Here is a 121,977-nt window from a genome sequence, read left to right as displayed (position 1 = left end):
AGTATCTAATGAAGTACTTTTTTATGTTAAATATGGTATGCATCCCAAATATTGGATGTTCTCCTGTTTTAGACATACTTCCACTTTCCTTAACCAAAACTGACTAGACCAGGATTAGATGGTGAAGTTTATGGAAGCCATCAAATAGAGACATGTGGAAAGTTCTTTTCAGGTCACAAAGGGATTAGAGTTTGCAATAGACTTTTTCTTACCCACTTGCTCTGAGCAGAGGTTTGAACAAGGACTTTACATGCTGCTTAAAGATGTACCCATTTTTCATTTGGGGAGCTGAGCACATACACTGGTCGCTAGTCCCTCCCACTAACATTAGAAGTGATTATCAAATATACCCATAGGGCAAAGAACAGGTAAGGACAGCACGGCAGGTGTGTGAACAAAGTTTTGGAATGAAAACTGTCTGGAAGAGTGAGCAGAGCTAATTAAAAAAGAAACCTAAACCTGCAGGGGGTGGGGATGTCATTGAGAAGCTAGGTGAGTCACAGCAGAGAATGCTGGGAAGCTCAGGAAATGAAGATGCCATGTGCTATGGAAGGCAGCCGTGCCAGCTACAACTAAGTGGGTATTGACTGAGTCTGTAGATGGAACAGTTGGACCCAGTGTGTACTCCCCCACCCCAAGCAGCTAGGGGATCACCCGCCACCCAGCAGGAGACTAGGGGTTGACTTTGTGGAAGAGTTGAATCAAAGATGCTCCATACAGAAGAGTTGAAGCAAAGAGGCATGGTGGAGGTTGGGGGAAGAGATGCAATATTGGGATAAAAAGGGATTAGGTAAAATCTTATAGCCCTTTGTACTGCTGGGCTCTAAGAACACCAGCAGCTAAGTGTACATCTTTGCCCCATCTTCCTCCCACAAGAAGACTGGATAATTCTTTTGTGGAAAAACTTAAAGAAACAGAGGAGCCTCAAACTAAAGAGCCATTAATTAACACATCCTACCCTCTCATACAGAGCTTCCAACAGCTTTCTAAAGCCTTACACTGATAAATGGACAACAAAAAACATTTGAGAAAAGCCTCCAACATGAAAGGCAAAGACTGAAACAGGGACTCCCTGGTGGCGCAGTGGTTGAGAGTCTGCCTGCCGATGCAGGGGACACGGGTTCATGCCCCGGTCTGGGAAGATCCCACATGCCGCGGAGTGGCTGGGCCCGTGAGCCATGGCTGCTGAGCCTGCGTGTCCGGAGCCTGTGCTCCGCAACGGGAGAGGCCACAGCAGTGAGAGGCCCGCATCCAGCAAAAAAAAAAAAAGAAAAGAAAAGAAAAAGACTGAAACAAACAGAAACAAAACAAAACTCAAGAAATAATGCAAGAACAAATGGAACAAAGAAAAACTAATTAAGAGGCAGCTCATGTGGATGGGAATATGAAGCCAGGGAATGGGATAAGTTTTATCCTCTCATTTCACCATAAGAACCTAAGTGTCTTCTCTTAGTAGAAGGTTGCCATCCTACAACCTTAGAGAAATAGGCTAAGTAACAAACGGAGAAGCCACAAAAATAAATTCCAAGTTTCTTCACGTCTCTGCATCCCCATCCCCACTGCCATACTCCAAGGCAGCATAATCTCTCCCCTGGACTAGGACAATAGCCCCCTAAAACTCAGAAGTTCTCTCTGCTTCAGACTCATCTCTGCCAAAGAACACTACATAGAACACTGAGATGATATTTAAAGAAATGAATCTAACCATTTCAGGCCCCCAGTTAAACACTCTTAAGAGCTTCCTATTGAACCTAGCATAAAAATCCAATCCCCTTGTGCTGGCCAACAAGGTCTTGTATCATCTGGTCTGTCTGCTTCTTCAGCCTCATCTCCTCCCACTCCACTTGCCCTTCCACCCATTCTTTCTCCTTTCCCACTTGCAATCACACGCAGTTCTTCCTGTTCTTTGAACACAAGTTTCTTCTCACATCCATTTGCTCTGCCTAGAAGTTCCTGTATATGGCTACTTGTGTTAATTGTTTTCGTCTGTCTCTTCCCCACTGTAATAGATGCTCCATGAGATCAAGTGCCACGACTATATTGTTTACCACTCTCATATCAGCATCTAGAAGAGTCCCTTACATGTAGTATATGCCCAATAAATATTGAATAAAATTGTAATTTAAAAGTCTCCAAGTTTCTAATGAATATAGATACAAAAATCTTCAACAAAGTATTAGCAAACCAAATCCAACTATATGTTAAAAGGATCATACATCATGATCAAGTGGGATCTACAGATCTAAAAATCAAAACTACAATGAGGTATCACCTCACACCAGTCAGAATGGCCATCATCAAAAAATCTACAAACAAAAAATACTGGAGAGAGTGTGGAGAAAAGGGAACCCTCTTGCACTGTTGGTGGAAATGTAAATTGATACAGCCACTATGGAGAACAGTATGGAGGTTCCTTAAAAAAATAAAATTGAACTACCATACGACCCAGCAATCCTACTACTGGGCATGTACCCTGAGAAAACTATAATTCAAAAAGAGTCATGTACCACAATGTTCATTGCAGCTCTATTTACAATAGCCAGGATATGGAAGGAACCTAAGTCCATCTACAGATGAATGGATAAAGATGTGGCACATATATACAATGGGATATTACTCAGCCATAAAAAGAAACGAAATTGAGTTATTTGTAGTGAGGTGGATGGACCTAGAATCTGTCATACAGAGTGAAGTAAGTCAGAAAGAGAAAAACAAATACCATATGCTAACACACATATATGGAATCTAAAAAAAAAAAAATGGTTCTGAAGAACCTAGGAGCCAGACAGGAATAAAGATGCAGATGTAGACGAGGGACTTGAGGACACAGGGAGTGGGAAGGGTAAGCTGAGATGAAGTGAGAGAGTGGCATTGACATATATACGCTACCAAATGTAAAATAGATAGCTAGTAGGAAGCAGCTGCATAGCACAGGGAGATCAGCTTGGTGCTTTGTGACTACCTAGAAGGGTGGGATAGGGAGGATGGGAGGGAGATGCAAGAGGGAGGGGATATGGGGATATATGTATGCATATAGCTGATTCACTTTGTTATACAGCAGAAACTAACACAACAGTGTAAAGCAATTATACCTCAATAAAGCTGTTATAAAACCCCATATGATCATCTCATTAAATGCAGGAAAAGCTTTTGACAAAACTCAATATCCATTTATGATAAAAAAAAAACTCTCTAGAAAGTAGGTATAGAGAAACATACCTCAAAATATAATAAAGGCCATATATGACAAACCCAAAGCTACCATCATTCTCAACAGTGAAAAGCTGAAAGCATTTCCACTAAGATCAGGAACAAGACAAGGATGTCGAATCTTGCCACTCTTATTGAACATAGTTTTGGAAGTCCTAGCCACAGCAATCAGAGAAGAAAAAGAAATAAAAGGAACCCAAATTGGGATGGAAGAAGTAAAACTGTCACTGTTTGCAGATAACATACATAGAAAATATACATACTATACATGGAAAGTAAACATACAATACACATAAAATCCTAAAGATGCCACCAGAAAACTACTAGAGCTCATCCAAGAATTCAGTAAAGTTGCAGGACACAAAATTAATGCACAGAAATCCCTTGCATTCCTATACACTAGCAATGAAAGATCAGAAAAGGAAATTAAGGGAACAATCCCATTTACCATTGCATCAAAAAAAGTAAAATACCTAGGAATAAACTTACCTAAGGAGGTAAAACACCTGCACTCAGAAAACCGTAAGACACAGATGAAAGAAATTGAAGACAACATAAACAGATGGAAATATGTATCATGTCCTTGGATTGGAAGAATTAATATTGTTAAGATGACCATACTACCCAAGGCAATCTACAGATTTACTGCAATCCCTATTAAACTACCAATGGCATTTTTCACAGAACTAGAACAAATAACTTTAAAATTTGTGTGGAAACACAAAAGACCATGAATAGCCAATACAACCTTGATAAAGAAGAACAGAGCTGGAGCAATCACACTTCTTGACTTCAAACTATACTACAAAGCTAGAGTAATCAAAGCTTTGGAACAGAACAGAGTCCATAAATGAACCCACACATGTGTAGTCAATTAACCTATGACAAAGGAGGCAAGCATATACAATGGAGAAAAAACAGTCTCCTCAAAAAGCAGTGCTGGGAAAACTGGACAGCTACATGTAAAAGAATGAAATTAGAACATTCTCTAACACCATATACAAAAATAAACTCAAAATGGATTAAAGACCTAAATGTAAGACCAGATACCATAAAATTCCGAGAGGCAAATATAGGCAGAAGACTCTTTGCCATAAATCTTTGCAATATCTTTTTGGATCTGTCTCCTAAAGCAAAGGAAATAAAAGCAAAAATAAACAAATGGGACCTAATTAAACTTAAAAGCTTCTGCAGAGCAAAGGAAACCATTGAGAAAATAAAAAGACAACCTATAGAATGGGAAAAAATAATTGCAAATGATACGGCCAATAAGGGGTTAATATCCAAAACATATAAACAGCTCATACAACTCAAAGAAACAAACTCAATTAAAAAATGGGCAGAAGACTTGACTAGACATTTTTCAAAAGAGGACATGCAGATGGCCAACTGGTACATGAAAATGTGCTCAGCATCGCTAATCATCAGGGAAATGCAAATTAAAACCACAATGAGGTATCACCTCACACCTGTCAGAATGGCTATCATCAAAAAGAACACAAATAATAAATGTTGAGGATGTGGAGAAAAGAGAACCCTCATACACTGTTGGTGGGAATGTAAACTGGTACAGCCACTGCGGAAAACAGTATGGAGGTTTTAAAAAAAACTAAACATAGAATTACCATATGACCCAATGATTCTGCTCCTGGGTATATATCCACAAGAAACAAAAACACTAATTTGAAAAGACAAATGCACCCCAGTGTTCATAGCAGCATTATTTACAATTGCCAAGAAAGTAAAGTAAGCGCGCATCAACAGATGAGTGGATAAAGAAAATGTGGCGCATATATATATATATATATATATATATATATACACATGCATATATATATACACACACAATGGAATACTGCTCAGTCATAAAAAAGAATGAAATTTTGCCATTTGCCATAACATGGATGAACTTGGAGGGTATTGTGCTAAGTGAAATAAGTCAGACAAAGACAAATACTGTATATCATTCACATGTGGAATCAAAAAATGCAACAAACTAGTGAATAAAAAAAAAAAAGAAACAGACTCACAGTTATAGAGAATAAACTAGTGGTTACCAGTGGGGAGAGGGAAGTGGGGAGGGGCAAGATAGGGGTAGGGGATTAAGAGGTACAAACAATTATGTATAAAATAAGCTACAAGGATGTACTGTACAACACAGAATATAGCCAATATTTTATAGTAACTGGAAATGGAGTATAACTTAAAAACTGTAACCTATATTGTACACCTGTAACTTACATAATACTGTACATCAACTATACTTCAATTAAAAAAACCTCAAATTTCAAAGGTAGAGATGAAATGGTGTAAGACAAAAAAATATTGAACCATTATTTCCACCCAGAGATATCAAAACTTTATTGATGTTAGGGTCAACATTTCCCTTGACCCAAGTAGGTTTCAACGTGTGAAAAATTCTAACCTAGTGTATCAATGTCAAATCCTAGTTGTGACAGTATGCTATAGTTTTGTAAGATGTTATTGAGGGAACTGGATAAAGGATACATGCGATCTCTCTATTATTTCTTACAATAACATATGAATCTATAATTATCTTTAAAAAGTTTAATTAAAAAATTCTAGGAGCTTCCCTGGTGGCGCAATGGTTGAGAGTCCGCCTGCTGATGCAGGGGACACGGGTTCGTGCCCCGGTCCGGGAAGATCCCACATGCCGCGGAGCGGCTGGGCCCGTGAGCCATGGCCGCTGAGCCTGCGCGTCCGGAGCATGTGCTCCGCAGCGGGAGAGGCCACAACAGTGAGAGGCCCGCGTACTGCAAAAAAAAAAAAAAAAATTCTAGGGCTTCCCTAGTGGCGCAGTGGTTGAGAGTCTGCCTGCCGATGCGGGGGACATGGGTTCGTGCCCCGGTCCGGGAGGATCCCACATGCCATGGAGCGGCTGGGCCCGTGAGCCATGGCCGCGGGGCCTGCGCCTCTGGAGCCTGTGTTCTGCAACGGGAGAGGCCACAAAAGTGAGAGGCCCGCGTACCGTTAAAAAAAAAAAAATTCTAAAGGTAAGATAATTTAGTATTCATTCAGCCTGCTTATGTAGTACCACCCCAAAATGTATTCCTCCACAGAACGTTCTGTGGTGCTGAATGCTCACTGATGGAACTTAGGGTAGTAAAGGAAGTCTCCATTTCTGGTAGGTGATATATTTTTCCCTGAGCTGAGGACATCAGACTCTGTTCTTAAGCACACACAGCATCTGCCCATAGTCAGTGTTCAATAAATATTTATTCAATGAGCTAATTATTTCTGAGAATGCCAAAATGACATCCAGGCACAGGCTATGAACTCCCAACACTGCCTGTCACAGCACTTCAATGTGGAAAGACACCAGCACCACAGACAGGTCTGTAAATGACTCTGAACTGTTCACAAAGCACTTATTCTTAATAAATGTCCAAAATGTACAGCTGACTCTTATCCACATTTATCTAGTTACTTAATTCTTCCATACAAGTTGTATTACGTAGTAAGGTAGAACGAAGAAATTACTGTCAGGCCATCTATAAAATCCTGTTCTTTAAATGGATATTGAAATAGTCCTAGTCTTACTGACAAATCAAGCCACTTTCCAAAAATTGACTAGTATAAATGGGGTTTGGGAAGGACATCCCCATCAGGAAGTAATTAAGCACATGAAGAGAACCTACTTGGCTTGTCAATTCTGGTAAAGGATGAAGTGTCTAAATCTCCAGGTTGTGTTTATTATTCCATCTATTTAGAGAACAGTTAATGTATAAAACAGCATACTTTTCTACTCTATCATAATCCATTCAGCCAATCTCTATACTTAAGGAATGTTTTGGGGACTTACCATCCTCTAAATATTCTAAAGAGTATTTTAAGTGTTTTAATTTCATTTCAATTATCATTTTATAAGTTACAATCTCTCCAAAGTTGCAAATTGAAATCAACTACTTAATTTTAATATAAACCAAGTTCTGTCTGAGCATGTTTCTTTTATCACTTATATAGTCAGGAATACTTCCTCCTTTACCTCGTGAAAGAGCAACTTAATTTTTCCCACAGGCTGTCTAAATTGAGTTCTAAACCAACTCGAGCAGCTGCTGCTTCTGAAGCTGATTAGTAAAACAAAGTATTCAGCGTAACACAGGAGTTGATTTAAACCGATAAAGAGCAGGAAACTCAGAGCTGAAGGAGAACCCAGCTCCTGACATGGCCCATTGTTCCTTGGTACACTAAGGCACTCATCAAGTTAGGTGACCTCGTATCTCATCTGGACTAAATACCAAAGCTGAATGCACCTATTTAAGGCAGATGAAGCCTCATCCTTGAATTTCCAGATCTAAATCACTATGGTCCTTTCTCATTTATTTTCTAAATTGGCAGCTTTTATAAGAGTAACTGAAGAAACACAGGTTTCATACGGAGGAGGCAGTTGGGAGACTAGTGTATCCTCCTCGATTGTGTAGAAGAGAATCTTTGAAGTTTAAATTCAGCAGATATAGAAGCCCTGCATATTAACGCTGTCCTCTGAATGAAAGAGACTAGATTTACAAATAAAGCCTAAAGGGATGGGGGAAGTAAAGCTTACGGTTTTCAAGCTATCATTACTCAGCTATAGCATCAAAACACTGTGCAAAAGTGTTTTAAGTCAGTCAATTTTAGAACTTACCTATACGGATGAACTATAATATTTAACTACTCCTAATTTTGGTATTGACCCTAATACTTAACTTCCACCAAAACTACCCCACCATTTTCTTCTTTTCAAAGCCTCTGATTGCAGACCATATTCCATACTCAGCCACAGAACTAGGCCATGAAAAAAAAACACCCCAAAACAACAGTAAAGCAAAACAAATTCCCCTGTTTAAGGGAAAAAAAATGTCAGTTTAGGGCATTTGGGGAACTATGAGGAGTCCTTAAAGTTGATGTAGATTTCATGTGGTCCATTTGAAAACAGCCATATTTAAGGGAGATTTACCTTTAAATAAGCTCAGTTGTACCTTGCCACCATCACTCGTGCCCTGGACATTCCAAATATTTTTTTACTCCTAAGAATGACAGAATGATACAAAACCCTGAAACACCATTTATCTCTTATACTTGCAGATTCATTTACCCAAGAGTAATGACTCCTTCAAGTTATACAACAAGATGGCAAAGTTATTTGGAAACTAGGCCACCTAAAACTTTTCAGTCCCGTTTTTTGGAAAAAACGTTTTTCTGGAGGGAAAAAAATCATGAGCAGATAAATAGAGCATTTAGGACAGTGTGTGCAGGTTTGTAGGGTGTATGCAAAAGAGCACCAGGAAACAATTCAAAAATAAAGCTAAGAAAACAATTTCATTGCCAACAGCATCAAAAGAGAATACTTAGAAATACATTTAATGATGTAAAGTGCAAAACATACTCGAAAACTACAAAATATTCTCTAAAGAAATGAAAGATCTAAATAAATGGAAAAACTTCTCACACCTGTGGATTGGAAGACTTAACGTTAAGATGGCGGTACACCCCAAACTAATCTATAGATTCCACACAGTCCCTATCAAAATCCCAGCTGACTTCTTTAGACACGAAGCACCAAGCAAACATCATCTACAAGAATGGGAAGTACTTGCATCTTGGAGTTACTTTTGCTTTGTAGATGAGGGTTTTACAAACTCTGAAACAAAAGACATCACTGCATCGGCCCGGACTGTGCGCCTCCAGGGCTTCCTCAAGGTAGGTTTACTGAAAACCCACATAAAAGCCCTCATGTCCAGACAAGGCCCGCGGCTCTGTAATATAACCGCGTCACTGCCAGCTTAATGTAGTGCTGACAGTGCTACATCCACCTGGAAAGAAAAACCTGTCGGGGTGGAGTGATAGGAGCTGAGGGAAAGCAGCAAAAACAAACCAACCAGCCAAGAAAAATCGCGTCTTCACCTCCTTGCAACGGGCCAGAGTTTTAAAATACATAAAGGAGAAAATACGTTTTAAAAACCTTGAACTCGGGCTTCCCTGGTGGCGCAGTGGTTGAGAGTCCGCCTGCCGATGCAGGGGACACGGGTTCGTGCCCGGGTCCGGGAAGATCCCACATGCCGCGGAGCGGCTGGGCCCGTGAGCCATGGCCACTGAGCCTGCGCGTCCGGAGCCTGTGCTCCACAATGGGAGAGGCCACAACAGTGAGAGGCCCGCGTACTGCAAAAAAAAACAAAAACAAAAACCTTGAACTCTGCATTTTCTTGGGAAAATTTGCAAGGCTATTTCCTTTAAATAAATGGGACAAATGTTATTGTTTGACATGAGTCAACCAATTTATACAAGCCCTCTAAGGAGCAGAGTTAGTACCAATCACTAATACAACAGAAGTGGGTTATATTGCATACTCTCTAGTCTAATGACTCTCACTGCGTCAGGATATAGAGAAGTTAGTCTCTCTCACTCTGAAAAAGGGATAGTAAGTGGAGCTGAGACTATCTTTTAGACACATTTCCTCTCCCTCTCAAATGACCATTTAAAAGCAAATCTTTAATTAAAACCACATACACAGAAAATTTATGCCACTCACAGGAATTTATTGTTCCGTTAAATAAGACTATAGCAATCTGAATTGTCTATTTAGAGCTGCAGTTCCATCCAAGATTTATGCTAATTAAGCCTTTTTTCTTACATCAAAAACAAGACTCCTACAAAAGAAAAAAAATAATCACTCAGGGGAAAAAAATTTAAAGCTCTCCGAAAGAAGTACATTTCATTTACATTCGGAAATGAGAAAGGCAGCTGTTATCCCTTTACAGTGATAGATGCCACAGAATGTGCTAATCTACACAGGCTCCTCCTTACACAACACACTGCATTACATTTAGAGATTTGATACATGAAACTTTCTCCCAAAGGCACAGACAGGCGCACGGCATTTACTTTGGCCGGGAGACTCACGGTTTTACTTGAGAGGAGCCTATGTTAACGACAGGTGCACTTAGTGGCTATCATATCTTCATATTCCTTATAAGCGATTGAGCCATCAGGCTCAATTGCCAAAACACTCAAAGGGCTGTACTTGGCAGGTACACAGGATGGTCTCGGCACTGAGGAATCGAGCTTCTCATGGATGATGTTCTGCACCATGGTGTGAACCGGAGAGCCATACCGATGTCCGACCGCCCTGGGACAGTCCCCTTTACAGTATCGAGGGTTGTATTTGTGTGGAGCCACAATCCAGTTGTCCCACTTCAGCTGACTAAAGCTGAGTCTAAAGTCATGGAGCTCACACTCATTTTGGGGAAAAAGAAACTGTTTGAAGTATTCACTCGGATTGAATGAAGCTGGAACCAGAGGCTTCTTCAATTCAGAGCCGACAGTTTCCTGATCTCTCCGGTGACGGGACGATCTTACACCCTCAGCAGCCTCTTCTCCCATGGGATAGGCAGACAGCTCTCTCTTCTGGTCAGGACCCTGTGAAGGCCTCTTTTTATAGTGGAGGGAATACCACCTGTGATAAGCCTGAGCACTTGTGTCATTCAGATATAAAAGCAGTGAGGGGGCTACCAGAAGAGTCATGTTAAGTGGACTGTCCTGCGCTGAAGGATGCTGCAGCTGGTCTTTCACACACGTAACGTTTACAGACATGTGAATACTCCTCTTGTTGGAGGCCACTAGAGGCTGAAGGAGAGCCGTCACATCAATCTCAATCCATCTGTATTTCTTTCTAAGTTCAAACTGTGAGTGAAAGGTAAATGAGTATGGAACTCTTGGGAGAGTCTTGCTAGAAAACTCTGGCTCTTTTATCACCAGGTTGCACACACATTTAACAGGAGAGGGAAAAGAAACGGAGTTGTTGAAAGTGTATAGCAAGACTGACTTGAGTAAATGTTCAACAGCAGTAACACGATCCAGGTTAAACAGCAGGTCCACTGATGATGGAAGGGTACCTGAGGAGAAAAACAACCACCAGTAATGCTCAATACAAATCGAAAGCAACGCAAAGTCAGATCAAGGAATTAGCACCTCAGAATGTGCTTCTACCCTTCTTTTCCCACTTTCTCAAGTCTCAAAAAAAAAGTTGGGGTGGGGTGGGGGTTATAAAAAAAAAAAAGCAGGTAACCAGTACCATAACTAAGTCCCAGCACTTACAGCTGGATACTTAATCACCAGCAATTCAGAACAGCTCTGGTGAATTAAAACGGGGAATCATTACATTCTGAAGTTTCAGAATCTTAATAATTTGCTTCAAACATAGAGGAAGCTAAGAAAGAGAGCAGTATCTTTCTCTTGAAGAGTCTCTAAGGGGAAAAATATAATAAAGACACTTGCCAGGCTTGTCAAGAAAACATTCAAGTCCTTATGGACAGAATCAATAAAGAAAATATAATTGCCCAAGTTAATTTGGAACACCTGAGACCGATAACAAATGGAGGCTCTAAACCCACTATAACAAAACAGGACATCAAGGAAGGAGGAAAGGTTTTAAATAGCCACAAAGGACCTGCTGAGTTAGAAGGGTTTTCTGTAAGTTATGAGCTAGTGAATATAGATTCTGTTTTTTAATAGTGGAGCAACTAAGTGCTTTGCTCCCTTCTCTCACACACACAAGATTGTTGACTAATGCTTTGTTCTTATAAGGATCTACTGTTCCACATAGGTACTTAAGCTTTCCTCTCACAGAAAGCAACAAACATGGGGAAATATCCTGTTTCATAAAACACACCAACAGCTGAAAGAGATTCTTTAGGCACATATCCAGGCCAGAATTGGTAGAATGAGAAGAATATGCAACTTGGAAGTCAAAATGCCTCTTTTCCAGTCTTGATTTTGTGACCTTGGACAAGACGCTAACCTCCAGCAGCACTTTCCCAGCCTTTAGGGCCATTAAGTCTCTTCTATCATATTAGCCCAGCTTAACCCATGAGGGCATTAGGAAGAAACAATAAGATCAAGTACCAGATTTGTCTGGAATTTGATATTGAGTATCGTGCAAAGTAAAATGTGAGTCAAGGAGCAAGGGCCAGATCCTTTCTGTAACTGAAATGCAAAAGGTCTATCTTCTTCCCTCCACCCATTAACCAGTCTGCTCCTACACACCTGTCACCTGGTCCCCAGGAGCCTGCTTGTGCTGGGCACAGGGGGTGAAGAGCCGAACAGTGTTGTAGAGGTGACTTCTGTTGGACTTCGGGATCCCCTCCTTGGTAGCACATGCTTTATAGAGCCTCTTCATGTAGTGCAAAGCTCTGTCATCTGGCTGCAGCCTGGGGGCCTCCGTTTGCCCATCGTACAGAACCTTAAAGAGAGGGGAAAGGAGGCCAGGTCTGTGTCTCCCATCTAGAGGCTGCAGAGAGGACCGAGGCTCAGCCTCAGTTTCCAATGGAGCACTAGCTGCAGTCTGAGCTTCTCCCCTAGAAGCCTGAGAACCAAGGCTAAGAGGAAAACAGAGCCAGGCAAAGCAGCAAAAACAAAGGAAGAATTTGCTGGGAAGTGCCATGGCTTGGAAGAATTAGCAAGAAACACGTTTCCCCATACCAGTCTTCTTCCTAAAAGCCAGGAAGAGCCTCTGTTGGTCTCTTAAATAAATTTTAGGTGTGTGCGTGGGCTAGGTTCACTTCTGTAATCAGACATCAAGGATGCCTAGCTGAAGGTAATTTTATCAGCTGTATGTCAAACAGCTGATAACACTCTATTTATCCAATTTCTCCTAATTAGATACAGATTTACTTGGTTATGTAGCTTTCCTTTTCCCTTTCCCTGGCATTTATTTAAAAGCGCTTAAGTTAATGGACTAGTTATGTAGCTGAAGGGCTAAGAGGAATTGAGGAATGATCTTAAAACAAAACCACCCATTTTCTGAGAGAGATTAGTATTCTTAAAGTGTTCCTTAGGTGCTTGCTGAAACTTCCAAGGGACATGGAAAGGCTAACTAATTATTCATGATGATACACAGATCTGTTGGTATGCAACTTATGGTATTCGGTTTACTCTCCCTCTCTATTCTCATCACCTCTCCCACTTCCAGGTGCTTAGAATAATTTACTGCATGTTGATTTGGAGGGTGAGAGAAAGTCACAATTGGCAATGAAATTCCAGAGAGCACAGAACTATTAAGTTGCCTAGTTCTCTCAGGTAACTTAGTAAGGATATGTACTTGGAATACTGCAATATGCTTTTAAAAAGGAGGACATCGCCTTTAATCCTGACTCATTTTTAAATATAATTATCTTGATGCCTTTACTTTGGTCTGCACATTCATCTATACATACTTTAGTTGAAAGGTTTAGAGATGTTTTCAGGTGCTAGAAAATAAATGAAAGTTTTATTAATCACTCAAATGGTGGTAGAATTTGCTAGGATATTTTTGTTCTTAACTGTTATAAGTATTTATGTTCCTGCCTCTGAGCTAAAATCAGGTTAGAGATTGTTTTAGAAAAAATGAGATGGGTGCACAATGAAGAGCTGAATATACTCATGGTATAAGATACAGACCAGTCTATGCAGTACCCAGGCTGATAAAACCGAGGTATATTCGTAAATATTTTTAAAATAAATTTATTTATTGTTTGTTTTGGGCTGCACTGGGTCTTCATCGCTGCACGCGAGCTTTCTCTAGTTGCTACGAGCGGGGGCTGCTTTTCCTTGTGGTGCACTGGCTTCTCATTGCGGTGGCTTCTCTTGTTGCGGAGCACGGGCTCTAGGCGTGCCGGCTTCAGTAGTTGTGGCACGTGGGGTCAGTAGTTGTGGCTCGCTGGCTCTAGAGCTCAGGCTCAGTAGTTGTGGCGCATGGGCTTAGTTGCTCCACGGCATGTGGGATCTTCCTGGACCAGGGCTCGAACCCGTGTCCCCTGCATGGGCAGGTGGATTCTTAGCCACTGCGCCACCAGGGAAGCCCCTATTTGTAAATTTTAAGTCATTGCCGGCCAAGCCTCCCTGGCCCGTGGCTGGTAAGCAGGGTTATAAAACACAGCCAAACTGTTGAATGAGAACTTAGTCCTAGATTACACATGGCCAGCAATTCCATGAACATTTACAGACATGCTGCATCAAGTGGAAAAGTCAGTCAGCTGCACAGGACAGCGGCATCCTTAAGCAGACAGCACTTTTCCGAAAATGGAATCGCCTCCCTCCTGGGAAGTGGAGTGAACTGTGGGCAACGTGACATCCCGCCCGCGGCAGAACCCTGTCCGAGAGAAGCCGGCTGCTGTGGAGGTCGCCTCTTTCTTCCCTCCTACCACCACTAACAGCTGTTCAGCAGTTGCTGGACTGTTACTTGAGGACTCCTGTGGCTAAATTTGAGGAAACATTTTTATTCTCTCTTGGGAAAGTCTACACCCTGCCAGTGGATTCTAACCCGGTGGGTGCCAAGAGAAGTCCCAGATCCGTGTCCCTGGGGTCGCTGAGAGCTTGAACATAACCGATTCCTGTTCCAGCTACTGGACAAGACCCTACAAAACCTCGCGTCGGCTGCGGGCGGCGGCCTCAGGGGCGCTCTCCACCGCGGGAGGACACCCGACCCTAAGCGCGCGGCCAGCGAGGCCCTCGAGGTCGGCGGGCCCCTGGCTCTTCAATTCTTAGTCCGTGCGGCTCCCGGGAAAGGCGGGAACCGAGCAGAAGCTTGAGAGGGTCGAGAGGGCGCCGCCGGGCCCCAGCGCCCACTCAGTCGCGCTTGGCCCCACCCCCAAGCAGGCACCGCCCACCTCACGTCACTCGGCCGGGGCGCTTCTCTCTCACCCGGGGAGGATGGCGCCTTCCTCCGGAGACAGCCGGGAACTGGTCCTCCCGGAAGTGACCTCATTGCCTCCTAGAGCGGCGTCCGACCCTACCGGAAGTGGCGGACGGAGGCTGGTGGATTTCGCTCTGAGGAGGGCGAGGTGACCTCGGTGCGGGTGTGGGGTCCGGTAGTGCGGTCTCGGTGGCCCTGGGGGGGAGTGGGGGCGCCGTCAGGGCTGGGAGGGATGAGGTGCGCTGGGGAGAGCCTCGGGTTGGGGGCGGCATGTCCGGGGCCTGAGCCCAGCGCCTTTCTACCCTCCGTCCTGCAGGCGCCGCCGCGACCATGGGCCGCGAGTTTGGGCATCTGATGCGGATGCGGCATGTGATCACCTACAGCTTGTCGCCCTTCGAACAGCGCGCCTTCCCGCACTACTTCAGCAAGGGCATCCCCAACATGCTGCGCCGCACTCGGGCGCGCATCCTTCGCGTCGCGCCGCGTGAGTGCTCTGGCCGGGCGGGGGGCTGGACTCCCATCCACAGTGGGCACTGCGGGTCCCTCACTGAGCACTCTACAGCTCGCCATACACACGTTTTCTCATTGAATAGTCCTGAATGACGTTGAACTGTTCATAGCGTCCCCATCTTATAGATGAGGGAGGTGAGTCACAGAGAACTTAAATGACTGGCCCAAGGTCACTTGTGTGACTCCAGCGTCTCCCTCTGAGATCATCTTTACCCACTTCTTAGCGATGAACTGTTTTGTGTTAAAGGTGCAGCGGATAGTGATGATAGTTGCACAACATTGTGACTTTGCTAAAACCCACAGAAGTGTACGTTTCAAAATGGTTAAATGATGAAGTTTATGTAAATTTGATCTCAGTTATCTCATTAAGATATTTTAAAATGTGCAACAGGGGAGCGATAGGGAAGAGTTGGTCACAGATTTTCCTGGGTAAACCCCTTTCTTTTACACACCTGTAAAAATGGGTTTGTAATGTAACCTTTCTTGATCGTCTCGTTTAAGAGTCGTTTCTTAAAAACTAGAGACAAGAAGGTCTGTTGTGAGTCAGAAAACGACTGAGATCCATGTGTCTTGTAAGTGCTCACTGCTTATTTTCACTTATTATTTTTATAGCATTCGTAGTGTTTTATCTTGTCTACACATGGGGAACACAGGAGTTTGAGAAATCCAAGAGGAAGAATCCAGCTGCCTATGAAAATGACAAATGAGCAACTCATCTGGATAACAGTTCCTTGTCTCTGAAAGACCCTTCTCTGGGAGACGAGACTACATTGTAGTGTCTTGAAGACACAATAAACTTATTACAGGCTGCACTGTTGTGATTTTGCGTTTTGTGTGAGCAGAGTCCTTGGATGTGATTGCTACTTTTCAAGTTCATGAATTCCCCTCCCCAGCATGAGTCCTGAACCGTTTTGGCTAGTCTGAGTTTGCTGAAGGATTGTAGCTCGCTCCTTGTTCTATAACCTACAAGAATGTAGCTGCAGCTACTCCTGTAGCTGAACAGTTGTGGATGGCATCGACTGGGGGTAATGTTGGCTCCCTGCCCACTATTTCCATACTGACAATAAAATCTAGTAATTACAGTGTGTCAGGTACTCTTCTTAGCCCTTTACACAAATAAGTTCTTTTAAACCTCACAACTACCTTGGATTTTTCAGGGTTTTTTCCTTCAAAACTACCTTCGAAGTATCACTATTACACTCATTTTGCAGATGAGGACACAGGCACAGAGAGGTTAAGTAATTTGCCTCAAATTATACAGCTAGTGAATTATACAGCTAGAGCACTAAAGTTTGTGCTCTTAAGGCTGTGCTGTACCACATGATAGGAAGTCAGCTATGAAAGGAAAGGGTGAGGTGACCCCTTTGCCTCTAGAGCTGGGGTCAGCAAGCTGGCTGTGTTTGTACCAGGTTGCTAACAGTGCTTTTTAGCCGTGTATGGCCCACCCATAAAGCCTAAAATATTTACTCTCTGACCCTTTATAGAAAATGTTTACCCCTTAGAGCCTCTGAATTATCTTTCTAGTGGAAAAGACCCTTTTCCCTTCACCAGGACATGGTGCGGGTAGGTGTTGGCAGTTTTATGCTTCTGGTTCCCCTGCTCCATTTCTAGAAACTTCCTCTCTTCTAAGGAGATTTCCTGCTGGTCCAGAGCAGCAGCTTTCACAGGGCAGCCAGCATCTGGCCCAGGCTGTGTCTTTCCTTCTTCTAATGATTGTTCCTGCCTTTCAGGAACCAAAACTACCTCAAAACAAAACAAAAGTCAGTAAGATGGCACTGATTGTGAGGCAGCAGAAGGAGGTACAGCTGAGACCGACAGACTTGGGCCCATATCCTTTTAACTGTTGCTTCCTCAATGTGTGATAGAGGCAAGAAACCCGCATTCCTTAGCTGTGAGCTTCGCATCCATAAAATAGATGTATTAAGACAAAGCCATAGGTCTGAGGTAACAGTGAAATGAGTGGTATGTAAGAGTCTGGCAGGGTGGTACAGGCTTAACAAAGGACAGCAGTGTGATGAAAACTCTTGTCTCACCACACATAGTCTAATTTTCCCGTTTGGCTTTTTGTCTAAGTTTATTCCCAGGGCTTGCTGCCTGATCTGCAACATATATGGGTTACAGACTCCTTTGAGAATCTGGTGAAAGCTGTGGACCTGAAGAAGGTGTAAATGCATCCTTAACCTGGCATAGTTTGAACAGGTTCACCGCCCAGGGGAGGATCGATCACTGCCTTGACAGGCCATTGATCTCTGTTTTTTTTTTCCCTCCAGTTTTAGCCCCACGCTTCCTAGGGACTATGGCCACCCTTCCTTGTCCCATATCTTGGCTTCATTTTACCCTTAGACTTTTATTCTGGTTCTTTTGAGTCCTTTGGCGATATCAGCCCGAAATCAAACTTACCCTTTCTTAGCCCAGACCAGGCACTGAGCCTCTTGGTCTGAAACCTTTTATCCCAGGAGTGCTCTACTGAGAAGACTGTTCTATAAGCCCGTGCACGTGCTAAGCTTCTGCTTTTGGATAAAATTGCTAAAGGCTGCTTTAAGCCTGTCCCTCACCAAGGGGCTTCCCTCTCTACGCTTGGAGACCCAGAGCTCTGTGTAGCAGGGTCCTGCGGGGGGTGGTGTGGGGCTGGTGGATGGTGTGGAATGTGAGTTATAGCTCAGTGTTCCTGTACATGATATGTATGGGATCTGGGATCATATTATGGTTTATTCTATCTGTAGAAATCCATAAAGAAAAATGGGTGAAGTCTCTTAAGAGGGATCACTGTTGTGGGCCTCTGTGCCTATAACCCACCCACCTGGAGCCTCCAGCCAGGGTGTGGCTCCTTCACCTGCTGCTGGGGCACAATCACGTGTTCATTTAGCCCTTGTCTTCCCCAGCAGTGCACCTGCTCCCACAAGGGCTTTTATCTCTGCAGAATGCGGCAAAGGGGACTCTTCCGTCGGCCAACACAGTCCCAGAGATGCAGGCCCAGAAGTCCATGCCAGTTCTAGCCAGCAATTGAGCAAATACACTTTGACCCTTTGTTGAAGTTTTACCTGGAATAGTCTTTCCATTTCAGAGGCTTTCATTTTTCATTAGGCATCTCCTGCTCAGGGGCAGCAAAAAAGTTTCCAATTACTGTCAAGCCCTTCATGATCTCCCCTCTACCTGGAATGTGTTTCAAATAGCTGCTCATGTAGCTACACACTCTGTCTCCCATTTCACCCTAGGCACTTAACCTCAGAAACAGAAAATCCCTCAGAGTTGTATTCAGAGTTTCCAAGCTGTAAGCTATCAAACATGCTTCAGTCTCACTTTCTTCTTCTAAATTAATCATTTGAACCCCCAAATGTCAGTGCCTGAGGGGCCTCAGAGATATGCTCCCATCTCATTGACAGAACAAGAAACTAAAGCCCAAAGAGGGGCAGGGCTGGCATCTGGTCAGCTACCCTACCTGGGCCCCTGGCTCCTGCCTCCCAGCCAAGCATTTCTCCTTATGGCCGCCTAGACCTTTCTACTGGAGGAAGGAACATGTACTTTGGGTTGATTCATTCAGCAAAATAACCTGTAGAGAGCCCCTAGACTTTTACAATTTTTATTTTTTAATGTCAGGAATAGGCCACAGCTACTCAAGGGATGTGGGATGGCTGTGGACAACTTCTGTCACTTCAGTTTAATGCTGTTTGGATGCTGCTTTGCTTTTAAAAGTTTGATTTTGCTCCATATTTAAATAAAACAACTACAGAGTTTGTAGACACATGAAATACTCTCCCTCACAGTGATTCCTTCCACAGGCAGTAACTAATGCATCTTTTCTCTTGGGAGGAGGGATGGCATACAAGATAGAGGCTTAGGGCTTCCCTGGTGGCGCAGTGGTTGAGAGTCCGCCTGCCAATGCAGGGGACACGGGTTCGTGCCCCGGTCCGGGAAGATCCCACATGCCGCGGAGCAGCTGGGCCCGTGAGCCATGGCCGCTGAGCCTGCGCGTCCGGAGCCTGTGCACCGCAACGGGAGAGGCCACAACAGTGAGAGGCCCGCGTACCACACACACAAAAAATAGATAGAGGCTTAAGGGACTTCCCGGGCGGTCCAGTCGTTGAGACTCTGCGCTTCCACCGCTTCCACCGCAGGGGGCGCGAGTTCCATCCCTGGTCGAGGAACTAAGATCCTGCATGCCTTGCGGTGAGGCCAAAAAAAAAAAAAAAAAAAAGAGAGAGAGGCTTGAGCTACAAAGTCTTCTGCAGTGTTGTCACACCCATGACGATGAATAGTCCTTCTTCCCGTGCACAGAGGGGGCCTACAGCCTCAGGCCCTTATCCTTGGCTGTCGTATTGGCTTTATAAGTTAATACAAAAGGCTACTTTGATTTTCCTTGAAGTACAGGAAGGCAGAAATGGAGGATTAGGAGAAAGTATCCGTCTTTGGAATCAGCACTTTCCAAATCCCATTTGGCACATCAGTCTATGCTCGTTAACGGGAGGCTGGCACTCAGTCCACAGACCCAACTGGCTCTAGGATATCACGCTGTTCAGTCTTTCACTTACATAATCAGATTTGTGTTCTTACCCATTGTTCACTAGGTCACCACACAGCCTCTTCCCCACCCCACAAAAGTTCTAGTTAAGCCCCTACTTGGGGTCATTCTGTATCAAAGCTCAGGAGTAAAGGGAAGGAACAGCTAACTAGTCTCAAAATTGCAGGACTGCTTAGGTGAGTTTGGCATAGTTCTGCTTCTCAATGTTCCTTAAGTGCAAGCAGTGGTATCTCCCTCCAGGCCTTGCCTGGTCCTGAGAGGACTGGAACCAGGCAGACAGATCTGTGGAGTCACACCCCGCCCAATCCCAGCTCTGAGGCCCACCATACCACCCTCTTCTCCCTTGGCAAGAGGATTCGTGACTATCCTGTTCCACCTTCAGCTGTGCCACATCTCCTCCACTTTTCCTTGGGGAACAGGCAGGCCCTCACCACATATCCAACCTGTGAAGATGAGAAGGGCTTTGGGAAGAGGTAACAGCCAGGTGTTCAGGGAGACACAAGGCAGAAAAAAAATCTTGTTGCATTTGTCTTCTTGGCTTTTCCTTCCAGGTTATAGGAAAATCTGAAGTCCTATTTATCTCCTTACTCAGAATTCACACCTTTCCCTACACATTTATTAAAATGTCTATGTCATTTAAGGAGTACCCATAACTACTCATGGTTTAGGTACATGCTTTTTCTTGGTCTAGAAACTTGTGTTGCTTCCTACTTAAGGTGACAATGCTTTGGGCTTTGGAGAGATCTCAGCCCTATGCCTGTTTCCCTGAGGCTGCTGGAAGGATGTGCTCTGTAAAAGGCCCAGTCAGCTACTGGCAAGAAAGCTAGTAATTCAAGGTTGACAATGTTTATCACCACCATCAAGCTCTCTCACTGATTTAGGGGCCCCTGCTATCTCCTCATTCACATTTTAAAAAAGGAAACAAAGTCAACCTATACTTCTTCATTCAATTCACCCATGATTGAAACACCACCAGTCAGTCCTGATTGCCCTTCCCCTGGGAGATGGCAGGTAGGCCAGACTTTGAACTTTCTGAAGCTGGGTTTCCATTCTTTACAGAGATGATGTGGAACAAATAATTAGGGTGATAGTCCATCTATACAAATGGGGATCTGGGGCACTTGTAGACCATGCTTGCTGAAGTATCCTCCCACAGAAGGGAGATAAGGGCCTTATCCAATTGCCTGTAACAAAATAGGTCAGTGCTTCTTTCCTAGACAAGGCTGAAAGGGGTCAACACTATTTCTGAAGACCTCATTATTATTCTGTCTTGACTGAAGTGATCTCACTAAGCTATTTTGGAATCAAAACGTGGCCAGGTGTCTGGTCTCCCTCAATGGCTTCACGTGGCTTTTCAAAGGGGAGGAGGTAGTGCTGACTTTTGGCAAAATGGGTGAAAAGGTCCATGCCAGCAACACGATCACTCAAAGTCCAGATGAGGGATCAGTAAATACTACATGCATGAAAGGCAGGCCTTGAGCACATTCCTCTCTGGTAGACATTAACTTATTAAATTGACCCTGACTGCAAACATAAACTTTGCCCCCATCTCACTTGGCAACCATACAAGAGGCAGAGCTACCTATAAAAGGAAGTGGGAACTGTCCCCGGCCTTCAGGATCCAATATCCCATCTATTGAGATGTGGCACCTCAAACCCTTTGCAGTACTCCTGGTCTGCCTGCTGCTGTTACGCCAGGTAAGAAGAGAAGGATACATACGTGGGTGGGTGGGGATGGTAGTGGTGGTGGAAGAACTGTAAGCAGACCTTGAGCGCCAGACTCAGTCCTGAGGAATGGACCCTCTGCTCTGAGTCTACAGCATCTGCCGGGGGGATCATTATTCCAAGTTGTACAGCAAGGCTTCAACTCTTCCATACCTGAGGTGAATCTGTCTTTGTCCTACAGGTATATGGCTCCCCAATACCAGAACTGAGTTCAGCAAAGAGAAGGCTGAGGAGAATGACCCCATTTTGGAGAGGGGTTTCCCTCAGGCCCATTGGAGCCTCCTGTTGGGATGATTCTGAATGTATCACAAGGCTATGCAGGTACTCCACAAACCTGGGCCGAAGAGGCCTGGGAAGCTGCGCAAAGGAGCAATCAGCACATACACAGACCTAAAAATAAAATTGGGGTGGAAGAGTGCCTGGGTTGAGGTGGGAGCTCCACGGGGGAGAATCCCTCAAGAGTTAAAAGCCAAGAATGGCTCCACACAGGTACCATGAAAGAGTAGTTCCTTTCCTTTCTTCGCTCTACCCTGAGATTGGATATCAAGCAGAGGAAGGAAATGCAGTAGAGGTGGCTCTGGGCACTGCCAGACCTCTGTCTTAAAAATCACCTTTTCTTTTCCCTTAGAAAAAGACGCTGTTCCCTAAGTGTGGCCCAGGAATGATGTATATACACCAGGGGAAAAGAGGACAGCACTTACCTACAACAATGCTCCGTTCTATGGAATATTGATTAACTGTATTTGGTTGGAGGCACTTAAGTGAAGCAATGTTATGTTTTTAGATGTTTAAAGACAGGTGTATGCTTTAAATTGGTCTCCGTTTCTTCTTACAATGTTGATATGCAGATAAGCATAACTAAACTTGTCAACTTAAGAGTTTATTTTTCTATTTATACTATTAAATGTCTCAAACTGAAATTCTGGCAGCATGGAATTCATGCTTTTGAGGGGAAGAAATATTTATTTTGTATATTATAGAAAACCCAGCATTGCCTAATAATGTGTTAACTTCTCAATCTGGAAAGTGCAGTGAGAGTTTACATTTCTTGAAGAAATAAAGAACACAATGGCAGGCTAAAGGCAAAAGTTTACTAATAGCTAGTGATTAACCTCGGCAAGTTCATAAACTATGGCCCTGGATCCTAACCCTTCACTCCATGTAAAGAACATTTCAGTGAGATGTCAAAAGACAGGCGATAATGGCACTCCGTACCTGACGATGTGCCCTAGTTTGTCTATGAACAGAGAACTGGAAGAAAATGAAACAATAAAAGCCACCAAGAATAACAAAAAGGATGTGTATGAGATTTCTGTTGGAGCAGGGTGAATTCTGATCTATGCAGAAGGACCCATGGCCAGCCAGTTCAGAATTTCTATAATCAGAAATTAAGACCTGGACTGATGGGACCAGACTTTTAAAGAAGAGTAGCACTGGACCCTAAAATACAAAACAGAAATTACACGAAAAGGGCAAAGTAGGAGTTGAAGAAGTGTAGAGAGCAGTGTTTATAAACTTTAATACAGAAAATCTATTTGATATTTATTAAACTTCGTTTCTCCAGCTATGGTTTGGCATTATACAAAGCATCTTAATGACACAGTAGAGTTAAAAAGATCTTTACAAATTGAAATGTGATACCCTTGTCTCCAAATATTTTAATTGCCATAAATTTGTTTAAAAATACACATTAAACGCATGTTTGACACTCTAAACTTTCTATAATCTCAATACCACAAAATACATATAATATACTATACAGATGTGGAAAAATCTAGTTAGTATATAATACTTTGCTCACCATTAACAGCTTTGTTATGTGAAATGCACATACTGACTTAGAAATCCTAGCTTTTGAGCCCCAAAGTACCTCTGAAATTTTAATGTATTACAACAAATAAAAATCACAGTATATAATTGGAATTTTGGTTGAAAATGTCAGATGCCTAAATATTTTGGATAAAAGAAATGTAAAACAAAGATCTGGATCATGTACAAAACAAAGGCATTCTATCAGACACTAACAGTACCTTTCTGCAGAATCAACAAGGCTTTTATCAGCGGCATTACCTCCCCTCCAAAACCCTCCCCAAATATCAAATCATTACTCACCAAATAATTTTAATTTCAAATAAAAGGATTTTCAATAAATATATAAGTATTTCCATCCTCCATATACAAAATTTCTTAAAACCATTCAAAACGGAGGCTAGATAGAAATTTTCATAACTGTGCTTACCAACCCTACATCTGGTCCTCAAGGGTGATGCCTTTTCAGGCTCTACCACCTGGGCCAGCTCTGTTGGTGAGCCCCGTCCCGCCCCGCCCCGACCCCAGTACTGCTGAATGCTCATGTCAATGATTTGCCAGGTGTGTGCATAAAGTTGTAAAATGGGGACACTTCTTGAACAGCAACAACAAACTCAACAGTATGGATAATCATGGCATTGATTTGAAAGGCAGCATTTCCAAATAGATATTTTCCAGAGAGGAACACAGCAGGTAGAAAATTCCAATGGATAAAAGCTGCTTCCTATGTGGAAGCAGTAAGAGGTCAAAACTGAATATTACTAGAATTTCTGGGTGAGAGCTTTTTTCCCCATGCTCATTTAGAGAGCTTTTTAGCTGTTTCTTTTTAAAAATGGGAATTTATGCTTAGCTGAGCAATGGTGGCAAGGAGAGGTCCAAGCTGACATTCCTGAAAGTCAACTTCATTATATGATGATTACTTAGGTTGCTATTTTAGGTTGCTTAAAGATTATAAGACTTGGTTTAGATTTAACTCTAATGCCTTATTCTGTGACCAAATTCTATCAAACAGAAGAGACTGAGATATTCTTTCCATTCGCTTTTCTGGAGACTGTAAGTTCTTTTTAATTAACCATATGGTTCAAGTAAATAGAATCTGTATCTGCTTTACCAACTGTTAATAACTTACTTCCTATCACTTGTCGGCTTAGTTACAGGGTCTAGGGGTCTAAAATGAATTTCTCTATTAGTGAATATGTGAAAGATATGCTCACAAACATGAACAATTTGGCCTCTTGTCACTACATATTCTAAGTCATTCAATACTTATCTCTTCTATTTATTTTACTGAATAGCAACCTTAGATGTGCAATATTATTTATTATTGGAAAAAAGTCTGCCTCTCCAACACATAGGTAGATACATTAAATTGAAATGAAATCTGTGTTCCACATAATTAGGGAATATGAGTTATAGGAATCTATATGGATTTGAAATGTTTTGCTTCCCATTTAGGAAAAATAAAAAATCATCACAATCTGCCTAAAGCATCATTCCCAGTAGATGTTCGTGGGACCCAGAGGCAAACTTCTATAATTCAAAATACATTATGAGGCCCTTTTGTTCAATTAGCAACTGGAAAATTAAAATCCTTCCCACCCTGTAAGAGCCCTATTATACTACGGAAGGACTCAAATATATTTTAAAAGTTAATTTACTACAAATCATAGTAATTAAGCTTTAACAATCTAAAAGGAATATACATTGCACCCTTGAACATTAATATTCAAGGTGTCAACAAGAAAGTGTCTTAGATCAATTTAATAAATAATGTGGAAATAGTTGCACTAAGCTAAAATACTAAACACACACATTTTTGACAAACTAACTTCATGTTTTCATACATACATACATACATATATATAAAGTGTGTATGTGTACATAATTTTAAAATCCAAAGTCGCATACCCTCACACTTAGAAGAGTGCACAGCGTACCTCTCCCCTACACAGCTAGGCATCACTGACTGGAGCGATCACGGGCTGTGCTGAAACTCCGCAGAGTGCTGCTGGCCTCCAGAGCCAGAAATTTCACTTAGAACAGGTGTGTTTTGTAAGCTCTTGCTTCACAATGCAAGCTTATTCAATAAGGTAATTTCTTGAAGTTACTGTCATTAAATATAAAAATGATGCTGTCTGATCTAGCTGATTAAAACTTTCTTTAATGAAAAGAAACAAACAACAATTAAAAAACAACAGCAGCAAACCTAATAAAGCCATAAGTGTGTCGCTCAAAGTGCAACCCAGATGCCTGTGGATCCACCAGCGTGAGAGCCCCACAGAGCACAGGCATGTGTGGGCACATGCACACGTTACTCTAGACAGCTTTTACGCTGGAGAGTTAAACTAGTGATGCTCAACCTTCTCTACTCTTCACCAACTACAGCTGTAAATTTATCTGAAGTACTCGTTGCTTATAAAGTCAGTTCTTAACTACTTGCCCAGAAAAACGTGGCACTGAGGCAAGAAATGGGCTGAATGCTCCCCAGCCAGACTGGACCTGGGCTGAACTCAGGAAGCTTGAATCACCTGGAGGGGAGTGCTCCCCACAGCCCAGCCTAGGCCGGGCAAGACTATACCATGTGACAACTTCATCCACCGTAATATGTTCGTTGGTTGCCTGTCAAGAGTCCAGTGGGGTAGGCTACTGTCTCCTGGCATACAAGTGTGGTCTTAGAGCAGTCAACAGAGTAATTTTTTAAATAGCTGCTATTTTTATAATTAACTATATTAAATACAAGTCTCAGACTAAGTAAGTTTTTAGCTATTTTTCAAAATCAGTTGTAAATAGAGAACACTGAAGACACCTACTGAGGAAGAAGGAATGGTCGCCTGTGAAGGAGTGCAAAGTATGTGCTGGATCAGATGAAGACAGACAGAACTTCTGAGGAGATGGACACAGAGGAGAGGGAGTGGTGTTTCCAGAGACTATTACACTGAAAATTCAATTATTTAGAAAAGGATTTTGATCCATTGCCCATTACCACCTGGTGGGAAAAACCCTCAACAATGAAAAGCTTGTAAAAATTCATTTTCCAAGAATTAACACAGTTTTAGAGAGAGAGTACTTTAGCACAGCACCAAAAAACATGCAGGAAATTCTGCTTTAACAAATTATCACTGTGATCTGGGAAATGCTCCTGCTACCTCTCAGGACCCACAAGAGACTAGAACACACTGGAACTCAGAAGTGCCCCACTGGCTGCTGTTGCTGGAAGTCTAAAAGCTCAGAGGATACTTTTTCCATTTCTAAGATATCACGGAAAATTAAGGAATCAGAGTCAGAGAAATCAGAAAAGAACAGGACAAACATCTACTTGATTAACTGTGGCAAGTTTCTTACTGAATAACGATCACTAAGAAGCTGTCCTCTTAAGGAAAACTGTTCCTAAAACACACTAAGATTAAGTTAGCAAGGTATCAGAGGCAATTTCTCCAAGGGAAAATTGTTAAATTCTGCATAATTTGGAGATCTGAATCTTCAGTGATATGCAAAAACAACTTGAGGTACAAAACCATAAAGAAGCTCTATATGAGGCCACAGGACAATGAAAGTTCACTAGCTTCATAAGTAAGTGTAGACTCAGACACAGAGGAGTCATTATACCACTGGGCTTGGAGATTTTCTATCCCTTCTTTCCCATTTCAAGCCTTAGCAATCATCTATAAATAGCAGGGCAATCCTTTTTTCTGATTGGATGGATTCATTTTTGAAATTGGGAGAAGGACAAACTATGTTTTGAAGCAGCATTACCCAATAGGTTAGACTAAGTCATGTACCAAAGCATTAGCTTTTCTGAAAGAATTGATCTTTATGTGACCTTAAAGGACGATTGAAAGGAAAGAGAATTTAACATTGTTACTACAGAATACCAACCATATGGGCGATCTGCAACTAGTGTAAAACTTCATCTGTAAACAACCCATAGACTCTTCATTTAAAGGTAAGATTTAAGGCACACCAGATATGATAGGGGCACTAAAAACAAAAGACAGAAGGTATATTTCTCACTTTTGACTCCTATATGCACCTTATAGGGAAAGGTACTTTGATATACAACTCTTACAGAGCTGGCTTCTCAAGCTCTACCCCTGTTTCCCTTCCCTTCCCAAGAGAATTCATACTGAACCAAGTTAGGTACTTTTCTAGTGTGAATTTTCTGATCCCATCAGAAACATACATCATTGATGAGGGCCTTCATAATACAAAGGTAGTAAACACAAGACAGGTTTAAAAGGAGAAACTGATCATCTCTACATCAGGCATTAGAGCTCTAAGTTGTATAGCAAAAGCACACACACCAAAGCTCCAGCCCATTCCTACACCAGTCACTGAATGCTCCTATCAGAGCATCACAACCTAGTGTGGGAAAAAAGTTTTAAATTAGAATTCTGAAGAGAGATTTTACCCTACAAACATCATCAATGCAAGAGATATAGGCAGCAACGTTCAGGAGTTAGATCATCCTTTGTTCAACAGTAACTTATTCTGTTTCAGTTAAGTGTCAAATTATTAGTAACAAAAAAACCCAAAAAACAAAAAACATGGTTTTAATAAAATCCATAAGGTTCAAGATTGTCCTTTTATGAAACCCTTCACATGCTATGCTTCTCCTAGAAAGTTTGCCTGCCCTCTTTTGTAATGCATTAAATGCAAGTTATAGTCACCTTGTGATTGCTATAGTGTTATTAACACATGTTCACAGTTCTTGAAATAATGCATACCAAATCAGAAACATTTCATTTTACATCCACGTAGAACGCCATCTTCTCATATTTAAGTGATTTTTCATGTGTAGAAGAATATCCTTAATACTAAGTATAAATTCTGCAATAATAAAATTGTACTTAAGATCTGAAGTAATATCAGGTAGTAGGTGTAGAAAGAACATGTCCACATTCTAGATGAACCGACTCTTACTCTTAGAAGAGTTACCACAAAAAGACATTATTTTTAGGTAACAAAGCTCCCAAAGTATATAAATAAAAATGCCTACATTAAATTTACACAAAATATTCAACAGAGTAAATTTATAGGCAGAAATAACTAAGTTTTAAACTAGCCCCAATCTGGGCACTTAAAAAAATTAAAATAAATAGAATTTCAACTGGTTAGTTATGAATTGCAACCGAAATTTCAATCTTATTACAGATCATTGTAACCAGCTTATCAACGTGCTGCAGATTTAAAAGCATTTAAATAATTTTTCATATTGGGAATATTGAAGGGGTCAAACTACATGATGGCTTTGGGTTATGAAAAACAACACATGAACCAGGGAGGAGAAAACCATTCCTCATTCTTAGTGTCGACTAGGTGGTATGTTATGGCAGTTTTCCTTCGTGATGTGACACAGTGTTGTGGAGAATCAGAGGCAACAAGAATGTGTTCAGTTCAGGATATCAACTTGGCATCCTGGCGAAGCCAGTGCAGTCCCTGCCGGGTATAACGAACTAGGTCTGTCATGATGCTTGCGTTAAAGATGAGAGGACCCATTACTTTATCCAGTTCAGCAAAGAATTCTAGAAAACCAAAAACACTTATTAAATGATGCACACTCTTTTGAATCAGTGCTTTATAAAGTTTTTAGTCTAGACTGTAAAATACTATTCATATAAGGTAAAAAGCACTCCCTCCTGCACTAAAATAACTCTTCGTGTTTTAAAACAAATCATCCCATAGTCTCTCAAGTTATATTTTTTCCCTAAGTCACGAAACATTTTTAAAAGACTATATGGTCAGGAATTAAGAGTTATACATATAGACAAAATGTCACTGATGGAAATTGCTAGTATGCAGCAAACATTATTAAAATGGAGACCTAATTCTACAACGTACTATTACTCAAAACATTCTCTGTGTACTGTTTTTCTATAAGAAGCAAGTGGTACAAAAAAGGAGGATGTTATCTGCATTTTTCCCGATAAGAGCCACTGTGAGGTTAGACAACCTTTCTGCTATAATCATGTCATGCAACTTTGATACATTAAATCTCATGTTTTAGACAGTAGTTTAAAAATGTAAGAGACAGAAATGAAAGGATTCTTCCTAAGTGAACAAATACAGACTGATGTGCATGTAAGGCAGGGTACAGAGAGGAGGAAGGAATGATAACATCCTGACATTTGATCCCAATGCAATTTTGGAAGAAGACGGATGTAGGACTCAGTAAGGAGAGTTTTTACATGTGCAGTGATGACAAAGACCTCAGTATACTTAAACAAGATAAGAAGTAATCAAACAGTTGAGGAGAAAAGAATCTTCTTTATAGAATTCCAGCTAATAAATTCCTGATGAATTTTCTGTTTCCTAATGGAATAGCACATGTAGGTGATGACCATCAATGGATGCTAAAAGCCTAAGTTAAAATTTAACAGGGAATCTTAACATCAAACTGAGCCAGGCCGACACCATCTGAATGAATCAATGGTCAAATCTTACTGACACTAAAAAAGGGATAACCATTACATGCCTCATAATATGATGTAATAGGAAATATGGAATAACACCTATGAAAAGTTCTTATCTAAAATAATGAACTTGAATCTAATCAAGTCTCAAGATATAACTATCAGCATGAACGAAATGAGGGGGACAGAAGAGCAAGCTAAATGTACCATGAAGAAGTAATCAGCCACATCTAGACTATGACACATGCTATGCTGCAGCTTCTCCTTGACATCAATGGCATGCCCGCACCCCCACCCCCCAAAAAAAAGTGGAGGAGAGGGAGATACTTAAGAGACTGATGAATGAATGTTTGGATCCTGTTTGAAACAAACCCAACTGTTTAAAAAAAAAAAAGGCATATTTGAGAAAATAGGGAAATCTGATGGGAGACTATGTCTTAGATGACATAAAGGAGTTATTGTTAATTTCGGTGGCTGTGATAAAGGCATGGCGGTCATGTTTTTGAAAACTCCTTATCACCTAAGGATGCATACCAAAGTATGTTCAGGTGAAATGTCGTATCTGATACATGCTTTAAAATACACAGGGTAAAGAAAGGTAGGACGGGGGGCGGTGGGGGGCAGTCGGGGGTGGGAGATAAAACAAGATTAGCAAAATATGTTGTTGAAGCTGAACCTGAGTAAAAGGGACATGGGGTTCATTATACCATTCTCTTTCCTTTAGTCAGTGTTTGCAAACTGCCATACAATAGGTAGGTAGGTAGGCAGGCAGGCAGGCAGGCAGGCAAGTAAGTGTGTAAGCAAGGAGCTGGGGAGAGAAGCAAGAAAGTGAGGGGGGAAGGGATGGAGGGAGGGAGGGAAAGGAAGGGAAGAATGATGCTAGAAAACTGGCATCAGGGAGAAGAATGTAAAGTAGGGATGACTTAAGAAGAATTTCAGCTTTGTAGCCTTTCCTGAGTAGCACTGACAATATTTAAAATTTTAGAAACAAATTAGGTTTTCAAAAACACAACTTTTTATTGCATGTTGTGGTTCCCCTTCTACCTTTCTCCCACCATTATCCCTCTTTAGGGATAGGAATTTTTCATTTTCATCTGATCACCTGTTCATGCTATAAGTATTTAAATATACTCTGTGACAAAAGGACACTTGATTGATTGGCTACTTCAAGTGTTTCTCTACAAAGGAACTGCCTGAATAGATGCTACACACACATATTTACTAAAAATATCTACTAAAATAAGATGGTGTTTATCTTGTACTTTTCCAAAGATCTTTAATACTTCCTAATTCTCAGTGTTCTTAGTTTTAGAGATAACAAACAGGGTGCAAGGCCTCAAATGACCTAATATTAAAGAATGCTGTAAGTCTATTCATTTTGTAGTCTCTTTTATCATATAAGTTTCTTCCAATATACCTAAAAATCCAGTATGAACATGCTTTCTTATATATTCAACATCTCATATGTACAAGATGTCTGGATGTAATCCTATGCCCATAGCCAAATTTACTGTTAACCATCCCAGAGTAGAATCTACATTTTATTACTTTTACAGTATAAGCTGTAATTAAATTTGCCCGAACAAAGGCGTATTTGTCTTAGACCAAAAACTATTTTTTGTTTAGTTTGTGTCACCACTATAGTGCAAGGTATTTTTTGACTGAATTCAGTATATTCACGATTGATAAGCAATGGCAATCAGCAAACTGATTGTCATTAACTCTAGACTAGGTAATAAACTAAATGCATACCAGAGACTTACTTAACTATATCATAAAAGCTCTTTTTAACAATTCCATCATTCAGATTCTCTCCAGAGACCTCCCTACCTTTCTGCTCTTTGGAAAGCTGTTCAGCTTGGTCCCAAATTTCGGTGGCATAGAGGAAGTTGGATGTAACCTGAACATAGCTGGCTGCCATGTGGTGGATCCTCTGTGGAATGGTCACTGAAGAACCACTTGCTGAAGCACTACTGGCCCCAGAAGAATAATTTCCCGAATTGCCTGGTGACAGCTTTGGAGAAACAGGGGAAGGCATCCCAGCAGCTTTGCTACACACAGAGAAATGGGAAGTTTATTCATATGAACATGGTGAACGTGAGGAAATCAATGCACTACTGGCTCTTCCTACACGAAGACTTTGAAAATTTAAAGATTCTTTTAAACTAGAAGAGTTTCGAGAGAAGTACAATTTCTTTTAAATAAATACTTAGCTCGCTGAAGACCACTGCAAATTATCATTTTATCTAGACTCTTTCCTCAACACACTTTGCACCTATTCGGGCAAATAATTAGGTACTTTCCAACTGTTTCATAGAAAGCTGGGTGGATTAACAATTAACACACACACAAAAAAATGTGGTAGTAGATGGAAACATCTTATTTTGAACTCCATAATTTCTGGTACTTTCCTAGCTTAACCAACTTATTCAGAGATGACAAAGAAGAACAGCTTTCTCAATCAACTGCAATCATCTCAAGCTTCCTGTCAATTAAGCACTTCCTAGAAAACACATGTTGAAATCTGGCAGGTTCATTTCAGCAGTACTAAAATTTCTGAAAAGGCCCAAGACCATAAAAAAAGGAAAATCAAACAGTAGTTGAGGGGAGAAAAGCTATTTGTTAAGAATATTTTTATCTGCACATTTCGCACTTTAAATGTGGTTAAGAAAATACATAAACGCAAAAGACAGACTGTCGATTAGCATAAACAAAATAATTGAACAAATAAACTTAGAAAAAAAAGATTTCATGGTGTTTTTCCTCCTTTTTGTGGGTGGGTGGGCTGGGAGTGATGTGGGAATGGAGGAGAAACTGTAATCATGCCACTGTTATTAAATTCGTGTCAAAACATGAGTAAAGGGCTTCCCTGGTGGCGCAGTGGTTGGGAGTCTGCCTGCCAGTGCGGGGGACACGGGTTCGTGCCCCGGTCCGGGAAGATCCCACATGCCGCGGAGCGGCTGGGCCCGTGAGCCGTGGCTGCTGGGCCTGCGCGTCCGGAGTCTGTGCTCCGCAACGGGAGGGGCCGCGACAGTGAGAGGCCCACGTACCACCAAAAAAAAAAAAAAAAAAAAAAAAAAAAAACCCATGAGTAAAGATAAGCTCAAGGTGATAAAAACCAGGCTAGCCATAGAAATCAAACTGTGAGAAGGGTTGAGGTACTGTAAAAAACTTAGACTTCTGCAGGTGAAATGTCCCTTTTAATCTTTCTAAGATCATGTTCATGATATTTTCAACTTAAAAAAAAAAAAAAGAAAAAAATACTTTAAAAAATACATTATTAGACATGGCCTTAATTTTTTTTTAAAGTTGTCATCTTTCCATTTTTGGAAAGTGGCCAAACCCATTCCACTTTTACATAAAAATAAATAAACTTGTCATATAATATTTTATAGAATAAAATTTACCCACCTTCCCAAGCCTGGTGATGGTGCTTGAGAATTATTATAAGAATTCTGTGGAGAAAAGAGAATGTACTTAATAAAAAACAAAAACAAAAACCAAAAAAACACTACTTATGAAGTATTAAATATATTCAAAAGCATTGGGCCAGTACTGATCTTAAGAAAGTTTACAAACTTAAGAAACCAAAATGTGTGTGTGTGTGTGTGTAAATGTGCAACAGAAGGAAGTTATTTAGATGGGAGCTGGGGTGTTCTGGAAGACTGAAAGGGAGAGACAAAGAATGAGTAACATTCAGATGGATAAAGAACAGGGGAGAAGGCAAAGAGAGGTAAGTCATACTATGTACAAAGGCTGCAGAAAAGAGAATGTATATGACCCATATAGTTTATCTACAGCAAAGGTTTAGAAAAGGAACGAGAGAATGACAGAGAGAGAGAGAGAGAGAGAAATCTTGAGGGCCTTGCAGGTCGGGGTAAGAATCTTTGACTTAACTTGACCCTGCAGGGAATGATAAGCTACGAAAGGGTTCCAAGTCATAATCAGGGCAGAATTTTAGGAAGACTTATGTAGTGCTATCATGAAAAAACATATGAAGGTATTTTAGGAAACTAAGAGAATAGTTTAAGGAAGGATGGTAGTGAAAACAAAAGACCATTTAAAAAGTATAAATTAGGTTTTGTGATAAAAATAGGCTACATCTACTGAAATATTATTAAGAGCTACTGAATATGGCTACATAGGTTCTACAATCAGATACGTGCGCAGTTTAAACATCAAACTATTTGAAAGTTGCCAAATAGTAGCTTCTCCCCTGCTCTGGTAGGGAAAACATGAGGGCACTTCTGGGGTGGAGACAGGAGACTTTATATTTGTCCCCTGGGAAACAGATACTCCTCTTTTGCACACTTACCTTCAGGTGCTCTGTTAGTGTCTTTGAATACTTCAGAGCAGTTTCTTTCTTCAGTTTGAATAGCCTCAGGTACAGCAAAGACTGGCATCGCAGGCTAGCCAATGGAAAAGGGCAGCTTATTTACCAGGACAACAGACTCTGGCCACATCTGTATAGACAACCTTTGCATAGTGCCAGACTACATGATTGGCTCATGTGAGCAGACCGTGGCATAAGAACAACAACACTAACTCTTAGGCAAAGCCAAAAGATGTGATCTTATGGTACATACCCTAGGGAGAGGAAGGAAGGGGAAGAGACCTAGGACTAGCCTCCTGTTTGTTGACATTCAAAAATCAAAACCTTACCCACAGGACACCAACATGTTATTATAACATATGGACTAAAAAAAATCCCTGTGGGGAAATTCCCTGGCAGCCCAGTGGTTAGGACTCAGTGCTTTCACAGCCACGGTCTGGGTTCAATCCCTGGTCAGGAAACTAAGATCACGCAGGCCACGTGGCATGGCAAAAAAAAAAAAATCACTTTGGGGCAGAATCTCTACATCAAATTACAATATAAATAATGTAAAATAGTAAAACTAGGAACTCAACTATGAATATCACAATTCTATACATCTTTATTGGAGTATAATTGCTTCATAATGCTGTGTTAGCTTCTGTCGTACAAAAAGTGAATCAGCCATATGCATACATATATTCTCCATATCCCCTCCCTCTTGAGCCTCCCTCCTACCCTCCCTATCCCACCCCTCTAGGTCATCGCAAAGCATCGAGCTGATCTCCTTGTGCTATGCTGCTGCTTCCCACTAGCTAAATATTTTATTCAGTAGTGTATATATGCCAATGTTACTCTCACTTTGCCTCAGCTTCCCCTCTCCCCCGCCCCATGTCCTCAAGTCCATTCTCTATGTCTCTCTTTATTCCTGCCCTCCCACTAGGCTCATCAGTACCATTTTTTTTTAGATTCCATATATATGCATTAGCATACAGTATTTGTTTTTCTCTTTCTTACTTCACTCTGTATGACAGACTCTAGGTCCATCCACCTCACTACAAATAACTCAATTTCATTTATTTTTATGGTGGAGTAATATTCCATTGTATATATGTGCCACATCTTTTTTATCCATTCACTGTTGATGGACATTTAGGTTCCTTCCATGTCTTGGCTATCGTAAATAGTGCTGCAATGAACATTGGGATACATGTCTCTTTTTGAATTATGCTTTCCTCAGGGTACATGCCTAGTGGTCGGATTGCTGGGTCATATGGTAGTACTATTTTTAGTTTTTAAAGGAACCTCCATACTGTTCTCCATAGTGGCTGTATCAATTTACATTCCCACCACCAGTGCAGAAGGGTTCCCTCTTCACCACACCCTCTCCAGCATTTACTGCTTCTAGATTTTTTGACAATGGCCATTCTGACTCGTGAGAGGTGATACATCATTGTAGTTTTGATTTGCATTTCTCTAATAATTAGTGATGTTGAGCATCTTCTTATGTGCCTCTTGGCCATCCATCTTCTTTGGTAAAATGTCTGTTTAGGTCTTCTGCCCATTTTTTAATTGGGTTGTTTGTTCTTTTGATATTGGGCTGCATGAGCTGTTTCTACATTTTGAAGATTAATCCTTTGTCCGTTGTTTCATTTGCAAACATTTTCTCCCATTCTGAGGGTTGTCTTTTCGTCTTGTTTATGGTTTCCTTTGCTGTGCAAAAGCTTTTAAGTTTAATTAGGTCCCATTTGTTTATTTTTGTTTTTATTTTCATTACTATAGGAGGTGGGTCAAAAAAGATCTTGCTGTGGTTTATGTCAAAGAGTGTTTTTTCCTATGTTTTCCTATAAGAGTTTTATAGTGTCTGGTCTTACATTTTGGTCTTTAATCCATCTGGAGTTTATTTTTGTGTATGGTGTTAGGGAGTGTTCTAGTTTCATCCTTTTACATGTAGCTGTCCAGTTTTCCCAGCACCACTTATTGAAGAGGCTGTCTTTTCTCCATTATATGTTCTTGCCTCCTTTGTTGTAAATCAGGTGACCATATGCACGTGGGTTTATCTCTGGGCTTTCTATCCTGTACCATTAATCTATACTTCTGTTTTTGTGCCAGTATCATACTGTCTTGATTACTGTAGCTTTATGGTATAGTTTAAAGTCGGGGAGCCTGATTCCTCCAACTCTGTTTTTCTTTCTCAAGATTGCTTTGGCTATTCAGGGTCTTTTGTGTTTCCATACGAATTGTAAGATTTTTTGTTTTAATTCTGTGAAGAATGCCATTGGTAGTTTCATAGGGATTGCACAGAATCTGTAGATTGCTTTGGGTAGTATAATCATTTTCACAATATTGATTCTTCCAATCCAAGAACATGGTATATTCCTGCATCTGTTTATGTCATCTTTGATTTCTTACATCAGTGTTTTACAGTTTTCTGAGTACAAATCTTTTGCCTCCTTAGCCAGGTTTATTCCTAGTTATTTTATTCTTTTTGTTGCAATGGTAAATGGGAGTGTTTCCTTAATTTCTCTGAGTTTTCGTTGTTGGTGTATACGAATGCCAGAGATTTCTGTGCATTAATTTTGTATCCTGCAACCTTACCAAATTCATTGATTAGTTCTAGTAGTTTTCTGGTGGCATCTTTAGGATTTTCTATGTATAGTATCATGTATAGTATCTGCAAACAGAGACAGTTCTACTTCTTTTCCAATTTGTATTCCTTTTATTTTTCTTCTCTGATTGCTGTGGCTAGGACTTCCAAAACTATGTTGAATAAGAGTGGGGAGAGTGGACATCCTTGTCTTCTTTCTGATCTTAGTGGAAATGCTTTCAGTTTTTCACCATTGAGTATGATGTTTGCTGTGCGTTTGTCATATATAGCCTTTATTATGTTGAGGTAGGTTCCCTCTATGCCCACTTTCAGGGGAGTTTTTATCATAAATGGGTGTTGAATTTTGTTGAAAGCTTTTTCTGCATCTATTGAGATGATCATATGGTTTTTATTCTTCAGTTTGTTAATATGGTGTATCACATTGATTGATTTGAGTATACTGAAGAATCCTTGCATTCCTGGGATACACCCCACTTGACCATGGTGTATGATCCTTTTAATATGTTGTTGGATTCTGTTTGCTAGTATTTTGTTCAGGGTTTTGTATCTATGTTCATCAGTGATATTGGCCTATAATTTTCTTTTCTTGTGATATCTTTTTCTGGTTTTGTTATCAGGGTGATGGTGGCTTCACAGAACGAATTTGGGAGTGTTTCTCCCTCTGCAATTTTTTGGAAGAGTTTGAGAAGGATCGATGTTAGCTCTTCTCTAAATGTATGATAGAATTCACCTGTGAAGGCATCTGGTCCTGGACTTTTGTTTGTTGGAAGATTTTAAATTACAGTTTCAATTTCATTACTTGTGATAGGTCTGTTTATATTTTCTAATTCTTCCTAGTTCAGTCTTGGAAAATTGTACCTTTCCAAGAATTTGTCCATTTCTTTGTGGTTGTCCATTTTATTGGCATATTGTTTTCAGTAGTCTCTTATAATCCTTTGTATTTCTGCAGTGTCAGTTGTGACTTCTTTCTCATTTCTAATTTTATTGATTTGCATCCTCTCCCTTTTTTTCTTGATGAGTCTGGCTAAGGGTTTATCAATTTTGTTTATCTTCTCAAAAAACCAACTTTTAGTTTCTATTTGTTTGTTTGTTTATTTATGGGCTTCATTGGGTCTTTGTTGCTGTGTACAGGCTTTCTTTAGTTGTGGCGAGCGGGGGCTACTCTTTGTTGTGGTGTGTAGGCTTCTCATCATGGTGGCTTCTCCTGTTGCGGACCACGGGCTCTAGGTGCGCGGGCTCTGTAGTTGTAGCTCACAGGCTCTAGAGCATAGGCTCAGTGGCTCACAGGGCTTAGCTGCTCCGCGGCACGTGGGATCTTCCTGGACCAGGGATCGAACCCATGTCTCCTGCATTGGCAGGCAGATTCTCAACCACTGCGCCACCAGGGAAGTCCCCAACTTTTAGTTTTATTGATCTTTGCTACTGTTTTCTTCGTTTCTATTTCATTTATTTCTGCTCTGATCTTGATTTCTTTCCTTCTACTGACTTGGGGTTTTCTTTGTTGTTCTTTCTCCAGTTGCTTTAGATATAGAGTTAGATTGTTTATTTGAAATTCTTCTTGTTACTTGAGGTGAGACAGAATTGCTATAAACTTCCCTCTTAGAACTGCTTTTGCTGAGTCCCATAGGTTTTGGGTTGTCACGTTTTCATTGTTATTTGTTCCCATGTATTGTTTTATTTCTTATTTGATTTCTTCAGTGATCTCTTGGTTACTGAGTAGCACACTGTTTACCCTCCAGCTATTAGTGTTTTTTACAGTTTTTTTCCTGTAACTGATTTCCAATCTCATAGCGTTTGTGGTCAGAAAAATGCTTGATATGATTTCAATTTTCTTAAATTTTCCAAGGCTTGATTTGTGACCCAAGATGTGATCTATCCTGGAGAATGTACCGTATCCACTTGAGAAGAAAGTGTATTCTGCCACTTTAGGGTGGAATGTTCTATAAACATCAACTAAACCTATCTGGGCTATTGTGTCATTTAAAGCTTGTGTTTCCTTATTTATTTTCTGTTTGGATGAGCTGTCCATTGGTGTAAGTGAGGTGTTAAAGTCCCCTACAATTATTGTGTTCCTGTTGATTTCCCCTTTCATAGTTGTTAGCATTTGCCTTATGTATTGAGGTGCTCCTATGTTGGGTACATAAACATTTATAATTGTTATATCTTCTTCTTGGATTGATCCCTTGATCTTCATGTAGTGTCCTTCCTTATCTCTTGTAACAATCTTTATTTTAAAGTCTATTTTATCTGATATGAGTATTGCTACTCCAGCTTTCTTTTGATTTCCATTTGCATGGATTATCTTTTTCCACCCCTTCACTTTGCCTGTATGTGTCCCTAGGTCTGAAGTGGGTCTCTTGTAGACAGCATACATATGGGTCTTGTTTTTATATCCATTCAGCCAGTCTGTGTCTTTTGGTTGGGGCATTTAATCCATTTACATTCAAGGTTATTATTGATATGTATGTTCCTATTACCATTTTCTTAATTGTTTTGGGTTTGTTTTTGTGGGTTTTTTTCTTCTCTGTGTTTTCCACTTAGAGAAGTTCCTTTAGCATTTGTTGTAAAGCTGGTTTGGTGGTGCTGAATTCTCTTAGCTTTTGCTTGTCTGAAGAGCTTTTGATTTCTCTGTTGAATCTGAATGAGACCCTTGGTGGGTAGAGTAATCTTGGTTGTAAGTTATTCTCTTTCATCACTTAAGTATATCCTGCCACTCCCTTCTCCCCTGCAAAGTTTCTGCTGAAATCTCAGCTGATAACCTTATGGGGATTCCTTTGTATGTTATTTTTTGCTTTTCCCTTGCTGCTTCTAATATTTTTTCTTTGAATTTAATTTTTGTTAGTTTGATTAATACATGTCTTGGTGTGTTTCTCCTAGGGTTTATCCTGTATGGCACTCTCTGCGCTCCCTGGACTTGGGTGACTATTTCCTTTCCCATGTTAGGGAAGTTTTCCACTATAATCTCTTCAAATATTTTCTCAGATCCTTTCTTTTTCTCTTCTGCTTCTGGGATCCCTATAATTCAAATGTTGGTGCATTTAGTGTTGTCCCAGAGGTCTCTGAGATTGTCTTCAATTCTTTTCATTCTTTTTTCTTTATTCTGTTCCTTGGCAGTTACTTTCACCATTCTGTCTTCCAGCTCACTTATTTGTTCTTCTGCCTCAATTATTGTTACTGAATCAGTATTTTTCATTTCAGTTATTGTGTTGTTCATCTCTGTTTGTTTGTTCTTTAGGTCTTCTAGATCTTTGTTAAACATTTCTTGTATTTTCTCAATCTGTGCCTCCATTCTATTTCCGAGATTCTGGATCATCTTTACTATCATTACTCTGAATTCTTTTTCAGGTAGATTGCCTATTTCCTCTTCATTTATTTGGTCTTGTAGGTTTTTACCTTGCTCCTTCATCTGTGACATATTTTTTTTGCTGTCTCTTTTTTTTTTTCTTTTGATGGTTGGGACTGTTTTCCTGTCTACTGGTTGTTTGGCCTGAGGCTTCCAGCACTGGAGTTTGTAGGCTGTTGGGTAGAGCTGGGTCTTGGTGCCGAGATAAGGACCTTTGGGAGACCTCCCTCTGATGAATATTCCCTGGGGTCTGAGGTTCTCTGTTAGTCCAGTGGTTTGGACTCAGAGCTCCCACAGTAGGAGCTTTGGCCAAATCCCCAGCTCATGAACCAAGATCCCGCAAGCCATGCAGGGTGGCAAAAAAAAAAAAAAAAAAAGAGCAGAGCAATAACAAAGAGTGAAAAATAAAATTAGACCAGGAAACTAACAGATATGTTAGAAAGAGTATAAAAATAAAAATACAGATGAGGGCTTCCCTGGTGGTGCAGTGGTTGAGAATCCGCCTGCTGATGCAGGGGACATGGGTTCGTGCCCCAGTCTGGGAAGATCCCACATGCCGCGGAGCGGCTAGGCCCGTGAGCCATGGCCGCTGAGCCTGCGCATCCGGAGACTGCTCCGCAACGGGAGAGGCCACAATAGTGAGAGGCCCACGTACCGCGAAGAAAAAAAAAATACAGATGAAACAACAATCGGAAGGTAAAACAGAACCACAATAGTAAAAAAGGGGGAAAAGAAAAAGAGAAAAGGCCTTGGCTGTGTGGGTGGGGCTTAGGCAGGGGTGGGGTTTTTAGGCTGTGGGCAGGGCCTATGTTTAGGACCCACAGGGCTGGAAAAGCGTGTGTGGGCGGGGGTCGGACCTAGGCTCAACAAAACAGAAGGGGTCCAGGCGTGCCTCTGGTTTGCCTCGAGTGGGCGGGGCAAATGCCCTCCTCACCTCTCCTGCTCCTCAGGTCCTGGAGGATCCCTCCCACTTGCCTCTCCTGTTCTCTCCCGCCTCCCTCCTATGCTCCCAGGACCCACAGGGCCTGCGAGGGGGCTTTGGAGGGTCGGGGACCCAGCCTGGGAGCCCAGCAGGTTTCCTACGCTGAGTGGGCAGGGCAAAGCCCTCTGCACCTCTCCTGCTCCTCTGGTCCTGGAGGGTCCCCCCAACTGCCTCTCCTGTTCTCCCCCACCCTCCCTCCTATGCCCCCAGGACCAACACAGCCCGGAGCGGGCCTCTTAGGGCATAGGATCTGGCCTGAGAGCTGGGCAGGCTTCCCAGGCCAACAGGGCAGGGGAAACGCTAGGTGCACCCCCCACTGATCCAAGCCCCCGAGGGTCCCTCCAGGCGTGGGAACCCCTCCCCAATCCCAGCCACCCCTCAGCGGCGTGGTCCTGTCCCGCCTCCACTTCTCCTCTCCCCTCAGTCCCCCCACGTCCTACCCGGTCGCTTGGGGGTTCCTCCCATCTCCTTGGGCGTCAAAGTCTCCCGCCAGCGTCCGGCAGGCACCCTAGTTGTGGGGAGACGCTAACTCTGTGTCTTCCCATGCCGCCATCTTGACTCCTGGCTCTGAATATTACAATTCTGATGTAACATATATAAACCCAACGTGGCTCAAAGGCCCTGCATGATCATCACTGCCTACCTCTCCAGTTACTTTCACTTACTTCTCCCTGTCTTTTAGTTCCTTGACAGAAAGTTTCCAGTTTCTTTCCACTATCCAGCTGTGTACATGTTTTCTCTACCTAAGGATTAAGTATCCCTACATTTTACCATTATAGTTACATAAACTTTTGCTTCAAAGTACTTAATTCATATACTTGTGTGGTTATTTGATTAATTTCTGTTTTTTCACACTAGACACTAGACTCCATGACAAATAGGACCAGTCAGTTTTTCCCAAGGCTGCACTCCCAGTTGTTAAACATGTGCCAGGTAAAGTATATACCCACAACAAATAAACTATCTTTCTGGGAACAAGGAAACAAACCATATTCTTTATCCTGAGCAAGCTAGATGTTTGCTCCCTAACGTAAGGTATATGAATATGTAAACGGAGAGAGAGGCTACCAAAAGAAGAGCCTGGATTTTTTATAGTGTCCACCTTTACTTCAATACACAACAGAAGTCTGAGAGTAATAAAAATAAACTATAGTTAAAAAAAAAAAAAACCCAGAGCCTGAAAAAGTGACCACTTAAGACAACAGAAAGTTCTAACCTCAGTCCCCCTCTACCATGGCTTTTCCCAAGAGGGCAATGGATCAGAGACTCACAGCAACTAAAATATTTCTGAAGGAATTCTGAGTTATTTTCTACTTTACCCATCAAGAACAGATTTATGACTGAGTTATGGAAGGAAGATTCAAGGATAACTTTCAGAAGAACATAGCACAATTCATTATGAAACTGCTTTGTCATCTAGCAGAGGCTAAAACACACAACACTTACCAAAGTACTGTGAGTCTTTTATCTGCAGCTGTGGCATCTGGTGCCAAGTAATTCTTTAGCTTCATGGTGTATCTGTGAGAAAATATAAGAAACAAATGACACAAAATATAATACTTCATCTGTCTTATGACCTCCTTAGTCCTCTAAACATTAGAATCAAACCTAAATAAAGGCAAAAATACCCACTGAAGCAGAGGTCCTCAACCCCTGGGCCACAGACCGGTACTGATCTGTGGCCTGTTAGGAACTGGGCAGCACAGCAGGAGGTGAGCAGTGGGCGAGCGAGCGAAGCTTCATCTGTATTTACAGCTGCTCCCCATAATTCGCATTACCTCCTGAGCTCCTCCTCCTGTCAGATCAGCAGCGGCATTAGATTCTCATAGGAGCATGAACCCTACTGTGAACTATGCATATGCGGGATCTAGGTTGTGTGCTCCTTATGAGAATCTAATGCCTGACGATCTGAGGTGGAGCTGAGGCGGTGATGCTAGCACTGGGGAGCGGCTGCAAATACAGATTATCATTAGCAGAGAGGTTTGACTGCACAGAGACCATAATAAATCAGCTGCTTGCAGACTCATATCAAAACCCTACCAGTGAGTGGCAAGTGACAATTAAGCTGCATCTTACAGAGTAGACGGGACATAAGCAACACACTTTGGGTGTCACTGTCTCCCATCACCCCCAGATGGGACCACCTAGTTGTAGGAAAACAAGCTCAGGGCTCCCACTGATTCTGCATTATGATGAGTTCCATAATTATATCATTAAATATTACAATGTAATAATAATAGAAATAAAGTGCACAATAATGTAATGTGCTTGAATTGTCCCCAAACCATCTCCCACTGCCAGTCCGTGGAAAAATTGTCTTCCACGAAACCAGTCCTTGGTGCCAAAAAGGTTGGAGACTGATGCACTGAAGTGTCTAGTTTTCCTTATCCAAGGACAATAAAGGACTAAGGATCCTCTTTAGCTTTACTGTATATAACTATATTAGTCTTTTCCTAGAAGGACCAGAGAAATATTATTGCCAGTGATGTGGCAAGTCTTCCCACTTACTTGATGAGCTCCACTGTCTCTGAATACATAAGGAATGGGGATTTAGATTCCTGAGCATTTTTCTCTAATGCATTCCCACATTCAATGAAAGATACCACAGCATCAAGATAGTATACAGCTTTCTCAAACCTATCAGACTGAAGAAAGGAGAATAAAGGTAAATGAGAGCCACACTGATGTACTATGAGAACAAATGAAGATTTAAGTTAATTTGATTAAATATATAAATGTGAGGAGAATATTTACATACCAATGCATCTGCATTGTGTTTTAGCTTTTTTGCTTCTTGTAAATAATGGTCTGCTGAATAATTTCTGCAATGTAAATTTTTATTATAAGTAAAACGGTAAATATTTTCATGATACTAGTTCACTTTAGTCTCTAATATTCCTCAGTTTTCGTGTCCTCAAGTAAAGAAAATGAACTATTACTAAACATTCAATTCAGTTTTTTCTGATGAACATTTAAATTGGGTTAAGAGCATAAATCATTTTGGCCAACTTGGCAAATTTTCTACTAGGAAAACAGAAATCAAACTCCCTAGTATTAACTGCTAACTTACCCAAGTTGTTTGAAAGATTGAGAGTAAATAAAATGTGGGTAGGAAAAATAACCTTTTATCAAAATGGAGGGAAAAAAAGCAACATTGCTCTTACTTATTAAAGAAAGCCCTTATTTTAAACAGTAAAGTCAGCAGCAGTAAGATTCTACTGGAAGGTACATTATTCACATTCCCCATGAGAATCATGGAGTTAATAAGTTAAAAGAGCAATACTTGGACTAGTAGGTGCCTTTCAAATTAAAATCTGAATATTCTGTGATCACAACACAATCAATTCTTCTGGTCACTGACAGAAATTAAAATGAGTTTTTTATATGCTGACTGGAATGATTTCTTTTATGCATAAAGAATCATATTTATCTCACCTGTCGTCAAAGGCAAGCTTCGTTCTCCGGGGCTTAGAAGCATCAGGAGTTGGTGTAGATGGAGGACAGTTAGAAGAGCTATTTGGAGCCTTTTCCTGACCAAAAAAATATATGTAACTTTGTTGAAAATTGTGAGATTAAAATTAAAAGTATTTGAGACAGTGGTTAAAAAGCAAAGAAAATTCCATTGCCTTTGGTAATTAATTTCCTTGTTATAAAATATTACAATTTCAGAAGGTAAATGTCCTTTTTATGGAATGAGCCCATTTTACATAACCAAAAATATTATTTATAATATCAGGGGTCTACTATGTGCCAGGCACTGACCCTGGCACTTGTAAAAACATAAGGAAGACACAAACCTATTATCAATATAGCAGTACTACTTAAGACAAAATTTACTGGTAATAAATGGTCGATGAAAACAACAATAATATCTAACATCTACTATGTGCCTACTACTTACTAGGCATTCAGTTAACCAAGTACTTAGCACAATGATTAATCCTTCAACAACCCTATGAAATAGGTACTGCTATTAGGATAGAATAAAAAGTAGTCTCAAGGAGGCTGAGTAACTTGTCCAAGTTCAAACAGCTTTTAAGCAGTATTCCTGGAAACTCGGCTTCCAGTTTCTCAGATTTCAACCAGATCTCTCAGATTTCAAAAGCCTGGACAGGGACTCCCCTGGTGGTCCAGTGGCTAAGACTCCATGCTCCCAGTGCAGGGGGCCCGGGTTTAATACCTGGTCAGGGAATTAAGATCCCACATACTGCAACTACTGACCCCGAGTGCTGCAACGAAGACCCAGCGCAGCCAAAAAAGGAGCCTGGACACTTTCTTAAATTTTATTCTGCCTCCTATCAACATGTCCATCCTGTCTCCTATCAACACAGACCTCTATGCAATGGCTATGACCCTGTCCTCCCAACTGCTTCCCCATCCAGCCCTATGACACAATAATATATATTTTATTACTTCTGCTTAAAATCTATTTTTAAAAAAACATGTAACCATTTTTTTTTCTTTTCTTGTAAGAGTCCTTCAGTTCCACCCATTACAGCTTCCTTCAAGAATGAAAATAAAAGCCCTGAGATTTGAGAAAATGCTAAGCTCTTTACGCAGTCTGCATGTTTATGAAATGGCTTCCTAAATACTGTTGCAATCTAACATTACTTGGACAGCTTTCCCTCTGTGTTTTATAAACAGATCTACAAATGCCTAAGTTTATTGATGGAAAACTGAAGTTTCTGAAAATAAAAAAAGAAATTACTATGTGTGGTAAGAGATGCTAACTAGACTTACTGCGGTGATTGTTTTGCAATATATACATATACGTAATCACTATGTTGTACACCTGAAACTAATATAATGTTATATATCAACTATATCTCAATTAAAAAAAAACTGGAAGAACTTCTCTCAGTGAACAATAGGACAAACTGACAAAATATCAGTCAGCGTATAGAAGGTGTGAAAACATGATTAATCTAATTGAATTATATAGCTCCCTGTCCCCAATTCATGTGGAAGACACAGTCTTTTCAAACAAATATAGAACATTACAAAAATCTACTGTATACTATGCTCTTTTATGAAGCACCTCTTAACAAATATCAAAAGACTACTACACGCAGATCACTTTCCAGCCCCACTGCAACTAAGGTAGAAGTACTAACCAAAAGACAACAAGAAAATCTCTACATTTGGAAAGTGAGTAACACACGTTTAAAAACTCTGGGATCAAAGATGAAATCAGAAAGGAAATTAAAAAACATTTTAAACTGAGTTATAAAAATATTGTATACCAAATCTTGAAGATGCAGGTAAAGTAGTATTTAGAGGAAAATATATAGTCTAACTGCTTATATTAGAATATTAGAGAAAAAGGACTGAAAATTAATTTTAAAAAACTTGAGCTAGGTATCCATCTTTAAAAGTTATTAAACAGAACAGCAAAACAAAAGGAAATTAAAAGGAAATTATAAAGCATGTAAGTTAATGAAACAGAAAAACAAAAATAAACTACAGAGAATAAAGACAAAGAAAGGTTGTTTTTTTGAAAAGACAAGTAAAAGTGATAAGTCTCTCATGAGACTGATCAAGGAAAAGAGAAAGATGGCTCAGAAAACTAATACTAAAAATAAAAGAGGATCATAAGTAGCAATATTATAGATATTAAAAACATGAGACTATAATTAACAAAATTTATGCCAGCATATTTCAAAAATTTGATATCATCAAATATCTAGAAAAACAAAATTAAAATTATATGTAATTTTGGTTTTTCACGTTATCTAATTTTTCTTTAGTTGATATGAGAAAGAGCATATTTTCTAAGTTAATTATAGAATTTTCTTTAATAAACTCATATATAATTGCCTAAACTGGAAACTGCCAAGACTAACATTAACAATTTTAACAACTGTTAAGTGCCATAAGATCTTGAAATCAAAGGGGTCAGGGCCAATACATTTTATATTTTGTTGATAACAGCAAAGAACCAAATAACTACATTTGATCCAAATGTTTCCTCATTATCCAGAAAGTTAAACACTGGATAAAACACAAAACAAGTAAGATACAAATCCCTGCTTTCAAGAACCTGACAAACCAATAAGGAAGAGACACAGAGAGTGTTACCTATGAGCTAACAGAAGCCAAATGAGCAGGTGAGCTCACTTAATGAGTGCATTTAAAGTGAGAGAGAGAGAGAGACAGAAAGACAGAGAGAGACAGAGACAGAGACAGAGACAGAGAGAGGGAGAAGAGATTTAAAGAAAGAAGCACACAGGCCTGAAATCCTACAGTTCCAGGATGGGAAATGGAGAAAGAGCCAGTCAGGAGGTAGACAGAGAACTGGGACAGTGAAAGAGGCCAAGAGGACAGGTTCCTCGAGGGCACGAGGACTAACTCTCTAAACTACTACGGAAGGGGGTCCAGCAGGAGAAAAAGTCTTCTGTATATCTTAACAGAGATGTTCACCATTTAAATTACCTCAAAATTTGAAAAATTTAATTACCACATTTAATAAGCACAACTAACTGCCTTTAACAGTCAATTTTTTTCAACCCCCTTAGTCTCTGTTTATTTAAGTCACAAATAATTCAGTAAATTATATACTTAAAAATCTAGGTATTTTCTTAATTTTGTCAGGTAGTTTGCTCCTGATCAGAACACTTTAGAAAGCAATACAAATAACCTGGTAAACAAATTCAGGGTGAGAGCCTCAAGTATAGCCTTGAAAAAGCTTCTTTGATCTAATTACATACCCACAAACATTAACAGTATTCCCCTACATTATGATCATGCTCTAGAAATAATTCCAGTGGTAGCTCAGCTAAAGAAATTTTTTCTTCATGAAACCAAATGGTTGCTTTATCACTTTATAAATAGTATAACTTGCTTGTAAAATCTAATTCTAAAAAATCCAAAGTCCATTTAAAACCATAGATAAGAACCCAATCAGAACAACTGGAGCTATTTACAAATTTGATCATAATCAACTGTTTTTCCATAACCAACTTTTCCAATTATGGGTTTCTATGCTAACGAATATGCATATGGCCAGATGACTTCATTCCTTTCATGGTCTCAGATCACTGCACAAGTTTATTAACAAGATTATGACATTTTGAGAGTAAAAATGCACAGGTCTATAAAATAAAGACGTTTACAAAATTTTCAAAGCACAGTGTCACCTTGGAGAAGTCACATGGCAAGGAGATTTTTCTTCAAAAGGCTCAAGCCCCCAATGCCTTACCTTGACCTCCTTAGAGCTACTGGAAGTCTTCCCTTCAGTCCTCTTCTGCTTTGATGTGGAGGAACTGTTTTTGCTGCTGCTGCTGTTTTCCTTGTTGCTGTTATTACTTGACTTTAAGGAAGAAGACTGACTAATAGTCCTCTTCCGAGAGCCATGCTCTGTTTTTGGATCTTTTGAAGGAACAGGCCCAGCAGGAGAAGGCAACAAATCTTTTTCTTTAGCAGCACTCTGTTTAGATGACCTGCCAAACCAAACAAATGCCCTCATTTCTCCACACGGTCACACAGGAGTGATGGATTTTTTCCACTTGACTTTGCCTGCTTTCAAGACAAATTTGTTTTTCCCTATTTGATTACTAGAACACATGATTTCTGCAAAACAAAATAAAACTGTAAATTTCATGAGGGCAGACATCTTGTCTGGTGTTTCCCCCCATCATGGTTGTATACCCAGTGCCTAAACCTTGGCCTGCCACACAAGTATTCAATAAATAGCGGTTGAATAAATTAACAAAAAGATGAATGGTGAATGATGATATTAATGCTCGTAAGTCTCCTGCAAGTTATACCTAAGCTTGTCACCGAGCCTGAAAGTGGTAAAGCTTTACTTTAATTCTTATCCTATAAATACCTCCTATTCCACTAAAAAAAGGAGAGAGGAAGATGTGACCGAATCTTAATTGCTTTTCATCCCAATTAGCTAAAAGCAAAACCTCCCACTCCTTGGTATATGACTGTGTATAGATGTGTATGGCATATACTTACTAAAAGGAACATTCTAAGAGCATGTTAGAAAGTACCCAATAGCAAATAACAGATTGACACACATGTAACATGTTTTGCAAACGTACTCTTTGTTGCTGGATGGCTTGTGGCCTGCCGAATTCTTGTCTTCCGTTTTGGGTTTCTTGCTCTCATTGGCTCTGTTATCATCTTCATTCTGCATGAAAAAAAGAAAAAAAGCAGCTAGGTTTGATTTCTATTCATCAAATTTCAGTTTCCAGTACTAGTTACCCTCAAACAGTTTATCTCTGATAAACTTCAGAAAGAAGATAAATGTGAAGTAAAAGAATTCATTTAAACGATGTTCAATAAATTAGGTTTTAAGTCTGAGAAAGAGCCTCCTATTTTAGATAAGAAGAGCTGAAATGCTGCAACAGTCTTTTAGTGGCACCTTTTCAGCCTAATGATTTGGGGAGGGCTGGGGATGAGATTATAATTCGGATATAATTCACATACCATAAAATTCCCTTTAAAAGTACACAATTCGATGGCTTTTAGCATATCCACAAAGTTGTACAACCATCACCACAATCAATTTTAGAATATTTTCATTATCTCAAAAAGCACCCTGTTCTCCACTGGCAGTCACTCCCCATTCCCTCCACCCTCAGATCCGGCAATCACTAATTTACACATTTTGTCTTTATGGATTTGCCTATTCTACACATTTCATAAAGTGTAATCATACAATATGTGTGGCCTTTGTGTCTGGCTCCCTTCACTTAGCGTATTTTTAAGGTTCATCTATGTTGTAAGATTTGTCAATACTTTATTTCTTTTTATGGCTGAATATATGGCGGTATGGATATACCACATTTTATTTATCCATTCATCAACTGAGTTGTTTCTACTTTTCAAGTACAGGTTTTTGTATGGACATGTTTTCACTGTTCTTGGGTATATACCTATGAGTGCAACTGCTGGGTCATAAGGTAATACTACATATTTACTTTGTGAGGAACTGCTAAACTATGTTCCAAAGTGGCTACATCATTTTACATTCCCACCAGCACTGCAGTTCTCCATATCTTCACCAGTACTTGTTACTGTCCATCTTTTTGCTTATAGACAAGCCTAAAGATTTTTGAAAAACTTTTTTGCTGGGGCTTCCCTGGTGGTGCAGTGGTTGAGAGTCCGCCTGCCGATGCAGGGGACACGGGTTCGTGCCCCGGTCCGGGAAGATCCCATATGCCGCAGAGCAGCTGGGCCCGTGAGCCATGGCCGCTGGGCCTGCGTGTCCGGAGCCTGTGCTCTGCAACGGGAGAGGCTGCAACAGTGAGAGGCCCGCGTACCGCAAAAAAAAAAAAAAAAAAAAATTTTTGCTGAAACAGAAGCTATGGGTGTGTCTATAATCCCCAAGCTACTTGCTTGATGAATTTAAGATTTCCTATTGACTTAAATATCAGGGCACGAATATTGCAAACTTTCTGCCATAACAAAAGAATTTGTTCCCATACACAAATGATTAAAGTTGGACATGTGAAAACATGAGAAAAAGGAATCCACATTCTTCATTATCCTTGGCTTGGTCTCTTCTCAGTACTATCTGCTGTATCCTCAGGAACTGCCCCTGACACTTAATTTTACCAAAGCAGCAAATCTCAAAAATCATCACTGGGAATTCCCTGGCGGTCTAGTGATTAGGACTTGGCACTTTTACTGCGGGGGCCAGGTTTGATCCCTGGTCAGGGAACTAAGATCCCGCAAGATGCGGGATCATCACCCAGTTTCCTGGTGATATACATACATTTTATAAAATCAAAATTTGACTCATAGGTATTGATATAAAAAACCTGTGAGGGGGCTTCCCTGGTGGCACAGTGGTTGAGAGTCCACCTGCCAATGCAGGGGACACGGGTTCATGCCCCGGTCAGGGAAGATCCCACATGCTGCAGAGCGGCTGGGCCCGTGAGCCATGGCTGCTGAGCCTGTGCATCCGGAGCCTGTGCTCCGCAACGGGAGAGGCCACAACAGTGAGAGGCCTGCATACCGCCAAAAAAAAAAAAAAAAAACCTGTGAGGAATATATGCCAGTGAGATGTGGGGGAGGGAAGGAGATATGGGCCACTTTTTAGAGGAAGGGGATTTTTTATTGTAAGTTATATATATTGTAAAATTTTAAACAAAAGAGTAAAAAAGACTCACTTTCTATATTATATTTTAAATGTTTGAAAATTTTACAAAGAACATGTAATATCTTTTAAAGACAAAAGGACCATTTTTTTTATTCCATAAGAAACACCTTAGTTTTTTTTTTTTTTTTTGCTGTACGCGGGCCTCTCACCGTTGTGGCCTCTCCCGTTGCGGAGCACAGGCTCCGGACGCACAGGCCCAGCGGCCATGGCTCACGGGCCCAGCCGCTCCGCGGCATATGGGATCCTCCCAGACCGGGGCACGAACCCGTATCCCCTGCATCGGCAGGCGGACTCTCAACCACTGCGCCACCAGGGAGGCCCTGGAAACACCTTAGTTTTTTAAAGAGCAGAACCTATCATATACAAGCTCTTATTTCATGTAATTCTATTAATTAAATCCCATAACCAAGTCCAGCAATCTGAGGCTGCGGGCTCTAGAGTCTAGCAGCTCTAAACAGCTTACTAGTTGAATAAAGTATCCCTTTACTAAAACAATGGAAGTGCATTAGCTATAGCACTGCAAGTAGTAAGCTTCAGTTTTCTAGAAATTCAAATTTAAAAAATCTTCAACTTCTAGGGCTTCCCTGGTGGCGCAGTGGTTGAGAGTCCGCCTGCCGATGCAGGGGACGTGGGTTCATGCCCCGGTCCGGGAGGATCCCACATGCCGCGGAGCTGCTGGGCCAGTGAGCCATGGCCGCTGAGCCTGCACGTCCGGAGCCTGTGCTCCTCAACAGGAGAGGCCACAACAGTGACAGGCCCGCGTACCACAAAAGAAAAAAAAAAAAAAAAAAAAAAGTGTGACTTGGTCTGGGTGTAAGAGAGAAAAAAGTGTTAGGGACTGTGACAACCTGAAGAGTAAATAATCCCAACTAAAGACAATGAAAACCAAAATTTTAAGAATGTTGTGAAGGCCAGTTTGCAATTTCTGCTTCACTCTCACCTCTATACTGGCCAGCACACATCATGAACAGAAGCACTGGCTCATTTCTTATTTGATTAGAAACTATAATTCTTTTTTTTTTTTTGTGGTACGCGGGCCTCTCACTGTTGTGGCCTCTCCCGTTGTGGAGCAAAGGCTCCAGACGCGCAGGCTCAGCGGCCATGGCTCACGGGCCCAGCCGCTCCGCGGCATGTGGGATCTTCCCAGACCGGGGCATGAACCTGTGTCCCCTGCATTGGCAGGCGGACTCTCAACCACTGCGCCACCAGGGAAGCCCCCTATAATTCTTTACTAAAGGAGACAGGCAGAGGCAGAGTGGTCTTCAAGAGACTCTTGTGTCTGTAGCTTCATTGGGGCTTTAGGCTCATCTCTATTTTCCCTCATAGCTGACTCAACTAGCTATTTTTTGGCTTACTGAGATTTCCATTGCATTTTAGATGCTGATGTTCAAAAAACAACAACAACAAAACCCTTTACAAACCTTATGTTTCCTTTTGCCTTTGTTGGAAACTTTTTCTGAGGCTTGTTTCTGAGCCTCTCTTGTGTGCTTTTCTGGAACATTTTTCTTTTCCCCCTTGGGTGTCTCTGTTTCTTTGTAAGGCTTTCCTGGTATTCTAGTCAAGAGATTCAGGTCAATCTTCACAATAAGTGGATACCTGTCATCAGGCTCACTGAGGGGTGAAAGAAGTTCCTTCTCTTCCATAGGAGAGAACATTCGTTGCCGAAAAAAGCTATCTTCTTCCTCCACTGAGGAGGGCTTAACAGGAGTCCTATTACTCTCAGGGTACTTAGGAGTTTGTGAGGAAGGAGGAAGGCTCTCGCTTTCATCCGAATCTGAGGATGAGGTATCTGTTTCTATGATTTCCCTTGATTTCTGGGAAGATTTACTTGTTGACTTGTATTTCTTTTTCTCTGCTGAAGGTCGAGGGGAAGATTTGGACTCCTTTTTTATATTGGGTTTCCTTGAGCCTTTGGTAGCTGCTTTGTGTCTGCTGGAGGGCATGCTGGTAGCCATGTCTACAGGGGTTTCACTCTCTATCTTCAGGCCTCCGCGGGGCTCTTCAGCAGCTGCCTTCTCAGTCTTTTTGGGTTGTTTTTTGCCTACAGTTCTCCTCTGTGTTGTGCTGTCACTCTGTGCAGGAGACTTCTGCCTCCCACGCCCACTCTCTGATCCCTTTTGGACAGTTTTGGAGTCTCGTCCAGGAGTAGCAGAACTTGTTTCTTTAGGACCACCTGGATCAGTATAGCTATTCCCTGTGCCCTGTTCTCGGCCTTCCTTTTTATAGCCTTGAGATGATGGGATATTACTGTCCACAGAAGAAGCTGGTGACACTTTATGTGGGTTCACTTTATTCAGCCAATTATCAAGTTGCCATTTGTTTGTGGGTGGTGGTTCAGGCTGAAAAACAGAGAAAGAAGTATGCTTTTTCAGTACTGAAACTTTCTCCTTCCTTTAAAATCTCGAGGAAGAGGGAAAAACATAATGCCTAATGCCACAAAGGCATTTGTCTTTCATTGTTCTGAATGAACCAAAGCAAAAGGCTAAAAATACTAATAGCTTTAATCACTTGAATGAGAAGATAGACTTAATGTTATATATAGCCTTTAATTACTGAATATCCCTGTCAGGAATCCAAATGACCATACAGTACATTTAATTCCAGAAAGTAAACAAATGATGTAAGTACCATAGAGATTTTTAACAACATTTTATCAACCTACAGTGAAATTATACTATTTAAGACTTTTTTCACCATAACTAAATAACATTACCGGGTTGAAACAAAAATAAAACCCAAAGTAAATAAATCCAATATTTTAGTGACCTGAAATATGACTGCAAATAGTCCCTAATCTAGACCAAATATGTTCACATAACAAGGACACTGAAGTATTTAAATTTCCTCCAAGATACACGGTTCAGTTTCTTTTTGTCAGAATATGTAATCTTCTTTTCTTCGTTTTTATATTTGAAACTAGTCTTAACTGGCCATCACCAGGGGCCTTCAGAGGGCCTATGGAAGGCACCCCCCTGCCCCCCTCTCACCTCAGGAGATGCACTCTGGGATGGCTCATTTGCCTCACTGTCACTGGAACTACTTTCACTCTCTGAGTCAGATCCAGAGCTGCTTTCAGATCCACTGTGGCTGCTGGAATCATCCCTGGAGTTATCTGCCCCTTCACTATTATGGTGTGAAGGTTCAGAGTTACTAAAAGAGATAAAACATATAAATGACCCCAAAATTTTTTTTTAGAGGGACAACAGGTAAGCATTCAAATCTGACAATGAACTTTATTTAAAATGTTTATTATTTGTTAAGCTCTTATAATTCTATGAATCTAGAACTTCATTATGAATCTAGAACTTCATTATAAATGAAATAAATACTTCCTTAAAAAATATCTGAAATGCGGCTCAGCCATTAGTACTTACCTTTAAAAAAGTTTTGCTGTGGTATAAATTACACACCATAAAATTCACCCATTTGAAGTATACAATCCAATGATTTTTAGTTAATTTACAGAGTTGTAAAACTGCCATCACAATCGATAATATTTACTTCATAAGGTCAATTACTCTATCACTACACTGTTATCAGATTGACCATTCCACTCTAAATAAAACAAGAAATAAAAGGATGCCTACCTTCCAGGTGTACTCCTTGGCATTGTCTTATCACAATCCTAAAATTAAAACATGAGAGGAAATCTGTGAATGAATAAATAGTACTCTATCTGCTTGATGTGAACAATATCTGAAATCTTAATAGAAAAACTGGTTTCTCTAATGTATGCATCAATGGTCACTTAACACTTACAAAAATACTGTTTTTACCTAAAGAATAATTTCCAGGGTAAGATTAAAAGCTGTGTTAATAGTTCTTCTTGTAAACAAATCTCATGCTTCACTAGTATATTCTGATATATGCTAAGTATTAAGAAAAAGCCAGGGGTGGGAGGGAGGGAGATGCATGAGGGAAGGGATGTGGGAACAGATGTATATGTATGACTGATTCACTTTGTTATAAAGCAGAAACTAATAAAAAATAAATAAATAAATAAATAAATAAATAAAAAGAAAAAGCCAGTTTTTTTAAAATAAGAAAAAAATGGAGGTTTAAAGACAAAGTGGAAAACTGTAACATTTAGTGTCAGACAGCAGGAAGGAACTTATTTTAAATAACTGAATCATAGGTATTATTCAATTATAATTCTTTTAAAATACAATGAAAACACTGTATGAAACTGGCAAAATTATATAGTAGTAGACACACCTGTTCCCCATCACTGTCTTCACTGCTGCTTAGTTTTAAGTCATCTTTTAACATACTAAAAGGAAAAGGCAGAAAGGATTATTATTTTTGGAACTTCATCATGGCATACCAGAGTATTAAATATCTACCAATAATTCTAGGAATAATCACTGTGGTAGCCAAAGATTTACTTGAAAAATAAAGAAAACAACAAGTCTTACTCTATCTGGTTTGGTGTACATCTAGAGTAAAAAATTAAGAAAGGTGGAATTTAACAGTTTTGGAAGCTCACTTTTCCATAAGTACAATATTCATCTTTCTTTTCTAATTAAACAAAAGCTACCTTCCACAAACTCTTATACTCACTTCTGTTATCTCTAGCTTTTCTCTAATTGCATACACACGAACTCTTCCATTATTAAAACAAATGACCATACGCATACCCAACAGTCCACTAGAGAAATATAACTCCTAAAAGGAAGGAAGATAAAATGAAAGCATCAGCAATTCTCTTTCACTGTCCCCAATGTTTCATGAAGAGATATGTACACTTGGGTGACTGTGAAAACCAGAACACACAGTCAAAATTCTAGTTCATAAATGCCTTGCTATGAAAGACGACCGATCCTTGCAGATGTAACAATTCTGGGTAAGAACCTTGGTTATACAAGAGAAATAACAATGTATAAATTAAAAATAAACTCCAGTCTCCAAATCTTCCTTGATCAAAAAAACACAAATAAATACTGTAAGTTGATAGTTTCTGGAATTAGTTTTTGAAAGTAAAATTACGGATTTAAATTTTCCTTAAGGCCATAAAATCAAAATTAAAAACTGAGTAATGAACCACAAAACACTCCTTGCCTTTTTACAAGAAAGGAAAAATTAATACAAAGCTTAGGGAGATAAAACAAAAACAAAAACAAACAAACAAAAAAAGGGCTTCCCTGGTGGCGCAGTGGTTGGGAGTCCGCCTGCCGATGCAGGGGACGCGGGTTCGTGTCCCAGTCCAGGAGGATCCCACGTGCTGTGGAGCAGCTGGGCCCGTGTGCCGTGGCCGCTGGGCCTGTGTGTCCGGAGCCTGTGCTCCGCAACAGGAGAGGCCACAACAGTGAGAGGCCCGCGTATCGCAAAACCAAACCAAAACAAAACAAAAAAAAGCTTAGGGAGAACTACAACTAGAAAATGTTTAATTTCTCATTACCACTAGCTCCATTTACCTTTCTTCTTAAAATTTCACGACAGTCTCCAATCAGCGGAAAGGAAATCTTTCACTCCAACAACTACTTACACTCTCCCCTCGAAGCTTAACCTGAGTTTCTAAATCTGATCCCAAATTCAGAGTATCACATAAAAGATCACCTTGAAACAAAGTAACCACATGATTACAGAATTACGAAAAGTGTTCTAAGGATGACCAATTAAGTGGAACAGAGAAAAAGAGTTTTAGGGCTTAGTGCATCTTTATGACTGATTTCGTGTAAAGAAATGTACTTAGTCTGAATTCTCTCAGTCCTTATGCTTTAATAATGGCAGCTCAATGAACCTGTTTACACATGTGAATATGTCAAAGCTTTTACCAGACCGCTCAAGGTCCTTCATGCTTTTGTTCTGTCAGCAACCAAAGTGATATGCACATACATGGTAAGCTCCCATCAGTTTTCTGCCCATGAATAAATATGATAGATAGGAATTTACATAATTTGAATTCTTCAGCAGTGAGGCTAAACTCCTTGCATTCATATACTTTCATTCTCAGCTCGCACTATGTTTAGCTGAAGAGGCTGAGGTTATCAGTATAGAGTGTGGTTATGGTATAAAGCTAGCACTGTGGTCAGTTTCTTTAGAATTTTGTTTTAATCACTGGGTTAACTTGTGGTCTCAGGAATTCAGTAGTTAGTTCATTCTTTTTTTTTTTTTTTTTTTTTTGCGGTATGTGGGCCTCTCACTGTTGTGGCCTCTCCCGTTGCGGAGCAAAGGCTCCGGACGCGCAGGCTCAGTGGCCATGGCTCACGGGCCTAGCCGCTCCGCGGCATGTGGGATCTTCCTGGACCGGGGCATGAACCCGCATCCCCTGCATCGGCAGGTGGACTCTCAACCACTGCACCACCAGGGAAGCCCTGTTAGTTCACTCTTTAAGCTCGGAATTTATTATCATCCAATATACAACCCTATCATATTTTGATTTATTGGGATGGCCAAAAAGTTCATTCAGGTTTTTTTCATAAGATGTTACGGAAAAACCCAAATGAACTTTTTGGCCAACCCAATATATTCCTGGGTCTACCTACAAAATAAAAGTAGGAAAACTTAGACAGTATGAACTATGTTGCTTTAATATTCTACACTTAGTGGTCAAATGGAGGGCTTACTAAGAAGAATCCTATATTTTTTCATGTGTTTTTTTTAATTAAAAACAAACTATCAACACACCCAAACACACACACATTTCTGAAAGATGAGAAAAAAGTGTAATTGCAATCGCAGAGCAGGGGTAGGCAAACTATGGTCCACAAGCGAAATCTACACGTATTTTGTAAAGAAAGTTTTATTGGAACATAGCCACACCCATAGTCTATGGCTGCTTTCAAGCTACAACTGCAGAACTGAGTAGCTGAGGCAGAAACCATTTGGCCCCTATTTCACTATCTGGCCCTTTACATAAAAGTTTGCCTACCCCTGCCTTAAAAGATTAAGTACATATTTCTAAGTGTTGTTCTAAATATCGATACCACAGTTAGACTTTTAGCAAAAATAGACAAACATTAAACTTACTAAGCCATAAACTTACGATTTAGACTGGTGTCCATTGGAAGTTTTAGAAGAAGGATTATATCTTTCTGGAACAAAAAGGAATGCAGAAATCAGCAACTATAGTATGGCTATTTATATTTTAAAATATCTATCAATATAACCTTAAAGAAATATAAATCAAAAAATTGGGATAAAATTCTTCATCCATCAAGTTGGTAACACCTTAAAATGCGATAATATGAAACACTGGTGGAAATAGGCATGTTCATATGTTATTGGTAGGGCTATAAACTCATACAATCTTTCTGGAGAGCAATGTGATAATATTATCTTACCAATACTGTAAATACACATATCCACTGACCTAGCAATTATAAGGAAAGGAGTTTACCTTACAGGTATATCTAGAGGAATACATAAACGCACAGACACACAGACACACACAGACACACAGACACACACATACAGTTTATTATAGTATGGTTTGCAACAGTAAAAACTGGAAACCAGTGTCCATCTACAGGGGACTAGATAAACAAATTACAATACTTTCAACAATATAACACAATTTTGTTTTTAAAAATAATGAACTAGAGCTTTATACTGATATAAAAAGTTCTAAAATAAATTAAGTGAAAAATACAGGTAATAAAGAGTAGGTGCAGCTTATGAGCCCGGTTGCCAATAGGGAGCTTTGGGGAGAGAGAATGGGGGAAGGGGAGAAGTAAGGATGAGACATTCTTAAAAGATTTTAAGAGAAAATGTAAACTTTCCGGCCTACAGCTAGCTATTTACTGTATATCAACAATGTTGGGTCCTTTTTTCCCTGTAACTGCAGCTTTAAAGCAGAACAAAGAAACAGATACATAAAAAGTTTGTTAACCTTAAAATGGATATTCTTCTAGTTTTGTCCCTGCTTTAAGATCACTAAAGGCAACTTTAAGGATTAAAATGCTCCACATATTAATCTCCCAAAATAGCTTATGACCAGAGTAAATCTATCTGAAAAGTTATTGCTCTTGGCAAAAGAACATTTGTTTTGTTAGAGAGCTATATGGTGAAGCCCAGACATTTGCAAGGTTCCTGACCTTACCACTACCAGTTCACACAGCCATCAACTCTTTGAATCACACTTGAATTCCCCAAGGCTATCTTCCCCTCAAGTTCTTTGAGAGGCCAAGAGAGTGGAGGTGGAGGGGGGTTGTGTAGCAGACAGCAAACTTTCTTCCCAGCCAAAAATACCCAGGAAGAACAGATAAATATAGATACAGGAAGAGAAGAGCCATGGTAAGCTAAAATGACCCCTTCTTGCCTAGAGTTTTACCATAACAGAACCCAGTATCTTCATGAAGGAGATGGAAAGACAGAAGTATGGCTCTTGGGGTTATGAGGTGCCCATCAAATTGAATTCATGAACTCTGAACTATTAGTTCAAATACTTAGTAAAAACAGTTAATTTTGATCTCCAATGATCTTTAATTCATCTTTCAAGCCAAGATTCAGTTCAACCCATTACTGATCATCAGGTCATAAATACTGGGATAAGGGACTTCCCTAGTGGTCCAGTGATTAAGACTCCACGCTCCCACTTCAGGGGATGCAGGTTCAATCCCTGGTCAGGGAGCTAAGATCCTACATGCCATGTGGTGTGGCCAAAAAATTTTTTTAAACTGGGATAAGACACACAAAAGAATTATTAAAGAAATACATGATGTGACCGTGAGAAATGAATGTGCAACAAACAGCTTAATTTGAAAACCAAGAGGAAAAGAAATACTCACTTTGTTCTCCAGGGCCAAAATTGGACTGCTGAGACTCCTAAGAAAAAGGGACATAAAATTATATAGTGACATTAAGAGAAAAAGGTTCATTAGAGAAAAATGCTTCAAATTAAACTATTCAATTCCAGCTAATTCAATGCAAGATCCCGTTGAGTTCCTAAGAATGCATAAAAGAAAAAAACACCAAAAGAATTTAATGATTCCATCTGATCAGCCTCAGCAATTTTGTGGTCAATAACAGAGTTTCCCAGAGCTTAATACAAAAAGCATCAAGCTATGTAAGTCTTTCTTTATCATTCATTTCTATTCAGCAGCATCCATGGTACTCATATCCCAATTTAATTCTTGGTCTTAAGAAAATGCTATTTTTTAAAAAGTAATACTAATAACTGTATACTAGAGTGAAAATAGCTGTACAAACTATATAGACTCAAAATATACCACTTTTATGAACTAGCAACTCCTACTATGTTATTCCCATGTCATTTTACTTCCTCTCCCTGCTCCCAAGATCTTACAATTAGCAAACTGAGGAAGAGATTTTCCATACTCGTTTTATATACTTCTTTGTAAGCCCTATACTAGCACAGTGCCTGGCATTCAGGAAGCATCCGTAAAAAGAAAGCCGAAAAGAAAAGAAAAGAAAACCAAAATGTCACTGTCCATGAAAGAAACATGACTTTCCAAAGTCAACTTTCAAGATCAGAACAGCTGTTTCACAAGTGCAAATTGTGCATTTTTCTAGGTTAAGTCTGTGGTACACAATGTAGTACTAAGATTACACAAACATCCCTAACATCTGTAACAGCTTACTTAAAAATAAGCACAATCTTCCTTTAATGACAGAATTATCTATGAAAGAGAAATCCAAACAGTATCTAAGCTAAAATATAGTTTTGGTGTTAAAAAAAACTGTAAACCTACATCAATTGTCAACTGATTTTCAACAAGGGTGTGAAGACCATCCAACAGGGAAAGAATTCTCTTTTCAACAAAAGGTTCTGGGACAAGTGAACAGCCATATGCAAAAGAATGAAGTCAGATGCTTACCACAGACAATATTAAAAAATTAACCTGAAATGGATCAAAGACCTAAATGTAAGAGATAAGAGATAAAACTACAAAACTCTTAGAAGAAAATGTAGTGCCCAAATCTTAATGACCTTGGATTTGGCAAAGACTTCTTACATGACACTAAAAGCACAAGACACAAAAGAAACAAACAGGTAAATTGGATTTCATCAATATTAAGAACTTTTGTGCTTCAAAGGACACCATCAAGAAAGTGAAAAGACACTACCATAAAATAATAATAATGCCAATAAAAACAAAAGTATTCTAAGAAAAAAAAGTGAAAAGACAACATACAAATTGGGAGAAAATATTTGCAAATCATATATCTGATAAGAGACTGGTATCTACAATATATAAAGAGCTCTTACAACTCAATGATAAAAGTCAAGTAAACCAATGAAAAAGTGGGCAAAGGATCTAACTATATATTTCTCCAAGAAAGATATACAAATGGCCAGAAAGCACATGAAAAGATGTTCAACATCATTTGTCACTGGGGGAAATACAAATCAAACCCACAATGAGATAACCACTTCACACTTACTAGGTTGACTAGAATCAAAAAGACAGATAATCACAAGTGTTGACAAGAATGTGGAGGAATTGAAAGCCTAATGGGAAATACAAAATGGTGCGGCTAGCTGCTTTGGAAAACATTCTGGCCGTTCCTCATATGATTAAACACAGAGTAACCATATGACCCAGCAATTCTGCCCCCAGGTGTATAACCGAGTGAAACAAAAACGTATGTCCACACAAAAACTTGCATACAAAGGTTTACAGAAGTATTATTCATAGTAGCCAAAAGCTCAAAACAGAAAAAAAAAAAAGCTCAAAACAACCCAAATGTCCATCAGCTGATGAATTCAGAAACAAAATGATATACACCTATACAATGGAATATTATTTGGCCATAAAAAAGAATGAAGGAACTGATACATGCTACAACTTGGAAGAACCTTGAACATTATGCCAAGTGAAAGAATCCAGTTGCAAAAGACCATATATGATATGATTCCATTTACATGAAATGTCCAGAAAAGGGAAATCTATAGAGAGAACAGATTAGTGGTTGGGTAGCACTGGGAGGGGAACAGAGGGGAAAAGGTTGATGGCTAAACAGTAGGGAGTTTCCTTTTGAGGTGATAATGTTCTAAAAAATTATTTGTTTGTTTGTTTAGTTTTGGCTGTGCCATGTGGCTTGTGGGATCTTAGTTCCCTGACCAGGGATTGAACCCAGGCCCTCGGCAGTGAAAGTGCAGAGTCCTAACCACTGGACCACCATGGATTTTCCAAAATGTTCTAAAATTGACTGTTGTAATGGTTGCATATGTCTATAAATATACTCAAAACCATTTAATTGTATACTCTGAATGGATAATTTGCATGGTATGTGAATTATATCTCAATAAAGCTACTCTAAAACACTCTTTAAATACAGCAGCGGCCAAGAGGTCACTCCTGTGAATCTTATTAAAAACGAAAAGAATTCTCCACCCCCCTTGAAAGGCTAATTGTCTTATACTCATTTACCTAGTAAATGGCCTAAAAGTTTAATAGCCCAAGCTTTTAAGTAATCTCTGACTCCGTCCCCTCACCTCTGACAACAGTCAGTCAGCTAGTTACCAATGCGACTGGATTCTGTGTCTCCAGACCATCTACTACAAGCAACACCTTCTCCTCTCCATCTACACTGCGAAGACTTTAGGTCCTCACCTTTCTTCATCTACAATGGCCATCTAATGGATTTTCCTGGCTCTAGTCTCTCTCTCCTTCACTCAGCTATAGCCTCTAGTTGACCTTTCTAAAGCCCAAATCTCAGTATTTGTCATCATTACTCCTATTCTTCACAGAGCCTCCAATGGCTCTTTGTTTTTCCTAGGGATGAAACCCAAACTCCTTGATATAACATTCACTCACATATCTAAGTACTGGAAAAACAGAATTAAGCAAAAACTAACATGGGCCTTGTCCTCATGGAGCTTAATGTCAATGAATATCTTTGCAACTACTCATGCAAATCAAGGTAAAATAGCAATTGTGTTAGGTACAATGAAGGGCAAATGCTTACACAGCATTATAAAAGAGCTTACAATTGTGTGTGTGTGTGCACGCAAAACAGACACATACAGATACATACATACACGCACGAACACAAACACACACACACACACCCCTGATCGGGAAAATGAACAAAGGCTTCCCTGAGTAGGTACTGTTCAGTATGAAATTTGACGGTTATGTAGGAAGTAAACTGGGAAACGAAGGGAAAGGTAAGTGTTTAGGGTAGAGAGAAAAGCATGTGTAAAGGCAAGAAAGAACAGGAGCACAGCTAGTATAAAGAACTTAAAGGCAGCCCATGGGAGGAAAAAGTACAGAAGGAAGAGGGTTAAGAAATTAGACTCAGGACCAGAGAGGCTAGATCACATAGTTTATAGACTTTATAGACCATATTAAAGATTTGTGTGTGTGTGCAATTTACTAAGCAGAAGAATTATACAAGCACATCTGCATATTGTGATGATTACCTTGGCTATTAAGTAGAGAACAGCTTTGAGAAATCTAGAATGGAAGTAAAGATATTTGTTAGGAGATAACCGCAGTGGTACAAACAGGAGATGACAACAGCTTAAACAAACTGGTCTCCACGCTTTTTTGATCATGTACCCCCCACCGCTAAGAAATTTTTGCATTTGTATCTCCCAAATACGTATATGGTATGCATTGTTATTTAACTAGCATATATTATGTAAAACCAAAATATTGAAATTTTAAAGGGCTCAGATAATATTCTAGAGTAATTTAAAAATTATATTTATCAATGACAACAACACTTTTCTTACACACACAAAAAATATATAGTGCTTCAAAGGTCTGACACCAAAAGTGGCTTGATATTTGGTTTCATTGGACATCACAAAGACACAGCTATACAAACGGAAGTGCTATACTTACTAAATCATGATACCAAAATTTCAATTTATACCTTAATTATGCAAAGGTTTCTGTTGAAATTGAGCTAATAGATTTCCAATGTTCAATGATACAAAACAGGTTTTCAGGAAAATAAATTAAAAGGTTGTGATTTAATATTTTTAGGAAATAGGTTCAAAACCCACTGAAGTTAGAAAATTCTGTTTCTAAGTCTTTAAAGGTTGCACATACGACAATCATCATAGTTTTTGTCAACAATAAAAAATACATAGTAATGACATTATTTTTTTTTTTCTTTTTTTTTTTTTTTTTTTGCGGTACACGGGCCTCTCACTGCTGTGGCCTCTCCCGTTGCGGAGCACAGGCTCCGGATGCGCAGGCCCAGCGGCCATGGCTCACGGGCCCAGCCGCTCCGCGGCATATGGGATCCTCCCAGACCGGGGCACGAACCCGTATCCCCTGCATCGGCAGGCGGACTCTCAACCACTGCGCCACCAGGGAGGCCCGACATTATTTTTAAAATCTTGTTTTCCTAGCTTGAGGCAGTTACTTTTTCATTCATTAAGATATCACTTTTATTCTAAGAAGAGGGTTTAATTTATTATTATTATTTTAAATATGTTATGAAAAGATCTAATGTATTTGGGACTTGTGTGTGAAAGAGTGAGAGGGGAGAGGGAGAAAGGAGTGAGGGAGGGAGAAAGGAGAGAAGAGGGAGGGAGAGAAAGGAAGGGAAGGAGATGTCTAATTCATTTTTCTTAGCTTGAATTATGCATTTATATAATTCAAGATAGAGAGGTACAGATACTACATTTATTTTTGATGTGATTATTTTAAAATACTAACATTGTAGTGGTTTGGGGGACTAGGTCAGAGCCAGATATTCTTCAGAATCATTATGGATTAAGCACTGCCTTTTGATGAATTATTTTCTTTTTTTTTTATAAGTGAGCTAACTTCTTATGTCATTAAACAAATAATCAGTGAACTTCTGCGTTAGTATAAAAGGTATCTGGGAGTGCCACACAGGTTCTCCACGAAGGAAGGAGGAAGAAAAATTATTTATACATTAGGATTTAACTTCTGTTATATCTTTCTTTGAGTGGTGGTACACACACAAAAAAATTGCTTTTCAAGTATTTTATAACTAAAAAAGAATCTAACAATATCTTAAACTGATACTACCAGAAGCACCTGCACTTTCATCAATCTATATATAGCTAACTTTGTACACTGCATGATTTATTCTAATATTTGTTCTTGAATCTTTAGCTTTGCTTTCTAAGCCTGTTTCAATAGTGTTTCCTGACAAAGGAATGCATTTTAGTATGTTTTCTCTGTGTTCTCTCTGTACTGGATTTCAGTCATTTTCAATGGAGTAAAAAGACTGAGTTTTTAAACAAAGGTTATAGAACACTGGGAGAAACATCAAAGAAGTTTTTAATAAAATTTTGTTAGGCCTGATTTATGTTTAAGGACTGAACTGAATACCACATAATTCAAAATATCACTAAGTACAAATTATGATGCTTTCAGTTTCATCAGTTACTATCTCAAGGCACTTGCTATATACACTAAAAGCAAGGTTAATGATAAACATGCATGCTCAAACTACTGTTGATAATCTGGACTTTTTTGTTTCTTTTTTCTGCTTATGGGCATCTTTGTTTCTACTTTGTAGTGGCAGATGAAGGAGAAGGACATAACAGGAGAAGGACAATCTCAACTCTGCCATTTTCTTGTCTGGTCAGAAATGCATTTTAGTGTTACTTTCATTCAGTAGTTTCACTGCAGGTATGTCTTTTAAGCCATTTGTGCATTAGTGAAGATTAGTTGAATTAAAACCAGTTAATACAATCTGTAAATAATCTTAACCAAGCGCACTTAAAACTGCAATATGACACAGCTAGGAAGAACAAATGAATGAAAACAACTCTACCAATTTTCCATATTGAAAAGACCTAAACTTCTCTTGGGATACCTCACATACCAGACATAAAATGTGACCATCTGCCATTCGGATCAAGAGACAGCAAAATGTACGTATTTGATTTTTCTTTCAAAATTAAAAAGCAAATAAATTGGCATTTTTAGAACTAAAAAATAAGAATAAACTTTTCATCCCCCATCCCCCATTCTCCAATGCACACAACACTGGGGTATATGTTTTCCACTCTGGAGACCACTGACTTACCACAGCAGTAACAACAAAGATGGAGAAAAATGAATGAAATTGAAATTCATTAAAGGAATTAAAATCATTAGGACTTGGTGACAGTCTATGAGGTGTGATGAAGAGGAAAATGCCAAACATAACTCCTATAAGGTTTTCTAGCTTCACTAAGATATGGAACAGTAGAAGAGAACCATGCTTGTTCTTCTCTTTGCTTTTTGGTTGGGAGAATAATGACTTCTCCTCATGTTTAGCTGTGCATCCAATTAAACACTAACATGTAATTCTTTTTGCTTTCTTTTGTATTATTTCATTTCCACAACCAAATGTTTGACACACTGGCAGAACACATTTCTTCTTTCGTAGTCTCTTATAGTACTCAACACAATGCCCAGAAAACTTACTTTTAATGGTAGAGGGAGAGACAGAAGAGAAAAATGAGCAACCGAAGAAACAAAGTAAATCTGGATGAGCAGTGTATAGTGGGAGACAAGGAAGAAATAGGTTAAACAACATTCAATGCTCATGAGAAGCTCAATGAAGATAAAAAAATGAAAAACATTAATTGGAGTTGCCAAAATGGACCCCTGGTGATCTTAATGGTTTTGGTGAGACACTGAGAGTGAAAGCAAGATCAGCTTGGACTGAGGATTAAATGGAGGAAAGTATATAGACAGCAAATATGAACCACTCTTTAATAAGATTAACTCTAAAGTGGAGGAGTAGCTGGAGAACAACACGGAACAGACTGGATTTTTTTGTTGTTGTTGTGTTGTTTTTAAATGGGACAGATGAAGAATGGTTAAGCAAATGATAGTGATTCACTAATAAACTAGCTCTCCAAATATGTTCTTAAACTCTACTTCTCACCCACGACTATGAACTGCTCTTTCAGATCTGTTAATGGGTAGGAAATCCTCTCTGTTGTGCTCCTCATCTTCCCATGTGCTTCTGGCACTCCTATACTTCCTGTTCTAATCCCGGTTGTTGTCATCTTCTCTAGGATGCCATCTCTAAACTCCCTGAGTATCAAAACTTTGTCCCTTCTCTGTCTGCTCATTAGACTTAGTCCATATAGTTAGTGCACAAGGAGAATAAATACCTATTAAAGCTTCATATAAAGCTTTAAGCTATATTATATGTGAAGCTGTATTCACTGAAAATTCAGAGCATGAGACAAGCTATAAAAGAGCAAAACCCTGTAAAAGCAACCAAACCAAAGCAATAATCATTAAGCAGCTAACTGAGCTGTTTCATAAATATCAAAAATCTAAACATAATTACCTGAGTATATATACCCAAATTCACTCAATAAACATTTACTGAATATTATGTGCTATTCTACACATTGACACCATCTAAACGGTTCAGTGCTGTATGTATAGCACCTAGAACACTGCCAGGGATTGTTCAGAACACAGAGTGAATATGAGTAAACGCAGTCAAAAGCTTTAGTTTACTTGAAACTATCACTGGAAAATCTACCAACCTATCTCTAACTACACCCATTCACTCTGCTTTCCCTCCTGTGGAAAAGAATGACCTAATTGTGCTCTATTCTAAGGCCAATCTTCTCTACTTGGGCATGAATGTCAATCCCTCTTGTGGAGATTTCCTAAGGTTACCTTCTCTCTTTCCCATATATCACTTGTTTTTCCTTTTTTACAAAATCATTTTCATCAGCATATAAATATGATAAAATGTCCTCATCTTATAAAAAATACCTTCCTGATAATATCACCATACCCTTTTGGCACCCCCACATTTCTCTGCTCCCTTTTACAGACAATGCCTCAAAAGAAAATCTCCATTTATATAATCATTGTCTCCAATACTTTTTGAACCCACTGCAATCATTCTTTTGCCCTCACCTTTCTAACTAAAAGTGTCACCAATAAAGAATACGTTGTCAGGGACTTGCTGGTGGTCCAGTGGTTAAAATTCTGCCTTCCACTGCAGGGGACGCAGGTTCGATTCCAGGTTGGGGAACTAAGATCCCACATGCCGTGGAGCAACTAAGCCTGCATGCCACAACTACTGAGCCCTTGTGCTCTAGGGCCCATGCGCCACAACTAGAGAGAAGCCTGCGTGCCACAACGAAGAGCCCACATACCACAATCAAAGATTCCACATGCCGCTACGAAGATCCCACGTGCCACAGCTTAGACCCAATGGAGCCAAATAAATAAATAAATAATTTTTTAAAAAAGAATACACTGTCAAATACCATATGATATCACTTGTATATGGAATCTAAAATATGACAAAAATTAACTTACCTATGAAACAGAAACAGACTCACAGACATAAAGAACAGCCTTGTTGTTGCCAAGGAGGAGGGGGTGGGAGAGGGACGGATTGGGAGTTTGGGATTAGCAGATGCAAACTATTATATACAGAATGGATAAACAGCAAGGTCCTACTGTACAGCACAGGGAACTATATTCAATATCCCATGATAAACCATAATGGAAAAGAATATGAAAAAGAATGTATATATATGTATAACTGAATCACTGCTATAAAGCAGAAATTAACACAACATTGTAAATCAATTATACTTCAATAAAATTAAAAAAAATTTTTTTAAGCTGGAAAGAAAGAAAAAGCATTGCAATAAAAAGTACATTCTCGGGAATTCCCTGGTCATCCAAGTGGTTAGGACTCCACGCTCTCACAGCAGAGGGCTCAGGTTCAGTCCCTGGTCTGGGAAATAAGATCCCACTAGTCCTACGGCATGACCAAAAAGACTGTAAATAAATAAAATTTAAAAAAAAAATACATTGTCAAATTTAGTATCTGAAACATAGTAAGAACTTAGTATCTGTTTGATAAAACACATAAACATATCAGGTTTACAGAGATGAAAACTAAAATATCTGAGATTAAAAATATGTCAAATGGGATTAATAGCAAACTAGACAATGCAGAACAAAAGTTTACTGAACCTGAAGATACAGCAATAGAAACAACTCAAAATGAAACAACAAAAGATAAAAGATTGGGAAAAATGAAGAGCACATTACTACACTGTTGAACAACTTCAAGAGGCCCACTATACATGTAATTGGAGTCTCTAAAGAAGAGGAAAAAAGGAAAGAAGTGAGTACAGAAACATATTTTGAGGTAGTAATAGCAAAATTTTTCCAAATATGATGAAAACTATGAACCCAAAGTTCCAAGAAGCTAAAAACAAACAAACCCAAGCACAAGAAAGATGAAGAGAATCACACCAAGGCACATCATAAATGAACAACTTAAAATCAGTTGCAACCAGAATACTCTTAAAAGCAGCCAGAAAAAAAAAGACACATTATACACAGATGAAGAAAGAACAATAAATTACTTTTCAGAAACAATGCAAGCCAAAAGACAATGGATCAACATCTTCAACCTAGAAATCTATATTTAGTGAAAGTATCTTAAAAACAAAAAAGAAAAGGTGAAATAAAATTTTATTTCAGACATACACAAGCTAAAAGCATTTATCACCAGCAAATAAACATTATAAAGAAAAGTTAAAGAAGTCCTCCAGGTAGGAGGAAAATGATACCAGAGAGGAATCTGGATTAACACAAAGGAAGAAAGAGCAAATGAAATGGTAACTATATGGGGAAATACAAAAGTCTTTTTTTCCTATTATTTAAATCTCTTTAAAAAATAATAGACTTTCAGGGCTTCCCTGGTGGCGCAGTGGTTGAGAATCTGCCTGCTAATGCAGAGGACACGGGTTCGAGCCCTGGTCTGGGAAGATCCCATGTGCCGCAGAGCAACTAGGCCCATGAGCCACAACTACTGAGCCTGCGCATCTGGAGCCTGTGCTCCACAACAAGAGAGGCCGCGATAGTGAGAGGCCCGTGCACTGCGATGAAGAGTGGCCCTTTCACAACTAGAGAAAGCCCTCGCAAAGAAACGAAGACCCAACACAGCAAAAATAAATAAATTAATTAATAAACTCCTACCCCCAACATCTTCTTTAAAAAAAATAAAATAAAATAATAGACTTTTAAAATGATTAACAATTTTATGGGGTTTATAACTTACATGAAAGTAAATGTATGCAACAACAGATGCGGAGAAGTGAAAAACGCAAGCATAATGTTGAGAAATTTTTATATGATAGAAAAGAATGGCTTAGTATTACTTGAGATAGATTTCAGTAAGTTAAAGATACATTCTACAAACCCTGAAGTAAACATTCAATAACACAAGAATTACAGCTAATAAGCCAAAAATGATATATAATAATAAAAAATACTTAATCCGAAAAGAAGGCAAAAAAGACCAGATGGGGCAGGTAGATATCAAAAAGCAAGATGGCAGAGATAAACCCACCCATATCAATAATCACATTAAATATAAATGGACTAAATACCCTCAAAAAAGAGGAGAGTGTCAGACTGGATACAAAAAAGCCCTAGACAAAATTATGTTACCTGTAAGAAATGCATTTTAAATGTAAGAACACAGGTTAAAAGTAAAGGATGGAAAAAGGTATATAACTTAACATTAATCAAAAGAAAGCTAAGTGGTTATATTAATATCAGGCAAAGTAAATTTTATAGCAAAGAATAATATCAGGATTAAAGGGAGGTCATTTCATAATGATAAGGGGCCAATTCATCTAGAGCTAATAACAATCCCAAATGTTTAAGCACCTAAAAGCAGAACTTGAAAAAGTAGGAATGAATAAGTAAGGACAAAAAGACAAATTCAAAGTAATAGTTGGAGATTAACTATAAATTAATACTTGGCAGAACGAGAATTAAAAAGAATAAAAACACAGAAAACTTGAATAACACCATAACTAACTTGATCTAACTGACATTTACAGGACACTCCACTTGATAACGGTACACTCTTTTCAAACATTTCCCAGAAGAGACAATATTCTGGGCCATAAAATAGTCTTAACAAATGTAAAGGGATTCAAGTCACACAGAGTATGTTCTCTGACCACAACGGAATTAAACCACAAATCAATAACAGAAGATATATGAAAAAAATCTCCAAATATTTGGAAACTAAATGACACTTCAGAATAACCCACAGAACAAAGAAGAAATCAAAGAAATCAGAAGTTTATGTTGACGGAATTCCCTGGCAGTCCAGTGGTTAGGACTCCGTGCTTCCACTGCAGGGGGCACAAGTTGGATCCCTGGTCAGGGAACTAAGATCCTGCATGCCATGCATGATGTGGACAAAACAAAACAAAACAAACACAACAACAATAAAAAGTTATGTTGAACTGAATAAAAATGAAAACATAACATATCAAAATCTCTGGGATGTAAACAAAACATTACTTAGAAGGTAGTTTATAGCATTAAAATCCTATATTAGAAAGTGAGAAAGATCTCAAATCAACAACCGTAGCTTCCAATTTAAGAATTTTTTTTAAAGAGCAAAATAAAGCAAAACAAAGCAGAACAAAAAAGTAATAAAGATCAGTGTAGAAATCAATGCAACAAAATTGAAAAACAATGGAGAGAGGGAAAAAAAGCAGTTTTTTAAAAAATAAGATCAATAAAACTTACAAACCTCTAGAAAGATGAAAAAGAGAAGAAACACATTACCAATAACAGGAATAAGAGAAGTGGCATCACAACAGATTTTTAAAAGTATAATAAAAGAAAATTATCGAAAACTTTACATCAATAAATTTGACAACATTTGACAATGAGTGGATAAAATGGACAAATCCCTTGAAAGACACAACTGCCAAAGCAGACGCAAGGAGAAATAGATAACATGATTATAAATTCAGTTTTTACAAAACTGTCCTACAAAGGAAACTCAATACTCACAGGGCTTCACTGGTTAATTCTAGCAAACATTTAGGAAGAAATAACACCAATTCTACACAAACTATTCCAGAAAATGGAGAAGAGGGAATTAGGTGCCAACTCATTCCATGAGGTCAGCATTACTCTGATACCAAAGCCAGACTAAGACAACAAGAAAAGAAAATTACAGACCAGTATCCCTCAGGAACATAGGTGCAAAAATTCTGAAAAAAAAAAAAATTTTTTTGAAAATCAAATTCAACACTACATAAAGCAGATAATACATAATGACTAAGTGGAGTTTTTACCAGGAAATGTAATGTTGATTTGAAAATTTAAAATTAACCAATGTAGGGCCTCCCTGGTGGCGCAGTGGTTGAGAGTCCGCCTGCCGATGCAGGGGATACGGGTTCGTGCCCCGGTCTGGGAGGATCCCATGTGCCGCGGAGCGGCTGGGCCCGTGAGCCATGGCCGCTGGGCCTGCGCATCCGGAGCCTGTGCTCCGCAACGGGAGAGGCCACAACAGTGAGAGGCCCGCATACCGCAAAAAGAAAAAAAAAAAAAAAAAAAAAAAAAAAAAAAAAATTAACCAATGTAGTCACCATTTCACAGACAAAAAAAAGGAAAATCCTCTGACTATATCAATAAATTCAAAGAACACATTCAAAAAATCCAAAATTCATTCCTGATAAGAACTCTCAGGTAAATAAAAATAGAAGGGAACTTCCTCAACTTATTAAATGACAGCAGGCTTCCCTGGTGGCGCAGTGGTTAATGCAGGGGACATGGGTTCGATCCCTGGAATCTGCCTGCCAATGCAGGGGACACAGGTTCAATCCCTGGTCTGGGAAGATCCCACATGCTGCTGAGCAACAAAGCCCGTACGCCACAACTACCGAGCCTGCGCTCTAGAGCCCGCGAGCCACAACTACTGAGCTTGCAGGCCACAACAACCAGAGCCCACGTGTGTAGAGCCCATGCTCCGCAACAAGAGAAGCCACCGCAATGAGAAGCCTGCGCATCACAACGAAGAGCAGCCCCCGCTCGCCGCAACCAGAGAAAGCCTGTGCGCAGGAACGAAGACCCAATGTAGCCAAAAAACAAAAAACAAGAAGATCCAGTCACAAAAGATCACATGTTGCATGACTCTATTTATATGAAATGTCCAGAATAGGCAAATCTACAGAGATATAATGTAAGACTAGTGGTTGCCTAGAGGCTGGGGGGTGGGGAGTGGGGTTGGAGGAAACAGGAGGGTGACTCTAAAGGGTACAAGGTTTCTTTCTGGGGTGATGAAAATGTTCTAAAATAATTGCGGTGATGGTTACACAACTCTAAATATACTAAAACCCAGTGAATTGTACATTGTAAATGGATGAACTGTATGGTATGTATATTACATCTCAATGAAATAGTTACCGAAGAAAAGGAAAAGTAGCTATTAGCCAAAATTACAAACATATATCCAAAGTCTTCTGATAAACTCAAGCTTTAACTTACAATTACAAAAGAGGTATAGCTATTAAATAATATAAGAGACAGAATATTAAAAAATAATTATTTAACCCAAAAGGATCTCAAGAAAGGGAACAAAAAAAGAAAAAGCTGATGGGACAAATAGAAAACAAGTAGCAAATGGAATATTTAAAGCCTACAACACTAATGATTACATTAAAGGGAAATCTTTTGAATGTGCCAAGATTACACACTACATGGGCAGAGTAAATAAAAAATCAAGACCCAATTATATGCCACCTATAAGAAATTCACTTTAAATATAAAGGCACAAAAAGATTAAAAATAAAAGAATAGAAAATGTTAAACTATGTTAACCATAAATTCTTAAAAAGCTGGAGTGGCTTTTATATGAATATCAGACAAAGGAGAGTTGATTGTCAAACTAAATAGCACAGCAAAAGGAACCATAAACAAAATGAAAAGACAACCTACAGAATGGGAGAAAATATTGCAGCCAATGCGACCAACAAGGGCTTAAGTTCCAAAATATACAAACAACTCATATAACTCAACAACAAAAAAACAAACAACCCAATCAAAACATGGACAGAAGACCTAAATAGGCATTTCTCCAAAGAAGACATACAGATGGCCAACAAGCACATGAAAAGATGCTCAACATTGCTAATTATTAGAGAAATGCAAATCAAAACTACAATGAAGTACCACCACACCCTGGTCAGAATGGCCATCATTAAAAAGTCTACAAATAGGGACTTCCCTGGTGGCACAGTGGTTAAGAATCTGCCTGCCAATGCAGGGGACACGGGGCTGAGTCCTGGTCTTGGGAAGATCCCACATGACGCGGAGCAACTAAGCCCGTGTGCCACAACTACTGAGCCTGTGCTCTAGAGCCCGTGAGCCACATCTACTGAGCCCGCATGCCACAACTACTGCAGCCCGCGTGCCTAGAGCCTGTGCTCTGCAACAAAGAGAAGTCACCACAGTGAGAAGCCCGCACACCGCAGCAAAGAGTAGCCTCGCTCGCCGCAACCAGAGAAAGCCCGCACACAGCAACGAAGATGCAACACAGCCAAAAATAATAATAATAATAATAATAATAAATAAATTAATTAATTTTTTAGAAGTCTACAAATAACAAATGCTGGAGAGGGTGGGGAGAAAAGGGAACCCTCCTATACTGTTGGTGGGACTGTAAGTTGGTACAGCCACTATGAAAAACTATGTGGAGGTTACTCAGAAAACTAAAAATAGAATTATCATATGATCAAACAAAATAAACTTCAGAACAAGCATTAATACCAGATACACAGAGGGAAATCTTATAATGAAAAAAAGAGATCAATTCATCAGAAAGACACAGAAATCCTAAATGTATATGTACCTAAGGACAAAGCTCCAAAATACATGAGCCCAAAATGGACAAAATTGAAAGGAAACATACAAAACCACGAATACAGATGCAGATGTCAACACTCTCCTTTCAGTAACTGAGAGGACAAGTTGATAGAAAGTCAGTAAAAATATAGATGACTTAACCACTCTCAACCAACCATATCTAATTGACACATATAGAACATATTGTGTCTGGTGCACATGGAAGAGTCACCAAGAGAGATCATTTACTAGGCCTTAAAACATTTGAATAAATTTAAAAGGACTGAAATTCTACAGCGTATATTCTCTGACAAGAATATAAATAAATTAGAAATCAGTAAAAGAATAATATCTGTAAAATCCTCAAATACTTGAAAATAGAACTACATACTTCTAAATAAAACAAAGAAGAAGCCACATAGGGAATTAGGAAATATTCTGCACTGAATGATAATAAAAACACAATATATCACCATCTGTGAGGTACATTTAAAACAGGGCTTAGAGAGAAATTGATAGTTTTATATACTTAAAACAAGAAATATTTACAATCTATGATCTAAGCTTCCAACTTAAGAAATCAGGAGAAAAGCAAATGAAACCCAAAATAAGTAGAAAGGGACTTCCCTGGTGGCACAGTGGTTAAGAATCTGCCTGCCAATGCAGGGGACACAGGTTTGATCCCTGATCCGGGAAGATCCCACATGCCGTGGAGCAACTAAGCCCGTGCGCCACAACTACTGAGCCTGTGGTCTAGAGTCCGCGAGCCACAACTACTGAGCCCGCGTGCCACAACTACTGGAGCCCATGCACGTAGAGCCTGTGCTCTGCAACAAGAGAAGCCACTGCAATGAGAAGCCCACGTACTGCAACGAAGAGTAGCCCCTGCTCACTACAACTAGAGAAAGCCCACATGCAGCAACGAAGACCCAATGCAGCCAAAAATAAATAAATAAATAAAAATTAAAAAATAAAAGAAACTTCAAAATAAGTAGAAAGAAGAAGATAATCACAGTAAAAGCAAAAATCAAAGAAACATAAAACTGAAAAAAACTAAAAGATGGTTCTTGGAAATGACCAACAAAACTGAAAAAGGTCTAGCTAGACAAATCAAGGAAAACAGAAAGAAAGAAACTACACATCACCAATAGCAGGGAAAAAAGGACTTCACTATAGATCTTACAGACATTAAAGAGTAAGTATAGATTATAAATAACTGTGCCAATAAATTTGACTGAAACGAACAAAATTACCAAAACTGACATAAGAAGAAATCGAAAATCTGAATAGCTCTATATTTAATAAAGAAATTTAATTTGTAATTCAAAACCTTCCAATATAGAATACTAGGGGTACAGATAGCTTCACTGATGAATTATATTAAACATACAGGGAAGAATTAATACTAATATTTCACAAACTATTTCAGAAAAGAGAGATGAAGGGAACATTTCTTTGTTCCTTTTAAGAAGCCAGCACTATCCTCATATCAAACCAAAGACATTATTAGAAAAAACAAAATTACAATCATCACCCACCCAACTCTGGCATCACCACGACCAACACACACACACACACACACACACACACACACACACACACACACACACGGCAAAGGCCAAAGTTTGAACTGACATTTCAAAGAGAACGCAAAGGCAAAAATTTGAACTGATATTTCAAAGAGAAGAATGGCCAATAAGCTCATAAAGAGGTTCAACATCATTAGTCATAAGGGAAATACAAATTAAAATCAATATGAGATACCTCTACATGCCCACTAAAATGGCTAAAACTACACAGAATGACAATAGAAAATGTAGGCAAGGATGTAGAACAAATGAAACTATCATACACTGCTGGGAAATGGGAGTGAGATAAGGTAGGAGTGTGATACAATCAATTTAACACACACTTAATACATGACCCAGCAATTCTACTTTTTTCCACATGACTCAGTATTTACCCATAAGAAAATATAAACACAGAAATGACTGTTAGTGAATGTTTATAAATACTTAATTCTTAATAGCCCAAATCTAGAAACAACCCAAATGTTCATCAACAGGTGAATGGATAAATAAATTTTGGTATTTTCATACAACAGAAATAAAAATGAACTATGAATAAAAAGGAAAAAAATTACTGATATATTCAAGAACATGGAAGAATTCCAAAAGTATATACTAAGCAAAAGAATGCAAATATATATGCCAAAAAAAGTATACACTGTATGGAGTACATTTATATGAAATTCTAGAAAAAGCAAAACTTACCTATAGTAACATAAAACAGGTCAGCCATTGTGTGCAGCCAGTGGTGGGGGTGAGGGGGACTGGAAAGGAACTTGAGGGAACTTTGTGGGGTGACAGAAATGTTCTAATTCTTGATTAACGTGGTGGTTACACAGGTGCATATGTCTATCAAAACTGGGGCTGTAAATTAAATATATGTGCATTTTTTATGACTTAAAAAAGTAAAAGAGTGGTATGGCACACATATAGGCAGATGTGAGTGATATACCTCACATCACTTACAAAAATAAACTGGGCTAAATAAAAACAAGGAAAACAAAACTGCAATCGCATTAAAGGAAAAATAAGAAGATATGTTTATGATCCTGGAGAAGGAAAAGCTTTCTTTAACAAGACATTAAAAACCAAAAGCTTTATAGAAGAAAAAGAAATTTATTCATCAAAATTAAAATCTTCTAGACCATAAAACTTAAATGGGCTCTAACTGAAACATTTGCAGTATGTGGAACAAATTATTTGAATCCAGAATTCAAACAACACAAAACAAAAAAAGAAATTCTGCTGAAACTTACTCAGTGAAAGATGTAGCCCAAAAGGCAGAGGAAATAGGCCAATTCATCCACATAGAAGTTAAATGGACTAAAGATGATGAACCTCACTAGCAATCTAGGAAATGGAATGCCATTTCCCATTCAAAAGACTGGTACTTAAAATAACAAATAGTGGTGTGCATGTAAGGAATAATAGAGAATACAAGTGGGAGTACTGACTAGTACAATCACTATGGAGGGGATTTGAGAGAATATATTAACTATATACTCTCAATATCCAACAATTATACTTCTTGCTCTTTACACAAAAGAAACTCATATGCACACAAGAAGGCACGAACGAAGTTATCCATTATAGCAATGTTTACAATTTAACTTGGCAACAAGTTAAATACCAACGGGAAATGGCTAAATAAAGTAAGATATACTTATAAAATGGATGCAGTTAAAAGAACTGAAATACCTCTATATGTAATATATTATCTATATATAATCTCTCTCTATATATATATAAAATAACATGAAAAAGTCTCTAAGACCTATTGCTGACTGATGAAAAATACAGTAGAATGTATCTGTACAGAAATTAAATGAGAAAATGCATGTATGTAACAATTACATTACATGTGTATGTAAATGCATATGAAAAGACTTGTAAACGTATGTATGAAGTAGCTCTGGTGAGAGATGTAGGAGACAGAATATGGGGAAGACTATTATTAGGGGTCCTGCCCAAACTTTCACAAGGAGAATATATTTTTGCATTATTTGTATAAGTATAAATTAATGTAAAAAAACCAAATCTGCTGATTTTAGATGAGCTTGGAACTGTTGTCTGAGGAACCTTTACCATATGACGTAAGTATGGTTGTTGTGTCCTCTGGAAAGGAGTTCCTCATACAAACAGTTTGGGAAGCCCTTATCATCTGTGGCCTAGAATATCATAATAGTTTGCAACAAACATTGATGACTTCTAAGTCTCTTTCCCATGTTGCCTCCAAAGATTTTCCAAGTATCTCTCAATCCAAGTTAATCTCGATTCTATGTTCTAGTTTTATTTTCTTCATAGTAATATCACTATCCAAACTTACCTATTTATTCACTTATTATCTATCTCCCACTAGAATGGGAATGGCAAGATAATTCTGAATTCACATGATTTTAGTCAAGCCATTTAGAGATTTCTTACAGTATAAAGACACACTTCATTTACTTACCTTAGTTGGAAAAGGAAATTTGGAAGGTTCGGTTTTGCATGGTGTATGAATAGCCGTTAGAGGGGGAGGCCATGAATGCGTCATCTCCTGAAATGTAATTATTACAGTTTGTTTTCAAGCAGGTCAAGGATAAAAATTACACAGCTAAAAACCAGATTTGTATTATAAATGCTGGTTTCGTGATTGCTCCTCCAAAAGTATACATATTTAATCAATCAATATTAATTAAGCACAGTGTGTGCGAGGCACTATGGGGTAGGTAATAGGAAGATAAATAGTTTACACTCTCTGGCTTCAAGGAGCTTAGAGTTAAGATGGTAAGACCTGTGAACAGTTATAGAAATCAGCCTGTAATCAAACACAAGGCTAGTAAAATGCTACTGAGGAAGAGCTTTCTGTGGGAGTGGGAGGAAGAGAATAACAGTAAGAAAAGCAGCCAGCATTTACTACATACCTTTAATGGGCCAGATACTGTTATTTTACATGTTTATAACTCAACTGGTCATCATAATGACATTATGAAGTAGATACTGTTATTATCCTGACTCTATGTAGGACAAAACTGAAGCACAGAGATTAAGTTATTTACTCCAGGTCACACACTTAGTAAGTAATGGACGCAGAATTTGATCCTAGGTAGTCTGGCTACAGAGCCCATTCGCTGAAAGGAAATTTTGGTCAGGTGGAGGAAATAAGAAGAGAGCTATCAAAAGCACACAAGGAGGAAGACAGACAAGAAAGGCCATAGGTCTGATTTCATTCAATGCCTTCTGTCTAATCATATACCAAGTATGTCCAAGTAGAGGTTTGGATACAATCACAATGTATATGTTAGAGAAGCAGGAGAGAGAGAGGTATCAGATTTAGAATAAGGAGGGAGTGTTTTATCTCTGGCATTTAGTTCAAAGTAAGCCATCAAGTAGTCTGAGAAAATACAATAAATTAAAGGTGATATAACTTTTAGGAATTTACCCTATAGCTATACCCGCAGTTATGTAAAGATACATATTCAAGGGGTTCACACTTTTAAAAAACGAAAACAACCTAAATATCCAACAACCAAGGATTAGATTACCAGACATTCATACAATGGAACACCAAGCAGACAGAAAAATGAGAAAGTTACCTACTGAAATAAAATGATATCCACAGTTACTGTTAAGTGGCAAATACAAATCATAGTGTATATCCTCGTAAATGTTTATCGATGAAAAAATCTCTGGAAGACAGTTAACAGTGGCTACCTCTGGACAACAGAATGACTGAGGAGGAAGAGACAAGGGCACTTGATGCAGCTTCTACCACTTGAATCTCCTGAAACAGCCACCTGCACTAAACTTGCTCTTTATCCTCTTACAAGGCTTTATTTTTTAATAGCATTTCACTTTCTGAAGTAATTGTATATAATTGATTATTTCCTACATCCTGCTCGAGACTGTCAGCTCAAAGGATGCAACATTATCACTATTATCACCACTATGTCCCTAGTACTTGACACACAGTAGGTACTCAATTAGTAAGCTTTGAATTAATACATCATTTTTTACAATAAACATATATTACTTTTAGATTAGAAAAACTTTTTTTCCTTTAAGTTCGTGATGGGGTTCCCAGAAACAATATGACTACAAATATCAAGAAAACAAGAAGGGGGACTTCCCTGGTGGCACAGTGGTTAAGAATCTGCCTGCCAATGCAGGGGACACGGGTTTGATCCCTGGTCTGGGAAGATCCCACATGCCGTGGAGCAACTAAGCTGATGCGCCACAACTACTGAGCCTGCGCTCTAGAGCCCATGCACTCTAAGGCCTGCATGCTGCAACTACTGAAGCCTGAGCACCTAGAGCCTGTGCTCCGCAACAAGAGAAGCCACCACGATGAGAAGCCCGCACAGCACAATGAAGAGTAGCCCCTGCTCGCCACAACTAGAGAAAGCCTGCATACGGCAACAAAGACCCAACACAGCCAAAAAAAAGAAGAAAAATAAAGAAAACACGAAAGGAGTGTAAACCTGAACTTCCTTGCACGCTGTACATAGGGAAGGGAAAAGAAACAGCAACTCATATGCCCCAGGTTTTCAATGTTGGCATTTTACACCTCAAATACCAAAATACTCTCAATAGAAAATCTATTTAACTCCCTACCATCAAATGACTGAGCACCTATTACACCCAAGGCCACATGCCAAGTCCTGCATATACATAAAATGTGGAATAAATGGTCAGTAACGTCAAAGATATAATTAAATATAAGAAAATCTAAGATTTCTTCCAGGTATTAAAGTGCCATGCATTTTTGAGGATTTAGGAGTAAAGATATATGCTCCCTTAAACTTTTTATGTACATGGCAACTGAAAAATGAATGCAATATGAGTTATCACTGTGGTCTGACGGCCTGATACAGGGGGAATAAGGATTTCAGTGGGATTCTAAGAAAAAACAGAATCTATGTATAACTGAAGAGGAAGGAGACACACATTCCATGAAAGTTTACTTTACAAAGATGAAAGAGCAAGAAAGTGTATGGCTTAGGGACACCAGTTTGGCAAAGTGGTCAATCAATAGTGCGAGAGGGTGAAACTGGCCTGTGGACAGCCTAACATTTAAAATGTTAAATTTGCACATTATTCTTTCTAGGGGCCTTAGAGAGCCACTGAAAACTTCTAAGAAGGATATCACTTTATGAAGACAAAGGATTAAAGCAAAGAATCTGGCAGCAATACAGAAGACAGATGAGCAGGGAGACTCTGGAGACAGAAAGGCAGAGTGAGGACTGTATATTACAATTACTGAAGCTCAAAGTGGCAGAAATAGAAATGAAGGAATGAACATTTTCAAGGAATTGTCAAAGTCTACATGAAGTTTTTGTGATTAAATAGAACATGAGAGAAAGAAGTGGAAAATAACTAGGATTCTACACTTATAAGCAAGGGAGAATGGTGATACTACTAACAGAAGTTAACTCTGATAAATACAGCTTTAGACATGTTGAGTCTGAAGAAGCAGGGAGAAATCCAAATGGAGACCCGGCTAAGAAGCAATTAAGAGACACAAACCAAAACCCAAAGGAGGCCAAAGCAGGAAAGACTGAATAGCTGTCTAACAGATAAATCCCAAAGGATGGAGGAAAATCACATCAAAGAGGAGAAAGAAAAGAGGAGAGGCTAGACAATGCACCCATATTTAAGAGATAAGAGAAGACACAAGTGTTCCCAAAGGGCAGAGAATGTGAGACAAGAAAGGTGTGAGGAAAATAAAAACAGTGAAGCATAACAACAGTCAAGGAAGAAAGAATGATGTTTTCTGAAATAAAAATTCTTCAAAACAGCAGAAAGAACTCAAATGAAGCCTCTGATGACATGGAAGATAATGACCTTGGAGAAACAAGTTCAGGAGAATGGTAGAAGTAAAAGCGATTTTAGCAGGCTAAAGGAAGGAAGGAGAAAATAAAGTGGAAGCAGCCAATGCAGGTAGTCTTTCAAAAGTATCCATAGTGAAATACAAGTACAGACACAAAAATTCAAGAGTGTACACAAAAAATACAATTAATATGTGACTGATGGTTTTTGTCTATTGAGCCAAAAGCAGTCACTGTCACTCGGTTCACTGGACTTTCTCTTCTTCCAAAGGACAACATTTTCTTTTCCCAACAGAAGAATGTACTCTTTGGTCATGTGTCAAGTTTAAACATTTTCCATTAAACACTCAAAATGTGTAGTATTCAGAGAAGATCTTCCATCGTAGGATTTGACCAGTATATACAGATAAACTACAAAGCAAGCTATTTTCAACACAATGGTTTGGCTGATAACTACTGAGATTTTTAGTACTTCAAATTATTAACGGATAAACCTGAGAAGGTACAGTTTATATTTGGTTTCTTCCTCTTTTCAAAGCAAGCTGTTAAGACTAGTTTGTTTTTACTTACAAAACAAAAAAACAAACCAAAAAACCCCAGCTTTTTGAGGGCAAATAGTAAACAAACCAAGTGATTTAGAACTTAAGTATGAATATAAGTAGAACAGAGTCAGTTACTTTTGATGGCCATAATCAGGTTATACATGTAAGCAATCTGCTGCAGTTTCAGATACTCTGTGAAATACAAGGGGAAGGAGGGTAAGAGGGTAGCAAAGCATCGTAATTAAAGAGACTAAAACTATTTTTTTTTAAACTTACTTTAAGAATTTCATCCACACAGCTTACATCACCAGAAGCAGATGCCTAAAGAAAGAGGAAAAGAAACACACATTAGATCTGGAGTCATTTCTTATTAGATTTGCTTTAACATTATTAGAAATGAGATTAAAATTAAAGGCATATTTAGTATCCCACTACTTTAAGTCAGAACACTAATTAGAATCTTTGGACTAACTTCCTTAAATACAAATTTTCATGCACTAAAAAATTTTAATCACCAAGCTGTACATGACCGGAAGAGCTTTATATTAAAAATTTTTTTTTAATTAATTAATTTATCTTTGGCTGCGTTGGGTGTTCGTTGCTGTGCGCAGGCTTTCTCTAGTTGCGGCGAGTGGGGGCTGCTCTTCGTTGCAGTGCGCAGGCTTCTCATTGTCATGGCTTCTCTTGTTGCAGAGCACGGGCTTGAGGCATGCAGTCTTCAGTAGTTGTGGCAGGCGGGCTCAGTAGTTGTGGCACACGGGCTCTAGAGCGCAGGCTCAATAGTTGTGGCGCACGGGCTTAGTTGTTCCGCGTCATGTGGGATCTTCCCAAGACCAGGGCTCGACCCATGTCCCCTGCATTGGCAGGCGGATTCTTAACCACTGAGCCACCAGGAAAGTCCCAAGATAAGATTTCTTTAAAAAAAATGTTAAGGACTTCCCTGGTGGCGCAGTGGTTAAGAATCCGCCTGCCAATGCAGGGGACTTGGGTTCGAGCCCTGGTCCGGGAAGATCCCACATGCTGCGGAGCAACTAAGCCCGTGCGCCACAACTATTGAGCCTGCGCTCTAGAGCCCGTGTGCCACAACTACTGAGGCTACACGCCTAGAGCCCATGCTCCAAAACAAGAGAAGCCACCACAATGAGAAGCCCGTGCACCGCAACAAGAGTAGCCCCGGCTCGCAGCAACAAAGACCCAACGCAGCCAAAAAAAGAAAAAGAAATCTTATCTTTCTTACACTTGGATTAGAAATAATTTTTAAAATGTACTTTTTTCAGGTGAACAATTTGTCAAAAATTTACAAGCTGGTTTATATACAAAATATACCATGGTACTGAGATCATCATTTCACATAAATAACAAACAGAATAAAACCAATATTATTGAAAGATTAGTTGTCTGGAACATGCTGGACATTTTACATAGTATTTCTTAAATCTCAAAAGCTCATTTTATTCTGAAGTACAAACAGGAACTGGAGAGCTACAGTGAAGTCTAACTCTAAGGATCATGTTATACTGTTTGAAGAAAGAACAAGTTACCACTTTACTGTTCTCTTGAGAGGAGTAATTAGATGACAAATGCTACAAACAATGAGTTTCCCAAGGCCACAAGAAAGATTTTAAAATGTCCTTAAGACAGCATTTTACCTATTCCTGATCTCTTCCCCCACCGTTTTAAGCTATGATTTTCAGCTACTGATATTACTTAAAATATTTTTTATTGCAAAAACTAGATTAAAAGATAAAATTTCAGCTATTCCACAACGAATGCTCACTTCTTTGGTTATTCTGAATAGCATGTTTTGGTATGTAGTTATAAATACTGTAAATTTCAAACCACCACTATGCCTGGAGCAGCTGCCTCAAACCTTTAAGTGTAACCAGAGAAAAGGATCATGGCATCCAAACCATAAAACATTACCATCTTCACGTACCCAAAAAAGTTCCAACATTCACCGCAACGAACCATGCCCACATCTCATTGATGAGTATCACAATGAGAACAGAAGTAATTTTTTTAAAACAAAAGAACACAAGATGTATTATTCCATAAAATCAAAATGAGGAAATCTAAGGTATTGATAGACCATGTTTTAATTCTATAACTGACTTGTCATTTTAATATTTGAGAACAATGAATGACATTTTCTCTACTGCTCAAGAGGGGTAGCTAAGAGCTCTACAGATTCACTTGGGAGTCAATCACAAGTCTTTCCTTAAACTTTTACATTCCTTACTATTAAGACAAAGAGACAGTTCAAGTTCAAACATAATTTCAGGGTGAATTGCTTCATATAGTTACAATGTTAAAAAGCTCTAAATGTGTGACTTACATCCAATGGTTGGGAAGGTATTTTCAGCTTGGTGAGATGAGCTTTGCTGCTGGGCTTTAGTTCGGTCATACTGTTGCCATGAGATTGGCTGCTGTAGTGTTCAGAGGGCAGTTTTGGTTCCATGGATTCCTGTCCATCCATAGGCCGCACATAGGCAGTGGGTTTCTGTAACATTGAACTGGACTTTGACATCAATGAAGGTGGGAAAGACTGATTTGAGTGCTGCCCACTTGAAAAAGGTACACGGGAAGGAGAATCCCAGTTAGCATCAGGGTCCCGAGGTGATTTGGAACGCTGATGTTCCTTGCTATGGTGATCATTCCCATGAGACCTGGAATGACTGGAGCTTAATGAAGAAACAGCCTGGGGTTTTCCAGGGCTGGAAGAGCGTGATTTGGAGTGTTCTGATCCATGCTGGCCTTTTTTCCGGCTACTGCTCCCACCACTGCTGTATGAGTCACGGTCATGCCTCTGGCCACTGCTATTAGCGCCACTGCTGGCACCTGCACTGGCCCGCTGGCTGCTGTGTCCACTCTGTAAGCCTGAGGACCGTTTCTGAGACTGAGAAGTGCTGGGTGCAGGTCCTACTGGAGTCCACTTGCTACTCTGATGAGAGCTCCCATGTCTCTGTTCAAAGAAATTTGGGTTAGATTTTTCATCTGCTGTCGGCGGTACTGTAGTCTTGGGAATTGCAACAAGCTTTGGTATAGATCTGTCTCCTATGAAATCCTTCATTTCATCGTAGTTTCCAAGCATACTCTGAATACGACTTGAGAGCTTATCTTCTTTGCTAGTCTACAAAAAAAATTGTAAAATAAAATTATAAAATTAGCAAAACTAGAAATAAAAGATGCTTCTAAACTAACTTTACAAACTTCAAATGGAACGGGACTTTTCAAAAGAAGTCTCATCTCATATCTTAAGGTTAAAATCTCAAAACAAACTCCAAATACATATATTTTTTATGGTGAAAAAAATGAACTGAAGGTGAAAAACCTTCATGTTAAAACACAAATATCCTAGAGGACACTAAGAAATATACACAATAGACTACAGTAGATGTTTTAAAAATCCAAATTTCACCAATAAATATATTGGAACAGTAGTAAAATCTTTTGAAGAGCAGGAAAATTATGCCTTTATGTAATTAAGTTCCAAGTCACAGATTAGCCAATACGCACATTTTAGCAGTCCAGGAAAACATCATATTCCTTATAATTCAATGTTATAATTAGAGGCAGAAATAAAAACTTAAACAAGTTATACGCAAATGACTTTTTATAATTCCTTCTTTTACTGTGACTCAACAAGTTAATAAAAATCAACAACAAATTAAGCATGGAAAATCCAGTAATAAAGTTTTAAATCTTGACTATTAATTCTGACCATCAAATGCTCCAACATTTGAAGTCAATAATACATACTTTAAGTTTCAAGAATTATTCTTGAATAATAAGGTCCAAGATGTCTACAAGCTTTAGGACTCTTTTGTAAGCATATACATGAAAGAAAAAAAGTTGACTGATTACATTAAAAGGGAAATCAAGACTTTGAAACAAACAGAAAAGCCTGAACCACCACTATTTATTCTGAGGTTGGCAGGAATCAGTAATGACTTTAGATTATTTGAAAATCAGACTGAGAGGTAAATCTACAGCAATTTATTGACAACATCAAGATCAGAAATCAAATCCAATTCATTACAATGTAATTACAAAATAAGTTGTAGTATGATTCAAAGATTCTGGACCAAACTCCTGCTCTTTTCAAAATGTCTTTTATCCCAAAGTTTTGTGTTACACTCATAAATGATGTCAGTATAACTGCCCTTCATTGGACAATCCTTATAAGCTCTGAATAAATGTTTTTTTATATAGCTCCCAAATGGTTTCTACAAACACCAAATGTTATAAGGGTAAACCCAGGATATGTCGTTACATTTGTATTTCATCAGAAAAAAGTCTAACACACTCTCAATCTCATACTATAAAGCCAACAATGGTCACTAGTGCTGCAATACATAGTATTACAACTATTATACACAGTACAAGCCTTTAAATTATAATAATACTTCCAATGAAATCCAAAGCCAAATCAAACCTAAGAGAGACATGTGTGGCCACTACAGCTACAACAGAGTCATCAGATTCAGTGTTTTATGTAATCCCAAATCAAGTACCATGATAGTTTAAAAAAAAAAAAAGCAATTAGTTCAATTTATTGAACACGTCTGATAACATGTTTTAATCTAAATTTGATATTGTTAATTAAGCATTAAACATATAGAAAATCAGAGAATTTAGTATATGATAACAGAAAAAGAATCAGATTGATGCTGAAGACACATTTATTCAAACTTACTAATAATCACTGAAACTTAGTAAACTAAGTAAGCAAATGGCAAGAAATAGGGAGAAACAAAAGAATATATGAAATATTTGTCTTTGATGTTATACCCAAATAGCCAAGGAAACAGCAGACAATGCATAGTGATTCACAAACTTTTAATTTAATTCAAGGCTCAGAAAGGTGAAATGCCTGCTCAGGGTTAGTGGTAGAGCCAGGAATACAGATATGAATGTTTGAGCTACTCCAGACCATATTTCAAGAGTATAGGGTAGCAATGGGGGTGGGGGTGGGGGGTTGTGAGGATGACTTTAGGGTACTAGTGATGCTGTAGTTCTTGATTTGGGTACTAATTACGTGAGGTTGCTCATGTGGTGAAAATTCTTTCATTTGTAACACTTACTTTGTGTACTTTTCCATAGTATGTTATACTGCAATGAAAAGTTTACACCAAAAAAGTATATTCTGAGAAAAAGAAAAACTGTTAAAAGGTGTAACATAACAACCCTTTCTAATATAAAAACTCAAGTTTAAAAATTTTAAAAACAAAAACTGTTATGTTACAGGGGAAAAAACATTCAACGGACAACTTACAACTTTGTATGGCTCAGCAAAGAGAGGAGAGCTAGGTGGGAAGGCGTCGTCCCCCTGCTGAATTTCTTGATTCCGCCTTTCCCGTTCTTTCATACGCAGCACATTCCGGTCTTCACGGTTCATGTTGCTATGAAGAGAAACACAATCTTTACATCACAAAAAGAAAAGGAAAAATTAAATGTTCTGTACTCATTTTGTCAGTTTAACACTTCAATCGGAGATTCCCTTTCAACTTTCAAGTAATAACAGGCATTAGTACTGAAGTTGGGTTTTGGCAACGGTTTTATCAACTAAACCGACAGTGTCTTCCACAACTATCCAGACAGGAAACACTAGCCCAGAATATTAGGATCCACCCCACTGAAATACTTAACCTTATGAATTTTTAAGTGTTCTGCTAGCTAAAAGTCAGCTAAAACTTCTATATTCAGAGGGAAAGTAGTACTTAAACCCATAATTCTTAATATTTCCTATAAGCCTTCTATGGCTTCCTCTTCAGAAATCTAGCTATCCTTTGCCATTAGAGGCATACAACCCACTCCCACCTACCACCCTCTCCCCCCAGGGTCCAGTGCTTTTCTCTACTTTGCATCTACCTTATCTTGATTTCTTTTTGTCCCAAACACAGCTTCCTTGGTGTCCATCCTTATGGCAGTTTGACCTCAGCTTTGCTGTTGCTCTAGATTCCCTAAAAAACGACATTTCTGCTCTAAATACATTAATATTTCAATTAGCACCTCAATAAATGGCAAAACTGAGGCTTTCAGCAATAGAATCTAAAATTAACTTGGGTTAGTAACAGTAGTCGAAATTGTATGGAAAAAGAAAAAGTCTTTGGGGAGAAAGGGTAAATGAGGGTGTCATTTCTATAATCGTGACAGTATGTTGTCATACTGTTGTCACTAAGAACAAACCAAGGAAAATAGTTTATTTATAGCAGCGGGAATTTTGGTTAGATAATGAAAAATGTTGTCAACACACTCTTCCCAGGAGATAGTTTTAATCAATTGTCCTGGTTATGTTTTGTTTTGTTTTGAAAGTCCTGTTGGAGGCCAAAGGGAAAAAACAGGTTATACTGTGGAGTATTTCCAGCCTTTTGATTCATAAATCAAATCAAATCAGAAAATTAAAGTCAATCAAGACTGGGGGAAACTATAATCATAAAATGAGAATGGACAGCAAAACCAATATATTCTTGAGGACTTTTTTAAGTACAAATAAACATTCAAAGATAAAACATCCTGATTAGTTTAATATCATGCAAATAAAGCAGTTTCGTGTTTAAAAAAATGTTCTAAGTGTCCAAATGTGTATTCAAGTTCTTTCTTATATGCACAATTTTCTAATAAATTTATAAGAAAACATAAACTATTTTGAGGTTATGGAAATAGTGTGTGCTTGCTTTGGTCTCCCATCAGAACCACATAAAGTATTTGATTCTTTCTTTAATAAATACCATAAAACATCTACACTTTGGTACTCAAAAATAAAAACAAAGAACATTTATTATCCTCCGGCACACTTGAACCAACTAATAACTGTATATCACCAACAATCAGGTTTCAAATAGACCTCTAGAGCTATGGTGCTGCAACATACAAACTTATCTGTATCTGTTTGGGTCTATGTTAATGACCAATTTCCTTATGTTTCCCTAAGTTTAATTCTTGAAAGATCAGAAAACCACAGAAATGCCTTATTTAAACTATGATTTAATTTTATGTATTCAACAGCACTAAAATAATCATGCAAGAAACACGTGAACATTTACTTCAAAAACGGACGATTCCCACAATAAAATTCCTCCTATAATTCAATAAAACCTTTTCTTAAACAATAAGTCATCACACTGAATATTTCCTCTTTTAAACAAGGCTGCCAAGAAGCTCATAATGAAATTAAATGATTATAAGAACTATAAAAGAACTAATATTAAGTTCTATAAGCTTATAGAACTATAAGCTTATATAGAACTATATAAGCTTATAAGAACTAATATTCTAGTTGTAGCTCTTATTCTCTAATTTTTTTCTGATTTGACTTATTTTCACATCTAATATGTCAGTTCTATTTTTTTCTCCTGTGTCTTTCAACATCAGTATCTCTGCCTAAAATAAAGTTTTCCCCAAAGCAGTAATTCCAGTAATTCCACTTGAGCTGCCCTAAAATTATTATGGAATTTAAGTATGACTCAATTTGAATTATATCTCTGTTTGTAAAGGCAAAACTATATTCCTCAGGACATCTGCAACTGTACTGAAACAGGATTCAGTAAAAAATAACAAATTGCTGTATGATAACAAAATCTGACTACTAGATAAAATAATTTTTAAAAGAAAATTAGCAAGTAGAAAGGAGGTTCTCCATCTAATATTTTTAATTACTTAAGGTAAATTGTTTAAGTACCCATCCGGTACTTATTTTAAGTTGATATATTAATGACAAACAAATTTTTCTTTCAGTTTTACTGAGGTATAATTAATATACAGCACTGTACAAGTTTAAGGTGTACAGTATAATGATTTGATATATATCATGAAGTGATCATAACAGTAAGTTTAGTGAACATCCATCATCTCATATAGATACAGAATTAAAGAAATAGAAAAAAATTATTTTTCTTGTGATAACTAATAATTTACTCTCAACTTTCATATAAAATATACAGCACTGCTAATTTTATTAATCATGTTGTACAGTACCTCCCTAGTACTTATTTATAACTGGAAGTTTGTACCTTTTGACTGCCTTCATCCGATTCCCTGGACCCCGACCCCAAGCCCCCCAGTCTCTGGTAACCACAAGTCAGATCTCTTTTTCTGAGTTTGTTTTTGAAGTACAATTGACCTACAACACTATGTTAGTTCCTGTTACACAACATAGTGATTTGATATTTCTGTACATTTGAAACTGATCACCACAATGAATCTAGCTAAGATATGTCACCATACAAAGATATTACATAGTTATGACCATATTCTCCACACTGTATATTTCAAACCCTTGACTCATTTACTTTGAAGCTGGAGTTTGTACCTCTTCATCTCCCTCACCTGTTTCTTCCCCCGCCCCCGCCCCGCAATCCCTTCCCTCTGGCAACCACCTGTTTGTTCTCCGTATCTAAAACTCTGTTTCTGTTTTGTTGTGTTTGTTTGTTTTTTAAGATTCCACATATAAGTGAAATCATACAGTATTTGTCTTTCTCTAATTTATTTCACTTAGCATAATACCTTCTAGGTCCATCCATATTGTTGCAAATTGCACAATTTCACACTTTGTCATGGCTGAGTAATTTTCCATTACAAATATTTATAGATCACATCTTCTGTATCCATTCATCTACTGATGGGAACTTCAGTTGCTTCCATATCTTGGCTATTGTAAATAATGCTGCAATGAACATAAGGGTGCACATATCTCAAGTGTTTTTGTTTTCTTCAGGTAAATACCCAGGAGTGGAATTGCTGGATCATATGGCAGTTCTATTTTTAATTTTTTGAGGAATCTCCATATTGCTTTCCTTAGTGGCTACACCAATTTACATTGCCACCAACAGTACAGAAGGGTTCTCTTTCCTCTACATCCTCCCCAACACTTTTTTTTTTTTTTTTTTTCCGGTATGCGGGCCTCTCACTGTTGTGGCCTCTCCCGTTGCAGAGCACAGGCTCCGGACGCGCAGGCTCAGCGGCCATGGCTCACAGGCCCAGCTGCTCCGCGGCATGTGGGATCTTCCCGGACCGGGGCACGAACCCATGTCCCCTGCATCGGCAGGCGGACTCTCAACCACTGCGCCACCAGGGAAGCCCCCCCAACACTTTTTATTTGTCTTTTGATAATGGCTATTGTGTGTGAGGTGACATCTCATTGTGGTTTTGATGTGCATTTCCCTGATGACTAACGATGCTGAGGATCTCTCCTGTGCCTCTTGGCCATCTATATGTTTTCCTTGGAAAAATGTCTACAGATCCTCTGGCCATTTTTCAGTTGGGCTGTCTGTGTTTTTTACGTTGAGCTGTATGAGTTCTTTTACATTTTGGATATTAACCACTCATCTGACAGAGCATTTGGAAATATCTTCTCCCACTCAGTAGGCAGCTTTTCATTTTGATGATGTTTCCTTCACTGTGCAAAAGCTTTCTAGTTTCACACAGTCCCATTTGTTCATTTTTGCTTTTGTTTCCCTTGCCTGAGGGAATATATCAAAAATTATTACTAAGACCAATGTCGAAGAGCATACTATGTTTTCTTCTAGGAGTTTTATGGTTTCAGGTCTTACATTTAAGTCTTTAATTCATTTTGAATTTATTTTTGTGCATGGTGTTAGAAAGTAGTCCTGTTTGACTCTTTTGCATATAGCTGTCCAGTTTTCCCAACACCATTTACTGAAGAGGGTGTATTTCCCTCATTGTATATTCTTGTCTCCTTTGTCATAGTTTAATTGCTCATGTACGTATTAGTTCATTTCTGAGCTCTCTGTCCTGTTCCACTGATCTATATGTCTTTTTGTGCCAGTACCATACTGTTTCGATAGCTGTAGATTTGTAGTATGGTTTGAAATCGGGGGACATGATACATACAGCTTTGTTCTTCTTTCTCAAGACTGTTTTGGCCATTCAAGGTCTTTTCTATTTCCATACAAATTTTAAAATTATTTGTTCTAGTTCTGTGAAAAGTGCCACTTGTATTTTGATAGAGATTGCATTGAATCTGTACATTGCCTTGGGTGGTATGGTCATTTTAATAACATTAATTCTCTTAATTCATGAACACGTTATCTCTTTCCATCTATTTGTACCATCTTCAATTTCTTTCATCAGTGTCTTATAGTTTTCCAAATACAGATCCTTTACCTTAGTTAGGTTTACTCCCAGGTATTTTATTCTTTTTGATGCAATTGTAAATAGGATTATTTTCATAGTTCATTGTTAGTGTATAGAAATGCAACAGATTTCTGTATCATAATTTTTTATCCTGCACCTTTACTGAATTCACTGATGAGCTCTAGTAGTTTTTCGGTGATGTCTTTAGAATTTTCTATTTATAGTATCATGTCACCTGCAAACAGTGACAGTTTTTACTTCTTCTTTTCCAATTTGGATTCATTTCTTTTTCTTACCTGTTTGCTGTGGCTAGAACTTCCAATACTATGGTGAATAAAAATGGCAAAAGTAGATATCCTTATCTTGTTCCTGATCTTAGAGGAAATGCTTTCAGCTTTTCACCATTATGTTGTTAGCTGCAGGCTTATCATATACGGCCTTTATTATGTTGAGGTATGTTCCCTCTAAACCCACTTTGTGGAGAGCTTTTTATCATAAATGGACACTAAATTCTGTCTGAGGCTTTTTCTGCATCTATTGAAACGATCATATAATTTTTATTCTTCAGTTTGTTAATGTGTATAACACTGATTGATTTTCAGATGTGGAACCACCCCCTTGAACCTCTGACATAAATCCCACTTGATCATGGTGTATTATTCTTCTAATGTATTATTGAATTCAGTTTGCTAACATTTTGTTGAAGATTTTTGTATCTACATTCATCAGTGATACTGGTCTGTAATTTTCTTTTTTTGTGTTGTCTGTGCCTGTATCAAGGTAATGCTGGCCTCAAAGAATGAGTTTGGAAATACTCCTTCCTTTGCAATCTTTTGGAACAGTTTGAGAATGACAGGTGTTAACTCTTCTCTAAATGTTTGGTAGGATTCTCCTGTGAAGCCATCTGGTCCTATACTTTTGTTCATTGGGACTTTTTAAATTATTGATACAACTTCATTACTGGTAATTGGTCTGTTCATATTTTCTATTTCTTCCCAATTCAGTAAAATTCAAAACAGTTTTAAATGAAATCCTAGGGACAAAAAGAAATGCAAAGAAATATCTGCAACTTTAGTTGGTTGGTTGCTGGTAAAGATAATGGTGTAGCAATTTTACTGCTACAAGACTGAACAAATAAGTAAATGTAAACATCCTGAAACTTTTAGGGAACCAGGGACCTTACTATGGGAAAACAGATACAAATATAGAGTGGAATAAGAAGAAAAAGAACCTTTGGGGATTAGAAAGTAGTACTATGAACTCATGCTTATATTAAAAATAAATTATATCTAAGTATATATACACACATATACAAATATATACACACACACATATGGTGCCTCTAGCTCCATCCACTGAAAGAGTCTAGAAGCAGTGACAATCTGGTAGAAAGAAGCACCCTCAGCAACCAAATTTTGTTTTCTTTCTTTCTTTTTTTTTTTTTTTTTTTGCGGTACGCGGGCCTCTCACTGTTGTGGCCTCTCCCGTTGCGGAGCACAGGCTCCGGACGCGCAGGCTCAGCAGCCATGGCTCATGGACCCAGCCGCTCCACGGCATGTGGGATCCTCCCGGACCGGGGCACAAACCCGCGTCCCCTGCATCGGCAGGTGGACCCTCAACCACTGCGCCACCAGGGAAGCCCCCAAATTTTGTTTTCTAATATCATTCCCTGCTAAAATGGAACAGGACTTCTTCGGGAAATAGATAATTCCAGAGCTATAGCAAGGAAGGTAAAAAGTGAGCCTAAAGTATCTTGTTGTAACAGTAAGAAAACGCTCAAAAATAGATGGAGACATATCAAAAGGACACAAGAACCAGCTTGAAGGGGCTCTCACTGGTCAAATTTTAAAACATGAGCATCACAATGAACAAGCAACGGAATATAACAAATTGAATAAAAAAAGAACCCCTGAGAACTATACCCAATATCTTGTAAAAACCTATAATGGAATATAATCCTCAAAAAAGCCAGAATCACTATGCTGTACACCTGAAACTAACACAATATTGTAAATCAACTATACTTAAAAACAAAAGAAAAATCTCTGAATCCACAGAATAATAGCAAAGAATAAAATTAAAAGACAAATAAGTCAGGGAGCAAATGTACTTCTTCATAGAAGAATGCCAACTAATAAATGTAGGAGAAATGAAAGAATTAAAAAATCTCTTTTCTGCCGCCACTAAAGTAATAATTGAGGCAAAAAACATCAATGGATGCTAAAACCATTGGGTAAAAATTTGGGAGGCAATGGAATATTCAGTATCACCCCCACAGAATATCAAGTATAAAGAAAAAAATCTTTGAAGTAGAGAAGTAAACACTACCCATAATCAAGTGATCAGACTTAACATATCAATAATGGGGCAAACTGACATCATGTGCCTTCCAATGTGATGCACTAAAGACATATCACCACCTCAGTATTCTACCTGCTAAAAATATTTAATCTGAATCTAATCACAAGTAAGCAGACAAACTTAAACTGAGAAACATTCTACAAAACTGGCCTGGACTCTTCAAACAATGTCAGAGAACAAAAGGAGAGACAAACAGACAGGGGCAGGCACTGGAGATTATGTCTATATTCTACATTCAAGATGACACAACAGGACTTCCCTGGTGACACAGTGGTTAAGAATCTGCCTGCCAATGCAGGGACACGGGTTCAATTCCTGGTCCAGGAAGATCCCACATGCCGCGGAGCAACTAAGCCCATGAGCCACAACTACTAAGCCCACATGCCACAACTACTGAAGCCTGTGCACCTAGAGCCCATGCTCTGCAACAAGAGAAGCCACCGCAATGAGAAGCCTATGCACTGCAACAAAGAGTAGCCCCCACTCGCCACAACTAGAGAAAGCCCGCGTGCAGCAATGAAGACCCAGCGCAGCCATAAAGAAAGAAAGAAAGAAAGAAAGAAAGAAAGAAAGAAAGAAAGAAAGAAAGAAAGAGGACACAATTAAATGCAATGCATGATCCTTCATACCCCAGACCCTGGATCTGAGGAGGAAAAAATTGTTGTGAAGGTCATTAATGGAAAACTTGGGAAAATTTTAATATGAATGGTATTTCAGATAATCATAGCAATGTGATAACTGTATTTGTTTATGCAGGAGAAAATCTTTGATTCTTATTTAGGACATACACAACACACAGGCGAAATGTCATCATGTTTGCCAACTCTCAAATGGTTCAATGACCACTGGAATATATATTTATTATGTATAGATAGCATGTATATAGATAGTATGTGTGTGGAGGGTGGGAGAGACAGACAGACAGACAGAGAAGGATGGATAAAGGAAGGAGGGAAAGACAGAGGGTGAGGGAGGGAAAGAGTCAGGAAGAGAAGGAAGAGTAGCAGCAGCAGCAATTAAATGTTCGCAGGAAAAATGTTAATCTAGGTGAAGGGTATACATATGTATATTATACTTTTCTTATAGGTGTGAGATTTTTCAAAATAAAAGATGGAAGGATAAGAGTGATAAAATTTATATATTAGAGCACTATGGGTGCTTTCCAACATTTTTCAGCCTTGGGATTTACCATCAAACTGTCTCTTCTCTAGGGCTTAAAATATTTCTCTCATGACTAAGGTGCACCCCTGTCTCCAAATTCACACAGATATCCAATTCTCCTCAACTCCTCCTCTGTGTCACAATTTATTACATTTCAGAAAGAAATTACATTTATTACACTGCTAGGAGAGGACAACATCCACATGCCAAGCTCAGCTCCCTAAAGTAAATGGGCATCCAGAATTTATCTAAAGCAAGATTTAATGTTTATTATTAAGTTTACTATTAACTTAATATGCAACAAGCATCTATTAAATACTTAGCATTGGGGAGAGAACAAGAAGAATTGGCCACACTAGATTAAAACTTACTATAAGCCATCACCATTATCAAAATAGTATGGTAGTGCACAGAAATGAACAAACTGATCAGTAAAACAGAGGGAAGAAATAAACCCAAAGATATATGGGATTTTAATAGTTAACAAAACCAATTCAATAATAAAATGTTTTGGGACTTCCCTGGTGGTCCAGTGGGTCCAGTGGGTAAGACTCTTCGCTCCCAATGCAAGGGGGTCAGGGTTCAATCCCTGGTCAGGGAACTAGATCCCATATAAATGCCGCAACTAAGAGTCAGCATGCTGCAACTAAAAGATCCTGCATGCCACAACTAAGACCCGGACCAGCCTAAATAAATAAATAAATAAAATTTAAAATAAATAAATAAAAATTTTAAATAAATGTTTTATTTAATAACAGTTAAAAACCACATACTTTTCTAAGATGACGGTTATAAAATGGTGAAGACATTTCAAACTCAGCCAGAAAAAAGACAAATCCTTCAGCCCAGTAACCTCACTTGTGGGACTATATTCCACAGAATTAAAAGCACAGCCATAAGCTATGAAGATGTTTACTGCAGCACTGTTTTTAGTGGTAAAACAATTTAAAATAACTGAATGCCCAAGAAAAAAGAAATGCTTAAATAAACCATTGTTTTTTAAAACAAATGAGGTAGATCACTGCCAGTTACCTTGGAGGAATCTCCATAAATGCCGTTTTGTGAGGAAAAGTAGATGCAACACAATGTATGCCATATGACTGATGACCTCATTATTTCTTTAGGGTAAACTCAGAAGTAGAATTGTTAGGTGTTGAGTATATAGAAAGAATGAGATACAACTAACTCAACTAACAGCAAAATATGCCAACTACTATTCTCATAAGCTAAACACAAGAAAACTGAAATCTGAATATCCAGTTTTCACACATAATATGAAGGATGTCTATTTAGGTAAATCTTCTTTCTTGACCCTAGTAAATATTTTGGCTGTTCTTGTAAATGTTAATAAGGAACAGTCTTCCACTTTTGTATTTTCCAACAGAGATAAACCTTTCTAAAAAAATTTTTATTGAAATATAGTTATTTACAGCATTGTGTTAGTTTCAGATATACAGCAAAGGGATTCAGTTATACACATATATATGTATACATTCAGATTCCTTTCCATTATGGGTTACTACAAGATACTGAGTATAGTTCCCTGTGCTATACAGTGGGTCCTTGCTGGTTACCTATTTTATATATAGTAGTGTGTATATTTTAAACCCAAACTCCTAATTTATCCCTCCCCGCTTTCCCCTCTGGTAACCATAAGTTTGTTTCTATGTCTGTGAGTCTATTTCTGTTTTGTAAATAAGTTCATTTGTATCATTTTTTTTAGATTCCACATATAAGCAATATCATATGATATTTGTCTTTCTCTGATGACTTACTTTACTTAGTATGATAATCTCTAGGTCCATCCATGTTGCTGCAAATGGCATTATTTCATTCTTTCTGATGGCTGAGTAATATTTCATTGTGTATATATACCACATCATCTTTATTCATTCATCTGTTGATGGACACTTAGGTTGCTTTCATGTGCTGGCTACTGTAAATAGTTCTGCTATGAACACTGGGGTGTATGTATCTTTTTGAATTATAATTTTCTCCAGATATATGCCTAGGAGTAGGATCGCTGGATCATATAGTAACTCTGTTTTTAGTTTTTTTAAGGAACCTCCATACTGTTCTTCATAGTGGCTACACCAATTTACATTCCCACCAACAGTGTAGAGGGTTCCTTTTTCAAAAGAGATAACCTTGATGGGTCTGTTTTTCCAACTACACAAGTAATACTCGCTCTTTGCTCAAAAACTCTAATATGATTAACATAAAGTAGAAAGCAGAAGTCACCAATAGTTTCAGGGAAGTGAAACTTCCCTTTAATATTGCAAAGAGTCACACATTAGTCGTGTAGAAAACTGTTACACATACAGTTCTTATTTCATTTAATAAGTAATGAACATAGTTCCACATCAATACATATGAATTTTCATTCTTTGATTGACTGCATAGTATTCATTTAACCAGAAAGCCCGATAGTTAGGTTGTATCCGGAATTTAGTATGATAAACATTATAATGATTGTGTGTGTGTGTGCACGTGTGCGCCAGCACACTATTTCAGTTTCAGATAAATTTCTCCACGTGAAATTGCTGAGTCAAAGGATATATGCTATACCACTTTAACGTATATCACTAAACTGCTTTTCGAAAAGATTGTGTTAATTGACAGCGCCCCAAAGGAGTATGAAACTGCCCTTTAACCATGCCATTTCCAATCCCAGGCATTATGAGTCTTTTTTAATCGTGCCACCAATCTAAGAAGTAAAAAAAAAATTATTCCAACGTTATTTGTTTATTTCATTCATTCAACAAATACATGAGCCTATTTACTATGTCTAGGTACTGTCCTAGGAGCCAGAGATAAAACGGAGAATGACTCACCGTCTTTGACCTTATAAAGCTCATAGTCAACTGCTTTCTAGTCAATTTCTCCGATAGTTAAACCACACATCTTTTTCATGTCCTACTTAGCCATTCATATTTCTTCTCTTGTGAACTGCCTATTTACATCTTTTGCCCATTTTTCTATTAGAGTGATAATCTTTTGATTATGTAATAACTAGGCTTTCCCAACCTGCCCTATATCTTAGCTGAGGAATATAAGGTTAGGACTAAATTTTATGCTAAACTGCATACTAATTCTACTGACCACCTCCTTCAAGTCTGCCTCCTCTTTCAGGACCACTCCCAAACTACGGGAAGGCCATGCCTAAACTCTCCTCAATCTAAGATGCAAACTTCACACTGTGGTTTTCAAAGTTTGTCAATACTCTCTCCAAGTCTCTTGATTTGTTTCTGGCTGGCTCTTTTTTTTTTTTTTTTAATTTATTTGTTTGGCTACGCCTGGGTCTTAGTTGCGGCACGTGGGATGTTCAGTTGCGGTATGTGGGATCTAGGTCCTTGACCAGGGATCAAACTCGGGCCCCCTGCATTGAGAGCATGGAGTCTTAGCCACTGGACCACGAGGGAAGTCCCTCTGGCTGGCTTTTTGACTTTTAACTTTCACCTTGATCTGCAACTGTTTAGCCTCTCTGGAGTTTTCCATTCTTTATTTCTGTGGTCTAACTAAAATCAATCTAAATAAATAACTTTAAATGTCTATACTACAGATAATGTGCTATCTGTATCTTTACTTCTCAGTTACCTAGTATCTGAAGAGACTAAAAGTGAATTATACTATGGACTACATGGGATTGAGGTACTAAAGGAAGGAAAGGGTTGCTTTGATAGGCAGCCTCTGCTACCCATTGCAGTTATTCTAAGTCTTATCCACCCACTACTAGCAGCTCTGTCCAAGTGAAACTGCATTTATAGCGGAACCGGACAAATTTGAAAGCGGTTATTTCTCAGTCATTTATATTTCTCTGAAGATCCTTAGGACCTCCTGGGGAGAAACCAGAAGGAAATGAGAGAGAGGTTAAGAATACCAATCTCAGGGAATTTCCTGGCAGTCCAGTGGTTAGCACTCGGCACTTTCACTGCCGGAGCCCAGGTTCAATCCCTGATCCAGAAAGACCCTGCAAGCCATGCAGCAAAGCCAAAAAAGCAAAGAAAAAAAGAGAATAGCAATCTCAGAAGAGCATCAAAAATAACTCAGAGCATATGGTACATGTGCAGTTACTATCTACTGGAAGAATATTTGGGGGAAAAAGGGATGTCCTCCCTTATTTCTCCATAATCAATATCAAAGAGGCTAAGGTATTAATTTGCAAAATGACCCTCTATTTCTTAATACACAGTTCTTCAAATTGTAGTGATTCAGGTGGTTTAATTATAAGCAAAGACTATTGGATAATCTTGATGTAGAGTGGTATCCTTGCTAATAAAAACTCTCAAACATAAAACATCCAGTAACCAAAAACCAATACAGGCAATTACCTCTTTATTAACTTCTTAAATACCTTAACAAAGTAACATAACTTCCAAACTTCAATTGAGCTGTAAACAGCTGAGGCACCATAATTTTATAAATGGGACAATTAGGGATACCTGATGTTTAGTTGTGATTATATAACATACTAGACATATGATTTAGGCAAATAATCTCCCTAAACCTCAGTTTTGCCTTTTATAAAATGTCCATACTAATCTGATGGTAAGGATTAGATGAGAGAACTATTTGAATGTACTTGAGTATTTAACACTATACAAGAATAAAGGGGGGACTTCCCTGGTGGCACAGTGGTTAAGAATCCACCTGCCAATGCAGGGGACACAGATTCGATCCCTGGTCCAGGAAGATCCCACGTGCCACAGAACAAATAAATGAAATGAAAAAAATAAAAATAAAATAAAATGAATAAAGGGGCAGTCCAGTGGTTAGGACTTGGCACTCTCACTGCTGGGGCCCCAGGTTCAATCCTTGGTCAGGGAACAAAGATCCCACAAGCCACATGGTGCACCCACCCCCGCCGCCATAAAAAGAGTAAAGGGTAAAACAAAGAATGAAGAGTGACTGTAAATGGACACAACAGATCTTTTTAGGGTGCTGAAAATGTTCTATAATTACATTGTGGTGATAGTTGCACACTCATAAACTGATTAAGAATCACTGAATTGTACACTTAAAAACAAGTGAATTTTATGGAATGCAAATTATTCCTCAATAAAGCTGTTTTTGAAAAGAGAATAAAGAAACCTTATCTTTGTCAACTTTTCCTTTATCTTCATGACCTTATTAATGGGCTTCAGACCAGTGCATTCCTTTAAATAATTCATGCTCCCAACCTTCTGCTTAAACTGCCTGTTTCCCTATCAGAAACGACTGAGGTCTCATATCATTAAAACAATCTGATGTTATTCAAGAGATAAAGGATATGAGTAGAACAAATATTACAGTCTCTCAGGTTTTGATACACTAAATTGAACAACACTGTAATAATTCAGCTAGATCTAACAGATATAGAACACTCAACAAAAGCAGAATACACATTCTTCTCAAGTGCTCATGGAACATTCTCCAGGATAGACTGTATGTAAGGCCATAAAACAAGTCTAAATAAACCTAAAAGGACTGAAATCACACCAAGTATGTTTTTGGATCACAATGGGATGAAATTAGAAATCAAGAGCAGAAGAAAATTGAGAAATTCACAAATATATAGAAGTTAAACAATATACTCCTAAATAACCAGTTGGTCAAAGAAGGAATCACAAGAGGAAGGAAACCCTTTAAGATAATAAAAACAAAACCCCATACCAAAACTTATGAGATGCAGCTAAAGCTGTGCTTAAAGGGAAATGTATAACTACAAACACTGTTATTAAGCAAGGAGAAAGATTTCAAATCAGTCATAAGAAACTAAAAAAATTAAAAGTCAACTAAACCAAATGCGAGCAGAAGGGAGGAAATAAATGAAGATTAGAGTGGAAATAAAAGAGAATAGAAAAATAATACAGAAAACTAGCAAAACCAAAAATTGGTTCTTTGAAAAGATTAAGAAAATTGAAAAACCTTTAGTTATAATGACCAAAAAAGAGAGAGAACTCAAATTACTAAAAGCAGGAATGAAGAGAGGACAATATTACCAACCTTACAGAAATAAAAAGGATTATAAGGGAATATGATGAAAAGCTGTATGCAAAGTAGATAACCTAGATGGAATGGACAAAATTCCTAAAAAGACACCAAATTCCATAATTCAAGAAGTAACAGGGGGACTTCCCTGGTGACGCAGTGGTTAAGAATCCGCCTGCCAATGCAGGGGACACGGGTTCGAACCCTGGTCCAAGAAGATCCCACACGCTGTGGAGCAACTAAGCCCGTGTGCCACAACTACCGAAGCCTGTGCGCCTAGAGCCTATGCTTCGCAACAAGAGAAGCCACCACAATGAGAAGCCCACTCACTGCAACGAAGAGCAGCCCCTGCTCACTGCAACTAGACAGAGCCCACGCGCAGCAACAAAGACCCAATCCAGCCATAAATAAATAAATAAATAAATTTAGGAGGGAAAAAAAAGTAACAGGAAGCCTGAATAGACCCATAACAAGTAAAGAGACTGAATTAGTAGTCCAAAAACTGCCTATAAATAAAAGCTCAGAACTGCATGGCTTCATTGCTGAATTCTAACGAACGTTTAAAGAATTAACACTAATCCTTCACAAACTCTTCCCAAACAATGGAAAGGAGGAAACTCCTTCCAATTCATTTTGTAAGGGCAATAGTACCCTGATATGAAAACCAGACAAAGACATTACAAGAAAAAAACCTATAGATCAATAAAAAGCTTATTATATATACATAAAAATCCTCAACAAAATATTAACAAACCAAATCCAGCAATATTACAAAGGATTATACACCATGACTAAGTGAGGAATGCAGGATTGGCTTAACATCCAAAAATCAATTAAAGTAATACACCATAACAATAGAATATAGGACAAAAACCAAATGACCATCTCAACATACAGAGAAAATGCATCTGACAAGTTGCGACATCCCTTCTTGACAAAAACACTCAACAAACTATGAATAAAAGAGAAGGGGGCTTCCCTGGTGGCACAGTGGTTGAGAGTCCTCCTGCCAATGCAGGAGACACGGGTTCGAACCCTGGTCCAGGAAGACCCCACATGCCGTGGAGCGGCTAGGCCCGTGAGCCATGGTCGCTGAGCCTGCACGTCCGGAGCCTGTGCTCTGCAACGGGAGAGGCCACAACAGTGAGAGGCCCGCGTACCGCAAAAAAAAAAAAAAAAAGAGAAGGGAATTTCCTCAAGCTAATAAAGTGCATCTACAAGGAAAACACAGCTATCATATTTAATGGTGAGGTACTGAATACTTTTCCCTTAAGATCAAGAACAAGACAAGGATGTCCTTTCACCATTTCTATTCAATACTGTATGGAGAGTCTAGTCAGCCAATTAGGCAAGAAATAGAAATAAAAGATATCTGAGCTGGAAAGGAAAAGTAAAATGATGTTGTACATAGAAAACCATGAAGAATCCCCTGAAAATCTGTTAGAGCTAATAAACAAGTTCAACGAGGTTGCAGGATACAAGATTGATACACACACAAAAAAGGATTGTATTTCTGTACAGTAGCAATAAACAAACCAAAAATGAAATTAAGAAAATAATTCCATTTACAATATCATCAAAAGGAATAAAATACTTAGAAAAAAATTTAACAGAAGAACAGCAACATTTACACTCTGAAAACTATAAAACATTACTGAAAGTAATTAAAAGACCTAAATAAATGGAAACAATCCTATTCATGGAATGGAAAATTTATTAAGATGAAAATACTCCCTTAATTATCTACAGTTTCTACAGAACCCCTATCAATTCCCAGCTGACTTCTTCACAGAAATTGACAAGTTGATACTAAGATTCACATGGAAATTCAAAGGATCCAGAACAGTCAAAACAACCTTGCAAAAGAACAAAGCTGGGGCCTCCCTGGTGGCGCAGTGGTTGAGAGTCCGCCTGCCGATGCAGGGGATACGGGTTCGTGCCCCGGTCTGGGAGGATCCCATATGCCGCGGAGCGGCTGGGCCCGTGAGCCATGGCCGCTGGGCCTGCGCGTCCGGAGCCTGTGCTCCGCAACGGGAGAGGCCACAACAGTGAGAGGCCCGCATACCGCAAAAAAAAAAAAAAAAAAAAAAAAAAAGAACAAAGCTGGAAGACACACACTTCCCAATTTCAAAACTTACTACAAACCTATATAGATCAAGAAAAGAGAACTGGGAGTCCAGAAATCTACCTCACTTTTTTTTTTTTTTTCCTGGCCGCATCACGCCTCATGCGGCATTGTAGTTCCCTGACCAGGGGTCGAACCCACACCCCCTGCAGTGGAAGCAGAGTCTTAACCACTGGACCACCAGGGAAGTCCCTATACCTCACATTTGTAACAGATTTTCCACAAGAATGCCAAGACAAACAACTCAGTCAAAAAATGGGAAAAGGGGGCTTCCCTGGTGGCGCAGTGGTTGAGAGTCCGCCTGCCGATTCAGGGGACGTGGGTTCGTGCCCCGGTCTGGGAGGATCCCACATGCCGCAGAGCGGCTGGGCCTGTGAGCCATGGCCGCTGAGCCTGCGCGTCCGGAGCCTGTGCTCCGCAACGGGAGAGGCCACAGCAGTGAGGGGTCCATGTACCGCAAAAAAAAAAAAAAAAAAAAGGGGAAAACAATTTGAATAAGTTTTTCTCCAAGGAAAATATACAAATGGCCGATAAACACATGAAAAGATGCTCAACTACATTAGTCATTAGGGAAATGCAAATCAAAACTAAGAGATACAACATCACACCCATCAGGATGGCTATTATCAACAAATTAAAATTTAAAAAAACAAGTGTTGGCAAGAATATGGAGAAATTAGAATCCTTGTGCAGTGCTGGTAAAAATGTAAAATGGTGCAGCTGCTGTGGAAAACAGTTTGATGGTCACTCTAAGAGTATAACATAGAATTACCATATGACCCAGCTATTATACTCTTATGTATATATGGCCAATGAAAGCAGGAACTCCAACAGGTAGTTGTCCACACCATGTTCATATCACCATTATCCACAACAGTCAAGAGGTGGAAGCAACCCAAGTGTTCACCAACAGATGAATGGACAAACAAAATGTATGTGGTATACACATAAAAGAAATATAATTCAGCCTTAAAAAGGAATGAAATTCTGACACATGGTACCATGGATGAAGCAGTCACTTACATGAGGTATGCAGAAAAGGCAAACTGACACAGAGATAGAAAGTAGAGGAAAAAGAAAAAAAAAAAAAAAAGAAAGTAGAATGGTGGTTGCAAGGGGCTGGGCATAAGAGGGAATAGGGAATTATCGTTTAATGGGTATGGAACTTCTGTTTGGGATGATGAAAAAGTTCTGGAAATGGACAATGGTGATGGTTGCACAACACTGTGAATGTAAATAATGGCACTGAATTGTACGTTTAAAATGACTGAAATGATAAATTTTGTTATGCATATATTACAATAAAAAAATTACAGTACTCACAGTTCAAAAAAAAGTGTGCATTCCCAATGAACCAGAAATTCATCTCCTATAATCCTTTTAATAAAAACATGTATTAGTTTTATAACCTTTTAAAATTTAAAATTTCAAAAATAGTTTAAAGAGTAAAATGTGACCTTTAACTTGCCCCTTTCAAGTGTTCAGAACCTGTTACAATGGTTTTTTTTCAATTAGTATCTTAGAACTATCCTACTGAAAAATGAAGCCATTCAGCTACCAGAGTATTAAATGATTTACACTCCAAAAGTCAAAATGAGACTTAAGCTAAGATTTCAATTATTTTAGAATCCAGTTTATTACAACTGCTATTAAACTATAACTTTAAAATACACTATCTTAAAGCAAAAAGCCTTATAGGTAGAGAAATCCCTCTTGGCCTCATTTGGCAGGATTTCTCTACCCATGAGAGTCTGAAGAGGTCAGTTCCTACAAGGCAGGCAAACAGAGGTTGTACACCTGGAGATCAAAGCCAACAATAACAAAACATCAGGTCCCAAAATGGTATTTTGCATAAAAGGACCTTTCACCCAAAGTTAGTCATGAGATTTCTATAGCCTTCAGGTTTAAAATAACATAGTAAAGGGACTTCCCTGGCAGTCCAGTGGTTAGGGCTCTGTGCTTCCAGTGGGGTTGGGGGGTGGGGAGGTTGTTTGATCCCGGTTGGGGAACTAAGATCCCACGTGCTGTGCTGCGTGACCAAGAAAAAAAAAAAGGTAGTAAAAAACATGAAAGCAAAGATAATTCCATACCGTTTTTGCTTTCTTCATCATATCTTTATACATTATCTAATTTCTCATAATCATGTTTCATGAATCACTTTCAACTAGGCCCTCAAAGTTTCCCGGAAATTTACTATCCTTCTCTGACAAATGCTCTTTCCTATTCCTCACAAGTATTTTCATGGAGTTCTATGACTCTTCCTCCTAGCTTCCATTCCACAAATGACCTTATCTTACTGGACAAAGATTACAAAGATTAAAGACCAGAGAGAAATCAACTATCAACTTTCAAACTATTAACAATGCATCCATTCTCTTTCCTCTAAAAAAGAAAAAGCATCTCTCTATCAAAGAACAATTATGCCCATTTTGCTATCTTCTCCTAGACCTTTATCAGTTACTGCCTTCTCTCCAGCAACTTCAACTTTTCTCTTTAATGAATCCCTTCCATCATTATTCAAACATATTCTTCTTAAAAAAAAAAAAAGTCTTCCCTGATCCCATAGATCTCTCCAGCTCTCACTCTATCTCTCCTCTATTCTCCTTCACAGCCAAAAGGACTCTTGGTGATTCCCCACTCTCTCTGCAACCATTTGTTTGATAAAAAGGACCCAAAAAGGTGTAAGGAGCAATATAGTAAACACTTGTGTTACCCATGAACCGCCTTGGGAAATACAGCATTGCCAATATAGTGGAAGGCTACTGTGTACCCCTCCTGGATCACATCTCCTGTGCTCCCTTCCCCTACAAGAGATAGCCACTATTCTGATTTTGGTGTTAATCATTCTCATAGATTTCTTTATACTTTTACTATATATGTATGTATCCCTAAATAAGACATTGAATTGTTCTGCATATTTTTCAACCTTTAAAAAGGGTACACTTTAAAGACTCTGAGCCTTTTAAATTCTCAGCATTATGTTGAGGTTAATCCATCATGATACATGTTGCTGTAGTTCATTTGTTTTCACTGCTGTGTATCCACACAATTTACTTATCCACTCTCCAGATGATGGATATTTAGGTAGTTTCCCCTTTCTCTGCCATTACAAACGATGCTGTAATGATTTTTTTTATATAAATTTACTTTATTTATTTACTTATTTAATTTATTTATGGCTGCGTTGGGTCTTTGTTGCTGTGCACGGGCTTTCTCTAGTTGCAGAGAGCAGGGGCTACTCTTCGTTGTGGTACACGGGCTTCTCATTATGGTGGCTTCTCTTGTTGCAGAGCATGGGCTCTAGGCATGCGGGCTTCAGTAGTTGTGGCACATGGGCTCAGTAGTTGTGGCTTGTGGGCTCTAGAGCGCAGACTCAGTAGTTGTGGTGCACGGGCTTAGTTGCTCCACGGCATGTGGGATCTTCCCAGACCAGGGCTCGAACCCTTGTCCCCTGCAGTGGCAGGTGGATTCTTAACCACTATGCCACCAGGGAAGTCCCTGTAATGATCATTTTTATACACTTCTCTTTGTACCAATGAGTGAGAGTTTTCCTGGAAGAGACACCTACAAGTGGAATTGCTAGGTTGCAGGGAATGAGCATCTTCAATTTTAATTGATATACACAAACTGCTTTCCAAAATACATCCAATCACTATTCCACATTGTTTCCAACCTTCCAACATTGTTTCCAACCTTCCAACATTGTTTCCAACTTCCCACACTCCACTCCTTTGCCAAGACCACACTGATTTGCAAGTTGCTAAATTCAACAGACACTATCATTTTAGTTGACCTACTGTTCAACATACTCAGCCACTAATGGCTTCTTAATATACTTTTGGCTTCTATAACTCCAGCCCTCCCAGTTTTCCTAGCACCTCTGGCTTCTCCCATTCTATCTACCAGACTTCTTAAAAATTGGTGCTCCTCTGCACTCAGCCGTGGGCCTTATTCAGACTCCGATTAAGTCTTTATTCAGACTCTGATTAAATCTACATTCTTTCCCTACATTCTCATGGCTTAAAATACCATCTATATGTCTATACTACAAATACCAAAATATACTCCACATCAAGCCTGTCTGATCATGTCCTTTGACTGAGGAATATCAATCTTAATACATCCAAAATGGATTTCTTGATCTCTTTTCCCTACCGCCAACAACTTCTGCTCCAGTGATCCTCATCCTACCAACCACCTGCTCTTGCTGAACCCTCCCTTCAACCTCCCTCCACATCCACTCCATAACCATGGCCTCCAAAATATATTTTGAATTTATCAGTTCACTTCCTTCTCCACTGTCACTGTTCAAAACAAGCCATCATTTTACCTCAGACTTGGACAAATGCTACAGCCTTCTAATTGGGACTCCTAGTTCCCCTCATCTCTCTCTAATCCATATTTCATACAGCAGCTAAAGTGATCTTTTTTAAAAAAAATTAATTTTATTTATTTATTTATTTTTGGCTGCGTTGCGTCTTTGTTGCTGCGCGAGGGCTTTCTCTAGTTGTGGCGAGTGGGGGCTACTCTTTGTTGTGGTGCGCGGGCTTCTCACTGCGGTGGCTTCTCTTATTGCAGAGCATGGGCTCTAGGCGCACGGTCTTCAGCAGTTGTGGCTCATGGGCTCTAGAGCAGGCTCAGTAGTTGTGGCGCATGGGCTTAGTTGCTCCGCAGCATGTGGGATCTTCCCGGATCAGGGCTCGAACCCGTGTCCCCTGCATTGGCAGGCGGATTCTTAACCACTACACCACCAGGGAAGCCCTAAAGTGATTTTTTTTTAAGTGATCTTTTTAAAACACAAACCAGATCATTTCACTCAACCCCTGCTTTAAAAATTTTAGTAACCTTTCCACTTGCCTTAGGATAAACTTTAAGGTACTTAACATGGCCTACAAAGCCAGGATTTGACTTTCTACTGACGTGACTCCTGCCTATCTCATCAGATTTATTTTATATCTCACTGCCCTCCCCTCCCAGCTCCCACCAAGGGCCTTTTTTAGGCTTCTTGAACTGTGGCGCTCTTTCCAGCTTAAAAAAATTCATGTAGACAATTCCTGTTTCCTTCAGAGTACCTGATCACAATTAAGTATATACTTATTTTTATGTTCATTTATATTTCCTCTCCCACTAGACAATAATCAGGGAATGTGCTTGTTTTTCAGCATTGCATACCTAGAACATAACCTAGTAGACAATCACTTAAATGAGTAAACTTCATTAGTTGGTTAGAAAGTAGAGGTTCTCTCATTTACTAGGGGTTATCTCATTTACTACCTCATTTCCTGCATTCAATATATTATCAACCCAATAAAGCATTAATATTAATACTAAATGAATTTGGTTGTTTTTAAAACAATTTCTCTAAAAGAGTTTATCTAAAGGAAAAAATACAACATACGTACAAGAAAAAAAACACTTGTACAGAAATGATCAATTTCTATTTTTACTTAAAACCAAATACAAGTGCTAGACTGTAAAATCTCATAATCATACTTGGCAAACTGAGACGGTATAAAAACTGAGTGTTTCAGTAACAACACCCAGAAAGAAATGATCTGTTCAAAAGAGTACTGCAAGACTGCTTTCATTTATAGTACCTGAGGAAGCCAAGAGAAAATAACACATGTCAAAAAGGCAAAATAAGGGCAATTTTATTACTTAAAAATGTATATAGCAAATTAAACAAAAGTTAAAAAGCATTACACAGCAAAGATTCTTTAGTTTACGCTAAAAAGGAATTATTTCTGATTAATTTCATCTTCATCTGCATATGTGGAAGACAAGTGATAATAAAGTATCTGGGTTTCCTAAAATATATTTAGTGTCTTAGAATATTACAGAAAAGGTTAGAGAGAAAACGCTAATGTACTGAATGAAGAAGGCAGATACTCAAGGCTTGTGAACTTAAATCAGCCCCTATCCTAATTACCTTAACTTCTTGTTAATAAGGTTCTATTAAAATGTAAATAAGAATATTGCTTTAAAAGGTAGTTAAGGTCATTTAAGGCTATTGCTCTTTAATCACAGAATACAAATTTATATATTAAATGAGTTATTATGACAGAGAGAATATTTACTTTGAAAAATCAATTTATAAAGTGATAAGAGTAAACTTATTGTCAAGATATTTTCTAATTCAGACTTGTAACATATTTAAACAGAACTCAAAAGATTCTGAAGGCTTTATAACTCTGATTTTAAAATCTGTCTCTTCAGTATAGACCAATATTATATATACGGTACAACGTTAATACTGTAGTTAACCAGGGCATATGTTGTGTCACACACTGCACTAAGGCTAAGGATATAAAAATAAAAATTACCCATCATCTCCAAGATTTGGTTGCAGCTAGACCAACTACAGAAAGGTGGCAGGAGGACAGGAGGAGGGAAGGGAAGGAAGAAGAGGAAGGGAGGGAAGTTAGTTCTGAGCGGAAAGAAGACCATGTGGAACAGCCCTGAAGAGAGAACATAGCATACACCCAGGCAATAGAGATAGATCAAGAGTAGTTGAAAACTAGGGTTGGGGGAGTACAAAATGAAAGGTGAGACTGGAGAAATACATGGCATCAGACTAGACCTGTGGGTTTGTTTCTGAAATCTGAAAGACATAAGGATACCTTTTCAGAGAAAATTAATATCTCCCAGATCTTGAGTGATGACCTTTTTAAAATTATAATGTTAAGAATCTGGTATGGATATAAAATTAGGTATGAACTCATTATGTTATATAGCTCTTATGTAACCGTAACACTAAAACAACTTTAAAAATTAAATACCAAACAAAAATTTAAATAACACTAATGTGGGACTTCCCTGGCGGTCCAGTGGCTGGGACTCCATGCTTCCACTGCAGGGGGCATGGGTTCCACCCCTGGTTAGGGAACTAGGATCCTGCATGCCACGCAGTGCAGCCAAAATAAATAAATAAAATGCTAATGTAACAGATTATGTTGTTTTACATAAACTAGACCAATGATGTATTCAATCCTGGAAATATGTAGTCTCAGGTCTAGTTTTATACACACACACACACACACACACACACACTTTTTTTTCTTTCCCAGCTGTGCCGCATGGCTTGTGGGATCTTAGTTCACCGACAAGGAATTGAACCTGGACCCTTGTCAGTGAGAGTACAGAGTCCTAACCACTGGACCACCAGGGAATTCTCATAGTTCTATATTTTTAAACCACTTCTGTAATTTGACTTCAATAACAGTAGTGCATAAAATGCTTATAAATACGTAAAACTAAACAGATTTAATAACTGCAAGTGTTTATTTGCTAATTTAGGGAAATACAACCTTATATATACTACCATACCAGCTAGCGGTCCTTAAATGTCGGTTTTAAAGAGGCCTACTTGTTAACTCTGGCAATCTTTCTTGTTCATTTGTGGTTCAGTACCTTAATGAAAACTACATTAAATGTGTATCTAATATAATCACTGCTGAAGTTTGGAATAAAACACTCACACTGCAAACAAACTGTTTCACATTGATTAATTACAAAATGGGATCTACCAGATACATCTCACAGTGAAAATATGATACTAAATACTAAGCCGGGGTTTGACCTGCCTGTACTAACATATACCATGACATGATCTAATTTAACTCACCATCTTTCCCTGTCTGAGCATCATCAGTACAATGCTTTATAAGTTGGCACAAACACAATAATAAACAAAATCTAAACACAGCAACAAACTCCCAAGGGATTACTTGGCTATAAAGCAGTCCTTTAGAAGTTATATAAAATTCATTAATGTACAAGAATACCCAGTTAGTAAAATACTACAGAAAACACAATATTACTAAGGAGTTCTAAGAGAAGTGAATTTGCAGTTTAGAGGGAAAAAAAATCACTTTGGTACAGGATGAAGTAGATTATAAGGAAACAAATGAGAAGACTGTTGCAGTAACCCAGGTAAGAAATGAAAGCCTGGATTAAGGCAGTAATAGTAGGAGTGTTGATAATGTAGATAAAGCGTTTGGATTCAAAGATGTTAAGGAGGTAGAATCTTGGGGCCAGACAGATGTGAGATGTAAAATGGATCTTGGGGCCAGACAGATGTGAGATGTAAAATGGAGGAATCAAGGACAACTTGCAGGTTTCTAGAAAAAACAATGATAGTGGTACATCCTCCAAGGCAAGGAAAATAGCAGAATTTAGGGATGAAGGGATTGAGAAGTAGTAGAATAGTTAATTTGAACATGATCAACACTTACAGGGACTATTTGATCATCTTCTAGTCTCACCTCACTCACCCCCAGCTTTTCTCAAAATTCTCTCCCCCATTCACATAGCTGTACTAAGAGCAACCATGTTACAATGTAACCTATAGTGTGATCCTACCTTCAGGGTACAGTTGACAGATAAAGTCTGAATCCTTAACTAAAGCTAGGCCAATATGCAGACCCCACCTGGTTTATTTATATCTCTATATGTATATGTAAATGGGTATGTATACACACACATATGTATACCCACATTTATACATACATACACAGATATATACATATACATACACACACACACACACACACACAAAAATCCCCTAACCACCACCACAGTAAATAGGACCTTGTAACTAACAGCTCAACCCTAAGGCACTCCTCAGACTCAAATATCCACTAAGGGTCATTTGATCTGCTAAGACAAAAGATGACAAACTGTTTTAAAGCCACACAGTAAATATTTTAGGCTTCACAGGCCATAAAGTTAGGACTACTCAACTCTGCCATTGTATCAGCAAAAGCACCTACATACAATACATAAACAAATGGGTGTGTTGTCTGTGCTCCAATAAAACTTTATTCATGGACACTGAATTCTGAGTTTCCTATAATTCTCACATACCACAAAATATTCTTCTTTTGACTTTTTCCCACCATTTTAAAAAAATGTAAAAACCATTCTTAGCTCTCAGGCCATATAAAAGCAGGCAGCATTGGGCCTACTAACCTTAGTGTGTCAACCCTTGTGCTAAGGTAACACAGAACTGCCCTCTCCTATTCTTTCAAATGTCCTCTAAGTGTCAGAAAAGGAAAATCTTTCTAGTGGACAGAATTGAAAATCTTCATTTGGCTGCCAAAGAACTCACTCCATTTGCAAGGAAGTAAGTCAACAAATGAAGGCCCATGCAATTTGCTGGTTCTATCATTTACCTTCTACTGTACCTGTCCAGCAAGATACGGTGTTAAGTTTCGGAACAATGATACCTTCCTCTCCCCTCCCCTCATAAGAGTTTTTTTTTTCCTACTACTGTGTATCAGTTATGTTGGGGATGGTTAAATTCAGTATTTAGTCCACAATTTTCAAACATGTGACAAAGCATATCTAGGCCTGATTAACAAAGAGTATCACCTTTAGAATCTGGACTCAGAGAACAATGACCTCTGGATATGCTAAGTAGATATGAATTTGGGTTGTTTCCATAAAAGAGATGAGAGTGTTTGCTGGTATATAGAGATAGTGAGATTATGTTAAAGAAAATATTTAATATATATAAGAAAAGTAGGACTCTGTGTGTGTATGCTAAATAGCCATGGAATGAATGAACTGGACAACTATGATTTAGAGTGTTCTTTACTCCTCTTCTCTCTGGGATGTAGCCCGGTAGCCACAGCTGTGGTCCAGAGCTGGACATATAACATAACGAGTCCCTTTCCTGAGATTTGAGACTGAGGATCAGGTCAGTCTCTCTGATGGCAGAAGCTATAAGATTTAAAACTCAAAAGATATTAGTAAGTGTTAAAAACTGACCTGCAGCAAGAAAGAACTAACTGAACAAAGAGTATCTTGTGTGAAAAAAAAAAGAGTATCTTGTGAGACATAAAGAGATACTCCTGACCACATATGGAGTCCCTGGATCTAGCTGTTCCTGAGTTCTAGCTGTCCTCCTATGGCTTGATTGCCTTTCTGAGAATTCACGGGATACCCGTATGTTTCCAAAAAATTCTTCTTTTTGCTTCAGTTAGGTATGTGTCGCTCTCCTAACTAAAACAAAGTACCTATTGGACAATCTAAATAGGGATATTCAGTTGGATCAAAGAGTTCTGGTGAGTTTAAAACACTTAAAGATGGTAGCTACAGCAACAAAAATGGAAGAAATCACCAGGAAGAGTGAAAAGAGAAGGTCAAGGTGGAAATTCATAAATATCAATATGATTAGCAGAGAATTAAGAGTCTGCAAAGAAGCAGCTAGTAGTAAGAAAGGCAGGAAAGGGACAGTCATGAAAGTCAAGGAAAAAAAAACAGTATCAAGGAGACAGTGGTTAACAATGTCAAGTATAGAAAGAGGTAAAGGAGTAAGCAATGATTATACAATTTGTCAATGTAGAAGTCACAGGTGGCCCTGATAAGAGCAATTTCACTGGCATGCTAGGAGAAGCCAGATTGAGGGTTTAAGAATACATAGGAAGGGCTTCCCTGGTGGCGCAGTGGTTTGAGAGTCTGCCTGCCGATGCAAGGGACACGGGTTCGTGCCCCGGTCTAGGAGGATCCCACATGCTGCAGAGCAGCTGGGCCCATGAGCCATGGCCGCTGAGCCTGCGCGTCCGGAGCCTGTGCTCTGCAACGGGAGAGGCCACAGCAGCGAGAGGCCCGCGTACCAAAAAAAAAAAAAAAAAAAAAGAATACATAGGAAGGGCTTCCCTGGTGGCGCAGTGGTTGAGAGTCCGTCTGCCGATGCAGGGGACATGGGTTCGTGCCCTGGTCCAGGAAGATCCCACATGCCGCGGAGCGGCTGGGCCCGTGAGCCATGGCTGACGAGCCTGTGCGTCCGGAGCCTGTGCTCTGCAACGGGAGAGGCCCGTGTACCGCAAAAAAAAAAAAAAAAGAATACATAGGAAGTACACAACTCTACCTATGAAGTATTCTTCCCATTGAAAAAAAAAAAAATTCAAGCCTGAATCGGAGCAAGCTTCTAGATGTAATTACCAATTTACAGGAAAAACTGTGGACAGAAGAACATACTACATGAAACCACAGGGATGCAATCAGCAAAATCCAGACTGTGAGAAATCTCATAGGGCAAAGGCTTGGTTTCTTTAACAAACCAATTGTATAGGAACAAGAACAAAAAGACAAAGAAGGTTGAGACACACATCAACACAATATAATGTATGAACCTTATTTGGATCCTAATTCAGACAAACTGTTAAAACAAAACAAAAACTGTAATCAGGGAAATTTGAACACCGACTAGAATATGTGATGATATTAAGGAATTAGTGTTAATGTTTTTAGTAAAATCTTAAATTGGATTATTGTTTTAATTCTTAGAGATATACAGTAAAATAGTATAACACAGTCTTTATTCTACTAGCGAGTCTTCACTGAGTGTGCTCAAAGTCATCCAGCCTGCTACAGTCCCATAGTTAGCTGCATAACAAATATTAAGAGAGATACAAAGAGATACAGGGATTCAAAGGAGATAAGTCACTATTGGGGTAGGGAATCAAGCAAAACTTAAGGCAATGGTATTTGCACTGTGCCTTAAAAGATGATGAAATGTTAAGAGACAGGGAACAACACAGGAAAAGTGATATTCCAGATGGAAGAAATGATAAAAATTGGAAAGAGGTGGGAAGGCCTATCTACGAAGAGTACTGACTCTACTCACCTTTCCATAAAACTGTCCCTACCCTAGTGATGACAAGAAAAGGAGAAGTCAAAGTGAAATGTCATAACCCACTACACAGCTCCAAGTTGACAAAATCATGGGAGACCCATTCAGGCCCAAAACAGACTGAGGAAGCCCAGTCCCAGGACAGATCACGACAGTATCTGGGTAGCCAAACCATACTGGCTTTCCAGAGCAATCTATTCATGTCAATCTCTGGGTGTGGGGAGTTACTGCAAGTAGGGGTGCTCTCCCTAAACCAAAGGGAAAAGTAGCAAGGTAACAGGTCAGGTTAGCTTTAAGCAATTTTTAGTCACTGACTACACCTTATTTCACAATTAACTGAGACTGGCAAACACCCTCCCAGAAATCAATATAATTGTTCCAACTTTTCAGAGAAAATAAAAAAGGAAATGGAAAAACCATAATGAAGACTGGGGGTTCAAAAGCTGGAAATCCTTTACATTATACAGGAAAGTTTTTATAGTAAGTTATCTGTAGAATAGAGCTGAAATAAAAAATAAAATCTACCATATGATCCAGCAATTCCACTCTTGGGCATATATCCGGACAAAACTATAATTCAAAAAGATTCATACACCCCTATGTTCACAGCAGCACTATTCACAATAGCCAAGACATGGAAACAACCTAAATGTCCATTGACAGATGAATGGATAAAGAAGATATGGTACATATATACAATGGAATACTACTCAGCCATAAAAAAGAACAAAATAATGCCATTTGCAGCAACATGGATGCAACTAGAGATTATCATTCTAAGTAAGTCAGAAGGAGAAAGACAAATACTGTATGACATCACTTATATATGGAATCTAAAATATGGCACAAATGAACCTATCTACAAAACAGAAACAGACTCAAAAGACATAGAGAACAGACGTGGGGGCAGGGGATGGACTGGGAGTTTGGGATTAGTAGATGCAAACTATTATATACAGAATGGATAAACAACAAGGTCCCACTGCATAGCACAGGGTACTATATTCAATATCCTGGGATAAACCATAATGGAAAAGAATATAAAAAAGAATGCATATATGTATATAACTGAGTCACTTCGTTATACAGCAGAAATTAACACAACACTGTAAATCAACTATCCTTCAATAAAAAATAAAAAATAGTAAAATCAAATCAAATCTAAGTTATCCATTTTTATAATACACACTGCACTTCTGGGTCACTGTCCAGGTGTGCCTTCGATATTTAAGACTACCTCTTTGGAGACTTCCCTGGTGGCGCAGTGGTTAAGAATCTGCCTGCCAATGCAGAGGACAGGGGTTCGAGCCCTGGCCCAGGAAGATCCCATATGCCGAGGAGCAACTAAGCCTGTGCGCCACAACTACTGAGCCTGTACTCTAGTGCCCGCGAGCCACAGCTACTGAGCCCGTGTGCCACAACTACTGAAACCTGCACGCCTAGAGCTACAAGAGAAGCCACGGCAATGAGAAGCCTGGTACCGCAACAAAGGGTAGCCACTGCTAGCAGCAACTAGAGAAAGCCCGCGCACAGCAATGAAGACCCAACACAGACATAAATAAATAAGTAAATAAATTTATATTAAAAAAAAGACTACCTCTTTGATTTTTATGAAAAATACTATGAAGAGAAGGCCTCATACATTTTGGACTCCATTCTAAACCAGTAGATGGCCACAAAAGAAGAAATACCTGTTTTCTTTGTTCCTCTCAGGTACACATAAAACCATGACATTTACCATAACTCTTAAAAAAATGTAAGATACATAATTTTAGAAGGCTTCACCTTCTGTCATCTTCTGTAGCTGACAGCTACTTTTTCCCCTACAAATAAATACTGATCACTTGCTCATACAGCTTTTTTTTTTTTAAGAGTACCCTTTTGTGAAATCTTGGGTTGGGTATCACATTCAAATTCAACCTAGTAACTGTATAAAATACTGGGGAGGACACAAAGAGGTATAAATATAGTTCTTGCTCTAAAGACATGACAGATCTATAAAAAAATTACAACACAAAGCAGAATGCATCAACTGTCACAAAGGGGGTACAGTATCTCAAGAGCACAGAGAAGGAAATGTACATCATCTGACAAACAGAAACTTATTCTGAATGAAAATATGCTATCTTTAAGAATTACGCAGCTTCAAAGCACTGTAGAATCACCTTTACACCTCAAAACTGTAGACCATTTTCCAATAATCACAGCTAAGCTCTTTTTTTTTAAATCAAACAGTAAAAGTTTGGTCACTCACAAACATCCCATCTTGCCTCCACTTGACACAGAATTTTATTTAAAGCAAAATCTGCCTACTGTTCCAGTAGAGCTAACAAAAACCAAAGCCGTCAGCCTGCAAGCCACCGCAAACTGAATGAAAATGCTGGTGTTAAAAAAAAAAAAAATTTTTTTTATTGCCTCAGGTAAGTTAACGCTAAAAGATAATTTAAAATAACTTCTTAAGATTTTTTTTTTAATGTTTGGAGACTGAAGGAGGCATTGATGAATAAGTAAAATAAACCTGAGCAATTTAAAGAAGCCAGCTTTGTTAAAAACCAGATGGCCACTTGCCAACACTTCTTCATGCACGTAAAACCAAAGATGATTCTAGGCAAGACTCACAGGCCACAGAGGCTCTTTATTAAATGTCAAATTAATAAAGTTCTCATATTTCAATTTTGATAAGTTAAAGGACAGTTAAATAAAAGGAGCACTTTACAAAGCTTTGCAGAATCAATATGGAAACAAAGCTTTGCGCTTTTAACATCTGAACCCTCAAAAACAAGTCATTTTAAACGTCACATTTACAAACATCCTATTCACAAGGAACTATCGCCTAGATTCTGTAAGGAAAAACAGTGGTAACTGGAAAAGGGACTGGCCTTAGTTTAAAATCTCCAACAGGCCAGCAGAAAAGAAACCGCACAATTCTTCTTTGCAAGTGACTATGAGAACCCTAAATCGAACTCTTCGTCTTAGTTTGAACTCCATACAAAAGCATTTCAGATTTGTATCTTTGTACAAATTTGCACCTTTGTATCATTCCTACAAATGATACCATTTGTGAAAGAAAAGGTAATAAGGATACTCCTCAAACTCCTATATCCCATAATCCATCCTCAAAGAGTGGAAGGAACAGCAAAGTGGAAGGAACAAAGCACTGACGTCAATTACGAGATTAACCCCGGGCACAGGCAGCTGGAGGAAAGGCCTACACCATCAATATCCAAATGCAAGCTATCGGGGTAACTAGCTAACCGATTCAGAAGTTATGGGGGGTATTCAAGTATTAAACCCCCACATTCCCATTTTTAGTCAACCCCCTTCGCCAGTCGATGGCGGAAATTTTTTTTCCTTTTTTTTTTTTTTTTGCGGGGGGGGCGGGGAGGAGGAGGAGGAGGAGGAGGAGGAGGAGGAGGAGGAGGAGGTGGTGGTGGTGGAGGAGGACGTACGCAGGATCGCGAGAAGGAAAGCGAGAACTAGTTGGGTAATGATAGCCAGAACCTAGGCCTATTTTCTCTTTAACTAGAAATAACTTGAAATTGAGAAGGGTATTAAAAAGTAACAGATCAGTCGATGGAATTTCTGAGCGAAGGAATGGATTAATGGACGAAAGAGGAAAGGAGAAACAGTGAAAAGACTGATTTCTGGGAATTTTTGTTAGGACTGGGTTAGCCTTTTTAATTAATTTGTATTTTTGAGGGTCGGGGGTGGAACGCGAAGACGAGGGAAGCCGGATCGAGCAGCCCTAGCCCGAAGGGTCTCTCCGAGCCCCCAAACGGACCCTGTCCTCCCCTCCCCCCAGCCCCTCCCCGCGGCCGGGCCCGGCCCTCAGTCTGTCTGTCTGCTCTTCTCACCTCCAGTCCCGGCTCCGCTAGGCCCGAACCATTTCCCGGTTGCGGCAGAGGCGGCGCCGGGCCTGCACCTTCACCGGACGCGCATTCGAACCCGTTCGGGGGGCGGCGACAGACTGCCAAGGGCGAGGAGCTCCGGGCGGCGGCGGGGATTCGGCAGGTCTCGAAAAGCGCAGGCGGCGGTGGCGACGCACCTCACACAGCACAGGCGGAGGTTCCGCCCCGCTCCATGACTGTCGAGCCCAGACCGGGACGGCTGGCTGAGGAGGCAGGGGCGGGCTGACGAGGACCTGGCACCGGGATCCCCCGCCCCGTCCGCTGGCGGCGGCAGCGACGGCGCTCAACTCCCGCAGCCAGGACAGCGACTGACGCAGCGGCCGCGCCACCCACGTGACCAGGGCCGGGCGGGGACGAGGCATCACGTGGCGACGCCGCGCCCCCTCCCCGCCAGAAAAGCGGAGGGCTGCGGATCCTACATCGCTGGGAGGTGACGCTGGAGGTGGTGACGTGCGCGGCGGTTGGGTCCGACGACGCCGGGCTGGCTGGGTACTGGCCCAGGTGGCCTAGGTCTGAGCCCCTGAGCCCGGCGGCCGCGTCTAACAGGGCGGGACAGGCAGGATCGGGCCTCCACACTTCGCGCGCGCACACTTCGGCGCGCACACCCTCCAGCGCGTAACCGCTAGCGAGTTTCAGAAGGGCGGGGCCGGGTGGAGCCGGATCTTCTGGTTCTGGGGCTCAGGAGGTCAGGTAGTTCGCCCCTCCTGAGGGTGTGGCCGAAGCCCCCAGGCCCGTGGTGCGGTGCTGCCGTCGAAGCCCGGAGTCAGTGCGGCGGCCCTCGACAGGTCCGGCCGGAAAAGGAAGTCCGTTGGGAATTTCTCTGCAGGAGGCCGCCTAGAACCTCGCTTGAACTTCTCAGACGAAGCCAAGCCAGCCCTTTTTCTTGGTCATCTAAACATCTTCTACTGTTAATACTTTCTTTCAAGATATCATTCCGAACACTTTTCTTCAGTTCTTAACATCCTGCCAGTCAGGACAAGCTATAATTTAATTGAGAGTAAAGCCATAGTTATAGATTAGACAGGATTTTCAAAGGGTCTCATAGAACCCAGTACGGTAACTGTCCAGAGAAACTACTTTGGGTTCATTATTTTGGAAGACACTTTATAATTTCCTGCTTCTTATCTGTTTTCTTTCCATGAAGGAGCCTCATGAAGGTGTTTTTTTCACTCTCTACTAATTTTGAAGCAAGCATTTTAAAGATTTTTAAAAATAAAATGCAAGGATTTTGAGGAGCTTTATGATAAACTATAAAGAGTGTGCATATGAAAATGTTTTTATTAGCCCTAAAAGCTGGTAATTCATCAGCAGCGATAGTAGTATAATATTTTTCTTTTTAAAATTCTGAAGTGACCCCATATTCTTTTAAGCTAAACTCTTTATATAGATTTTTATCTATCTATATAAATTAGGAAATGATTTCATGCAAAACTCAAAATGAACTGTGACAAAATATAGTGAAAAATAATTGGCAGTCCCATCCCTGCCCTTCAACTACTCCAGTTCCGGAGGCAATCACTTAGCATTTTCTAATGTAGCCTTCCCAAGATATGTTGTAAATATATATTAAAATACACTTATATGTACCTCTTTTTATGCAAAAGATAACGTACTATATACACTGTTAAGTTCCTTTTTTCACTTAAAATATCCTGGATATCTTTCCATATCACTGTGTAAAGAACTGTCTCATTCTTCCTAGGGGCAGTATAGTATTCCATTGTACGCAAATATCAATTTATTTTAACCAGTCTCCTACAGGTGGACATTTAGGTTGTTGCCAAGCCGTTACTAAATTACAAACTAGGCCACAACTAATAGTCTCATAAAATGGATAAGTATACCAATAACTCATTAGACGGCAATCTTTAAATCAAAAGGTATTTTCAGTTTGGATAGAGATTGCCAAATTGTCCTCCATAGATGTAGTGCCAATTTCACGTGTTTTCTTTTGTATTCTGCCTTGGAAGATTTACAAGCCTGTATAAGAAGGGAGGGAAGATGGAGACTGACAACAAGAAAGATTATCATTTTACA

The 121,977-nt window shown here is 39.0% G+C and overlaps 4 protein-coding genes across 7 annotated transcripts; 2 read left to right on the top strand and 2 right to left on the bottom strand.

Moving 5' to 3' along the window:
• Positions 1 to 10,134: 10,134 nt before the first annotated feature.
• Positions 10,135 to 12,649, bottom strand: GDF9 (growth differentiation factor 9; the record flags this gene model as incomplete). Its single annotated transcript, XM_082624040.1, has 2 exons — positions 10,135 to 11,102; positions 12,253 to 12,649. 2 exons carry the CDS (start codon positions 12,647 to 12,649, stop codon positions 10,135 to 10,137), a joined length of 1,365 nt encoding a protein of 454 aa, XP_082480166.1.
• A 2,276-nt stretch (positions 12,650 to 14,925) lies between these two features.
• On the top strand, positions 14,926 to 16,198 carry UQCRQ (ubiquinol-cytochrome c reductase complex III subunit VII). 4 transcript variants are annotated; one of them, XM_082624059.1, is made up of 3 exons: positions 14,926 to 15,026; positions 15,195 to 15,362; positions 16,001 to 16,198. In XM_082624059.1, exons 2-3 carry the CDS (start codon positions 15,209 to 15,211, stop codon positions 16,093 to 16,095), a joined length of 249 nt encoding a protein of 82 aa, XP_082480185.1. In that variant the 5' UTR covers positions 14,926 to 15,026; positions 15,195 to 15,208; the 3' UTR covers positions 16,096 to 16,198. The 4 variants fall into 4 exon arrangements, with proteins under 4 accessions (XP_082480185.1, XP_082480186.1, XP_082480188.1 ...); XM_082624060.1 differs by having other exon boundaries at positions 15,002 to 15,053; XM_082624062.1 differs by having other exon boundaries at positions 15,017 to 15,041.
• Positions 16,199 to 21,477: 5,279 nt separating this feature from the next.
• On the top strand, positions 21,478 to 22,553 carry LEAP2 (liver enriched antimicrobial peptide 2). The gene is made up of 3 exons (XM_082624063.1): positions 21,478 to 21,605; positions 21,814 to 21,953; positions 22,261 to 22,553. The coding sequence occupies exons 1-3, from the start codon at positions 21,549 to 21,551 to the stop codon at positions 22,295 to 22,297; spliced, it is 234 nt and encodes a 77-aa protein (XP_082480189.1). The 5' UTR covers positions 21,478 to 21,548; the 3' UTR covers positions 22,298 to 22,553.
• A 586-nt stretch (positions 22,554 to 23,139) lies between these two features.
• AFF4 (ALF transcription elongation factor 4) lies at positions 23,140 to 121,089 on the bottom strand. The gene is made up of 21 exons (XM_082624014.1): positions 119,887 to 121,089; positions 87,958 to 88,084; positions 85,018 to 85,812; positions 82,959 to 83,003; positions 78,783 to 78,869; positions 59,940 to 59,976; positions 58,196 to 58,244; positions 55,426 to 55,480; positions 54,798 to 54,835; positions 54,198 to 54,360; positions 52,632 to 53,549; positions 49,145 to 49,233; positions 48,295 to 48,535; positions 44,532 to 44,626; positions 43,855 to 43,918; positions 43,605 to 43,741; positions 42,543 to 42,614; positions 34,167 to 34,260; positions 33,263 to 33,306; positions 31,682 to 31,902; positions 23,140 to 28,963 (listed from the first exon to the last, which is right to left on the bottom strand). Exons 2-21 carry the CDS (start codon positions 88,078 to 88,080, stop codon positions 28,836 to 28,838), a joined length of 3,495 nt encoding a protein of 1,164 aa, XP_082480140.1. The 5' UTR covers positions 88,081 to 88,084; positions 119,887 to 121,089; the 3' UTR covers positions 23,140 to 28,835.
• Positions 121,090 to 121,977: the final 888 nt, after the last annotated feature.

This window comes from Mesoplodon mirus (assembly GCF_964341445.2).
Source record: "Mesoplodon mirus genome assembly, chromosome: 5".
NCBI lineage: Eukaryota > Metazoa > Chordata > Mammalia > Artiodactyla > Ziphiidae > Mesoplodon > Mesoplodon mirus.
This window is presented reverse-complemented; position numbering and strand designations above follow the sequence as displayed.

Bases quoted from the DNA above. Each gene is read 5' to 3' on its own strand.
- UQCRQ (XM_082624059.1), top strand. From the start codon at position 15,209: ATGGGCCGCGAGTTTGGGCATCTGATGCGGATGCGGCATGTGATCACC. The intron at 15,363-16,000 runs GTGAGTGCTCTG...TTATTTTTATAG, and splicing joins CATCCTTCGCGTCGCGCCGC to CATTCGTAGTGTTTTATCTT.
- LEAP2 (XM_082624063.1), top strand. From the start codon at position 21,549: ATGTGGCACCTCAAACCCTTTGCAGTACTCCTGGTCTGCCTGCTGCTG. The intron at 21,606-21,813 runs GTAAGAAGAGAA...TTTGTCCTACAG, and splicing joins GCCTGCTGCTGTTACGCCAG to GTATATGGCTCCCCAATACC. The intron at 21,954-22,260 runs GTACTCCACAAA...CTTTTCCCTTAG, and splicing joins TGTATCACAAGGCTATGCAG to AAAAAGACGCTGTTCCCTAA.
- AFF4 (XM_082624014.1), bottom strand. From the start codon at position 88,080: ATGAACCGTGAAGACCGGAATGTGCTGCGTATGAAAGAACGGGAAAGG. The intron at 44,627-48,294 runs GTAAGGCATTGG...TTTTTTGGTCAG, and splicing joins GTAGCTCTAAGGAGGTCAAG to GAAAAGGCTCCAAATAGCTC. The intron at 33,307-34,166 runs GTAAGTGTGCAA...TTTTCTCCACAG, and splicing joins CACTAACAGAGCACCTGAAG to AATTCTTATAATAATTCTCA.